Raw genomic sequence first — 144,179 nt, 5'->3', positions numbered from 1 at the left:
TGATGCCCCATCTCCAGAGTCCCTCGTTTCGACAAACCCCTCCTAAATCTTTGCCCCTAATTATGTATCTGTCATTCTTTGTCTGAGAGGTTCCCCAAATTGTGTAAGTTTCAGGCACCACAACACCTGGATCTGTCCCCAGTCTGACCTCCTCGACATCATTTATACCTCAGTCTTGCTTCTCAGAGGAAAAACATTCCAACTCATCTGCATGTTTTCTCTGGTATGTATCTTCATCTTGCTAAATAAGACACTTATGGGGCCAGTCCTTGCTCGGTTTTAGGCATTGTCCATCATCTTCTATTATAAAAGGTAAGGAGGGAGCCCTCTCCCCCTCCCACCATCCCTCCCTTTCCCCCGCCATCCCACAACCTTTCCTCCCCATCCGCCCAATTGCATCACATCACAATTTTCGGAAGGATTACTGTAGAGCGTATATTTCTAGAACCATATAAATATGGCTCACGGCTGAACCAAACAGTGTACTGTAACTACAGTTATTTTCTTCTACTTGTTTTCATTTTTCCTGAAGTTGAAATTGCCTTACATTTTCACTTGCTTGTTTTCTGGGCATCAGTCACTAATTCATGCTAAACTTGGACTCAGTTGTAAAACAACTCTCATGACAGTTGAATATATGAGATAATCTCTACATTCCACTTTTTGTTTCTCTGGTGACATCACTCCTGGGCCCCTCCATCCTCTTGCTCCAGTCTGAAGAGTCGTTGTCTAGAGCTGACGCACAGCTGTCATCCTTTGTCATCAGCTGGCAAATCCCTTCACCTCTCCCTGTGCTGGTTCCTCCATCTCCTAGATTCCTTGGGTCTTGTTTTGTTCTGTTTTTGTGGACTCCTTTTTTGTGGAGCACATCCTTCTACAAACTGTGTGCACGAGAGGTTATTGTTTTATTCTTGACAGTTTGGCCATGCAGAGAATTCTAGACTAGAAAACATTTCCCCTAAGAATTTTGAAGAATTGCTCTTTATCTGCCAGCATCCTGGGTTGCTGTTAAGAAGTCTGATGCCGTTTTGAGTCCCACTTATTTTTGTATGATTCTTTCTCCCTCCTTCTCCCTCCCTCCCTCCCTTCCTCTCTCTCTCTCTCTCTCTCTCTCTGAACATTTTTAGGATCTTTGCTCCATCTCTGGTACTCTGGCCTTGGTGCAAGTCATTTTTCACCCACTGTGCTGGGCATGTGACAGGACTTTTGTCTCCGAAACTCAAGTCCGAGAAATGTACTTTTATGATGTCTTTGATAATTTCCTCCACCAGACTTTTCTGCTCTCCCTTTATAGAATGCCTATTAGTTAGATTTCGATCTTGTAGATGGAATCCATAATTTTCTTTTTCTTTCTTTTCTTTATTTTTCTTTCTTTCTTCCTTTCTCTTTCTTCCTTCCTTCCTTCCTTCCTTCCCTCCTTCCTTCCCTCCTTCTTTCCTTCCTTCCTTCCTTTTTTTCCTTCTTTCTCTCTTTCTTTCTTTCTTTCCTTCCTCCATCCTGGAATATTTTTCCTGACTTCTGCATGTGGATGATAAGACTCCCCCATCCCCCATCACCAGCTAAAGAAGAGGAGGTCTGGGGGTCTACCCACTCCTTCCACAGACTCCTGTCTGCCTGTCTCGAGTCTTACCCTTGTGTTCGGAGCTACGCGGGCCTCCCCATCCTTGAACCTTCTGGCTCTGGGTGGGAATCGTCAGGTTCTCAGAGGCATCCCTGCTACAGCCCCATGCATTGCAGCATCACCACCACCAGCACCCCATCTTCCCAACCCCGTTGCTCTCTCTTCCCCACTGTCTTCTTTGCTCCCAATCTCTTCGTCTTGGCAGATTTATACCATTTTCTTTCCTTTTTTCTACCATTGTATTAGTGTCTCAAGAGGGAGTAGGGATAAATGCGTGTGTGCAAACTATCCTGTTTAACTCCAAGTCTCTACTTTTATTTCTTCTTCTGTTTCAAAAGTCACAATTTTATATTGTTTCATACCAAACAGAACTGTGATTTGTGTTTCACAATTTAAATTGCAAAATTTCTTAATTTTGACAGTTCTAACATATTTTCAAGAGCCTCAAAAACTTCTGGGAATTTCAAGAAATGCTATATCCACCCCAGTTCGAACTCTGTATGCTCTACTTAGGATTCAGTCATCAAGTAGTCAGTGGGAGTTGACTGAATTATGATTCCATTATTAAAGTAGAGACTCAGGTCCCTGCAAGATCTAGGGGTGGTGGCAGTGAGCACAGAAGGACAGGTTCCAGACAGGAGGGGAAGGAAGACATCTTGGGGCAGCCTGGACAGGAGGTGGGATAGAGAAAGGAGAGGGAGGGTCAAGAGGGACGTAAGGATTCCATCCTTCTGTTGACACCCTAATTTCACTGTGCCGTTGGACCATTGGGTGGTCCAGCCACACCTATGGGACACAAGTGAGACATCGAGTGGTGTTGAACTTGGCCTCTCCACCTGGACAGTGCATGGAGGAAGTGGGCTTTCACTTTTCAGAAAGATATTGAAGGAATGAAATGAGATGATAAATTTGAAAGCTCTTGGAAAATAAAAGGACTATATAAATGCACAGCGTCATTACTGGATCTAGTGTGGCTCAGACAAGTCTGGCCCTAATTCATTGTAACGTTATGGGGCAAGTACATTACAACAATCTACGGTGCAGATAGAAATGTCCTCTGCCCATGGCAAATGTCTAGAGTGCCTGTGAAGAAATGCAGCATTCGACAAGGAAATTAAAGCCCAGGGCATCCAAGGTTGATGCAGGAAGAGATCTCCCTTCCTGAGATCTCAGGACATGCGTTAACATGGTGGCATCCCCAAATGGCAGGAGTCGGGGGCCTGAGTCACCAGTTGGAGGCTAGCCCTCACTGACCCGTATCAGACATTATCTAAGTGAGGAATGAACTCCTGTGCTAAGCCACTGAGATTTGGGGATTTATTTGCTACCACCGTATAGCCTAACCTGCCCTGACTAAGAAGATTGAACTAAGAAGGGCTGCGGCTCCTACATGGGTGTCCAGGGAGGTATATGGTGATGATGAGGTGATGATGAGGTGATGAGAAGAGAGGCGGCTACTCAGATACAAAGGCCCTTCCCTCGAGCCTGGAGGGAGAGCTGAGACCAGAAATGGGCCGCTGGGTCAGGCTTCATCAAGCATTCTGGGGAGAGTCAACAAGGGGCAGGATTGGAAATACTGAGAGTTCACTTCACCAGATGTTACTGTCGTATCTTCCGTGTGGAGTCAGCCACAGGGTGTCTTCCTCTGTCTCCTGTACCTTCCATGAGGACGCCCCACGGTGCATCTCTGACTGCAGTCTGTCGGACCCAGTCTCATGGAGGTACATTCCCGCCTCACCTGTCTCGAGGAGACACATTAGCCACAGTCTCCCTGACTACAGAGACCCCACCCCTCCTCAGAGGCATGGGTCTCCCCTTCACGTGGGACCTCCTTTTAGGACTTCCTTAGAGAACTGCACATCACCCAACCTCACCAGCCTTTGGTCTCTGCCAAAACAGGTGCAGGAAGGATGGCCTTGTCTTACCAACCTTCCCAATTCATGTTGAAACACAAGCACACCTCAGTTACAACTAAAAGCACAAACTTTGAGAATGCGAAGTCCCTTAGACATCCTATATTTCAATAGCTCTTAATATTGGGGAGGGGGTCACGTGACCTTGTTGAGGACCTGATGCAATCAGGAAAGCACACATAGTAGTAACAAAACGCTGAGTGTGGGTTTTCCCAGTGGATTTAGGATTGTCTGCAAAGCCCCACACTGGGGGAAGAGAGTCACATGTACACTACATGCTAAAGCGAGCCCAAAGCAATTAGAGCCAGATGCCCCCTCCCCAGGGCTTGGGGGAAATGGCAGAACGAGGCCTGCTACCTCCGGCCCCCCGGCCACCCTGCCCTTTGCCAGTCTATCTATGCTTCTTTTGAATCGCGTTTTATTAATAACATCACAGGCCTGAGTCTGAAGAGTGGGGAGAGTCTGCTGGGCAAGCCCACCCTGCAGATACAGGGACCCCTTGGCTGCAGGGGCTCCTTGGTGTGCCCTAAGAAAAGGGGGATACATCCTTATGCAGGTTGCAGGGATCGGGGGCAGGGCAGACTTAGGCCAGCACCAGCTTGACTCTGGAGGCCAGTTGCCAAGGAGAATGGAGGTCAGCAGAGAAGAGGGTCACATGCCATTGCAGAAGGTAGGCACACGAGGCTCCGAGAGTTGACCGAGGAGCCTGCAAGAGAGCCTCTCGGGAGAGCTGGCCTCACGCACCCGTGAGTGGCTTGGTAGGCATGGTCCTCACAGGCCCCTCTGGTGTGATGCTGGATGGAGGGAAGGCTGGTGATGAATTTGGGAGAAAGCTCGACATGTGTTCCCTGTAGTTTAAGGTATATATTTAAACAGAGGTTACAGCCTGCTTCTCTGCTAGAAATTTCTGAAGGCGGGAGGCTGGCTGTAGCAGCCCACACCAGCAGAGTAAGTCAGGATTATGGCGGCAATAGCCCACCACCACCATCTGTGAACGGGAGACCTGTGGCTGGTGCAGGAGAGGACCTCTCCTCTCCTTGACCCCCAAGAGGAGCGCTGAGGTTAGAGGAGCACACAGAAGCTTTAGGCTCTCCAGGTAGCCTACGTGAGACCATGATCCATGTCTCACGACCATGATCCATGTCTCACATGGAAAGCGGCATTAGGAAAACGGACTATGGATAAAATAAAGGAAATGCTGTTTTTCCCTTTCTGGAAAAGTCCTCAGCTATGGGGAAGCTGAGCCCTGCCCCCGAAGCCCATGATCACCGTTGATATGGGGACCCTCCACATCAGCCTCCAGACAGAGCTGCCTCCGCACCAAACTTCAGGGAGGCCAGCAACACCTGCCTCCCTCCACTGGCCAGTTATCAGGGGTGAGGGAAGACTTCTGCTCCCTATTTTTCTCCTCTTTTCCCTGGACCCTAGATCCAAGGATGGAGAAGAGCAGGTGTCTACATGGCAAACTCCACAACCCCCAACTCTAAGGTTCCAGGCAGGGGAGCAAACCATACCTCCCTCCTCTCTCCAAGTCCTGGAGTCCCAGTGTCTTTGTCTGTCTAGGCGGCTACAACACAGTACCACTGACCGGGTAGCTTATACACAACAGGAGTTTATTTTTCACAGCTCTGGAGGCCAGAAGTGTGAGATCGCAGGGCTGGTCGTGTGAGGGCTCTCTTCTGGTTGCAGACTTGTTGTATCCTCACATGGTGGAAGGGGTGAGAGAGCTCCGTGGGGTCTCTTTTATAAGGAACTAATTCCATCCATGAAAGCTTCACCCTCATGACGTCAGCACCTGCCAAAGCCCAACCTCCTAATACCATCACTTTTGGGAGTTAGGACTTCAGCATGTGAACTGGGGGGTGGGACGTGAGTATTCAAACCATAGCACATGGGTAACGTCTTCCCTGGGGGAGGAGAGGGGAGGAGCTCTAAATGGAGTTTCCGATTGAAACTTTTAAACTGAACTCAACTTCTGATAGTGGAAAGTGACAGAAAAGTGACAGAATCTGCCCACGATGTTGCGAGAGAGAGAAAAGAGTCAACATACCCAGTTGAAGGCAATGATTAGAGAAAGATGAAATCACCTCATGTTTCTACCCCAAGTTAGTTAAGACTGTTCAGTGAACCATCCATTCATCCAAAATTTGGCATCTGGTTTCAATGTGTATATGAGCAACCAAAGATTTCTTTAATTCATCCCACCCATTTTACAGATGAGTAAATCCAGAGAGGGGAGGTGGTTTGTTCAAAGACATATAGTTCGCAGCAGAACCTAGAGAACCTGGCAGCACTGACTCCTGACCGTGTTAAAGGAAGTGCCTGTGTCTGGTTTTGTCCTTAATCATCCGGCTTGGGCTACAAGGGCAGCGCTCAGGATCCAAAGCACTGAATAGCCTCTCATGTCCCAGAACGGCCTGAGGCAGTGTGGAAGGCAGCCTAGATGGAAGAGAAGAGCTCTTAGACGGTGCTTCTCATCCATTTGAGAATTTGATATCCAGGATGCAGGGTAGGAAGGCAAACCACACAATTCACTATTTTGCTTGAAGCCCTGTGCGTTTCAGAACACGCACATCCATATTCACTCATAAGTTGAATAAAGGACAAAACAAACCCCAAATGCAAAGACTGTTGGATGGTATACCACTTTGGAATACCCACCCTCACTCATCCCCTCCAGAACCGCTGACTGTTGAGTTTTAACAGTTAACTGCCATGAGGTCTAATTAAAGGGAAAAATGGAAGAAAATGTGAATAATAAACACAAATCTCACACACACCTCTGAGGAAAGATGTGTGTTCTCAATTTTACCTTAAATAACACTGAACTGTTTCATTTTTCAAAAACTGGAAGCCAGCCTTCCTTTCCTGTTAAAAATTGTGCAAACATGGCACATCTTCAGCATGCCTTGCTAACCACAGATTCCATTATGTGTTTAATCATTGACTATTCAATAGAGCATTGATGCATTTTTGTCTGGAACTAATTCACCTTTGTCTGTGCCTTGTCACGAATGTTCGGTGAATCACAGATGGGATCGTAGAAGCGCTTCGAGTGCCGCTGCCCAACACAGAGCCACATCCTCGGGATTATTCCTGTCAGGCCCTGTGCTCACAAATGCTCTAGCGTGCTAAAGCCACCTGAAAATGCGATTTATGAAAGCCGCCAAGTGCGGGACTACACCTCTTCCCTTCTAATGAGGACTAACAAATTACAGTCTGCAGGCCGCTTAAACCAGGGAAGAAAGTGTCGTCTGCAAAATTAACAAAAATGAACGCCCTTACAGCCCATTAAGGCCAGGGAGCTACCCAGTTGGAAATCGGGCTGAGACGTGTTTGTTGTGGAAGCAAAGTATTAGCAAATGCATACGTCCGGACTTCTCTGTAGTGGAAAGAAAATCCCTGCTCTCTCCTAGAGAATTTCTGCCTTGCTTTTATGGATTGGGATTTATGAATTTGACCAGCATCACAAACAGCAAAGGGTGTAATTCTGTGATGAAATGGGCACACCATCCTGCAGGGCTCTTTCCCGGGAAGGACCAGCTCTGTGTCTGGGCTCAGACACTGATCGGGGTTGGCAGGGCATGAATGCCACAGATTTAAAAGGAGGAGGGGAAGAACTTATCCCAAAACTGTTCTTATCCATTGCAATTATCTTGGCTATTTTTGTACCAGAAGCAGAACACTGGCTGAAGTGCAAGTGCCCTCCAGCAAGAGAAGGCCTGGCTGCTTCTGCTCAGCCGTGAAATAGTATTCTAGTATAGGAGAAATATTTCTTTTTAGTCTTTTGTGAAAGCTGGGTATATGATGTGACAGCTAGCATATTGTTTCATAAAATTATCCATTTATTTAAAAAACCCATCCACAGCCTTTGATGTTAAGATTGCCTTGTTGTTGTAGCTTGCTTTTATCCATGGAATTTCCATTGCTTGGGCATGTGAGATCTATTTGTTTTTTTAGTGGTTGTCCTAAAGTAATGGATGGTTAAATTCATATATTCCATTAAGGGACTCTACTCTTCTGTTAATCTCAGGGGAGGAAAAATACTGCCTGACTTTCTCTACCATCCTCATTGCTTCAGCTTGTTCTATTTTGTTGACTTCAGTGAAGGCCTGTGCACCAGCATGGCCCAGGGTTCTGAGGACCACCTGGGCTCCCTGAGGCAGCCAAAGCCTGTGATTTAAGCTGCAGTTAGAGTCAAATCTGAACTTGGGCCAAGACTGGAAAAGTTTGGCCTGCTGATCAATTCTTTTTTTCATTAATCAGCAGAGTTGTTAAAATACCCACAAAACCATTGCCCAGACCTCAAAGCCTCTTGAATGAACAGGACCCATCTACTGTTTTCCCTTTATTATCCTTTTCCAGAATAGTCTGGCTAGAGAATGAGCCCCTAATATTTTTAGCTATAGTAACAACTAAAACTTATAGAGTGCTTACTCAAATGCAGGCTCTGTTGTGTTTGTACCTTTTAACTTATTTAATTACAATAATCATATAAGGTAATTATCTCAAAATTACAAATATTATCTCAAAATTACAATAATCATATAAGGTAATTATCTCAAAATTACAAAAAATTACAAATATGGAAACTGAGGCACAGAGAGGTTAACAATTTGCTGAAAGTCACACAACCAGTAGTGGAACCAAGCTCAGTACACAGGCCATCTGGTGACATAGTCTATGCACTAAATCACTGTGTTTACTGCCTCGCATGAAGTAAAAATGCAACATGTGATTGTATCATTAATGACCAAAGCCTTTTGATCTTTCTTGCCATGAATTCCTTCATTCAGACTCTAGAATGTGCATAGCATTGTGATCAAACTTAAAGAAATAATAAAATATAACTATAGAGTCCTTTCCTCCCACAATCCAAATGGAATAGAAAGCTGAGTATTGTATTACGGTGCAGAGAGGAGGCGTGGAGAAGCAGGACTGCCAGCTGTGTCTCCTGGTGGCTGTGGGAACTTGGCGGCTTAACTTAACCTCTCAGAGGCCATTTACCCACATGTATAACGGGGCCAGCAAGCATTGCCTCATGACACCCCACCACCTTGCAGGAAGGGTGTGCTCACACAGGTGACTTAGGTGGTTGAGGTGGGATGATGGAGGGCCAAGGTCTGGGGCAGGGACATGCTCTGATATAGCTTTGGTCTGCAGTTCTGACTTCTAGATTACACAAAGTCCCAGTGTAAGTGTGGTCCGGAAACCATGCTGTAAAAAGTGGGAAAGAAGACAGTATGGTACTGGCACAAAAACAGAAATATAGATCAATGGAACAAGATAGAAAGCCCAGAGATAAACCCTCCCACCTATGGTCACCTAATCTATGTCAAAGGAGGCAAGGATATACAATGGAGAAAAGACAGTCTCTTCAATAAGTGGTGCTGGGAAAACTGGACAGCTACATGTAAAGGAATGAAATTAGAACACTCCCTAACACCATACACAGAAATAAACTCAAAATGTATTAAAGACCTAAATGTAAGACCGGACACTATAAAACTCTTAGAGGAACACATAGGCAGAACACTCTATGACATAAATCACAGCAACATCTTTTTTCACCTACCTCCTAGAGCAATGGAAATTAAAACAAAAGTAAATGAATGGGACCTAATGAAACTTAAAAGCTTTTGCACAGCAAAGGAGACCATAAACAAGATGAAAAGACAACTCTCAGAATGGGAGAAAATATTTGCAAATGAAGCAACTAACAAAGGATTAATCTCCAAAATATACAAGCAGCTCATGCAGCTCAATATCAAAAAAATAAACAACCCAATCCAAAAATGGGCAGAAGACCTACATACACATTTCTCCAAAGAAGACATACAGACGGCCAACAAACACATGAAAGGATGCTCAACATCACTAATTATTAGAGAAATGCAAATCAAAACTACAATGAGGTATCACCTCATACTGGTCAGAATGGCCACCATCAAAATATCTACAAGCAACAAATGCTGGAGAGGGTGTGGAGAAAAGGGAACCCTCCTGCACTGTTGGTGGAAATGTAAACTGATACAGACACTATGGAGAACAGTATGGAGGTTCTTTACAAAGCTAAAAATAGAACTACCATAGGACCCAGCAATCCCACTACTGAGCATACACCCTGAGAAAACCATAATTCTAAAAAACACATGCACCCCAATGTTCATAGCAGCACTATTTACAGTAGCCAGGACCTGGAAGCAACCTAAGTGTCCATCAACAGATGAGTGGATAAAGAAGATGTGGTACATATATACAATGGAATATTACTCAGCCATAAAATGGAATGAAATTGTGTCATTTGTAGAAACCTGGATGGACCTAGAGAGTGTCACACAGACTGAAGTAAGTCAGAAAGAGAAAAGCAAATATCATATAATAATGCATATATGTGGAATCTAGAAAAAAGGTATAGATGATCTTATTTGCAAAGCAGAAATAGAGACATAGAGATAGAGAACAAATGTATGGATACCAAGGGGGAAAAGGGTGAGGAGGGAGGAATTAGGAGACTGGGATTGACACACATACATTATTGATACTATGTATAAAGCAGACAACTGATGGGAACATACTGTATAGCACAGGGAGCTCTACCTAATGCACTGTGGTAACCTAAATGGGAGGGAAGTCCAAAAGGGAGGGGATATCTGTATGTGTATGGCTGATTCATTTTGTTGTACACTGAAGGCTAACACAACATTGTAAAGCAACCATACTCCAATAAAAATTAAAGAAAAAAAAAAAGTGGGAAAGAGGCCCAGGGCAGTCTTCCTGAAGAGGAAGTGGAACTGGTTGGAAGCATCAAAGTAAAGATGGTTTTCAGACATTAGGAGCCATAGCTGTATGATGTGACCTCTGATGGCTCTAGGAAGCCCCACCCTACCACCTGTCTGTCCCGGGTCTCAGTGGTATAACAAGATGCTACCCAGAGCATGGAAAGGGGTCCTTCCCAGAAGATGGAACAAACTCCTACACACTTGGCCAAGCCTGTCATCTTCTGTGGGTGCAGATGGAAGTAGGGCATTGAAGGGCAAGGGGAAACCTCCTTCCCAGGATAACTTCCCTGGATCCCATGACCTGGGGCTTCCTGCAGTACTGAGTGGGGCAGGCATGACAGGGGGGCGGAGGGAGAGTAAAGGAGGTGAAGCAGAGAGCTTGTGCATTCATTCAACAAACATGTACTGGGCTTTGTGCCAGGTCCTGCTGGATGCTGTAGTGCACTCCCATTTGCCTCTTCAAAGATCTTCTGCTCTAGTAAGAGGATACAAAGAAAACCCACATACGTTCACTCAGCCTGTAAGCATCCATTCTACCTAAGGCAAGACCCTCAACCACGTGGCACACACACCCATTGGCTGATGACTGTCACTACCCCCAGGCTGCATGAACACAGAGGGGCTACCCTGCAACCTCACACCCCAACAGAGAGGCTAGAACCTGGAGCCCACCAACAGACTCTGGGTTCTAGGGTTCTGGCTACAGTATGAGTTTCAAGGGGCTTGGTAATAGGTGACTCTACCAGAGACGAAAGGGTGACCTGCCAGACCCTGGCCTGTCCGGTTTCCTGCCACATATTCTCTCTAATCCCCACACTTGGGGAAAAGAATAAGGTACCGTCTGCTGACTGTCCAGATGGGCCAGACGCTGACTTAGAGATCTACCCCTATGAGGTAGGTGTTAGAATTCCCATTTACATAGATGAGAAACTGCCCTGAGCGTGAGAAATTGGCCCATAGCTATACTAGTTGCTAAATGGCAGAATTAGGATTTGAGGCCATCAAACATACCACGGGTCCGTCTGATTCACTCTTCTCACTGCAGCCTGGCTTATAGGATGCTTCATGCCCAGCCTGCATCTCCAGCCTCACCTCCATTCTTTCTCTCCCTGAATTAATTGTGTTCCCCAAGTGGCCCCGGGCCAGTGCCAGGCTCTTCAAAGTTCCACCTTAGTCTCTCCAACACTCCTCAAAGCTCAGTTCAGATGCCGTTTCTTCTGGAAGAATACACCCTGGATACCCCCAATCCCCCTACCCCATCACCAAGGCTGAGCTCGCTCTGGAGTCCCACGGCACCTGTGCTTACCTCTTTCATGGCTGACCAATCAGTGTCATTGTCCTGGACTTCTGTGTCCTTGAGGCCAAAGCTGGGTCAGATTCATTCTCTGGCTCAGAGCCTAGACCATGACCTGGCTCAACTGGTTCTCAAGAATTATTTGTGGGAGGGAAGGAAGGAAGGAAGGAGGGAAGGAAGGAATCCTGGCTCCCATAGGTCTGTCATACCTCCCTTCCAGCCCTACCTGGTCTGACCTCCCAACACCACCTGACTCTCAGATCCAACAAAGTCACTGATTTCTCTGTCCCCAGAGCAGGGGACATATTCCCAGGATGGGGCAATTTTTTAGTCTTCCCAAAGGGCACGATTTGTTGGCTAGTGATCCGCAGTGAATTTTTAATCACAGATCAGCCACTCCCCCCCCTCCCCCTTCCCCTGACAAGTCTCAGTGCTGCGTGTGCGGAGGGACCGGGGACTCTGTTTGCCAAGGATCTGCAGCGAAACTAATTAGGAAGGAGGACTGTTGCTTAAGCCTCTACACTGGCTGCTGAGCCTCCTGCAAACAATTTTGTGTGGTAACTGTTCCCTCAGTTCCAGGGATAGTTCAAAGCTGAGAGCACTGAGTTGTAGGCATAGTTTTCTCATACTGGGTTATCAGGGCCATTATTACCAGGAAGGGCATGGAAGTTAGTGAAATAAAATTTGTAACAGGGGCCAGTGTGGATCTAGGCTTCCCAAGTTATAAAGTCTTTCGTGTGTGTGTGACCTCATTGAACCTTTACAACAACATAGGAGGAGAGATCATTAAAGCTATTATTTTGCTGGATGCTTACAAGATGTGTAAGCCAGGCCCTGCACACACTTGCTTTATAAACACTACCTCATTTGTGTCCTCAGCATTATGAGTCAGGTTCTGTTAGGGTCCTTATATTACAGATGGAACTCAGGAATGTTAAGTTTCTTTCCTAAAATCATACAGCTGGGGGATGGGAGGTCTGGAGCTTGAATTCGGGTCTGTCCGATAATAAAGGCCATGCTTGACCGCTTTCACAAGCAACGTGCCCATTTTGAAGATGAAAAATTAGTACCCAGTAGAACCAGGACAGGATCTGAGCAAAGCTGCAGAGAAACGAGCCTAGGCTCTGGAGTCAGATAGAATGGGATCGATGTCTTGGTTCTGCCACTTACAAGATGTGTGTGGCCTTGGGCAAGTTGCTGAGCCTCTGTCTTCTCAAGTGTAAAATGGCACCTGTCTTGCAAGATGGCTCGCTGCAAAACTCCTCAAAATGCTGCTTTGAGAAAATTAAAGGATTTTCACTTGGGCCGTCTTCTGGACTCCCGGAGCAGTAAGTCTTCTAAAGGCGATGAGTCATCACCGGCTCAGGCTCTCTCTGTGTTAAATGTTCATTCACTCAACGGCCACAGGCTAAAAGGAATCAGTACTATTGTTGGGTCCCGACTGCGATTCAGGCACTGTGCTAGGCACTTTCACATGCTCGCCACAGGCCTGCAAGGCAGGGTTTTTAGGCATCTTACAGGTGATGAAATGGAGGCACAGAGATGCGAGGCGAGGGTCTCAAGGTCTGGTCTGGGGCAGAGGCCAGATCGCCTGGTCCCAGCACCCTTGCTGCTCCATACTGCCTGTGATTTGTCACAGCTGTCAGTCACCTCCAGGAAACCACCTTTCTTTGTTCGGGACACCTGCCCTTAGATGAAGAAATAAGACCAAGTCTTAGACAGCACAGCTCTACTAGGTTAAGAACTTAATTATTTGGCCTTTTATTTTTTACCCTTCAAAATAAAGTGCATTCATCATGTGCGGGAAGTGAGTTTTCCTCCTGTTTGCAAATAATATTATTTAGTCTTCTTGGTACCAAAGGGAATTCATTTAGAAGGAAAAAAAAAGAGGGAAGAGAGAGAAAAAGAAAGGTGGGCTTCTCTGGTGGTGCAGTGGTTGAGACTCCGCCTGCCGATGCAGGGGACACGGGTTCGTGCCCCGGTCCGGGAAGATCCCACATGCCGCGGAGCGGCTGGGCCCGTGAGCCATGGGCGCTGAGCCTGCGCGTCCGGAGCCTGTGCTCCGCAACGGGAGAGGCCACAACAGTGAGAGGCCTACGTACTGAAAAAAAAAAAAAGGAAGAAATTACTGTGAATCGAAGACCTAGGGGACATAATTACAGAAATACTGCAGGCTCTGTATTAGCTGGAAAATTGCAGCCATTTCATTGTGGGAGTAAATCTATTTTCTTTTATTTTAAAGTGGATCCTTCACCTTCCAAAGGGCTAATTATGGTGCTGCCTACATGTTGTGCTCATAAGCTCTAATTTCATCTTTTCAGTAACCACAATGGCAAATAACAAAATTGTGTGTGTGCTCAGGAAGCATCTTCGTGACAGCTCCCATAACAGGCGGGAGGGACATGGCAATCACTCATCTCATGACTCAGGTCATGTTTTCCATAACTGAGCCCACCACGGACCCTGTCAGAGGCACCTCCTCTAGCTCAGCCAAGAAGAATTCACAAAACAAAGCAGGTGGGTGGCAGGAGCTGGGAGGAGGTCCAGGGAGGGTGAGCAAAAGGGAGGGCAACACAATAGCTGTTAAAAAGTGAATGCCAACAAACACATGAAAGAATGCTCAACATCATTAATCATTAGAGAAATGCAAATCAAAACTACAATGAGATGTCATCTCACACTGGTCAGAATGGCCATCATCAAAAAATCTAGAAACAACAAATGCTGGAGAGGGTGTGGAGAAAAGGGAGCCCTCTTGCACTGTTGGTGGGAATGTGAATTGGTACAGCCACTATGGAGAACAGTATGGAGGTTCCTTAAAAAACTGCCAATAGAACTACCATATGACCCAGCAATCCCACTACTGGGCATATACCCTGAGAAAACCATAATTCAAAAAGAGTCATGTACCAAAATGTTCATTGCAGTTTTATTCACAATAACCAGGAGATGGAAGCAACCTAAGTGTCCATCAACAGATGAATGGATAAAGAAGATGTGGCACATATATACCATGGAATATTACTCAGCCAGAAAAAGAAACGAAATTGAGTTATTTGTAGTGAGGTGGATGGACCTAGAGTCTGTCATACAGAGTGAAGTAAGTCAGAAAGAGAAAGACAAATACCGTATGCTAACACATATATATGGAATCTAAGGGGAAAAAAACGTCATGAAGAACCTAGGGGTAAGACGGGAATAAAGACACAGACCTACTAGAGAATGGACTTGAGGATATGGGGAGGGGGAAGGGTAGTCTGTGACAAAGTGAGAGAGTGGCATGGACATATATACACTACCAAACATAAAATAGATAGCTAGTGGGAAGCAGCCGCATAGCACAGGGAGATCAGCTAGGTGCTTTGTGACTACCTAGCGGGGTAGGATAGGGAGGGTGGGAGGGAGGGAGATGCAAGAGGGAAGAGATATGGGAACATATGTATATGTATAACTGATTCACTTTGTTATAAAGCATAAACTAACACACGATTGTAAAGCAATTATACTCTAATAAAGATGTTAAAAAAGAAAAAAGTGAATGCCTTAAAATGATGTTTATGGAGAGTTTTTAATGATGTGGGAGACTGTTTGAAATATGATGCTTAGGAGAAAAAGCAGGATATACAATACGTGGACAGTACGATTTCAACTATGTGAAATATCCATCTCTCAATATACAGCTATCTTTATGATATCTGACAATATTTGATATTTAATACATATCAATCACCAGATTCTTTTAATATCCAAATATAACTCAATCCCACAAAAAGGCAGCGATCCAAAGCCTCCTCCTTGAGATGTCAAGGCTCTCCTGAGAAAGAGGGGGTTTCATTTTTTTAGGGGTTGCCCTTCACCCGCTATTGCAAACCCTCCTCTGGCTCCGTTGTCAATCCCCTCGAGGGGTCCCAGCGCGGTTCCACTGGACCCTGCTCCTCTCCCTAAGCCCCTTCATCCCTCTCAGGACAAGGACACATCGTCTGTGCTCCCCGAGGCACCAGCAGCCTCACGTGGTTTTGTGAAACAGACCTTTACTCCAAAAGTTTGAGGATGGGGCAGTGGCAGGTGCGGGCTGGGGGGTGGAATGCTGTACGGCAGAGGGCGGGAAGATGCTGAGAGCTAAAAAAGGCTTTAGTCTCTGAGGTTCACTGGATGTACTGGGCCCCGACCAAACAAAATCAGCTTGGCTTCTTGTCTGCCAGAGCAGGCTGATGCTGGTGTCACTGGGTTTCACGTTCTGCCAGTGTGTGTGTATTCCTGTTCCTCTCTGGTTTTCTGTGTGTCCCCCTCTGAGTCTTTCTGCGTCCCCTGTTTTCCTTTCCATCCCTCGTTGTCTTTCTCTCTCTCTGGGTGTCCTCACTTTCTCCCTACGTGTATCTCTGTCTCAGATAACCTCATAGGTTTCCACACTTCACATCCTTTCTTTCCAGAGCCCCCCAAACGGAACCCCTTCCTCTCTGCTTTCAATAGAGGACTAAAAGACTTCTGTCTGATTAACATGCAGAGCATTCAGAAAACTTTTCTTTCAATGTTTCCCATCCAGACTAGCCAGGGAGAACAAGGGAGGGAAGCTAAAAAGCCCATTAAGGTGTCTTCCCAAACAAATGTCTTCCTTGCCCTTCTGCCCAAACGCAGAAACAGCTTCAGCTTTAAAAATACCTTGCTTTCAAGGTGTCTTCCCAAACAAATGTCTTCCTTGCCCTTCTGCCCAAACGCAGAAACGGCTTCAGCTTTAAAAATACCTTGCTTTCATCTTTTGAAGGAAATATGCCAAAATTTTAACACTGGCTGTCTTTGAGTAGCAAGAAATGCTTTAGTGTTATTTATTTCTTCCTATTTTTTCTGAGTTTTCCAACTTGTCCAAGACCAGCCTGAACTACTTTATCATAATAAAATCTCCCATGTATTATGCACCTGCCAGATACCTGATTTAATCTTCACAACAGCCTTAATAGGGGGATGTTAATATGCCCATTTAGAGGTTCAGAAAGGTCAGGCAATTTGCTCAAGGTCACACCAGCAGAGGTGGAGATCCAACTAGACGTTAGGCCCTCAGCCACTAAATCGTGCTGCTTGGAGAGGCCCAGCCTCTGCTCCACCTGCAGGTGCAGGCTTTCCCACACCTGAAATCTCACCAGATCATCTGAGCTGCCTTACTCGAGTCCTCACTGTAAATGCAAGTGGTTCTGTATGTTATGATTCAAACTATTAGCCTTCCCCGGGGGGAGGAGTCTACTTTCCCACATCAGGCCTGCGACCTGTGGGAGGACTATACATCCTGAGCCTGTTGAACTTGAAAGTGGCATATGACCTGCTCAGGTTAATAAAACATGAATGGAAAGGCCACGTCACTTCTGCACCAAAGCAGTAAGGGCAAGCATATGGTTCTCTGTGTCTTTCTCCCCTCTGCCCCAAGGCAACATCCCCAGGAACGTCCATGTGTAAACACGGAGCAGAGCTGTAGCTGACCCATGATGGACATATAGACTGAACAAGAAATAGATGGTTGTTTCTGTAAGCCATTGAGATGTGGGTGTTTGTTACCACAGCACAGCTTAGCCTAAAGCTGACTAACTCCGTATATGCAAAATTTCAAATGCGTAGGGGGTCACTAATATGTTTCATACTTCCTCCTCTTGGAAGCTAAAAATAGGGGGAGTCTTACCCAAAGCATTAGTGTAAAGTTCCACTTGTCCTTTTCAAAAATGATCTTGGGAAAATAATCTCCTCCCCTAGGGTGTATTTCTTCAGCACATTCTCCTGATGGGGACAGACTGTCAGAATCAGTCCCAATTACAGGCTCTGGAACTGCCCAAGCAGACACAGGCCAATTAGCGCATGGCTCTAAGTCTTAGGGGACCACGTGGACGGGCAGCACTCTGCCCACCCTTCTCCCCTCGAGGAGAACTGAGTGTCTACTGACTGCAGCCGCAACTGGAGGCTTGAGGCTCAGGTGCCATCTGGGCAAACAGGGAGCAATAAAGATGGACGGAGGGAAGGCTCGGGGTGGTGCAATCAATGATCACTTTTGGTCTGAGATACGAGAGCACACAGCCTTCACTGGCAATCTGTTCTCCGTGCCTTTAGCAAAGCTGCCTCGGAGGGAAGAATGGAGACTTAATCCAAAAGCTGTAGGTTTAGAGGAAAAAGAATTGCTGTCATTGCTGAGGAACAGGCAGGAGAGAGAGAAGACACTACTGCTGCCCCAGGATGAAGCAGTCAAGTGATTTTTCAAAGAATCCCTGGGGGGATGGAGGTGATCATCTCACCCCTAAGTGACTCAGTTGGTAGTTTTGTTGCTGAAGTATCTTTATTCAATTTGATCTTCTCTCTGGCTGTTTCATCATTCCTGCATTCTTTTATCTGAGCCATCATTCTTTCCTTCCTCATGTCATAATTAATTCACTCTTCCATTCATTCATTCATTCAGCCAGTGAGACCTCTGAGTACGGCACTGCTCCAGACGTTAGCAGCCTGACCGGTGGACAGAGGAGGTGTGGGCAGGGTCCAGCAGGGGAGGGAAGGACGCAGAGCCAAGATTCATAGCTGAGCTTTTGTTCCTCAGGTACAAGAACTCAGTGGGGAGGATTTCAGTTTGAGCTATTATTTCAGAGTCTGAGATAGGAATAAAACCTCTCTCTCGCTACAGGCACAGCCCTAACCCCTGCCTCACTGTGCCACAGAGCCGTGAACTGTGTGGGGACCTAGACCAGTCCATGAGCTCCCGTAGGCAAAGACTGGTTGGTGGAAGGTGTGACAGACACGGAGATCCATTGCCCAGATCCGCCTTCAGAAAAGATTGGCTTCCCTAGTGGGAGGGGCGTAGCTTCCTGACAGCCTCCCTCTGGTGGCCCCAGTTTTCAAGACAAGGTCGAGTTACTCTCAGGGCAAACCCTAGCCAATGACTAAGTGGGGGTTCAGGGGTCTGTATTCAACACAGGTCACCTCTAGTGGGCGATGTGAGATCCAGAGCTTCACCAGCTAGCAAAGACTGTTGGGTCTCCATCGTGGTCTGCCGACTGCCCCTGCCAATCCACCTCCTGCCTCTTCTCTTTCACAGGTGTCATTATCCTGTAAAACTTCTGCACCTTTAACTCCATCTCAGCGTCTGCTTTGTGGAAAACCACACTGGCACAGAAGAGGAAACATGGAAGGGAGGAAAGAAAGCACGGGTTCCTCTCACACCAGGAGCTCTCTGGTCTGAGACCGCCAACGTTTCTTGCCAGCTCCTTCTCAGAAGACAGATCAAAGTTGAGAGTTGACACTCCATAAGGAGCCCTGTCATATCTTTCTAAAGCTGTCACCATTTAGGAGACACTAGGTTAGTGGGGAAGGCCAGGACTTAGCCCTGTGGCCCTACAGACCAGCTGGGCACACTGGCGCTGGACAGACTACTCTGAATGTGAGTGTTAGCGTTGACTGTGAAAGGGCCGCAGAGCACTCCAGGCTCTCGGGGACCACTGGAGGTCAGGGCCTTGCTGAGGCAGTAAAGTGGAAAGAGCAATATGGTTTGACTGCCAGGACACGGATCATGGAGGGCTGCATGGAGGAGGAGGAATATTTGATCTGAGCCTTAAAGAGCAAGCTTCCTGAGGACACAGGTACAAACCAGGGCCCATGGCCTGTTCTGCACACATGTGTTTAGAAATCAGAGCAAGAGCAGGGTATCACTCAGGCCTCTTTGGCTGCCAGCAACAGAAATTGACACTGGATAATGTAAAGGATTTGCAGGGAGGCCACAGCAGAGCTAAAGAACCAGGCAGGAGGCAGAAAGAAACCTGGCGGCTCTAGGGTCCCATATAGCATGAGATCTTCAGCAATTCCACCAGGGCACTGCTGTGAAAATGGAAGAACGCCACCATTTTTAGTTGTCTTAGTTTCTCTGCTCGCTATTCAGTTTCTAGGGAGAGGCAGAGTGTCCTCCCTGTAGCTAAGGTATGATCTGATGCCTTGATCGGTAGGCCTGGCAAGGCAGGATGCACCATCCAAGAGGTAAGGAGAGATCCAGGAGAACGTGAGCTCACAGAGCCAAGGGAGAAGTTTCTACAAAGGCGGTGGTGAACATTATCAAAGGCAGCACACAGGGCCAGTCCAATGAGGACAAAGGTTTACCCACAGGAATTAGCAATCAGCAGAATGGTTTTAGTGTGGAGGCAGGGACAGAAGCTGGATGCTCTGGGTTGAGGATTCAATGGGAGGAGAGAAGTTGTGGACAGACCACTCTTTTGAGAAGTTTGGATAAGAAGAGAAGGCGACAGATTGTTTGTTAGAGAGGCCATTGGGTAAACGGTGGATTCTTTTTAGGACAGGAGAGACCTGAGGCTCTTATAAGCTAAGACAAAGGAGCAGAGAGGAGGCAAAGGTGAAAAGACAGAAAAGCATGGCAGTAGTCAGAGCCCTGAGGGGCAGGAGGGTGGCACGAGGACATGGGCAGAAGGGCTGGCCTTTGAACTCTGTCTTTGCCATTGTCATCCGTTCCTCACTGCTCAGAGTATATTATACATCACAGGTCTTGCTGTCTACTTGCTTAAGAGGATTATTATTATTTTTTTTTTTTTCGGTACGCGGACCTCTCACTGCCGTGGCCTCTCCCGTTGCGGAGCACAGGCTCCGGACGCGCACGCTCAGCGGCCATGGCTCACGGGCCCAGCCGCTTTGCGGCATGTGGGATCTTCCCGGACCGGGGCACAAACCCGTGTCCCCTGCATCGGCAGGAGGACTCTCAACCACTGCGCCACCCGGGAAGCCCTGTTTCTAGATTTTTTGATGATAGCCATTCTGACCGGTGTGACATAATATCTCATGGTAGTTTTTGTTGTTGGTATTTTTTTTTTTTTTTTTTTTTTTTGCAGTACACGGGCCTCTCACTGCTGTGGCCTCTCCTGTTGTGGAGCACAGGCTCCGGACGCGCACGCTCAGCGGCCATGGCTCACGGGCCCAGCCGCTTCGCGGCATGTGGGATCTTCCCGGACCGGGGCACAAATCCATGTGCCCTGCATCGGCAGGCGGACTCTCAACCAATGCGCCACCAGGGAAGCCCAAGAGGATTATTTTAATCTCAATTTGGCCATCAGCTTCTTGAATGCAGGAATTGTGTCTCTGTAAGTAGAACAGGAAAGGTGCCGCATAAGGAATGGGGAGACCAGAGTTCTAGGACCAATTTTTATTATCAGATTGGGCAAAGCTGTGTGTTTCTGATACCCAGATATAGTGGTCTGGCCAAATAGGTTTTTAATTTTCTTACAAAAGAAGAAGTCTGCAGGTAGGCAGTTCAGAGCTGGTATAGCAGCCCCATGGTGTCTTTTTACATATCAGACTCCTATTCGTCTACTCGGCCAGTGGCTAAATAGTCTTAGCAAGTGACTTTGGAGGTCATGCTTGTCACCTCATAGATGCAAGCTGGCTGCTTGGCCTCCAGGCTCATATTCACATTCTAAGACAGAAGAAGGAAGGAGGACAGGGGCGAGGAGCTCCTGTGGTTGGAAAGCAAGACCTTCCTACTAATCCCACGCAAACTCCTGTTTGCTTCTCATGGCCGTTCCTAGCTGCACAGAAGTCTCCCACTTTAAACTAAATCCATGTTTCATTGTATCCTGGCTTCCCTGCATCCCTGGCTTCCTCCTAACACCACCTTTGGGGGGTCCTTTGAGGGATTTGCCTCTCTCCACCATGAGAAGCTTAGCGGAGAAGCAAGTTCAGTTGTCTTACTCTCAGTGACCAAAGTGGAAGGGGTTTGCCAGCACGACCTCAGAATGTCAGGGGAGTGTGTCCTAATCTTGGCCAATGAGAGGGTCCCTCCCAGAACCTTGGCTCCTGCATGAGTGAAATAGAGAAAAAGTGGCTAAAATTTACTCATCTATCCCTGCGATGACATCCTCACTAGACCATTTCTGCTAAGAGATCATTCCTAGGGTTTTCACTTTCTAGGTTTTCAGAACGGCTTTCTTCCTGCCCCTTTCTAAGCCTGGATTTTCAACCTTCCTATAAATTCTGAAGGCGCGATCCTACCAATAAATTCCCTTCTACTCAGCAGAGACTGTTTCTGTTGCTTGTTTAACAACAGCAACAAAAATTTCTGACTGATACTCCGACCCCATCTCTGACCAGCTACATGTGATCTTGAAAAAACCACCTAACCTCTTTGGGTCCTCTCTCCTCATCAAAAAACAATGGGTCATTACTAAAGTGCTTTCCGACGTGAACGATGAATTGTGACTTTGACCTCTTTCAGAAGGCCTGCTTTGTACCAAGTGGGCCCCGATGGACAGCAGGATTAGAGTTTTAGCAACAAGGGTAGAATATAAAAGCTCCATCAGGAAAGCTAATTTACAGCACTGAGGTGCTGCAACTGGAACATTTCTTAGACAATTAAGCCTAGGTAGGTGCTCACCAAAACCACTCCACTGCTAGTGGCACCAGTGGGCAACGTTTTCCTTAGCAAACAGGCACCATTTGGTATCATCTTGCCATGTTGTCAAGGACCCACTTACCAATTGTATGGTTTCAACTGTTCTTGATTCCAAGACTGCTTCATTGCACCACTGTAAAACCTGTTTTCCAGGGAGTCTTTGTTTGCACCTTAAATTCCTTTCTGCAGCAGACACGCATCTGCCTTACAAAACTTCAGAACATAGGACAGAGGGCTCTGTAAAATCGTAGTCCGTACATTCAAGGAAAAATTACTTTGTTAGAACAGTGGCCCGAGTTTGGCCTTATGTTCTAGCAAAAGCTCATTGCTTAGCTGCATTTAATAATCCCTGAAACATTTCTGTGTGAATTTTGTGGCTGCAAAATGGGTAAAAAAAAAAAAAAAAAAGTGGGAAGCAGGCATAAAAAATTGGCAGAAAATAAAAATTAGTGAGATCTTAAATATTTGATCAAGGCCTCTATTTCCAGGTAAGCAGTTACGATCTTGGGCCCTCAGATGCCAGCAGAAGCCACAGAGCACCGTTCTGAATTATTAAAATAACCAGGGGAAACTTTTTTCTTCTTAGTCCTTTTAAATGAGCATGTAGCCTTTCAAGCTAACCTTTGCGTAAATATTTAACACAGGATTGGGTGAAATGTAAAAGAGCCAAAGTTCTCAGTCTAATACTCATCTGTAATTATGAATCAGATTAGATAATGCATCTCAACCACTTCACTTTATTTTATTTTTTCTCTCTCTGCACCCACAATTCTTCCCGACTTGAGAGGAATCCAATCTGGATGAGTTGAAAGTCTGCATTCTAAAATATTTTCAAACTGTATGTTTACTGATTTTGTTTCTATTTTTCATTGGTTCAATGCATTCATTCATTTGACAAATGTTTCTTGACTACCTACTAAGTACTAGGCACCGTTCTAAGCATGGGGATAGGGTATTCCTTGACAGTCCAGTGGTTGGGACTCCGTGCTGTTTCCACTGCAGGGGGCACGGGTTCCATCCCTGGTCGGGTAACTAAGATCCTGCATACCACATGGTACAGCCAAAGGAAAAAAAAAAAATGTGGGGATATATCAAGGAACAAAATATATAAAGACTCAGCCCTTTGGGGACCTTACACTTAAGTGAGGGAGACAAGAAAGAGATAAAGATTCCAATGACAGATAGTAAGTGCTATGAACAGGGTGGTATGGGAATGCTAGTTGTTTACGTCTGAGGTAGGTGGCCTGTTAGAAAGCTAAGGAATTGGGCAAATTACCTTGGGAGTTGGGGGAGTATACCATTTCGGTCAGCGAGAACAGCAGTGCAGTGGCTCTGTGGTGCAAACAGGCCCAGTGTGTTTAAGGGACAGCAGCAAAGCCAAGGGGACTTGGGGTGAGGAGTGGTCACTGTCAGAAGACAACGTCAGGGAGAGCTTGTCACAGCAGATCTTGTGAGGGCCTTGGAGGCCACTGGGAAGAACTTTGTGTTTTATGCTAATTATGGTGGAAGCGGCTAAGGACTTCTGAACAGGGGAGTGCTGTGGACTGATTCATATTTCAAAAGGATCATTTGAACTCAGTAGTAACTCTGGCCAGTGGAGCCAGGTTGACCAAATGGTGGTTTCTCGCGGAGGCCTGCTTCAATGGCCAAGTAGGAAAGACTTCACATTGGCATTATGTGTTCATTGCCTATGAGAAAACATCCACCTTTTGAAGTCCTTAAAGGGATTGGAAAGGTTGCCCTCTCTGATCGTTTTAAAAGTCCACCCGTCTCCTTTTTTTACATTTTACTTTCACCAGCCAAAACTTGACCTTTCTGAGAGCTCAGAAGGGAAGGTTATGGTCTCATCCAACCACAGAGGCTGACCCAGCCTGCAGTCCCATCATGATCTGTCCAAAAGCAAGTCTTCCAGAATGTCCTCAGGTCACACTTGTAGGCCTGAGACAGTATGCAGAAGGCACTTCATCAGGACACCATTAGGTGACAGAAGGAAGCTGCAGAATAGTTATAGCTTGATCTCATTTGGTAATCACATTTATATGCCTAGAACTAACTTGTAAAATGTTCAAAATGAGCTAACCTGTCAGTTCCAGTTTTTCCCTTTAGAGACCTCCCTCCTTCAGCTCTTTCTTGGGTTGGATAATTCTGAGCCACGTTCTTTACATGTTCTTGGCTTTCTAGAATTTTCCTGCAGGATCAAGCTCCAATTATTTGTAACAGTAGCTGCCTTAGTAATGCATCTTTTATTGGACTCCCAAATAAAACACTTGCACTTGAATCCTTGTCTCAGACTCTGCTTGAAAGGGACCCAAACTGAGATGTAAAATCCTCCTCCTTCCTGAGGCAGCATTACCTGGCCACTTCCTTGACTCTAATGGCAGATAGGATTCAGGAGAAATAAAACTTACCCATATAAAAAAGGTAAAAAAAAAAAATTATCCCTGTTATACCCATGATCCAGTAGCCCTGTGTGCCCTCAAGCAAAGGGCATGACTTTCATGTAGATAGTCCCTTATCTAGAGTATTAGGAGCTAGTTGTCTCCCCTGAATGGATTTCTCAACCACAGCCTTTTGCCCCTCCTTGATTTGGGATAAGTGAAGTTATTATGGTTATTATGTGAGGTTCTTACCTCCCACCACTAGGAGGCACCACTTCACACCTGGGAAGCTAGGCTTCCTCCTAAACCAAGCCTTAATATTCACTACCCCAGGGAAAGAAGCATCCCTTGCATGGAGAAGTCATTGCCCATCCCCCTCTTGCTCTCTGTGTCCAGCCTCTCCTTTCCTGGGTCAGGGCCCTGACTCAGAATGATTTAGCCCTTGATTTGAACCCAACCTGTGGTACCAATGCTACACACAGATTTTAAGTCCCTAACCTTTCTCTCAAGCCTCCCACCCTGCTAGGAGACAAACCGCGTTATCAATAAGAGACCATCCAAAGATCATTATCCTTGAATTTTTTAAAATCTCAGAGTAAGAATGGCCTTTCTAAGTATGATACAAAATCCAGAAGCAATAATAAGAAAAGAGCAATAAATTTGACCACTGTTTAAAATTTCTGAGTTGTTAAAAAAAAAAGGGCTGTAAAAAAGGAAAAAAAAAACATCTTCATGCGTATACCTATGAAGCCACTTAATCCTCCCCCAAAAGTTGTTGCCTCCAATTTCGCAGAAGGATCCTGAGGCTTTGGAGAGGTAAAGTGACTTTGCCCAAGGTCACCTTGTTGAGGCACATTTCACGCTGTAAGGGAGTCACTTCTGATTCTTGGGAGCTGGACGAGGGAGGAAGGAGAGGAAGCAGGAAAGACACGAGGCAGAGAAGAGGAAGGGGAAGGACTGAACTCTCAGGAGAGGAGGGGTGTCAGGGAGGGTGTGGACACCGCTTCTTGAGTCTGAGTAAGCAGAGGTGGACCAGCCCCTTCACCTGTACACTTATTGGGTGCTAGCTGTGTGTCCCCAGTGCTGATTCGGGAGGGGACAAGGAAGGGCCCTCCTAAAAGTAGAGACGGTATGCCTGTCCAGCCAAGGTCATGGGAGCACTGTGAGAATCTGGTGACCCTGCAGGGGCCCAGAGCCAGCTTTACAAAACACTCCGTACTAAGAACCTGTCACGGATGCTAGGAAAAGCTGGGAATGAGGTGTGCAGCAGTCACAAAACCTTGACATCACCCTTGACATCTCTTTTTTTTTGCACACTTCAGTTCACTCCATTAGGAAATCCTATTGGCAGAAACTGATGCATCTTGACCTTCACCGCCCCTGTAAGGACTGGGAGTTATGGAGGGTTCTGGGTGGGCAGAGGAGGCCAGGCCACACTGGGGAAGCAAATTCAGGAAATAAATTACCTGCGAAGATCTCAGAGGATAAGGATCTGAATCTCTAAGGCCCCAGCCTTTTGTTGTGATTGCTTTTTCCCATTCTAAATAAATTTTCATTTACAAGGCTTGATTCTGTAGGGCTTTCTAAAACAGCCCTCCTACTCCCCTCCCCCCACAATTGTATACACTTCAGGCCCCAGAAAGCCTTCATCCACTCCTGATTTGAGGTCTCAGAGCTCACCAGGGCAGGACTTGAGAACAGAGGTGTAAACTTGTCAGGAGAGGGAAGGCAGGGCAGCAGGAAGAGAGTAAATCCTCATCGAACATGGCAGAAAGTCAACAGATAACTCAAGAAACCTCTATGTAAGCTTATTTTTTAGCGACAAGCAGGTAACCACTAGCTGAACTCAACGGGGTAAGTGTTATAAAGGACTCCGTGGTGGGGCGCAAGGGAGAGGGCTCTGTTGCTTCCATTATAAGAACATGTAGGTAATTTTATTTTCTAAAAAGTGCTCATTACTTATATTTTTAAATTTGCTCTTTAAAAAAAAGTAAAAATAAAAATAAGAAATAAAGCGGAACGCAAAACATAGGAAAATAAAATGCAAAGGCTCACACAAGCCAGGGAGTGGGAGCAGAGGCGGGGGTGGGGGAGTGGGCGGGGTTTGGCGCAAAGGGGCGGGGCGTGGGACGCGGTCTCTTTAGGGCCCGCCCCCGGCGAGGAAGTCGGGCGCAGCGGTTTCTCTCTGACTCCGCCCACCTCGGGGGAGCCCTTGCGGTGCAGAGTCTAGTTCGCCTTAGGCCCTCTCCCCACCGCGGGGGTAGGAAGGGCAGGTGACTGGCTGCCCCACCGTAAAGGGCGGTGCGTGCGGAGGCCTGGAGCGGTCCTCACCTGGCCTTGGGTGCGGGACCAAGCGCGGGCGAAGAGCCCCGGTTAGGCGCCGCCGGGCCTACAGTCCCCTACAGTCCCCAGAGGCTCGCCGAGTGCCTCTGCGGAGCCGCGCGACGCGCAGGTAAGCGCAGCCAAGGCCGGGCCTGTTCAGCCCACCTTTGCCCTGGTGGGCGCCCGCCGAGACCTGGCCTGCACCGCACCGGGGCGACAGGTGGCGGCGGGGTGCGGAGCTCGGTAACCCGTCTGGGTCGGATGAACCCCAGAAATCCTCCTGTCTACAACCGGCGCCACCCATTCTCGCCACAGCGTTATCGACCTAACCGCAGCACCCCTATGGCTCAGACCCGAGCCCATCTTCAGCACTCGAGCCCTCAACAAATGCAAATAAGGATCCACCAAATCCTGCATGCTGTTGAGTGCCCGACACTGGGCTCAGTGCTGGGGGGTACAGTGCGGTCCAACGAACGTAGTGCCCACCCCCCCGTGGAGCTCGCAGTCTGGTAAGAGAGACCCACAGCAAATAGGTAATCTCCACATGTGAGTGTAAAAGTTAAAACTGAAAGATCTGTGAAGATAGGAAGTGCAGGGTGCTGGGAGAGCATTTAGCCGGTGGTCCCCATCTATAAAGGATGCTGGAGCTCACACTTCAGTATGAATGGCAGGGTCCCAAGGTGGAGAACGATGGAGTAAACACACTTGTTGGGAGAGAGTGTGGCTTGTTTGAGAAAAGGAAGGTCCTGCCCACTGAAAGCAGGGAGCAAAGCAAGTTTCCTAACTTCCTCCTCTGTAAAATGGGACTGTTCCTCCCCATTGACGATTGAGACTTTGCATGTAAATGACTTAGTGGTGTTCCAAGCGTGCGGTAAGTGAAGTGAAGGTGAAGATTTCTGTGGATGGATCAGGTTTTAATCTGGGCCGAACACAGGGTGCTGCCTCTGGGCACTCACTTCCCCTCTCCTGGAGTCCTGTCTCCTTGTCTGAGTAGAATCTCTCAAACAGCTTGTTCTCTAAAATGATGCCTGCTTTAGTCATTCATTCTTAAAATATTTAACTGGTGCCCACTTTACACTGGCCTTGCCCTCATGGAGCTCATGCAGGGTGGGCCAGGTGAAGTACACTGGTAGTCCCAGCCGTGGTGCTCTGGAGCCCAGAGGAGAGAGCCTGATCCAATGGCCTTGCCAGAGAAAGCCTCCTGCTTCCGTCAGGGCCAGGTATACATTTCCCAGAAAGGCTCACCTGTTAGTGCCAACACCGTGAATCCCCTGAGAACATAAGGCTCACACTCCTCCACTGAGCATGTTACTTCCTTATTTTTATTGGTGGCATCACCCCCCAAGACTGGCCAGAAAACTCCCAAGAGGCAGCAACCCTACTGGTCCCTTGCTGAGGACCCCCAGGGATTTAGGAGAGGTTTGGAAGCTTCAGAAAACACCTGGCTGGTGACTGCTTGGTATATTTTATTGGCTTGGATGATGCCAATTCCTTCTCTGGCTCGGTTTATACTGTTGGTGGAAACTGCGGATTTGCTCCATGAAAACAGGCCGGGAGGCCCAGAGAGTGGAGAACACAGTTGAGAGAAGAGTCTGGCACTGTTTGTGAGTAGGGGTAAAAAAAAAAAAAAAGCAGAGGACAGGTGTTAATAGAGGGGTGCTGGGGGAAGAAGAGGGGGAGAGGGCAGGCTTTGTGCAGCCACTCTGTTTCCCCTCGCAGACCGTGGCAATGCCACCTGCGGAGAGCAATGGGTTAGGCACTCACAGACCTGGGTTCAGGTTCTTATTTGTTACTTCCCAGCTCTGTGCCTGACCCTGGGCGAGTCACTTATTATCTGATTGTGCAAGCTTAAGACAGTGCTTGGCATCTAGTTGGCCCTGAAGAAATGTAACCTCCCTCCCTCTTCCCCTAAATGAACTAAAATAGGAGTAATAATAGTGCCTACCTAACACGGTTATTATGGGGATTTCATGAGTTAATGTACCTAAGATACATAGAGCAGTGCCTGACATGTAGAAGTTACTGCTGCTGTTGCTTTGGTTATTATTCCTTATTCTGGGTAAAAATTGGTGAAACAAGGCAGGCAGAATATAGGAGGTGGGGGTGAGAGGTTGGTTCTGAGGAACTGTGCAGGGTGATTAGTGGGGGAGTTGTGTTATCTGTTGGCAGTGGTTTTACCGGAAAGCATCAGCCCTGGAGGGAAAAAGCCGTGTTCTGGGTGATAAAGGGCCTCTTGGGCTGCCAGGCTGTCAGAAGGCCTGAAGACTCAGGCCAAAGAAAAGACAGCAAAAGCGTGGGGGTAAACTAGGGTTGAAAAAGATCCAGCGTTGTCTTGTTTGGGTTGTCCCTAACCCACAGCTGGGTGTGGGTCCCTGGTGAGAAGCTGCCCCTGTGCCATGCTGACCCCTGCCCTCCTATGGATATGGTAATTGCCTGAGACTGGTCCAGGAGCTGTGGAATCCAATTCTGTAAGCCCTGTACCTAGCAGAATACTGGGCCCATAATGAATGCATGAAAGAATGAATGAATGAATGAACGAATGAACAAAGGAACCTAAACCCACAGATCAAATTTCTCAATGTGCAAGTGTGCTGTTAAAAGAAGGGAGTATGGGGCTCCCCTGGTGGCGCAGTGGTTGAGAGTCCGCCTGCTGATGCAGGGCACACGGGTTCGTGCCCCGGTCCGGGAATATCCCACATGCCGCGGAGCGGCTGCGCCCGTGAGCCATGGCCGCTGAGCCTGCGCGTCCGGAGCCTGTGCTCCGCAACGGGAGAGGCCACAACAGTGAGAGGTCCGTGTACCACAAAAAAAAAAAAAAAAAAAGGGAGTATGCAGATAGGGAGAGAGAACTAATGTTTTTAGGCCCTTGCTAAGGGCCAAGCATTTTCATGTATGTTGCAGCTTAGTGATGAACACTGCAGCTTTGGAGTCAGATGAAGCTGCCTGTGTGACCTCACATGCATGACAGAAGCTCTCTGAAGTACAATTTTGCATCTGTAACCTGGGACTCATTGTCCCTCATTTGTAGGGCTGTTATGAGCAGTCAGTAATGCTCATATATAAGTGTGTGGTGTGCCGTCCTCAATGCACAGCACAAGGTCTGGGAAGTACTCAGTCAATAATAGCTGCTGTTATTATTATTATATTGATGAATCCTCCAGTGCTGTCCACTGTGATGAGGGAACGGAAGGCCACAGACACAGATGGGGGGCGTTGATTCTGAGCTCTGTCCCATCTGGAAGCAGAGGTTCTCTGCAGACGCTAAACAGACAGCTTTACGTGCATTTCATGCATTACTTAAAGCACTTGACTATGTGAAACCTTAAAAGGAAAAAAACTGCAAAATTATAATTTATGTGTCTTTCAAGTTCAGGTATTTTATCATCTAGATAAATCTTCCATGCAACTATGTTAAACCACTTTGGGCTGTCGAAGCTTTTAAATAAAGTGGTTCATCCTGACCAGTGTCTGTCTTTGCTCATTTATCATAGTTCCCTTGTAAAGACAGACAGATCCCATTTTGCAGGGCAGGCCTCAGGACGGCAGCTCCTGCCCCACCGTTTTAGCTGTGTGGTTCTGCTAAATCACAGTGGACTTGTGACTCCCTCATCATTGTCTCTCTCATGTACACATAGACCCACAGCACCAATCTTGGAACTAGGAATAGAAGGGCGCTCTGTGGCTAGTGTGAATCTGGGGAAATCAACTCTGGGGAAATCACAGGTTCTCAGTGATGGGTTTGGGGGGTGAAAACGCCTTGGATGAAGGTGGCAGCGTCTTCTAGAAGTCAGGGCTATCTGCCCTTTCTGCCATCTCTGGGTCTGGCCTCCTGCCCAGTAAAGGTCTGATCTGCATCCCCGTGCCTTCCTGCTGTCCCTGTCTCTGGCCGCATCTGCCCCAAAAGCTGGAACCCCTGCAGCACCTGCAGGGGCACAGCCTATTGCAGGGAAGCCTTTCCGAAACAATCCTGCATTCCCATGGTCCCACTGGGCACCTCTGCTGGGCATGACTTTTCCAGCTACCCTGGCATTACCTCCTCTGTGGGCTGTGAGCGCTTCCACAGCTATTGGATTGAGCACCCCTGGTACCCAGCACCATGTCTTGTTCATTATCCTCTCTCCTTCTCTCCCTTTCTTCCTTCTGTACATTCTCAGGCAGTGTCCTGGGGATTAGAATGCTGAGACAAAGTGACACAGTCTCCACCCTCCTGCGGCCCAAAGACATCATGAGACAGATTATTGGTAAAGACAGAATTAAGCACATGACCACACACACAATGTCAAGTTATAAACCAGATTAACTGCCATGAATGAGAAGCCTGGCATGCCAGGAGAACGCATAAAGGTGGGGTAGATATAGAGATTTTGTCAGTATTGATATAGATAGAGGGGGCCCGGAAATGTTGGTTGGAAGCTTATACTGAATTATTTATGTACCTTTGAAGACTGTTGGATAGTATTCTTCTATGAATTGTGGTAAACAATATTTTATGCGGCCAAAGTAATCTTATGAGAATGTGTACTTTAAAAATCACTGAGCTTTGGCTTCAAAATGGGAAAATAATGCTAATGCTCCAGTTTCCTTAACCCTTTAGAGGTACAGAGCCCCTCCTTGGATGTTGTCTCACTTGTGCTAGCTCTCAGAATCTCTCATACTGGCTGGCGGCAACATACAGGTGTCCAGCTCACCTGGGGTAGATTGGGCATGGTGGGCATTGAGGCCCTCTCCCTTCAGAGTAACAGGGACCACCAAGAGCTTATATTTTTTCTCCTTCTTTGGTATCTCTGGGCACATCAGGCTGAGGTTCTGGCATAGATGTTATGACATTGTGTCTAGAGACCTGTCATTTGAGGGGAAAGAAGGGCAAAGCTGACTGTTCTTGTCTGGGTGTGTGGAGGACACCTGTCTGCACACAGCTGAGGGAGGGCGGGATAGCTGGCAGCGACCTACCCCTTCAGAGCCCCGCCATCCCAGCGTGGTCCCTTGTCAGGACCCAGCGTCCTCCGGAGGCACACCACGCCTACCTTCAAGCCCGGTCAGTTCCTCTGAGAACAAAGAGAAAATCACACTCAAAGTCCAGTTTTAAATAAGACATGATCCAAACAGCCCCAGGAAGCATTCTCTCTCCATGACTAAATATTATTAGAGAGTTATTTGGCCAGCGCTGATGACAAAATACAGCTTCGATCCCCACCTGTCTCAGAGGTAGACCTTATTACCAGAGGTGAGCTGCCGTCTGCCCTGAAGCAAAGGAAGGAAAGTCGCATCGCTGTGCAGAAATTGAGCAGGCCTCCGCGCCAGTCTTGGTGGGGTTGGGCTTGACCACAGTATTCTCAGGGTACAGGTCTAATAGGCTTGTAATCGTGTGGCCCTGAGCCATGGAGAAAAGAAGTGGCTCTGGAAATCTGCCTTCCATAAGGCTGACACACAGTGACGGTATTTATTGCCTCTAGGAAGTGCATGTTAAGGGGTAGGTATTTATGAAAAGGGTTCTAAGGAGTAAATGTGCCCATCAGTCAGCCTGGAACTTTTTAGAGCTCCTAAGATGGTTTTAAATTAGAGCCAGTCTTCCTTCCTGCCTTCCGCCTTCCTGTCATCAACCCCCTCCCTTGCTTCCTGTTATAAAAATGAACTGTCAAGGCAGGACACAGCCCAGGTAGGAGTGTGGGAACTCTCTGGACTTGCAGAGTTCACATATTCGAGGCAGATGTGTGAGGGTTAGCGCCTTGATTCCAGTCCTTCCCACCTAGTTACCGCACTGGGAAGACAGGAGTGTGGAGCAAGGCTGAGCAACAAAGTCAACCTAATTGCTCCTAACCACGGCCACCAGCTGCTCTGCTCTCAGCCAGTCTGCTCGCCAAAAAGGGTGGGCAGTTGTGGGGGGCGGGGGGAAGAATGATGAAAACAAGTGATGGAAACTAAGCTCAATTGGGGCCCAGTAAGTGGCATATGGGAGAGAATGAATGTCAGTGTCAGGGAATCCCACCAGGCCAGGTAAAGAGCAGGCTTTAAAAGGCTAGAAGTTTCTCTGTGAGCAGTTGATCATTAGAACAGAATGCCTTTTACACGAATTAGTGTGTAGGAGTCTAACTTGAAATTATGATTGACCTTCAAATGTTCATTTTAAAGATCAGAAATTGGTGTTTATTGCATGAACCCTAGACTTAGTATCAAAGACTGCTTTGCTTTTTAATTCTCCCGTCGGGCCTTCTTCTGTGTAACACTTTTTAAAATTTAATTTAATTCTTTTTAATACAGCAGGTTCTCATTAGTTATCTGTTTTATACATATGAGTGTATACATGTCAATCCCAATCTCCCAGTTCATCCCACCACCACCCCTCCCCGCTTTCCCTCCTTGGTGTCCATACGTTTATTCTCTATATCTGTGTCTCTATCTCTGCCTTGCAAACCGGTTCATCTGTACCATTTTTCTAGATTCCACATATATGCGTTAATATATGATATTTGTTTTTCTCTTTCTGACTTCACTCTGTATGACACTCTCTAGGTCCATTCACGTCTCTACAAATGACCCAATTTCGTTCCTTTTTACGGTTGAGTAATATTCCATTGTATATATTACCACATTTCTTTATCCATTTGTCTGTCGATGGACACTTAGGTTGCTTCCATGTCCTGACTATTGTAAATAGTGCTGCAAAGAACATTAGGGTGCATGTGTCTTTTTGAGTTACGGTTTCCTCTGGGTGTATTCCCAGCAGTGGGATTGCTGGGTCATATGGTAGCTCTATTTTTAGTTTTTTAAGGAACCTCCATACTGTTCTCCATAGTGGCTGTATCAATTTACATTCCCACCAACAGTCCAAGAGGATTCCCTTTTCTCCACACCCTCTCCAGCATTTGTTGTTTGTAGATATTTTGATGATGGCCATTCTGACCGGTGTGAGGTGATACCTCGTAGTTTTGATTTGCATTTCTCTAGTAATTAGTGTTGTTGAGCGGCTTTTCATGTGCTTCTTGGTCATCTGTATGTCTTCTTTGGAGAAATGTTTATTTAGGTCTTCTGCCCATTTTTGGATTGGGTTTTTTTTTTTGATATTGAGCTGCATGAGCTGTTTATATATTTTGGAGATTAATCCTTTGTCTGTTGATTCGTTTGCAAATATTTTCTCCCATTCTAAGGGTTGTCTCTTCGTCTTGCTTATAGTTTCCTTTGCTGTGCGAAAGTTTTTAAGTTTCATTAGGTCCCATTTGTTTATTTTTGTCTTTATTTCCATTACTCTAGGAGGTGGGTCGAAAAAGATCTTGCTATGATTTATGTGAAAGGGTGTTCTTCCTATGTTTTCCTCTAACAGTTTTATAGTGTCCGGTCTTACATTTAGGTCTCTAATCCATTTTGAGTTTATTTTTGTGTATGGTGTTAGGGAGTGTTCTAATTTCATTCTTTTACCTGTAACTGTCCAGTTTTCCCAGCACCACTTCTGTGTAACTTTTATGATGCTATTGGTCAACCTCGTCTTCATATTTTTGTGTGTGTGAGAAAGAGGATGCCAGTTTCTGTTACCCAGTTTGTATTTTATGACTAATCCAAGGACTGTAGATGATGAAAGTACGGGGGCTTCCTGTTTCAGATGTCACTGAATTGCTCCCTTTTGCTTCTGGAATTCTGTCTTAAGAAAATAATCTGAACATTGGAAAATGCCACTGTATGAAGATGCGTCATTATTTATAATGGTGAAAACTTAGAAGTGACTTGAATATCCAGTATAGGAGGGTAGTCAAGTTACAGAACACCAGGTTGGTTGAATATTTAAAAATAGGAAGATTAGTAATGAGAAAAGTCATTACCCGCTCAGTGAACAGAATACTGTTACATGAAAGATGTGTTCAGGAAAATGGTCTATGAGGGTTGCCTCAAGGGGACAAGAATTGCATTTGAACAGTGGGACAATGGATAACTTTTTTCTATATTTTAAACTTTCTATATTGTTTTATTACTCCTGTAAAATCTTTTTTTAATTCTAAAGCGAGCCAAGTTCAATAATGATCTTTATGCTGTTTGCAATTTTAAGGTCACTGCATTTGTGGCCTTATCCTGATTAAATCTTTTACTCAACAGTTTGTGAGGCCAGGCTTCGCTCCCTGCCTCGGTGTCTCTGGTCGAGGGACATCCTCTGGGTCCACTGGCTGAGTGGCCAGGAGATGTGCTCCCTCTGGCTGTGTAGACTTAGATTCTCTGGGTCTTATAAGTTGGCTGAGGCTACTGCCCCTCCCTGCCCTGCAGCCTCATACCCCTCTGCCAGTCTCTCTCATCCCTGTTCCCCACCTAGTCCCCAGTGGTGGGGTAGGGATGAGGGGTTTGGGTTTGCAACCTTTGGGGGCTTCATTGGTAAAGTTTCAGCAAACTCTGCCCCCCGGCCCCAAACACACACTCACTCCCTAAGTCAGCAGTGGCCCCGGGGCAGCCCTACATCACTCTGGCTTCTTGTCCTGCTTAGGCCTTGGTACTCCCGTACCTCAGGGCCTGGGTTTTACATTCTTGATGCCAGCTCTCCCAGTGTCGGCCCTGTCCCCCTCCGTCCTCTGCTGCCCAGTGCTGGCAGGGGCCTAGTACTTGGCCAATGGTACGTCCTAAAGCAGCAGTTCTCATACTCAGCTGGCCATACGTTGGGAAATCATGGCACGTGTCCTTATTTGAGACAAGGATTTGAGTCTGTGTGGTTTATTTGGAAGGAAATCCCAAATAAAGAAGGGGAATAAGGAAGTAGGGAAATGAGCCAGAGAGGCGCACCATCGAGCAGGTCACCAGCGTGGACCACTGGAGTTTAAACCTGCTGGGAGTTTCCGGCAGCCAGTGTGTAGAGCACCCATTCCAGAATTGGCCTCTCCTGGGGATCGGCGGCTGGGTATATACACACCCTTGTGATCCGTCATTGGTTGAGCAAGGCTGCTTAGGGGAAGCGAATTCTCTGCGACTTCCTGCAGCTTCCAGTCACCAGGTAAAGCGCCAGGGCAAAGGGATGCATGTGCTGACTCACAGAAGACGCTGGCTTGCTCTAAAACCATGAGTCCTGAGAGCTCAGGGCATAGCACGGACAGCGTCTGCTGTGCCGTTCTTCCCTAAACACCATGAACGTGATCAGTGCACTAAACTGAAAATAACCAAATCCATAATTCTGTGCTGAATCAGACCTGTTTATACTCAGTTGAAGACTACCTTAAGAGTAGCCAACCTCAAAGTTTATGAAAACTCACGGGAAGAAAACCTTAGATAAGAAGAATATTACCACTCTTTTCCCTGTGAGTTGGGCTAGACTACCAATATTTGATTTAAGGGGCAGAACTCTAGTATTCTGCAGCCATGCACTTTGAGACCCAACACTTTAAAAGACGGCCTGAGGATATAATAAGAGTTATCTTTATTTTGGCAATGTTTCCCCCTCTCTTGTAGCTTGATTTTTTTTCTGTTATTTTTCAAGTGTAATACATTAAGATGACCTTAAAAGAAAAATTCATTGGGAGAAAACACTGAACCTCATTTGTATCAACCCATAATTATGTCTCCAGTGCTGTGTTTTAATATTAATGCTGGATTCACCGTACTGACACTGATACCAGAGGATGGGAGAGAATGTCTGTAGTTATGGCTTTAGACACTGTGATAAATATTTTGTAGTCATTGCCTTTATATAGAAACACTCCATCTCCAATTAAAGATTTAGTAAGCACTTCATCAAAGTATCTGTTAACAATTGAGGAGTATAATATGGTTGTGCTGACATTTCAACTTAATTCACTCTATAGTTTGAGTCCCAATCCATTTTATATGCCTGTTTTTTTCTATGCATGGAGGAGGAATAATGGCAGAAATTTGGGGGCATATTGCAGATTCTAGAAACACTTCCATGTATTTATTATTATTGTCTGTTGGCATATTTGTCACTACAAATGAAGGCCTTACTCCAAGAGAAGATTTAAAATTGTTCATGTAGCAAGCTCAATAGGATTTAGTGGCTAAATCTCATACGCTTTGAGTCATGGGCATTTTAGTATTTGCAGAGAAGGGCATTCATTCAAGATCCCGGTATTTTAAAGAAATGAGGCCATTTCCCTTTAAGGCATGGTTTAATGTGCGTTCCATAAAGACCGGGATGGCGGATGCTTGGTGCTAGTGCCCTATTCCTGTGTCCTGTGCACACAGCAGACATCACTCCCTGATACCCAAGCTTGCATCCTCCTCTGCAAGGTGTTCCCTGCAGCCACTCCAGCTCATCAGTACTGGCTGACTAGATGAAGCCTATGGACTCCCGCACCTTTTTACTTGGCCTTCCCATTACTGTGCATGGTCAACAAAACAAAGGAATCTTTCACAGTCTCTCTCTAAAAAAAAAAAAAAAAAGGACCGACTCAAGAGGTAGTTTTTCCTCACCTTGTGCTTTTCAGTCGCCTCTTTGTTGTGCAGACGGTATCTACTCAATTTGTTAATGTTTGTCTCCCTTGTTTCGTTCTATTATATGCATTTTGATTTTTCCCTGTCTGCCTTTTCCCCTCTAATGTTGCTCAGAGGATAAAGCAGGGAGCCCCAAGTTATTTGCTGTTTGGTCTCATCAAGTTTGGTTGCAGTGATTTATATTGATGGGAACGCATTGAGATTTTCCCTTTTTTCCCACCACTTCAGGAAGACTACCCTCCTGTAGCGAGGTCACCAGTGACCTCTGCATTGCCAAATCTTCCAGAGCTTTCTCTGTATCTTTGGGGTAACATTTGACACCTCTGACCACGCCCAGCTCTTGAACTCTTCTTTCTTGCATTTTCCTCCTTCTTCCCTGATGATGATTCTTTGACGTCTACCTGCTCCTTTTCCTCTGCTGGCATTTTCAGTGGGGCATCCCCAAAGGTCTCCTTCTCTTGTTTGTGCACTCCACCTGGATGATTTCATTCCCCGCCCTGGTTTTTAATGACTACCTTTACCTAGACGCCTCCTGCATCCTCAGCTCCATCACATCCCCTCTCTGGAGCCCAGACCTTGGTACCCAGCAGCCTGCTGAATGGTCCCCATGGTCATCCAGAGTGATATGTTTCATTTGTTTGGACTATTCCTACTTTCATAGGGCCAACTAAATAGTTGCCCCCAGGGTGGTTTCTGCTACCCCCTTGGGCTTATAGGTAAGCTGTTCTAAGTGTGTCAGAAAGCTTCCATCTTGGAAAATCAAGTGTAAGACAGAGGCACAAACCAAGAACTGCTCCTCAAAACTTAAGGGATTGAAAGAAAACGGTTATTTGGTTCTTGTCTCTACAGTTCTGGGGGTTGACTGGACTCAGTGAAGCAGGTCCCACCCTGGGGCTCTCATCTAGTGGCAGTTAGTTGGCCATCTCAGTGCCCCCCCTCACTCAGGGCCTAGTGGCTGGGACCTGGGCCGGGCCGGGCTGCTGGCCTCGGTTCCTCCCTGCAGGACACCTGGGTTCTTAGAACAAGCATCCCAAGAGGACCAGGTGGAAGTTCCGTCACCGCTCATGGCACACCCTCAGATGTCTCAGAGTGTCATTTCTGCCGTATTTACCTGCCTGCCCAGCTACAGAGGGACAGGACGTAGACCTGCTTCTCAACAGAAGGCACGTCAGCGTCACGTTGTAGCTGTGTTGGAAATGCACCTAAGCCACAGTCCCCAAACATGTCTAACTATCCCTTTGAGAACTACCCTAAATGCCACAGAAGCTTTACCTTTTATTTAAAATGTTTTTGGAATAGGTAACATATTTACATGATTGGAAAGTTAAAAAAAATGTAAATGTATTCAATGAAAATGGTCTTTCTCATCCCCTATCCCATACCCTTACCTCCCCATAGACAACCACTGTTCTGTTTCTTTATAATTCTTTGCGAGTTATAGGTCTTTTTCATATTTCACCCTTATACAAAACACAGTATTCTATACTCACCATTTTGCATTTTGCTTTTTCTTTTTTGCTTAACAATATGTCTGGGAGAGATTTCCATATCGGTACATAAAGCATTCTGTCCTTCCCTCCCTTCCTCTCCATCTCCCTCCCTCACACATGCGCAGTATTCCACTGAGCGGCTTTACCCCCCTTTACTTAACCGGCTCTCTGTGGGTGGGCCCCGGGCTGTTTGCAGTCTTTCTCTATGACAGATGCTGCTGCAGTGCATAACATACGTATGCCATCCTTCATGCGAGACAATAAACTAGGAAATCTTCCTCAAGGGCCCCAGCCTGTTATGTGCATCCTCTTCTCATAATGCCTTGCAGCTCCTTCCATCGTGCCCTTACCTGCCTCCTCTCGTTGGACTGTGGGCTCCCACGGGTCATGGGCTGTCCGTTGTAGCTCATTTCCACACTGCCTGGCACGGGGAGCTCTGTGTCCACAGTGTGCAGAGGAGGCCTGTGTTGAGGAGGGGGAAGAAGGAAGAGTAGGGAAAGGTGACTGAGTACAGGTTTCTGGGTGGCCTGTGATCCACCTCCTATAATTTCATTTGGAGCTTTATCTCTTAGTGACAGGTACCATCTGAGGCCTAAGTGGGTCCTCCCTCAGTCCCTGAAACTGGAACCTGGTCCCACCCTATCCTGCCTAGCTTCATGGCTGTACCCCAGGAGGCGTGGGCCCAAAGCCCAGTTTTTGTGCAGTCTCCCTGTTCAACCCAGGACCACTCTCTGACAGCTTGTCCTTTCCTGCTTGAGGAAGTATCCTTAAATCACATATTTTTACTCTGCTAGGAAATGTGTTCCCTAAGGAATATAGATTGTTTTTGTTAAATTAAGGAGGCTAATCTCTAACTCCCACAGGAAAAATGGACAGTTATGCTAGTTGTTTTAAAGAAGGCTTTCTGGGGATGTTCAAGATTCTGTTACAAGGAATGGAAACCTCACTCAAAGTAAGTCAAGCAAAACTAGGAATATGGCTATTAGAATAAAAAAGTTTCGGGGTATCAGGCACAGCTGGATCCAGGTGCTCAGATCATGGCACCAGGAAGTACACCTTCTCTATCTTTCAGCAGTTCCACTGTGAACACCACTGTGTTGGCTTCACTCTCTGAGGTAGGGAGAATGGCAGCTCCAGGCTTATGTGGAGTTTACAGCTCCTGATTTCAGAAGAAGATACTCTTTTGTCCAGTGTTCATATTGAAAAGGGGCTCTGATTTGTCCTATAGTTAAAGTTTTCTGGCCATCTTGATTGACAGACCTTCCAGAATCATAAGGAGTGGTAGCAGAGCAGTTTCCAAAACAAAGGGACGCAGGACCAACACATGGAGTGGCCCACTGCAGATGGTGATTCAAAGTTCAAATTTCAGACCGTGAGAAGTACCTGAATTGGAGGTGGTAGGCCTGGGAGTGAGTTAAAACAAATTCTGTGCTCATCTCTCTATTTTTGTATGTGTTTGAAATTTTCTGTAATAAAAAGTGCTTTTTTAAAAATTGCATTATAAAAAGGAAAAGAAGAGGAGCTTTTTTCTGCCTTGCTTTGGGAACTCTCAACAAAAAAGCCTGCGCATCCCTGTATGTTTACTGTCTGATTTTCTCACTCTCTCATTTTCTTTTCATTGTGTAAAGAAACCTTAATCCTTACTCTCCTCTAAGCTGGGGATTGGGAGGAAAACACATAATAGTTGACTTAAGATTTGTGTGGTGTGCTGGGAGGGGCATGGGGGTAAGGCAGTCAGGTGTCCGTAAGTCCATATCTCCATGGTTCCCAGGACAAAAGGCTTGGAATATTCCAGGTAGGGGAAAGAAGGAAGTCGATGCTGGCTCCCTCTAACGGTCAGTACTGGAGCCTCAGTTAGTGTGGACAAGATGAGGTGAGTTTCATGGGGTCCTGGGCTTTCTCACATGTGTTATTAGGAGAAGGTCAAGATCCTCAGACCGTCACAGATTGGCTGCTAGGAGATGCTTTAGAGTGCTTAGATAGCCTTTTCATTTTGTAAGTGAGGAAACTGAGGCCAGAAGGGTTGAGTGACTTGCCCAAGGTCACAAAGCGAAGTAGCAGGAGCATGGCTAGATTGGAGTCCCCGTAATCTGACATCTGAGTCTGGTACCACTTAATAGCTGTGTGACCTTGAGTAAGCCCCATTACCTCTCTGAGTTTCAGTCTCTCTCTGGTGGACAGAATAATGGCCCACATCCCAATCCCTGGAACCTGTGAATAGGTTTGGTTACATGGCGTGAGGGAGTTAAGGTTGCAGACGAAATTAAGGTTGCTAATCAGCTGACTCTAAAATTATCTTGGATCATCCAGATGGGCTCGATGTAATCACAAGAGTCCTTACAAATGAAAGAGGAAGGCTGGAGAGGCGGTCAGAGTGATACAGTGTGAGAAAGACTGGGCTGGCCACCGCTGGCTGGGAAGATGGAACGGGACACGTTCCCGTTGGAATAGGGCGGCCTCTGGAAGCTGGAAAAGGCAAGAAATGGATTCTCCCTTAGAGCCTCCAGAAAGGAATGGATTCTCCCTTAGAGCCTCCAGAAAGGAATGCAGCCCTTCGACACCTTGGTTTTAATCGAGTGAGACCTCTTTTGGACTTTTGACCTCCAGAAGTGTGAGATAATGAAATGTATATTGTTTTAAGTCACTGAGTAAAGGAGGGTAATCATGTCTTTCTTGAAAGATTGGAGTGTGGAGTCAGGGAGATATTGTCCAAAAATTACACAGCAAACTCCTGGAATGTAGCAGATGCTTAATAAACAGTAGTGTTGCTGGTGGGCAGCGGTGGTGGTAGACAGTGGTTGTCATTAACACAGAGTAAAGGAGGAGGAGCTGATGGCAGGTGGTTTTGAAGAACCAGGGTTGGTGCCTTGAGGTGAGGTTCAGGGCTAGCGGCAGGCCAGTAGGAGACACCAGATGGCCCAGGTGGGCGGCCAGAGGCCCCGTGCAGGGAACGCTTATGCTCCGATGGTCCAACGGCCTTCCTCCCCCTACTTGTCAGCACTTCCATCTGGCAGCACCGTCCTACATGGAGGACACGGGAGCTGGGAAGGGCCCGCCCTAGGACCTCTTGCATCAGGCAAGCCCTACCTTAGAGATCTGCAGGGTGCGGGCCTCTCTCTGCCTGGCCCTCGCTCAGCCTCATGCCTTCAGCTGCCCTTACGGCCTTAAAGGGGATCACTGCCACCCCCAGTGGCAGCAGCAGAACTTCAGTGAGCTCGTTACTGCCCAGGCCGTGTGCTAGGTGCTCCACGACAGAGCCTGTGTCACTGTCTCCTTCAATCTTCATGACTGCCCTCTGAGGCAGGCCTTATCTCCCACATTACAGAGGAGCACACGGAGGCTCCCAGAGCTCAGGCGGCCTGCTCAAGGCAAGCTTGTCGCTGGCAGAGCTGGGCCTACGGGTGGGTTCGTCTGATCAGATCCAGCCTCCTGGACAAGACTGGTCACCGAGTGGGAGACGGCTGACTGGAGGGGCCTGGGAGCGCTCTGTTTGGATGTGGTGGCACTGTCGGGGCGAGGTCCCCCAAATCTCCAGAAGGGGACCCCACTTGAGGGAATGCCCCTCCACCTTCTCGCACCTCTGGGAATGATGGAGCCCCCAGGTGGGACAGAGGTGAGCACATTTGCCTCCTGGGGACCTTGCAGGGGCATTCACATCTGCTCTGTCTCTCCTGGGGTTGCCCAAACTGTATTGATATTTTATTTCCTCAAAAGATATACGCTGACATTTGGACCTGTCTTATATGATATTGAGGAATTTTTGTTAATTGTTGTTAATTTTGTCAAGTGTGATCATGGTATTATGAATAAGTAAGAAAGTGGCCTTGCTTTAGAAAGTGTCCTTTATTTTCGGAGTATTCAGAGGTGAAATGTCATGGTGTTTATAATGTGCGTACTTATACTTCCAGCAGAAAAAAGGTGAAGTAAACTTGGAAACACGTTAATGAGCATTTGGAGATGGCTGTGTTGCAGTCCATTACACTATTTCCTCTACTTTTCTGTATGATGTAATTTTTTATAATAAATAGTTGTTTGTTTGTTCTTTAAGTCATTTGCTGAGGCCTCAGGATGTACTTTGTCTTGGTCTGAATTAGACACAGCTCTGCACTCTGGAGACCCACAAATAAATGCTGGCAGTGGTGGGCGGAGCTCGGGAGCAGAGGCAGAGGGGTGCAGGGCGTGGGTGGGGCAGCCCTTGGAGGGGCGGGCTCCTAGGGGGAGTCACTTAGTGGGACCAGATTCTGGCTCTCCCAGTTGTGGTTGCTGTCCTAGAGCCGTTTGTAGTCAGTCCAGAGTCAGGTAACTATGAGACAGCTGGCCTAGTCTTTTTTGATGCCTGATCACAGAGAGAGTCCCTGCAGTGTTCGACCGTCCTTCCCAAGGCTGCCTGATTTGTCTTTCGTGGTGGCATTCCGCCTTTGCTGTGTTAGGCTAAGAGAAAAGGACCATGGTGTTTTGTCCAACATCTTCTCATGGTACGTACACTTAAGACAAATTCCACTTGTCGCTGCCGATCCCCCAGCACATTTTCTTTGGCAAATTCTGTAATCTTTTGAGCTGTACATGAGAGTTCATTTTTCAGACTTAGCATTGGAAGAGATAATCAGATTCCGTGAGCTCCTGTTAGCCTCCTCTTTCTTTGCATTTTTCCTTATCAAAATAGCCAGCTGGGGCTTCCCTGGTGGCGCAGTGGTTGAGCGTCCGCCTGCCGATGCAGGGGACGCGGGTTCGTGCCCCGGTCCGGGAAGATCCCACATGCCACGGAGCGGCTGGGCCCGTGAGCCATGGCCGCTGAGCCTGCGCGTCTGGAGCCTGTGCTCCGCAACAGGAGAGGCCACAGCAGTGAGAGGCCCACGTACTGCAAAAAAAAAAAAAAAAAAAAAAAAAAAAAAAGCCAGCCAGTGAAGAAAAGCAGCCCTCAGAGTGTTTGTTCTTATCTTCTCAATATTTCCAAGGACTTTGACAAATCTGTAGGACTGTGTTGAGCATCTTTTAATACAGACGTTACTGCCAGCCAAGAGGCCAGAATTGGCCAAGTACTGGTTTAGCTCTCTAAATACCGTGTTATTCTTCCACTAACACTCTATTTCTTCCCTATAAGCCTTTGGACATAGGAACACATAATAGGTGACCTCTGAGTGGTAATTTCATATACTCTGGGTGAAATGAATTGTATCAGATCGATATATCCATAGACTCATCACATTTTCTGGGCTGCGAGGGACTCTGAGATGAATCTGGTACAGCTCTGTTAGTAGAGGAAACATTCATTTTAACTGCATGGTCAATTCTCCATTAACAAGGGTAATGGAGTGGAAGGAGGTCAGTGATAATCAAAAATCACAGTGAAAATAAAATTGTAGTCAACAGTGGATTTTCTGAGGGCTGATTAACTGGTTTGTGAATTAATTGAGGTTGAGACACGGTGGACACCAGGTTGTCATCACCTTGGTAATTCTCACCACCTGGTCTCCACCTACCCTCTCTGTCCCAGGCAGGAGAAGGGCTTCCCAGGGGCTGGCTCAGGCAGAACCAGCTGACCTTGGCCCAATTGGTACCATGAAGGCTGCCTTTAGGGTTTGTTGCCCATGCCCCTTGAGAAGTGGTTCTCAAACTTGAGCTGCATCAGGCCCACCCGGAGGGCTTGTGAAGCCCCAGATTGCTGGGCCCCATCCCCAGTTTCTGATTCAGTAGTTCTGGAGTGGCGGCTAGGAATTTGCATGCCGAAGAAGTGCCCAGGTGGTGTGATATGTGCCAGCCCAGGAGCCACACTTGGAGAACCGTGGCTTTCCAAACCATTCTCGTCATCCCAGCTGCACATTAGAATCACCTGGGGAGCTTTTTAAACCTACTGACGCCCGGATACACCTTGGCCAATTGTATGAGAGGCTCTGGAGGTAGGACCCAGGCATGGGTGAGTTTAAAGCTCCAGGTGATTTGAATGTTCATCCAGGGTTGATGACCGCTGCTCTAGGGAATGTTTCCCAACACCACAGTCATCTGCATACAATTCTCATGATTTTTTTCCCTATCTTTACTCCCTGTGTATTTGTTCAATATTTCTTTAAACTTTTTATGTAAATAAACTTATTTTGAAAGCAAACTAGGGATTTCCCTGGCCGTCCAGTGGTGAAGACCCCGAGCTTCCAATGCAGGGGGCACGGGTTCGATCCCTGGTCGAGGAACTAAGATCCCACATGCTGAGAGGTGAAGCCAAAAAAACCCCACCAAAAAGCAAACTATATATCCCTTTCATGTAGGAAAACTGGTTTCACAGGCCAGCTATAGGACATACTTGTAACAATAAACATATTAAAGTTCTGGCCTAGAATCATCTTGCATCCCATCACACTTTGAGTGTCTCTGCTCTAGAACTGTGATTTTCACTCTTTTTTCACAAAGGTGACGGAATACACTATTTCTGCCCTTCGTCCCCTCCCATGGGTCAGGCAGGGCTACGCTAAGTCTGAGCACACCTGGTCTTCTCCCCACAAGAGGGACAGGTTAGAATGCAAGCGTGACTTCATTACAGAACAACCTTGATGAGGCAATAATCTTTACTTTTAAGAAAGGGATTCACCAATGGGAAAATTATCTAGATAAACTGTGGTACAGCCAGAGAATGGAATACTACGTGCGGATGAAAAGGAGGAACTACTGATGGACACACCCCCTGGGAAGCCAGACACAGAGACTGTACACTGTAATTTAGAACAGTGGTTGCTTGGGGGGGAGGGGGACTGGGAGGTTGAGCGGGAAGGGGCGTGAGAGGACTTTCTGGGGCAATAGGATGTTCTGTGTCTTGATAGGGGTTGGAGTTGCATGGGTGCGTGCATTTGTCAAAATTCGCTGAAGGGCTCCCTCAAGATTTGTGCATTTCACTCTATGTTCAGAAAATGGGGAAAAGAATGCTAAACCAATACAGAACTCCAGTCAGTGATATGCTTGCCAAAGTGTTCAGGGAGAAGGGTATTGCTGTCTGCAGCTTACTATGAAAGGCATCCAAAAAATAAGCTGGATTGACGAATGGATGGAGGGATAGGTATATTACACAGCAAACATAATAAAATAGGAATGGTAGAGCCTAGGTGGGGGATAGCCAGGTGTTCATTTTTAAATTCTTTCAACTTGGCAGGGTGTTTGAAAATCTTTCCTATTAAAGATTGAGGAAAATTTGACATATACATTCAAAACAGCAAACAAGTGCTTGCCCCGCATGCCTGAGCTCTCCGGTATCTGCCACTCCAGCAGCTCCCTCGGAAGATGAGCCGGAGGGTCAGAGGGGTGAGCCAGGTGTGGGCGTGCGGGGACCTTGAAAGAGGCTGCTGCTCTGGGAGAGAAGCCTGTGGCTCCCTGTGCTGGGCCCCCTGCAAGAGGAGAAAGCCAAGGGCACTGCCTCCCTTCACCTACGCTGTGTCCTGGGTATCCCCTGGGAGGGGCTGTGCAGAGGCGATGTCAGATGTGACCCGCAAAGACCACCTGGACCCTGTCACAGAAAGGCAGGTGTGAGTGGCTGAGGAAGAGAGGGGCCTCCCAGGCCCCTCCAGCCGGCAGAATTCCAGAACATGCCACCCCAGTGTCTCCCTGGGGGAGAGTGAGGGTGCTGAGGCATGAGCTTCCCGTCACGGGTATCAGGCAGGTGCAGTGGCCAAGAGCAAGCAGCCTTTTCAGGCCTGGTAGTCGCGGGCTGTCCGGGGTCCCCCACGGCTGTGACGGGGACCTGAGGCACCTCTCTGGACTGCAGGGTCCTCCCCGCCCTCCACGCACCCCCACGGCACACCCCCGTGATACACCACAGCAGACCGGTAACCTACCTCCACAGCACAACCCCGCAAGACATCTGCCAGCTTAGAACAAAACGCACAACATAAGAGCTGTGAGTTGAGTTTGCTCAGTGTCCTACCGAGGACCGTAGCCCGGGGGGACAGCCTCTCAGGAGCTCTGAGGATCTGTTCCAAAGAGGTAAGGGAGGAGGTCAGCATATATGTGATCTTGGTGAAAGGTAGGTGTAATCAAGCACACATCTCAGGGGAAGGTTGCTGCTAGTCACGAGTATCCAGCACCTTAGTTAATGGTTTTAGTGCCTTTCTATGTATGGAAAGATGCGAGGATTGGGGTGGTATGGTCAGGCCACTCAAGATGGCTGTTCTCTTGCTCTCCAGACATTCCCTGCTCGACTAGTGCCTGCTTCACCTACACCCTATGCACACGACTGACCTTCCTACCTACTGGTCCCCGCCCCAGCTAGTGACTGTTCTCATCCAAAGGGGTGGTGAGGGGCGTGCCCCTCTGCTGGTTTCCCTGGTAACTGATGAGCCCACCTGAAGTACCTCCCCCTATAACTGGCAACCTCCCCCGGCCCCCAGGAGCAAAGACGGCCTCCACGGCCTGCCCGCAGGTGCGGTGTCACTCCAGGTCTCTGCTCCAGACATGTAAGCTCCCCCATCCTTTGAATCATTGATGTCTCTGTCACCGACTCCGGGCTCTTCCTTGGTCTTGTGGCTGAGCAAGCCCAGTGCTTGTAGGCCTGCGGGGTGTAGCCCAGCAGGGGTTCATAAAAATTTCTCCTGCGGATATCTAACTCTCTGAAGGCCTGTTCTGCCTTATTCCTGATCTCCACCCTGAACTCCTCCCCGGGTGTGCCGAAGGTCAGCCACTATGGTGGCTAAGGACTTCATTCCCGTAGAACCAGGTGGCGAGCGACATTCTTTAGTTGGCACATCCCAGCTGCAAAGCTGCAAGCACCCTCCGTGTCAGCCCCCAACAGCAAAGCCTCCAGAGCACACCCAGGGGGCCCACCCCCATGATACACCCCACGGCACACCCCACGTGAGATGTCCCCCACATTGTGGTTTCCACCACATGCAGCACAGCCCAGCCCCTGTCACCTGCCCTTGACCTCCCCACATCCACTGCATGCTTCCCCATGAGACAGCCCATAGACCCACCCTCCATCAAACCCCTCCATGACACCCCTTGCGACACACACACACACACACACACACACTCTGCTGAACTTTGAAGAGAGGCCCCCTTGCCATTGCTGTTGAGGGTAGAGTGTGCGCGTTAACCTGCTCTCACCTCTCCTTACTTGTGCAAGGATCTTGAGATACGCAGGATGGAGGACAATTTACTCTCGAGGGAAGGATTTGTGACTGACGTCTAAAAGATGGTTAATATGCTTATTACATCTAGTGTTTCCTGCAAGAATGAATGAGCCCATCTTGAATACCAAAGAGCCTGGGGCCTGGGTGGAGGGGGAGTCTGGGGCCCCTCTTGGTTTCTGCGCCTTCAAGGCAGTGGGGAGTGAAGTGACCCAGCCTTTGTGATCAGACGGGAGCTTGTCCTTGCTCCACGTTTCCTGGTACCTCATCTTTGGATGAGCCCCGAGTTCAAAGGACCATCAGAAACAAGATGATAATATGTACCTCTCTGCATCGTGTTTGCAAAGATTAAAGATAACGCAAAAGACAGGGTAATAACAGGCTTGGTATAGGTGCTGTCGAAATATGAGTTAGACCTAAAAAGTGCCTGGTACACAGTACACTAAATAACTTTTAGCCGTTGTCACTGTTCCTATTGATTATTGATTTAGTATGACTGTGATTTATTATTGTCATCCACAAGGGTTGAAAATGTGAAGAGGGCAGCATTTAGAACTTCCCCAGCTTTGATGATACGAGCTTTTGCTTTGACCACACATGGCGTTTTGAACATTTAAGAAGCTGCTTGTCGTTTATTCCATGTCTGACCCCCGCTCGAGAGTAGGGACTGGGTCCTCTGTACCCTGGTCCCCAGGACTGAGCACAGTCCCACGTGGAAGATGTTAGGAATTTGGTGGTTGGCGTGGTTTCTTGATGAGTAAGTCATCCCAATAATGAAACTGTGTAGCTCATCAGAGCTGGGCTTTCAAAACAAAACTGCCAACAGCACCTTTTAAAGCCACAAAGCCACAGTCGTGTTTTCATTTACATACTACTCTGTCAATTAACGTTACATGCCAGTTAAATGGGACATTAAGCTGCCAATAGGCATGCGACTCTTCACGCGAGCGTCCTCTCCACTTCACTTAGTGAGCTGAATTCCTCGCCTCCCATCCTTTCCCAAGGCTCTTCCTCACCCACATTCCAGCCCTCACCGGGACAGGAAGACCACCAGACATTTCTCTGGCTGGCTCTCCTTTGGGAGAGGGGTTCGCAACACCAATGAGTGTGGCTGCTTCCCTGCGGCATTCCAATCAGGATTTGACCAAATGTTTCAGTTGCTTGGATGCATCTGAGTTAGTGACAGCCCCATCTTTAAAAATCCCTCCTAGAAGCAGAAAATGCAGGAGTTAGTGCCTAAAAGTGCAAGGGGCCTACCTGCTACCTAAAGCAGCTGGTTTTCAGGGAGCCGTTTTAAGAGCTCTCATAGCAGCAGTTCTGCTGCCAGCCCAGCTCTTCCTGGTTTTAGGTAAACTGATTATGGTGAGCAGGTGCACCTGTGAGATGTCCAGAGCGATGTCCAGAGAGCCTGGGGCCTGGGTGGAGGGGGAGTCTGGGGCCCCGTGGGTCATCTGACACGGCCCACGAGCTTGCATTTCATTTTTCAAACCCTTGCTTTTATATTTCTATTGGCAAAAGATGCTTAATTATTTCTATTGGCAAAAGATGCTTAATTATTCCCTGCCTTTGTGGCTCGGGCACATTCGTAATTTAAAAGCGCTTCTTGTCCTTCTTCATCTAGAGAAGTAAAAATATCATAGAAAATGGGTCATTTACAGCTACGGTGCCAGGCTGATGATCAAAAACTTGTAAACGGAAAGGATCATATGCTTATCGCTTCTCGAAGTTAGAACGCAATTGAAAGTAGCTATGGCCTCAGAGAGAGGGATTATGGAAGGGAAAGCAGGCTGACTTGCTCGTTGGAGATCTGTCTGCTAACGACGCTTGTAAGTTGCTGTTGCCTCAGGAGTGGTGAATAAAGGAAGGTGTCCCTGGAGGCTGCTTTGCCGGTCAGGAGACCCTCAGCTGATCACTTTCGGATTGATCATCCCCTGTGTAACCATGCAGAGGCTCACCAGCCACCACCATCATGATCAAGTTCAATCTTGCCAACATAGAACACAGGCCCTGGAGAACGCTGTCGTCTCCCCCCTCCCGTCACCACCCCATACCCCTCCACCAACCTTAGCTACTCTGTTGACCCTCTTGCATCCCTGAACCTGACATGCCCCATGGCCTCCCGCTTCCCCAGGTTTGCAAACACTCTTTTCCCAACTCGCCTCCTGCCTAATTCCTATTCATCCTTCAAGACCTCAAACACCTGCTACTTCCTCTTGGAACCCTTCTGTACCCCTTTTGCACACTCTCAGCCTGGCTGGGCTGGGAGCCCTCTTCGGTGCCCTCAGGCTTCCTCTGTTTCCATTTATGCCAGTTCCAATATGTGTTGTGAACATCAGGTAGCCTGTCTGCCCCCCACCAGCACAGTCAGGAGAGCCCTGTAGGCAGGAATGTGGCTTACCCTTCTGTCTCCCTGGTTCCTGGCATACTTCCTGACACATAGTAGATGCTGATTGATGTTTGCTAAATGAAGGGATTATTAATGGCAGTGAAGGAGTTTGAAACAATTTTAAGTTCGTCTTTAAAACATAGAGATCCCATTGATCAAATAAATCCATGATGCATTCTACAGCCAGCTGGGAGATTTGTATCTTTGGTGTCCACGTTCATTTTTGTGATGAACCAACGGGTGGATCATGAGATAGGCCTGCCCAGTTTTCAAGTCAAAAGCAAAATTGGCCTGAGAGACATCATGGTTTTGCTTCTGTCTTCAGTTTTACCTGCCTCTGTATCATAATCAGTACAGCAACGTGCTTACAGCTTGGCATCTTATCTTTGTGATTTTATTGGAAGTATGGAAGGGCACACAAATGCTCTCAGCGTGAAAAGGAGGTCAGTCTTATTAATGAACAGTTTCTGAGCCCAGAATCAAGTTTATCTCTATTTATGCCCTTCCTCTGTAACCCAGAGTCCAGCTCTCTCTCTGCCTGCCGCTGAGTGGACACGTCCGCCAGTGGTTGGCTTTCTCATCACTGCGCTTATTCTCAGCTTGTTCCAGGCTCATGGGCAGTAGTGGTACAACATTTACGTTTAAATCAGCCCCCTGGTTTGAAGTTGATTTTCTTTTTATCTGCAGGTTAACTTGCTGGAGGCTCGCTTTCCCGCTAATCAGTTACCTCTCATGCCCCAAGCCATGGGGAAGAAGGGAGGAAGGTGTGATTCCTGCCCAAAGGGTCTCACCTGTAAGACACTCCCGTTAGGGTGGGGATGTTCCGGAGCCATCCTCGGCCCGGGGCTGTGCCGTCTCAGGACTCTGTAGGTGCTGTGTGCTCTCCCAGCTGCTGGGACCCAGGGACGAGAGAGGAGAGGAGTCTAGGCAGGGAGGTAGGAGGCACCACGTGCCCCAACCGCATCCCTTAGCTTGTCTCCATCTTCCTGACCCGTGGACCATGCATCTGCACTAGCCAGGATCTCTGGTCCCTCGTATCTGCATCCGGCTCTGAGATGCAGTCCCTCCCTGGGTCTGAGTTAGAACGTGTTGTCCACTACGTGACTCTGGCAGTGAGTGAGTCCAAGTAGGGAGGGGAGGGGCTGCCTGGATTTGCTAGAGGAGGTTCTGGAGTTGGGGTAGGGCCGGTCTGTGGGGAGCCTCGTTTCTCCCTTCAGCCGGCATTTCCTAAGCCCAGATTATGTTCCAGTCCTGCGTCAGACACAGAGATCCTCCACACAGTGAGTGGAGCCAGGCTCTTCTGGTCTGGGGCGCATAATCCAGTGGGGGAGGCAGGCCACGCCAACACACCGTCCCCCACCCCGCAGGCCTGGCCGAGCCCGCTGCCTGCCTTCTCCTGCCCCACCGTGTGCTTGCGGCACTTACCAGTCAGTTGCGTTTGTTTCCAAATGTGTTGGTGCCCATTGTACTTGTAATGAATCACATAATGTTATTAAATGTTACATAAACTGATGGATTATGAGTATAAAAGGAAAGAGTAGGCTTTTTTAGAGGAATGAATTGAATGCTTTGAAAAGACTCAAAATAGAGTGGCTCGCCTCCCCTCGCCCCCCAGGTGTTGGTGAAAGAACTGGACTATAAAAGCCGGGTGGAGGTGGGGATGGGGTGCAGATCAGAAGAATCAAGACAGATCCTTCCCTTCAGGTTCTTCTGGTGCGTCCTTAGGTGCACTCTCCCCCTAAAGGGAGCTGGCGTGGGGTAGGGGGCTGGATGGGGTTTGTGAAAGCTCCAAGCCCTGCTCCCAAAACAAAGCCTTGGCCCTGCATCAGACCGCTCCCTTGTATAGGTTTACTTTAAAGCTAAAGTTCACCTAGACTTTCTGGGAATGATTCCCTGCTTTGGCCATTTGTTCCTGCTTCACCAGCCAGAAACGAGGGTAAGAGGGCTTCTGCGGCAGCTGGCGTGGGGCTGAGAGCTGCCTGCTAGGAGCCGGGGCCACGTCATAGGGACCACCCCTCTGCCTTGTCAGCAAGCTTGGGCTCCATCCTGAGGATGGAGGGGAGGGACGGGCTCAGTGTGTATTAAGGAAGGGCTGGACAGGGGAGTGCGGAGCTGGGGAGCGTGCGGTGGCCCCATGGACGCAAGGAAGGCTGGGGCCAGGCATTACGGGGTGATGGAGAAGAAAGGAGATCAGAGAGGGATCTAGAACATGGAGCGTACAGGACTCGGTGACGGATGGATTGAGAGGAGGGTGGTGGGAGGAAAAGAGAGGGGCCCAGAATCCCTCACACACAGCTGCCTGGATGATGGTGCTGTTCGTTTATGGGACATTGGAGAAGGTGGTACAGATAAACTGAGGGGAGAGGGCAGTCCAGGTGGAGAGAAGAGCTCCAAGGAAAGGGAGGAAGCAAGAGGCTCCTGGCCAGGTGCCTGCATCATTTATTCAGGGAGCACTTATTAAACACCATCTGTGTATCAGGTTGAAGGCCAGGAATGCTAGGAACAAGCATGTTGGTCTCAGACACAGAGGAGGAAGGGCCAGCCTGTGAGAGGTGCTTGGCAGCCGGGTGGGCAGCAACGCCTGGGGTTTTTCACAGTGCCATCCCCAGGGCTAATGATGTGGGATGAGGGGAAACAGTGAGTCATGACCAGTTGAGTTCTGGGAGGTGGTAAAGGGTAGGGGTGTTCCAAACAGAGGCCAGAAGCTCACCTTAGGAAGTGGAGGCAGAGGAGCAGAGGGAGAGGTCAGCATTTTATAGTGTTCTACTATTTTTTAATTAAACCAGGTTTTTTTTCTTTAAAAAAAAAACCTTTTAATGGGGTTTTTAACAATACCGCTTACCTTTTGCATCATTCAATGCCACATTGAGATGTGTGAGGTTTTCTGCATCAGAATATTTTTAAAAACCATCTCTTGAGTCTGGTTTTATTTGCAGAATGACCTTTTAGGAACCTTTTAATCCAAGCATAAGTATTTTTATAAACTGGAAATGACAGACTAACTCCAGTGAGGTGGACATTTATGAAGCAGAGATTCCTTAAACTGGAACGGCTTGCATTTTTTCTCCCTGTATCTGTTCCTTTAACATTTTAGTTCCATTATTTCAATAAAATAGGGGTAGGATGCTTGTTGTGAAACCCAATTTGTACTTTGAATGGTTTTAATCTTCTCTTGAGTGGATGTACATCTCCTTGGTTAAGGGCCTCAAGCTCAGGGTTTTCTTCTCTTGCCTTTGCTTATGGACTTCTAGAGTTACAACCAACACTATTCACTCTTGGAGAAGCAGAGCTGCATTTGGTTCTACAGTGATTCCCGGTTTCTCTCAGCAGAGAGAAGGGATGGTGCTTTACTGGTTCTCCATCCCTCTCCTAGGGAAGGGGGCTGCAGGGCATCTGTTCACTCTTGCTTCCAAAATTAAAGTGAACTGAATTTAGTTTTGAGGGGTTTGCAGTTCCTCTTAAACATTATGCTGTTGGGGACCTGGGAATCCAGGCTGTGAAGTACCCCCAAGTGTGTGCTCACAGGTCCACGCTGTTGTCATCTGGTTCACAGGTCTTGGGAGACAGCTGGAGAACCCGCGGTGTGGGGTCAGATCCCAGCTCACTCTTCCTCCCTTTGTAACCTTGAACAAAGTAGTTCACTTCTCTGAGCCCCAGTTTCCTCATCTGCAAGGGGGGAATGTTAGCATCTAATTGAAAATAATATGTGGAAGCAGTTAGCAGCAGTGCCCCATGAGTAGTAATGACATGATCCAGCTCAGGTGCTAACTCTACAGCTTTCCCCAGCTCATCCACTCAGAGCCACTTAGCCTCGTTTCTGGGCCCCCTTGCATTTTGTGGGTACCCGCACTTAATTGGATTATAGCTGTTGACTCATGGGCCTCTTCCACCAGCCATGAGCCACCTCCAGACTGAGAGGGAGCCCGGATCCCACACCTGGCCTGGGCGCTGGCTGGCTCAGGGCAGACCCCAGAGTGCAAGTCTTCCCCAGGCACCTGTCCTCCCAGCATCTCCTCCAGCCTGCGCTCCCTCTCAGGCCTGAAGCTGGGTGGAAGATGAGGGCCAGACACAGATCAAGCAGTGGGTGCCAGATATCCCACCAGTGGATGGGAGGTTCCTGAACACCTGGGGGAGGAGAGGGGGGCATTCAGAGAAGTCCTTGCTTTGGAACAACAGAGGAGTAACGGCTGGAACAGGAGTCATGGCTACAGAAGCTCTGACGGGTCACGGGAGGGGGATGGTTGGGGTGGGGGGAAAATTGAAGAAGGTCCTTGTTTCATACCCTTGCCCAGGACGCTGAGACCAAGACTCCAGTGTTTGCTCTGTCCTCAGACCTGCCAGCCCCCTTCACAGGTGCTGTGAGTGGCCTGTACTGTGCCACTGGCCTGGACCGCCTTAACTCCAGCAGCTGCCTTTGAGATGCACCCCTGAATTCTCAGGAGCCCGGCATCTCATCATCTGACGGAAAAGCAGTTCAAAGCCGTTGGCGGTGGGTCAGCGGTATCGTCTTAGATAAAGTGCCACACATTATTAGCTTCCTCTCTCTTAATATCACGGATGTTAGGCAGACTGCCTTCTCTCAGAATCACCTCTGGCTTTCAACTCATTTGGCGTGAATATATGTGGAATCATTGGTGGAGTTTTTAATCACACTTTTTTCCCCTTCAGATTACTTAGAAATGTACTTTCTCCAGCTAAGGCCCACTACAAAAACTGCTTTGCAAAAAAAGGGGACTTCATACGAAACTTAGAGAGAAAAATCATACTGTGGGAGCCACTGTATAGTTTCGAACTCAGGAGTTTTCGTGTTGCAAGTGTTTCATGCTCTGCAGTTCTCTCTGTATTATCCTCTCTGTCAAAATTCTTCATATAGTCAGGCCCGAGTGAGTCTCCTACATTCTTACAGATTCTTACAGAAATCATAGTTAAGGTGTCACAACAACTCTGTACTTCTTATTTTCCAAAATGTTTTCCTTTTACAGTAGAAATGACCATATTGGATTAAACTAGGAGGTGATTTTAAATAATCACTTCTTAGGTATCGGGTGAGGAAGATTTTACATTTTTATGTAAAAGACTATGTGTTGGTTTTTTTCTGCTTATTTCTTGGATCCTATTGTTGAAAGCAAATCAGATATTCCTTTTTTTTTTTTGCGGTACGCGGGCCTCTCACTGTTGTGGCCTCTCCCGTTGTGGAGCACAGGCTCCGGACGCGCAGGCCCAGCGGCCATGGCTCATGGGCCCAGCCGCTCCGCGGCATGTGGGATCCTCCCGGACCGGGGCACGAACCCGTGTCCCCTGCATCGGCAGGCGGACTCTCAACCACTGCCCCACCAGGGAGGCCCCAGATATTCCTTTTTGTAAGTAAAGTGACAAAATCTTCCCTGAAGGGTTTTAGAAATAAAATAGCTCCTTCTCCCCTGGAATGATGTCTGCGACTTCTGCCTTCAGGAAAGGAAATGGAGTAGAGAATCCCTCCAGGTCCTTTCCAACCTCATATTTCTCTGAATTTATTACCTGCGCAAAAGGGGTCTTCTGCATCCCCTGCTTTTGTTCCAGACTGCCAGCCTCATTAGGCCTAGTGATGAGGATTATATGTCACGATGCAGTCCTTGGATAAAACTTTAAAATCTCCATAACCAAAGAGCTTGGCTTAGAAGCCAGCATCGCAGTGTGATACAAGTCTCAGCCCAAGTTCTGATTCTAGCTCTGTTATTACCTTACTGTGTGACCTTAAATCAGCAACTTCACCTCTCTGGTCCTCAGTTTTCTCAACTATAAAACAGGGGGTTTGGACCAGATGCTAAGATTCTGCGAATGGAAGTACAAAACCAACAGGGTTCAATATTTTGATTAAGCATAAGCCTTCTAGATACAGCTGTCCCTCTGCTTAAGTACAGATCCAGCTCCCAGTCTTTGTTTTTGCAACAATTCCTTTAAAGGAGATGAAAGTCTTTTTTGAAATTTGTAATAAGGAATCATAAAATGTCACGACTTTTTATGATTTGCAGCAAATCTCGGAGGAACATACTTGGAAAAATAAACACTTCGTATTTTATAGGGGAGAGAGGAATGGTTCCTTTCCTTCCACAAAAAGCAGTAATTTCACTGAGAGCCATCACTGCAGAAGTGTTTGCAGAAATCTGTTACCTTCAAAGCCCTGCGCTCACGTGGCACTTGTTTGAGATGGAAATGACCCACGCCCCTGCTTTTATCCAAAGGGGAATTGCGCTTCATGGTTTTTCATCCTCCAGAAATCTCATCTTTGCTTTGACGTCCCGAGGCACACTCCCATCACATCTCTAGTGCCCCTGAACTGAACGGTGGGAGGTCAGTGCATATTTCCCCCAGCTGTATTAATGCCTTTTGGGTGCACAGTTGATAAGCCTGATTGTACATTAATCCAAAAGAACACTTCCAGTGGGCAAGTAACCTGGGGGACTCTTTCAGTCCAAGAGCCCTGGCTTCCTGTGTGGTGGAGCATGTTTGGGGTGCACTTTGGGGTGTACTCCAAGGAGGGAGACTGGGGGGTCCTTTTCCAAGGCATAGGCTCCTGTCCTGCCGGGCAGCTCACCAACAGGAGGAGGGCTGTGCTCAGACAGTTCCGCTCACCAGCGAGGAAACAAGCCTTCCAGGGGGCAAAACAACCTTTCGAAACATCCTCACATAGGATTACTCTGGAAGTGCTCCAAAGACAGATTCCCCTTGGCTTTCATGCAAAATGGAGGAGCCGGTGAATAGTGGCTTTGCCTCACTCTGTGAAGAGACAGTAGACACACTTGCGTGGGACTTTGATCTCCTGACTGTGCCGGTTTTTCTTTTATAAATAAAAACATCGCCCCACTAGGGAGCCTGGTGTAAAAGCCAGCATTTTTGCCTCCAGCCCTGTGACACTGGCAGGCCTGCAGGCGACCTCAAGAAGCCACAGCCAGTCTCTGCGGCCCTTCCTCAGGCCACACCGTGCTTGGCATCTACTAGACAAGGTTCTCACAGCTTGTCTTTACTGCGTGTTCATTTTTTCCTCCTTAAAACTACAAAAAGAGTACACACTTAAAGGAAAAAGCACATTCATGTAAAGTAAGAAGTCCAAGTCCGTCCCCCCAACAACCCTCCCCTTTCCTTAGAGGTAATGACTTAACATTTGATGAGCTCCCATCCAGTGGATCTATATACATATATAGGTGTATATATTATGGATTATTCCTATATATTACAACATAGATGGCTTCATTCAACCAAAATGAGATAATACTATAAGACTGTCTGTAACATGCTTCTTTTCCCTCAACATTTACTAATTAGTAACCTCCCATGTCAGTATATGCATAGAAACATGTTGCTTTTTTATAGCTGAATGGTATAATATGGGGTTTAACCATTCCCCTGTTGGTAGACATTTGGGTCTCTAATATTTCACTCTTCCAAATAAACCTGCAGAGAATAGCCTCGTAACATATGCTCGCAGACATCTGGCCATGCTTATTAATAACTACACTGAATTTATTTGAAGATACGCTCCCCTGCCACACACACACACACACGCGCGCGCGCAACACAGCCCTAACTGAGCTACGAGGTTAATTTATGGGACGTTTCTTAAATCCTTGGTACCCCCTTCACACTTACCTATTCAGATATTTGCTTTAAGAACTAGACACGTTTTCTTCATGCACTCAGTCGCCTGCTTCAGGAGGGGAATTGCCCAGAGCTGTTCCCAAGGACCCGGGAGTGCGGCTTCCTGCTTTTCTCACCCTTGTGTTTCATGGACCTGGCTGCCCTACATTCAACCCTCTCACTTTCCACTTGCTTGGAGGCAGGAAGTTGAATTCTGCCAAATACCATCAAAGGAACCACAGAGTGCTTGGGATGGTTTTGTACAAACTGAAACCTTCCCCTGCAGCACCTCTAGGGGTGTGTTAATTTCCTAGGGCTGCCGTAACAAAATATCACAAACTTCGTGGTTTAAAACAACAGAAGTGTATTCTCTCAGGGTTCTGGAGGCCACAAGCCTGAAATTAGTGTCACTGAGCCAAAATCAAGGTGTCAGCAGGCCCACGTGCCTTTTGGAGGTTCTGGGAGTATATGCGATGGGGAGGGAGTCTGTTTCTTGCCTCTTCCAGCTTCTGGTAACTGCTGGCATTCCTTGGCTTGTGGCTGTATCGCTCCAGTCTTCAAGGCCAGCACCTCCAGATTTCTCTTTATTCCGTCTTCACATGGCCTTCCTTCTCTGTGTGTGTCAAATCTCCCTTTGTCTCCTCCATCCAAGGATTCATGTGACTGCACTGAGGGCCTTCTGAGTAATCCAGGATCACCTCCTCACATCAAGAGCCTTAACTTAATCACATCTGCAAAGACCCTTTTGCCAAATAAGGTCACATTGACAGGTTCCAGGGATTAAGACCTGATAGGTCTGGGGACATCATTCGGCCTGCTACTGTGGGATTTTCCAACCTCTTTCCCAGCATACTTTAACTTACTGCTGGGGCACACTTGATATTTCCTTTGAACTTGGGAAGAATGTATTTTCATTCATAAGGAAGACAGAAAGAGACGTTATTTCTCTCTGTGCATTGAAAAATGGGCTAGAAAGTCCAGGTCAGACAGAAAATCTCTGGCTGACAAGTTCTTTCAGCTGGAGGCTACATGGCATGAACCGCATGTACAGCTGCTATGAGTTAAATTACAAACTTGTCTGTCTTCCCTTTTTAATGTGGAAATACTTAGCCATATAATAGTATGGATGCCCTTGCTGGAAGGAGTTGAGAAGCCGTCTGTTCTACCTCACCTCCTGCAGATCAAACTACATCCCAGCCGTGAAATTCAACTTTTAAACCTGCCCAGAGGATGTACATACAAATGTTTTACTGTTGTGAAAACAGTGGGGGGCGTTGGGCAATAATAAGGGCATGAGGCCAGGAGCAGCACATACCTCCCAGGTGGTTGGTGGCATTAAAATAAAAGGATGAGGTTCGTGAGCACACATTTAACTGACAAGAGTGTCAGCTCCTTCAAACTCGCCACTGTGAAATAAATGCCTATTATAGTTTTGGACCTGGCCCTGCCCTTGCCATGCGAATGCTAATGTCTTGTACTTCCGTTTCCCAATTTCACAGCAGACCTACATACTCATAAATTAAACTGCATCGCTCAGCATTATCGTGTGCTTTCTAGGATTTAGTCCAAAATGGCCCAAACTACTGCCTATTTCAGCAGAACTCCCTTTGGCCACCGCACGTTAATACATTATAGAGATATTAGGACAGTGATTTGGGAGTGCAGACCAGGCAGGCAGCAAACACAGTTCCCTGCACAGAGGTCCGCCAGCAGACAGGAGTGACCCAGGGGGATGACACTGGCTGCTGCTGCTGCCGCCTTTCAGGTGGGGCCTGGGCGGACCTACCCTACCAGAAACACAAGAGGGGGTGTGTCGGCCAGTCTGTCTTCTCATAAAGAACCTTGAATGCCTAGAGTTTAAAAAATAAGAAATCAATTGAAAGAAGTGAAATAAAGAAAGCCCTGAATAGGGCTGGTTTATGTCACTTTCTAAGCCAGTGAGGGGAACTAAAAAACATACTAAAAGGCCCACCACTGAACCAGGTTGTCAAGGGTAAAGGAAATAGAGGGATGCTTGGCTTCCCAATATAATAAACACTGATACATTTGTAATCAAAATAATGCAACCACTTCAGAAGGGCTTTTTAATAAAAAGTTACAGCTTCATCCCTACCTCCTTGCCTACCTCCCAAAGGTAGCCTCTTTAGTCTTTTTAAATTATTTGGGGGATTAAATGCACAACTCTAAATTGTACCCTGATAAGATAGCCACAGAGTCCCATTAAGAAGGATTGATTTAATTCGCTTATACTCTGCACCCTACCCTTCCTTCTTCCTCTCATTTTTGATGGTTCTGTTATTTTTTATTATCTTATTGGTTACCTTTTTACTTTAAAGAATATACTCTTATTTCTTGAGACACAAATGATGAATTGCTTTCCCAATATCTATCTCCCCTTCTTTCTTACAGACAAACCCAGGTTTGTTGAAAGCAGCAATGTGCCATCTAAAAAAACTACACTTCCCAGTTTTCCTTGTGATAGGGACAGTCATGTCACTGTGTTCTGGCCACTGTGATATAAGCAGCTGTTGGATGGGGCTTCAGGAAAACTATAAGGGGAATGACTCAGCAGGTTGGCCTCTTTTGCCCTTCCTCCCACTTCCTTCTTCTTACTTGGAACATAGGTATGATGGCTAGAGCTGTAGCAGCCATCTTGTGACCATGAGACCAGATGAGGCATATTCTAAGAATGACAGAGAAATCTAGAGGGATCCTGGGATACTGGTGCTATCAGAGCTGCTGCACTACCCCTGAACCACCTACCTTCCAGCTTCACTTTATGGGAGAGAAGTTTATGCCCTGTCTTGTTTAAAGCGCTACTTTCCCCTTATCTATTATTCACAATCAAATCTCTGTTTCTTATTCCTAAACTGTAATCAGTATCTAGACTCTCTGCGAGGTAAGAGGAAAATACTGGAACTTCTCTTCTTGGTCCCATTTTTCTTTCCCTAACCATTTCCCTTCTGGTGGCTGTATTCTTACATTACCAAGGGTGTTAACATTATCTTTCTATAATGTATTCACAATTAAGCCTTCTGTGCCTTTCATTAAATTGACTCTAAAAGTTGAACACCATTAAATAGCATTTAAGTCATTTTGACTACATGAATGTTCACTCCAGGGTCAAGTAGCCCTGGACCACTCAAATGGAAATATCAGTCAAATGAATTTTCTTTTATCATATTCCATCAGGGCTTAAAATTGCGTCACACTGTAATTTATGTTATATTATTAGGTAGCTTTCTGTTTTATTCGGATTTTTTTTCTGGTTACAGTTGAGAGAGAAAGCTTTCACTGTAACCTCAGTGTACCTGGCCTCTCAGCATGTACCTTTTACTTAGAGGCCCATCTTTTCCTCTTCTGCCCTGGGCCGTGCTCTACAGCCTGCACAGCTCTCATCTAGCTTCACCAGCCTCCTAGGTTGGATCCCTTTCTTTCTACTTTATTAGCTTTTCTTCCTCGTTTTGCTGGAACACACTCTCAATGAACTTCTTAAGAAAGAGTGCCTCAGAGGTAAACTTTGAGTCCATTCATGTCTAACAATGTATTTACTCTGTCTTTATACTGAAATGAGAGTCTAGCCGGATAGAGAATTCCAGATTCAAAGTCATCTTCTCTCAGAAGTATGCAGCCATTGCTCATTATCTTTGGCATCTAATGTTGTAAAGGAGAGGTCAGATGCCAGTCTTATTTTCATTCCTTTGTCTATGAACTTTCTTATTCCCTAGAAATCCTTAGCATCTTTTCTTTATCCTTAGTGCTGCAATATTTCAGATCAAGTGTATTAGCAATTAGGTTGATTTTGGTTGCAAGTCCCAGGACACCAACTCAAAGCTGCTTAATGGTTAAAAATTTACTGGCTCACACAAACACATGAAAGGATGCTCAACATCACTAATCATTAGAGAAATGCAAATCAAAATTACAATGAGGTATCACCTCACACCGGTCAGAATGGCCATCATCAAAAAATCTACAAACAATAGATGCTGGAGAGGGTGTGGAGAACATGTACCCTCTTGCACTGTTGGTGGGAATGTAAATTCATAGAGCCACTATGGAGAACAGTATGGAGGTTCCTTAAAGAACTAAAAATAGAACTACCATATGACCCAGCAGTCCCACTACTGGGCATATACCCTGAGAAAACCATAATTCAAAAAAGAGTCATGTACCACAATGTTCATTGCAGCACTGTTTACAAAAACCAGGACATGGAAGCAACCTAAGTGTCCATCGACAGATGAATGGATAAAGAAGATGTGACACATATATACAATGGAATATTACTCAGCCATAAAAAGAAACGAAATTGAGCTATTTGGAGTGAGGTGGATGGACCTAGAGTCTGTCATACAGAGTGAAGTAAGTCAGAAGGAGAAAAACAAATACCGTATGCTAACACATATGTATGGAATCTAAAAAAAAAAGAAAGAAAATGGTTCTGATGAACCTAGGGGCAGGACAGGAATAAAGGCACAGACGTAGAGAAGGACTTGAGGACACGGGGAGGGGGAAGGGTAAGTTGGGACGAAGTGAGAGAGTAGCACTGACATATATACACTACCAAATGTAAAATAGATAGCTGGTGGGAAGCAGCCGCATAGCACAGGGAGATCAGCTCGGTGCTTTGTGACCACCTAGAGGGGTGGAATAGGGAGAGTGGGAGGGAGATGCAAGAGGGAGGGGATATGGAGATATATGTATACATATAGCTGATTCACTTTGTTATACAGCAGAAACTAACACAACATTGTAAAGCAATTATACTCCAATAAAGATGTTAAAAAAGAATTTACTGGCTCACATAATTGAGGTGCCTAGTTAGGATTGACTTTAGGAGCAGTTCGCTACGGGCTCTGGCTCTATTTCTCTGTGATGCTCTTGGTTTAGGCACCTGGGTAGGTCTCACAACAATCCTGATAGAACAGAAAACAAGGAAGCAAGGCAGAGGTTAATGAGCAACCAGTGCAGTCAGACCCTGGCATCAGAGAAGGCTCACCAAATGAGACCTTTTATTTTTAGATTTTAATTGGGGCAAAATACACATAATATGAAATTTATCATCTTAACCATTTCTAAGTATATAGTTCAATAGTGTTAAGTACAGTCACACTGTTGTACAACCATATCCCAAACTGTAACATCTTGCAAAACTGAAAGTACACAACTCCCCGTTCCCTCCTCCATCCAGCCCCTGGCAAACACCGTTCTATCCCCCACCGCTGTAAGTTTGACTGCTCTAAGTACCTCATGTAAATGGAATCCTACATACAGCATTTGTCTTTTTGTGAAGCTTGTTTCAGTTAGCAGTGTCCTCAAGTTTCACACATGCTGAAGCATGTTTTAGAATTTCCTTTTTTGAAGGCCAAATAATAGTCCAGCATATGTAAATACCACATATCGCTTATCTCTTTATCCATCAATGAACCCTTGGTTTGCTTCCACATTTTAGCTACTGTGAATATTACTGCTCTGAACGTCGGTGTACAAATATCCCTGTGAGACTTTGCCTCCAATACTTTTGGGTATATACCCAGAAGTGGAATGGATGAATCATATAGAAATTATATTTTTAATTCTTTGAGGAACCCCCATACTGTTTTCCACAGTAGCTGCACCGTTGTACATTCCTACCAATAGTGCACAAGGGTTCCAGTTTCTCCACATCCTAATCAACACTTGTTGCTTTCTGTATTTTTGATAGTAGCCACGCAGATGGGTATGAGGTAGAATCTTATTGTGGTTTCGATTTGCATTCCCTAATGATTAGTGATGTTGAGCATCTTTTCATGAGCTTGTTGGCCATTTGTATATCTTTGGAGAAATGTATATTCAAGTCCTTTTTTAATTGGGTTCTTTGTTTCTGTTTTTGTTAAGGAGACCTTTTATGTTGCCCTAATATATGCTGAGTGCTAGGGGAGCAAAGTTAAATAGGTACAAATGGGTAGAAAGGACATTCTAGGCAGAAGGGCCAGCAGGAGCAAAGGCACAGATGACGGTGCGGATGTGTTGAGGCTTCCTCAAGTCACCAGGCTGTGTTGGACCAAAGGCACAGACAGGCAGGCAGCTGGCACCAAAGCAGGAAAGACGCAGCTGTCCCCGCCTGTGGAGAGGGGGAGCGAGGTTCATGTCCTCCCGGCGAGCCATTGAAGATGTGAAGACGGTCCCACCCCATACAGAGTTGCCGTCAGAGAGGTCCCTGCGGGGACATGGGGACAGTGAATGCAGTTGAGACGCGTCTGTTAAGAGGCTCAGGAGGCAGTTTCCCCCGAGATTAGGTTCTGAGGGCCCAGCGTCAACCAAAAATCATGTTTGTTCAAAATAGTCCCTGGAAAATTCCCACTACAGTGGCCACATTGGGGTCTGACATACCACCCCTCCCTGGGTCCCACACAGCAGGATGCCCTCAAGCACAGGCGCAGTGCCTCTCTCCAGCTTGCAACCCAGAGGGAGTGGCTGCTTTGACTTTAGGGACCACGTCATGCAGAAGGTCCCTGTCTTTTCACGCTGGGGTCGCACTTGGCCTGTAGAATTGCACACACTGTGAGGCATAGCCAGAACCAAGGCCTCCCGAGGTATATCTGTTTGGATGCTTCGAGCCACAAGTAACCGAATACCTGACCAGCAGTAGCTGTAGCAGTAAAGGTATTTTAGCAGCTCAGTAATAAAATCTAGAGAGAGGCAATACTAGGTTAAATCAGTGACTTGATGAGACCACATCTCTGGGTGGTCCTTCACCTCTGCAGCTCTCTAGGGCTTCCCTTTGTGGTGACAGGGGACCGTGGCAACCCCGGTGGCACATCTTAGACCACAGTGTCCAGGGCGGGCAGGGGCAAAGAAAGGGCCTCCCTGTCGCTGCTCTTTCAGCGGGTAGGAACGTCTTTCCCAGAGGCCTCCAGGCTCCTCCTGTTAAATATCATTAGCTGGGACTGAGTCACATGCCCACACCCGACCAATCACAGCAAAGGGGACAGACTGCCATGGCGGACGTGGTGCCGTGGTTCCTGTCTGGATCTGTGCCCCTTGTCCCTGAACAAAACTGCGCTTGATAACAAGGAGAAGAGGACCAGCAGAACCTCTGCCACATCACACTCCCTCTGGAACATCTGCTTATGGAAGACAGTGAGCTTAAGTCATTTCATTTTGGCTACCTTGTCTCTTACACTTAAGTTATTATTTTGTTGATCTAGCAAGGGCAGCACATGCAGGAGAATTCACAAGAGCCAGAGGCTGGTGGATGAAGCTTCCCTGTCTTAATTTTGGAGCTGATACCTCCAGATGTCTACGTCTGGCTTTACCCCAGTCTCTGGGCATAAGGTGCTCTGTAATTCTTATGGCCTGACTGGATTCTAGCTCTACCCATTGACCTTGAGGCCCCGGGATCTGCCTGTTCGCCTGGAGCCAGGATCCTCCTTGCCTGGGCCTCTGGGCAGCCTCTCTGCTCCAACTCCCAGGAACCCTGTGCTCGTGAGTGCGCACTCATGGATTACCATGTATCACAATGTCCTGTAAGAAATGCCAGCAGCCAATGGCTACCAGATAAATACATTTGGTTCTTCAGCAATCATGGGAGCAAATTAACGTCTTTGCCGGCTTTTTAATTCATGCATAGTAAAGAAAGTCACCAATTCCTGACTTCGTGGGAGAGAACCTGGTGCAGGTCAGCTGGAGTGTTGTGTATGACCTACTGGTAGATATGTTGGGCCTCTTTGATTCTCCCAGCCCAGACCCAAATCGGCTGGAACACTGGCTTCATTAAATCCTTGATTTTGTGCCTGTGGAGCTCATGCCCTGAGATAAACAGTGGCCTCGTTTGGCCTGCTCTAGCAGGAACAGGCTGAATCTGTCATGGACAGTGCTGTCTTTACACAGGGTTGGCACACATGAATCCTGCTTCCTAACTTTGTAATGGAAGGCTTCCTCCTCTTCTCAAAGCCATGTAGGAGATGTAGTCCTTATGTGTCTCTTTTGTTCATGTTCATGGCACCCCCGTGGATGGATGTTGGGATATCCTCATTTTAAAGAGAATTGGAGGGCTTGTTCAAAGTCATAAAGCTTGGAACAAAAAGCCAAGCATTTTCCATTCCAGGTGCAAGCACAGGCAGCCTCAGTTCAAGGCCAGAAGAAGTGCCCCGTGGGCTTCACTGTTTGAGTGTCCTTGTACGCATGAGAGATGTTGGCCTGTGCATGAGCTTCGGTGGGGACGTGGGCAGGGCCTGAGCTGCCTGTCCTGCTAATGGCTTCTGAAGCAGTAACTGAGGGAAGAAACAAGATAAGCTTTGTCTGTTAAAGACTCATGGAGACTGCAGTCGTTCCTGTGAACTGCCCACCATTTAGGCCTCATCTCTGGCCAACACAAAAGTGATTACGCATAACATTAAATATACGTTGGATGAACTTGGTTAAAAATTTTAATTAATTACCGCCCCAGACCTGGCTCAGGTTTGATCTGACTTCATAGATCACTGCACAGATTTGCAGTTTTCTGCTCATGACCATCTCATTCTGCTTATAACTCAATAAAGAAGGGAAGATGGGCTGCTTGGCTTATAATTTCTGGAGGAAATTATATTACGTGAGATGGGAAAGGATTGCTCTGGACCTGGTTATGTTGTGCCCCGTGAAATTCTCAAGTGAACACCTATCTTATAGCAGTAAGGCTTGCCCGCATCTCCCCTGCTGTGGTTCACTGGGCGTCCACTGGCCTGGCCTGCCTTCATGGAGGGCCCAGCCGGCTCATCATCTTTATAGGTACTTCAGGAGCTCCCTCTCATCATCCTGATGCCTGGGGGAACTTGACAGCCGTGGCAACTTGTTTTCTTTTTTAGTGAATTAATGAACAAGCAAGGTAAACAAAGTTGCCTTCTTTGTTAGAATTTTTCCATTTGATTTTAAGGCTGGTCCTAAAGTTCAAGGCGAGGGGACTTGGGATAGAATAGAAAGCAGTTTGATGGAGCAGACACAGGGAGGGGTTGGAAGGTAAGTGATGAGGCTGGTGAAACATGTCATGACCAGGTTATAAGGGCCTGTGCATGCCACGCTAAGGAGTTTCAACATTATTCAGAATGTGGGTGGTCGGCAGGGGATTAAGCTTGTTACAAGATCCCTTGGGCAACTGAGCCGAAGATGGATCAGAGGTGAGACTGGAGACAGGAGACCAGGTTAAGAGTGCACTCAGGGCCAACTGAGAAATAATGAGCCCCAATCCAAGGCAGCGACTGTGGAATTTGAGAGAGGGCTGGATCATAAAGATGTTACAGAGGTAGAACTGACAGGCTGTCAAGGCCAGGGAGGGGGAAGAGCCCACATTGCTGCCGGTTCTGTGGTTTGGGCACTAGAAGGGCCCTGGTGCCATCCCTGCCATCATTATGAACAGTTCTGCGTTTTGCTGACAAATAGGGAAGCCCCTGGGCTGTAGAGGGTGTGGGACTGCTTTCCCAACGCTAACTGTGGCTCATCGCCCCCTGCTGGACTGGAGCGGGACCCTGGGCATGCACCCTGGACAAGGCATGGACAGAGACACAGAGAGGACAGAGGAGTCAAATGACGCCTTTGAGGGGCAATCAGGAATCAGGATCCTGGATGGGGCCCAGCCAAGGCAGCAGACACGATTCATGGGGTGAGAACAATATTCGAGTCTGGAAGGGAGCTGACACCCCAGATGGAGGGACAGAAGTCTGCCTGGGGTAAAATAAAGCAAACTGGAGACTAGGAAGAATTGGTTGTTGGAAGCACGGGGGAGGGTGGACAAAGCTGGGGCTCTGCTATTCTGGTTTGAGGGATGTTTCCTCCTCAGCTGCTTCTTCCTGCTTCAGCCTAGACCATGCCCTGAAGTGTCCGGTGCTCCCTGGCTCTCATTTCGATCTACTTTTCACTTGTACCTTGTCCCCCAATGAATGAGGTGAATATTCCTTATTTGCCTTCCACTCTGCATTAGAACCCCTGGGATCCCTGCCCTTAGGGATTTGCAGCCTGCTAGGCTAGAAAAGTATGGGGACTCAACCATATAGACAGAGTGTCACCTTGAAGAGCTCAGAGGACAGATCACTGACTTCCAGGTGGGCTACCAGGAGGAGCTCTGTGGGAGGGTTGGTCCAGAAGAGATTCTAGCTCTAGGAAGTGGCAATAAACAGAGATCGCAGAAGCAGAAAGACTCAGAAGACACATCAGAGCATGGCAGGTGGTCCCAGCTTGGTGAGGAGATGGAGAACATGTAGGGAACCGAGAGGGCAGTCAGGGGACAATTAGGATAGGTAGAATGAGGCCAGAATCTCCAAAGTTCCAACGCCAGATGAAGGACATGACCTAGCACATAAATGCCAATGGAGAACACATTACCAGACTTTATCACGGGCTTGGCATAAAGACCCAGGTTTTATACAGTGCTTGGTGCACAGTAGACGCTCAATAGTTTGTCACATTCATCTGAGTGATTGAACCCAAACTTTAGAACTAGTTAACCTGCTCAGCATATTGAGAAGAGATTGGATTGAGGCCAAATTGGTGGTGGGGAAGTGATTCCAGAGTGTCTCTTACCTTACCAGGTGTGGACGCCCACACTGGGGGCAGGGGTGAGACTGTCCAGTCCACATCAACTGCCCCTCTCTGGGAACAGCATTGTACACTGGTGTGAGCCCCAGTGACCATGTCTGTACCAGAGGATCCCATCCAGGCTGGGACCATGACACTGCCCTGGCCCCTGTCCACCCTGAGATCTCATGTTCAGCTCTTCCTTTATTCTGTGTGATGGCCCGGTGGCCTTCTGATCGTTCCATGCTCCTTCACTGCTTTGCCTTTGGTGGGGAGGGGAACCAAGATAACCAGAGCTTCCTTCTCTTGTTTGCATTTTCCCTAATTGATACAAGAAAGTAATGACATCCTATAGTACGGCAGGTCTCGGTCGTGATGGAAGGTGACCTTATGCAGAGAACATTGGACACACTCGGAGGCTAGTTGTATTGAGGGGACATGAGGAAGGATGGGGAGGTGTCATAGCTAACTGGCAGGTTTTGATCGTGGGTGACTGGAAACACAGACAAGGGGTACGGGCAGCCAGAAGCAGGTATGGGAGGTGATGAATTCTGTTTTGGACACACGGAAAAGTTAGAGGTTCTGGAGAGCCTCTTATGGGCCAGGCACTATTCTGAGTACCCTACATGGTCAACAGCAATTATCTTCATGACAATCTGAGGAGGTAGGTGTAATTATCTCCATTTTCCCTATGGGTCACTGAGGCTCAGAGTGGTTAATTAGCTGGTAACTGCAGGGCTATTCACCAAATATTTCTGGCTCTCTAACTTTGGGACACAGAGTCAGATTGCATTTTCTAACTTGTTGAACTTGGGTGCTGTTGTTGGAAGTGACATGTGCCCATCTGAGGCCAAGTGACCTTCCAGAGCCTTCTTTTTCTCTGCTACAGTGATTGACTATATTCCAGGTAGTGACTCCTCCATTGACTTGAGTCCTGGATTGAGGGACAAAGATGAGGCAGAGCAGAGCCCCCAGTAGGCATGGACTGGGCATGTATAGGAACATGAAATAAACCTTCATTGTTTTAAGCTACTGAGATTTGGTGGGGGGGGGGGTTGTTTGTTAATGAGCCTCACCTGGCCTCTGCTGACTGATACACTCAAGGTCATGCCGTTAGGAAGTGCTTGTTGGTTTTGAATCCACGTCTGTCTGGCTTGTTATCAAGCCAGTGCATGGCCACCCATGGACCTGTAGGGGCCCATAAGCAAGATCAGGACTAGAACAATAGATTGGGTGTCATCTCTACACACGGGTTAGGGCGTGGAGAGGAAGAGATAGGGTGTTAGTCTGTGGACTTTGGCATGAGGCTTCTCTCTCTCCCTCATGTTCTTTCTACCGCCGGGCTTTGTGGTCGGCTCCACATGCCTGCTAAGTAGGACATCACTGCTGCCTGCCGGGTCTGGTGGTTCAGAGACGTTGGCTTGAGTCTGTCAACAGCTGCACACTCATAACATGGCTAAAAACTTCACAGACTCTGGAGCCTGGAAATAGCCCAAGTGGTCTGAGGTTTTGCTCACTCGTACACGTTTGAGTATTGTGTCCACAAATTGCAAATTGAGTAACTCAATTTTGAGGCACAACTGTTACTTGGAAAAGACCCATCTAGGAATGCAAACTCCTTGCAAAGTGATTGTGCTTCCTTTTTGTCAAGTATCGGAAAACCATTAAACTGCCAAGCCATACGGCGAATGCCCACTCGAAGCAGAGTGTGACAGCACGCCATAATGAACCTGTCTTGGGGGTAAGGCGATAGGACAGAGTCTGGCTTTTGTGATCTACAGAAAAGCAGATTCATTGCTGCACATTTCAGCCTTCTGGAGTCCTGAGTAAGGATTTTTCCTCCCATGAAAAATTCATAGAAAAAAATTAAGTGATGGGGCTTCCCTGGTGGCGCAGTGGTTGAGAGTCCCCCTGCCGATGCAGGGGACGCAGGTTCGTGCCCCGGTCCAGGAAGATCCCGCATGCCGCGGAGCGGCTGGGCCCGTGAGCCGTGGCCACTGAGCCTGTGTGTCCGGAGCCTGTGCTTCGCAACGGGAGAGGCCACAACAGTGAGAGGCCCGCATACCGCAAAAAAAAAAAAAAAAAAAAAAAAAATTAAGTGATGGTAGAATTTTTTTTTTCTTAGATGTATTTTCCCTTTCAAACAATATCTATTTGAGTTTCTGGATATAAAATAGGTTTAACTGGGGCAATAGGAACTTCTAAAAGTTTATACACTTTTCATTCCTTTATATCCAAATTCAATAAACATTCATTAGGTATCAGTATATCAGTTTGAATTAGGTTTAGCTGCATGTAACAGAAAATAGAAAATAATAGTGGCTTAGGAGGTTATTTCTCTCCCCAGTAAAAAAAATACCTGGAGGTCAGCAGTCCAGGTCCTCAGGGTCCTGACTTTCTCTTGGCTTATTCTCTGCCAGACCTAGAGTTGATCCTCAGGGTCCAATCTAGCTGCCATACCCCAGCCATCACATTCTAGACAGGAGGAGGGGAGAAGAGGAGAAAGGCATGCCTTTCCCTTTTAAAAAGAGTTCCTGGAAGTCCCACCCAACGCTTCTATTCATATAGATCACTGGCCAGGCCTTAGTCACATGACCTCACTGGGAATGTAGCAGCATGCCCAGCCAGGAGAGTGGATGCTAGGAGCTCACCAGCAGACTCTACCCTAGCTGGTGTCCTCAATATCTGTTCTTCCTGAAAGATTGGGAGGAAGAGGCCGGACTTCATTTACCCCTGTACCTCCAAGGCACTAACACAATAGCTGGCATGTTAATGTGCTACTTTGCACTCCTCATCGCAGACCCCAGGCACCTCTTCTCACCTTCTGCCTCCTCTTATACCTTCTTTGTTTAAAGCTGGCAAGTTGGTTGCGATTTGGGGCATGTTTCTTCTTCATTTTCAGCTGTTTTTCCTACCTGAATGACGTTCAGCTATTCATTCCTCTGTTTCTCAGTATCAACTCTTAACTCGATTCCAGGGATAAGTGATGCTTTGCGTTGATTGTTATGGTTGGAGCTAGACAGAAACCACAGCAGTGGCATGTGGGAGTGGCCTTTTTTGGGAGCATTCTTCTCTGGTGACAACTCAAGCTGGCCTGACTGAGCCGCCTGCCAGTCGGGGGATGCTGACGTGTTCCTAAAGCCCGCCAGGTTTTGATCAGTGGGTGACTACAAAGTGGTAGGCTCTTTTTCAAACAAGGTGAATAGGTATATGGAAGCAGATGTGGGGATAATGAATTCCGTTTTCAGTATAATGAAAGAGGAAGGAGCTAGTATTTCTGGAGAACCCCCTATGGGCCAGGTACTGTGCTAAGTGGGTCAACTCCGATAACCCTCAAGACGGCTCTAGAAGGTATGTGTAATTATCTCCATTTTCCATGTGACTGAGGCTCAGAGAAGTTGATTAGACTCTTTACCAGAACGCAAGCACCAACCCTTCCCTTCCAGGCATGTTGAAAGAATGAGCGCCAATGTGTATAAGGTTTTCTGCCCAGTGCCTAGCCTGTCATTCAATAAACCCAGTAGCTGTTACTCAGTTCCTCCCTCCTATGACAGTCGAAATCAGTCCCGACTCCTGAGTGTGGGATTGCAAGAGAGCTCGTTCCATTCCTTGGGCTCCTCCAGATCTTTTGAAAGTTCTCAAAACTGAAGATCCAGGCTGCCTGCTTTCCTGCGACTCTCATAATTAGGACGAGCGCTTCATTGGCATGTTTGTTTCCTCCAAGGGGTGGCTGCCAGAGGATCCTCACACGACGGAGGAGGCTGGCTCTGCTTTTGTTCTTAGCAGCGCTATGTGCCCATAGCAGCAGCGAGTGAATCCGGCAAAGTTGAAAAGAAAACGTGCCCGGAGTTTACTTGAAGGTTGATTGCCCTGGAAAAGTTGATACTCTTGTGCAGATGGAAATGATCTCCCCGGGTCCTGAAAAATGCTCTCGTCAACCCCACGAATCCAAACTGTGCCTCTTGTTTTCTTTAAGGCAAGGAGTCCGGTCAAGAGGTCTGTGTAATGAAAGATGTTTGTTAGAATCCATTTCCATTCTGCCCAAGTCCATCTGCTTTACATCTATAATAAACGGATGTTTTCGGCCACTTTCCCGGGCCAGGTCCCGTCAGAGGCACTCACCACAGGGAAAGGTAAACCGCCTCCCAGTTGATGAGGATTAGCGCGTTACGTCCGCAGTGGTGGCACTTAACCTTCCCGGCTCGCCTTTCCTTTCTGTGTCTCTGCAACGGCCTGTGACAAGTGGGCCAAGGGGCACACATTTAGTTAGAATTTAGTACGCGTGGGGCACTGGCCAGCATCACATTACCCGCTGACTGAGGAGAAATGTGGGCAGCAGGAAAGGCCATCCTCTGGGAAGCTGGGGACTGCCTGACCTTTGCCAGGCAGAGGGGTCCCAGGGGTAGTAGCCATCCTGGGCCTTGCTTCCTGACACACCATCCTGGGAGCACTTGAGAGCTCTTAAAATCCTTCAGAGGTTCCTCATTGCCTATAGGATGAAATCTAGACTCCCCCTTGGGGGACTGCGTGATCCTTGCACCCTCTGCACCCCCCGTCTTGGGCCACCCACTCATCAGCGTACACCACACACAGCCGCATCTATGTGCTGTTAGTCCATCGCCCACCTTAAGTGGTGGTTTCTGAACCTTTGCAATGCTGGTCCCTGTGCCCGACACACCTTTCCATATCCTCCTTATCGGCTCAATCCCTGTGCCCTTCCTGCCCCAGGCTGAAGGTCACTTCAGAGCGCCTGCCCCAAATAGGTGAGTGTATGAGTTCCTTATGGCTGCTGTGACGAATCGCTACAAAGTATTGGCTTAAAACAACACAATTTTATTTTCTTATGATTCTGGAGGTCAGGAGTCTGAAATCAAGGTGTCAACAGGGCTGCCCTCCTTCTGGAGGCTCTAGGGGAGAATCTGTTTCCTTGCTGATTCCTCTCACCCTGCTGGGTCCTGGCCCTCCCTCCATCTTCAAAGCCAGCTGCAGAGCATCTTCCTGCCTTCTGACCGCTGCTTTGGCCCTTATGTCTTCCTTTGTGTGACCCTCCTGCTCCCTTTTATTAGTACCCTAATCATGTTAAAATTGGCCCACCCGGATAATCCAGGATAACCTCTGCATTTCTGATCCTTAATTTAATCGTGCCTTCAAAGTCCCTTCACCTGGCAAAGCCACAGCTGATGACCTCCAGGGTGGAGGAATGACCTTGGTGTCAGTGTGCAGGAGGCTCGTATATCCCTATTGATGGGCTCCTGGCATCGAAGATGACACAACAAGGCAGGAATATGTTGCTTGCTTTCAGTCTGAGTTGGGTAGAGTGGGGTCTTGGGGAGGGGCCTTAGGTGCCCCTGGGAAGCTGGAAAGGTCAGCTTATATCCCTGGAAGGCCCAATCCATTGACTGCTTGTGACAGAAACAAAGAGAGGAGGTCGCCATCTGAAAAAGAGGATGCTTGGTCAGGGAGAGTCCCTCATTCTCTCGTTTGTGCCACATTCCTGAGTACCTGTGTGCCAGGCCCCCTGCAGGAGTTGAGGGGCCTAGATGAACAAGAAACCTCCCTGGAGGAGTTCACCTTCTACTTGGGGAGGAGAGATGCGGAAACAAGGCAGTGACAGGTCTGTGGTCCGTGAAAGAAGAAAGTGATAAAGTGACAGGTACAGTTAGCATGGTGGGGGTGTGAGGAGGCACTGGCCTCCAAGGAGAGCAGCTTGAAGGCAGGAGCGAGGAGGGCGTTCGTTTCAGGTGGTCGGAAGAGCATTTGCACCAGCAGAAAGGAGCTGTGTGTTGTATTTGAGGAGCTGGATGAAATGCTGTCGGGATGACTGTGAAGTGGGAGGCGGTAAACTGGAGAGGGGGCGGGATCCGGAGGTGGAATTTGTTTGCCTTGCCTCCAGTTTAATGATAAATTCCAAGAAGACCGTATGCCACCTTCTCAACTCATTAAATCCCTCAGCTGCAATTGCTGTTCACTCGGTGGACCTCTGTTAAATGCTTATTGGTGAGAAGCCTTTCCCAGTAGCAAAAGTCCCCCACACTTGCTTCATCTCGCCAGATACTATGACATGATAGGGCCGATGAGTCACTTTTATGGCATGCATCCGACCTTCGAGACGCACTCAAATTGGAGCCTGGTGTATTCTCTCCTGAATCCCGGGAGGGAGTCCATTTCAGCCCTATCATTGTATTTCTCTGGGTTGGGCTTGGGAGGGTGTTTAGTTGAAGCACGTTGGCGTAAACAGACGACTGCAGGTGCACTGACCTCGTTCCTGAGCCTGGGAATGTGGACCCACTGCGACCTCCAGCCTGAGGTGCGGCTCAGACAGAGTCAGTCGCTGTCAGAGCGGCGTGGCTCAGTATGACCACGCAAGGAAAGAAAAGACAGACACACATTTCCTATATATCATTTGTTCTCCTTCCCATCGTCGCACTGCATCGCATTGATGCCACCATTCAAACTAATGTTCTAATTTACAGTTTTGGGGAACTTTGGAGAAAATGGATCAAGACCCCAGGTTACCTGAGATGCTGCAGTTACATGTTTTAAGGCCTTAGAAAAAAAATACTATTTTGTCAGAACGAAGTAGAACTTTGAAAGGCTTCCTAACAGTTGTAGAAAACGGCCAGCCTCTTCGGATACACTCATTTCAAGGCTGCTCTTTTGACTAGCTCAGCACACTCTGCAAACACTATCTCATTAAAGGTCTGCCCTCCAGGGCCAGCAGCGGTCATGCAGGCTGCTTTCTTCTCACGCAGCAGTGGGTGTCCCTGCTGCCTCAAAGGAAGTGGGAAGAAACCACGGCCCACCTATGTTGAGAGTTTTTTATCCTCACACCACCATAGCTCAGAACACTGCCAGAACAACTTCTCTATGTACCCAAGGAGGTGCTTAAGCCTTCCCAGTACCAGGAGGCAGGTCCACTCCCAGCTGGCCGCTGCCCTTTCAGTCTCCACCCAGCCCTCCTCTGGGCCCACCCTCTTGTCTCCTTACCCTGTAGCTTTCAGCACCTGGGTGAGGTTAGAGTAAAGCAGAAAACAGCCTGGGCTCCAGGGCAGGTTGGCTGATAGGGGCTCTCCTGCCACTGAGGCACTGCCTCCTGGAACGTTCATGAAGAGTTTCACTGGAGTTAGGCCTTGGTTTGACTCCTAGTTCTACCTCTTACTGGCTGTGTGACCTAGGGCAAATGATAGTCCCTCTCTGAGCCTCAGTTTCCTCATATGCAAGGTAAGGATAATATTACTTACACCTATAGGGTTGTTGTGAGGATAAATGAACTATGTATGGAGAGTGTCTGGGCCTGACCCTCTCAAAAAATGCTTGGGCCCCAGATAAAGACAGTGAGTGACATCAGAAAAGACCTGTAGATTAGATTATAGTCCTGTAGCAATGTTAATTTTCTGATTTTAATCGTTGTTCTGCAGTTATATAAGAAAATGTCTTTGCTCTTAGAAAACACATACTGAAGTATTTAAAGAGGTATTATGTCTACAACTTATTCTCAAACATTTCAGAAAAAAAATTATAGGTATTTACAGATATGTGTGTGTATATGGAGAGGGAGAATGAATGTAGCAAGTGTGGTAAAATGTTAACATTTGGGGACTCTGTGTAGAGGGTATATAGGAATTCTTTGTACAAATTTTGCAACTTTTTTTGTAAGTCTGAAATTATCTTTAAATAAGTTTTTAAAAAGCTCCGCTCTGCTCTGAGGCCTGTGACTTTATCTGGACTATCAGAGATGACATTTTGGGCATCTTACATATGCCTTTTGACCAAGGTGATCCATCAGAGCACAGGGAGGATGTAGAGGTTATGGGAAAAACATAGTCTTTGGGTCAGGCTGCCTGGGTTCCAGTCCTGGCCTTGCAGCTTCTAAGGTCCCTGAGCTGTATAAGTAACTACTCAGGGTTGAGTTGAAAGCATTTGGTAAGGATAAGAGCTGTACCTTGGTGGGGTGCATGGCACAGATCCTGGCCCATGAACCTCCTGTAAATGTTGTTATTGTTATTCTTGCCTCCTCAGTCATCTTACAAGTGAGAAGTGGCCTGTGTGTGGCTTAGAGACGCTGATCTTGACACTTGTCTTGGTGCCAACTCCCTGACGTGAGTTTTTGTCCCAATGAAGGCAGGGTGGCTGCTGCAGCGAGCGTGAATGTGGCTGACAAGATGAAGAGCCGAATCCCCGTGGTGCTCCTGGCCTGTGGCTCCTTCAACCCCATCACCAACATGCACCTGCGCTTGTTTGAGGTGGCCAGAGACCACCTTCACCAAACAGGTCAGTCCCGGGGCCCAGGTCCAATGGAAGAACTGGTGGGTTGGGCCTCTTGGGGCTTTGCTGGCTGCTGTCACCATCCCCATTATTAAAACTGTTCAATTCATTCATTCACAGCTTAACTGGTGACATACATTTCCTCCGTCATATTCAGAGGGCAAACACCCCTTAGCCGTGTGACATGTGTGCAAGTCGTATCCCTGGCCATAGAGTTGAAATGCTTCTCAGGATCCACTACCTCTCTGTCCACTTCACATTGACCGTTAATGCTAAAAAGACAACTGGGCACGTTATAGAACCTGTGTCTCAATCAGGGCGTCCTTCCTGGGGCTCCAGGAAACATTACCCACACAGCCAGATGAATAGGTAGCATGTACCTTTGAGAACTCCTGCTACTCTTCAGTGGGTAAACAGACGTTCTGTAATGGGGATTCTGACACGTTCTCCTTTGAAAGAATAGATCTTAGACAATTACAAATTAACAGACTTGTATATAGGGCATTTCTAATACAGATGGCATGGCTTTGCCAGAAATATTTAATCAGCTGGAAATATTTAATCTGGAAATGTTCCATCTCCTTGACTTTCCATTTCATTATTAAGAGAGTAAAGTGGCATTTGTAATCTGCATGATTATTTCTAAAGAATATAAGTCATTTATTTGTTGATGTCAGATACATATGAAAGTTTTATTCATTACGTATTTATGTATATCTTATGTATCCATATATGTATTTTGTATTTTTGCATTGCTCAAAAATGTTTACTGTTTTTAAACCAAAATCAATTTCTATTTACTTTTAACATAGAAAAAAATATTTGAGTAACATGTAAATCATTTCTTCAAAGAAATTACTTACAAATATTAATTTATTTTAAAGAAATGTCTTTGTTTACAAAACATTTTTTAATTTCTCAAAAAGTTAAGTATTTATTTTTAGTAAATAAATAGCTCTGACATAGGAATAAAAAATCCAAACAGTTAACTTAAAACTGGTCAGTGAGCATTAGTAAGCCATATACCAAAGAAGAAATATAAATGGACAGTAAACTTGAGAAAAGCTGCTCAACGTCACTAATAATCAATGAAAATGCAAATAAAAACATAAACACCACAAGGTAATAATTAGCACCATGAGGGCATCTACTGTGACTGCTTGAACACCACAGAATTGCCACCGTCTGTCACTAGGCTTATAGCTGGTGCTCAATAAATATCCGTTGTGGTAGTAAATAGTTCTAGCCAATGAGATAGGCAAAGATTAAAGATTGTCAAAATTCAGTGCTGGCAGGATAGGGAGGGAAACAAACACTCATGTATTGGTAGTGATGAGAAATGATAAAACATTTTTGGAGGGCAACTTGGTTTTCCATAGAAAAAAAGAATTGAAGTCTATATACGCATCCATAATGGGGAGAAAAATCAATCAATGGAAGTCGAACCGGAACTGATGCAGATGTTAGAATTAGCAGACTAGTACATTAAAGATTACAATAGTTATGTGACATATGTTCAAAAATTAAGTAGAGACATGGAACATATTAAAAGGACTCAAATATCTAGACATGAAAACTACAGTAGGTGAGATGAAAAATAAACTGGATAGGATTAACAACAGATTAGACACTGCAGAAGAAAAGGTTAGTGAACTTGAAGCTATAACAGTCTATCCAAACTGAAACAATCCAAAATGAAACATAAAGAGAAAAAAGAATTTTTAAAAATAAAGAAAAGAATATTGGTGAGATATGAGATAATTTAAATCATCTTAATATACTTGTAACTGAACTCCTGGAAGGAAAAGAAACAAAGAACAGAAAAAATATTTGAAGAAGTAATCACTGAAATGTTTTCAAATTTGGTGAAAATTTGATCTAATCAAGTAGCTCAACAAACCCCACGCACAAGAAACAGGAAGAAAACAACGCCAAGGTATATGATAATAAGTTTTCTCAAAACCAATAATAAAGAGAAAATCTTAAAGGCAGCTACAGAAGAACAAATAAAGAAGATAGCAGATTTCTTGTTTCTTAATTCAGCAAAAGGGAATTCAGTGGTACAGATCTTTAAAGTACTGAAAGAAAAAAACGTGTCAATCTAGGATTCTATATCTGGCAAAAATATCTTTCAAAAACAAAGGCAAAGTAAAGACATTGGCAGATCTACAAAAGCTGAATGATTTCACCACCAGCAAACCTGCACCACAAGAAATACCAAAGTCCTCTAGGCAGAAGGTAGATGATACCAAATGGAAAAATGTATCTACACAAAGGAATACAGAGCATTGATAACCACATGGGCAATTATATACGTTTTTTATTATTTAAATTTCTTTAAAAGATAATTGACCATTTAAACAAAAATAACAATATATTGTGGGGTTTATAACATATGTGGAAGTAAAATATATGACAGCAGTATCAAAAAGACTGGGAGGGGAAAAATAGAAGAATACTATTGTAAGGTTTTTATGCTATACATGAAGTTTTATAATATCACTTAAAGGTAGACTGTGATAAGTTAAAGATATATATTATAAACCCTAATGCAACCACTAAAATAAAAAAGCAAGCAGTTATAACTCATAAGCTTTCAATGGAGATAAAATAGCATGAGAATATACTCAGTTAATCTAAGAAGGAAGAAGAAGGGGAATGAGGGGCCAAAGAATAAATGGGACAAATAGAAAGCAAATAACAAAATGATAGACTTAAACCTAATCATATCAATAATCACTTTAAATATAAATAGTCTAACAACTTCTGCTAAAAGGCAGGCATTGTCAGATTGGATAAAATAAGCAGGACCCAACTACAATTATTTGATGCCTACAAGAAACATACCAAATATAAAGACACAATTAGGTTCAAAGTAAGAATATTAACAGGAATAAAGGAAGTCATTTCATAATTATAAAGAGGTCAATTCTTTGAGAGGAAATAATAATCCTAAACCTTTTTAAAATGTAATAATAGAATATCAAAATACATAAGAATAAAAACATAGAACAGCAAGGAGAAGTAGATAAATCCACAATTACAGTCTGATATTTTAAGTCTCTTCTCACTAATTGATAGAATAAATATGCAGAAAAGTATTAAGGATATAGAAGATTTGAACAAGACTATCAACCAATTCAACTTAGTTGACTTTCATAGAACACTAACCAAACATCAACAGAATACATTTTCCTTTCAAGGGCACAGAGAACATTTACCAAGATAGACTATATTCTGGGCCATAAAAGAAGCTTCAATAAATGTATAAGGCTTGAAATCCTACAAAATGTGTTCTCTGACCACAATGGAATTACATGAGAAATCAATAATAGAAAGATTTCTGGAAGATTCCCCAAATATCAAAATGGAATAACACACTTCTAAAAAACCCATGTGCCACAAAGGAAATCAAGATGGAAATGAGAAAATATTTTGAACTGAATGAAAATTAAAGTCGAATATATTCAAAAATTTGGGTATGTCACTAAAGCAATACTTAGGGGGAATTGTAGCACTAACTAAACACTATATTAGAAAAAAAAGAAAGGTTTTAAATCAACGACTTCAGCTATATTAAGAAATTAGGAATAGAGGAACAAATGAAAAACAAGCATAAGAAAGGAAATAATGAAGAACAGAGAAGACATCAATTAAAGAGAAAACAGAAACACTTTACAGAAAATCAGTTGAACCAATAGTTGTTTCTTTGAGAAAATCAATAAAAGTTATAAACCTCTAGCCATACTAACAGTAAAATAAAGAGGAAAGACATAAATTACTATTATCAGGAATGAGAGAGGTGACATAACTATAGATTTTGAAAACTTATATAGAAAATATAAGGGAATATTATAAACAACTTTATGCCTACAAATTTGATCATTTTAAAAATTGGAAGAGACAAATCCCTCAAAAGACACGCTACCAAAGCTCATTCAAAAATAGATTTTTTTTAAATGAGAAGAAACAAGTAACCTAAATAGCTTTATACCAACAAAAGAGGTTTAATTTGTGATTTAAAAAACATCCCACAAAGGTTCCTGGGAAGATGGCAGAGTAGGAAGCCACAGGAATCTGTCTCCCCACCTAAACAATAATTGCACCAACAGAATCTGTTTGATGTAACCATTTTGGAATACTGAAGTCTGTTGAAGACGGACTACGTCCAGGGGAAGACATGGACAGATAAAGTGCAGTTAAGTTTAGTCAACTTCAGCTCTTAGCCCAGTAATAGCTACCCCTCCCCCACCCCCAGCCACATGGCAGGCAGCTGTGCCCATGTTCCTGGAACAGCCTGCACACAGCTTGTGGGAGCCAGTGTGGGGAAAAGGGCCTCTGTCTTCCGAATATTGGGGATCTGTGCTCTGATCTCTGGTTACTGCCTCTGATCACTGATGTGCAGACGAAGGTGGCCAGCCATTGTTGCATCTCCTCTCATTGTTGCAAGCCCCTCCCTCTCTGGCTGAAGTAACTTCCAGGGGATTTAAACAATCAGCATGCTTTCCCCTCCCCTCCTTTTTCTCTTTTTCCCCTTTTGGGAGCCAGACATTAAAGACTAGGACATTCAAAATTAACTGCATATATGGGAAAAATTAAAAAGTGACCACACATGCCTAGGGAAAGTCTGAAAAAAGACTGAGAAGACTTTAACTTTATACTTTGGGCTGATCCTCAGCACAAAGACAGCCTACAACCGTCAAAAAACAATAAGTAATAACAACAACCAAAAATATCAAACCCTGGGGAAGGAGAATCATCTGATTTCCAGAGTTACCATGTCATTAGAGTCAAACGTTGTTTTCAACCAAAAAAATCAGAAGGCATATAAAGAAACAGGAATGTATGGCCCATTCAAAGGAAAAATAAACAAAAATCACCCTTGAAAAAGACCTGATGGCAGATCTACTAGACAAAGACTTTAAAACAGCTGTCTTAAAGATACTCAGATAACTAAAGGAAGATGTGGAGAAAGTCAAGAAACCATCTGTGAATGAAATGGAAATATCAATAAAGGGATAGAAAACCTAAAAAGAAACCAAAAAGGAATTCTGGAGATGAAAGATATAAGAATGGAAATGGAAAGTTCACTAGAGAGATTCAAAGGCATATTTGAGCAGGCAGAAAAAAAGAATTAGCAAACGTGAAGATAGGACAATGGAAATTATCAAGTCTGAGGAACAGAAAGAAAAAAGATTAAAGAAAAGTGAACAGAGCCTAAGTGACCTATGGGACACCATAAGGTGGACGTTGTGAGAATCCAAGAAGGAAAAGAGAAAAAAAAGGGGCAGAGAGAATATTTGAAGAAATAATGGCTGAAACTTCCCAAATTTGATGAAAGATATAAATACAAACATCCAAGAAGCCCAACCAACTTCAAGTAAGATGAACTCAAAGAGATCCACACTAAGACACATTATAATCAAACTTTCAAAAACCAAAGACAGGGCTTCCCTGGTGGCGCAGTGGTTGGGAGTCCGCCTGCCGATGCAGGGGACACGGGTTCGTGCCCCGGTCTGGGAAGATCCCACATGCCGCGGAGCGGCTGGGCCCGTGAGCCATGGCCGCTGAGCCTGCGCGTCCGGAGCCTGTCCTCCGCAACGGGAGAGGCCACAACAGTGAGAGGCCCGCGTAACGCATAAAAAAAAAAAAAAAAAAAAACCAAAGACAAAGATAATTCTTGAAAACAGCAAGAGAGGCAAATCAAATTAGAGTGTTATAACTTTTAGATGTTAAATGTAATCCATGGTAACCAGAAATAAAATAGCTATAGAATACACAAGAGAAAATGAGAAAGGAATTTAAACGTTTCACTACTAAAAAATCAACTAAAAGACAGTAATGCAGAAAATGAGGGACAAAAATATATAAGGCATATAGAAAACAAATAGCACTATGACAGAAGTAAGTCCCTCCTTATCAGTAATTACCCTAACTGTAAATGTATTAAACTCTCCAATCAGAAGATGAGGAACAAAATAAGGATGTCCATTCTTATCACTTCTGTTCAACATTGTACTGGAGGTTCTAGCCAAAACAATAGGCAAGAAAAAGTCATCTAGACTGGAATAGGAAAAAAAATGTTGATGACATAATCATCTATGGAGAAAATACATTAGAAATCTACAAAAAAGCTCCTAGAACTCATAGGTGAGTTTAGTAATGTTGCTAGATATGAGACAAATACATAAAAATCATTGCATTTCTATATACAAGCAGCAAAGAATCATAAATTAAAATTTTAAAATAATACCATTTACAATAGCATAAAAAAAGAAATAAGGATAAATCTGGCAAAAGTGTGCAAAGATCCATATGCTAAAAACTACAACATATTGTTGCGATAGATTTAATACAACCTAGTTAAAATGGAGAGATATGCCTTGTTTTGTGGGTTGGAAGACTCAACAGTGTTAAGATTTCAGTTCTCTCCAAATTTACTTATAGGTTCAATTCAATCCCAATAAGCTTTTTGGTAAAAATTGATAAGCTAATTCTAAAATTCATATGGAAATGCAAATGACCCAGGATGGCCAAAGTAATTTTGAAAAAAATGGAACAAAGTTGGAAGATTGACACTATCTGATTTCAAGACTAATTATAGAGTTACAGTACTCGTTACAGTGTGGTATTGGTGTGAAAATAGTTAAATAGATCAATGGAACAGAATAGTGAGCACGAAATTTGACCCCCCCCCCTTACATAAATAACTGAGTTTTGACAAAGTTGCAAAGGGCAATTCAGAAGGGAAAGGCTACTCTTTTCAAAAAATGGTATGGAACAATTGAATATCCATATGTTCCCCCCTACCCACCCCCAAAAATAACATTCAACCCAAAGCTTGCACCATATACAAAAACTAACTCAAAATAGATCATAAACTTTAATGTAAAGCATAAAACTATGAAATTTCTAGAAGAAAACAGGAGAAAATCTTTGTGACCTTAGGTTAAAGATTTCTTAGATAAGACACTACCAAAAGCGTGATCCAAAATAGGAAAAAAAAAAAAAAGACAAATTAGATTTCATCAAAATTAAAAGCTTCTCCACTTCAAAAGACACTAAGAGAATAAAAGACAAGCCATAGCCTGGGAGAAAGGATTTGCAAAGCATAAATCTGTTAAAGGACTTTTATCCAGAATATATAAGGACATCTCAATACAGTAATTTTTTAAAAAACCAAATAACCCAGTAAAAATTGGAGGAACTATTTGAACAGACTCTTCACCAAAGAAGTAATATAGACGGCAAATAAGCACACAGAAAGATGCTTAAATGCAGAATAAGACCACAATGAAATACCCCTGCACCCCTATTAGAACAGCTAAAATTAAAAAGACCAGTCATACCAACTATGGGCAAAGATGTAGAGTAATTGGACTTCTCATACACTACAGGAAGGAATGTGAATAGTTCAGCGGCTGTGGAAAACAGCTTGTCAATCTCTTACAAGTCAAAAATAAAATGTCCTTATCTCTTAGAAAAAAAAAAGCATATATCCATAGTCTAGCAATTCCACTTCGCAAAATTTATCCTAAGGCAAGTATGTGGGGGAAACAAAGAATATTTCTATTTGGGAGAAAGTAGGAATGTATTCCCTATATGTCTTAAAGTAGTTTGTGGAATCATGTTCTTTTCAGGGTGTATAGCATCTACTTTGCTTGGAATAAACATCTGCTTGACTCTTAGCCACTAAGCGGCTTTTCCCAGCAACCCCGACTCATCAGAAATGCCCCTGTTGTCTTCGCTCTGAGGTTTTTCAGGGCAGGGCCTGTACTCTGCTTTGTGCAATGTGCTGCTTCCCGGGCAGGTACATCTGTACACTGTACTGGGGACTTTGGATACTTCATGTACTTGCAGACTCTCATTTAGCACATGGTCAGGCTCTAGCATGGCTCAGCGAGGTGTCAGAGAATATTCCTCATCCTTAAAGCTCACGATAACCACAGAGTGCGTGAATACTTAATCATATGGATACAATATATTTTTATATTGCATATGATTTCTGTAACCTAAAGTATTAATAGGTAGAGAGGTCTCACATATGACCTCGAGCATCTTCTTGCCTTTATTCTCAGTCATTCTTGCATAGAAAGTATCTGGTCATTTTTGAAAGTCCAGAATGGATTCTGCCGTCTGTGTCTTTGTGTGTTACACAGCGGGTTGACATCTTTCAACGTTCCACAGATACCTACTGCATCTTCTTCATGCCAGGCACTGTTGCTGGAAATAGAATCGATTAAGTTGCATCTCCTGCCCAAGAGAGATGCACAATGTAGGTGACGAGAGACGTATGGTAGCAAGTGATTGTGGCACTAGATGCAAAGGAGAGACATCGCTCATCTGGCGGTTGGGGAAAGCTTTTTGGAAGAGATGACACCCAAGGCTTGAAGAACATGAAAGACTTAGCCAAGCATAGTTTAGAGGGCATTATGGTCAGAGAAAGCAGCACTGGTAAAACACAGAGGTGGAAGAGAATCACGTTCCAGCACATGGGAGAGAAATGAGGCTGCAGGTAGGGAGAACCAGGTCATGGAGAGGGGTGCGTGGTGAGAATTGCCCTTCTCGGCACAGCTGGGCTTCCTCTCCCCCTACCCACAGCCCCAGTGGCTGGCTGTAGCCTCCCATAGCCAGCAGAGCTGTGCATCAAGCCATCACCCGACCCCTCATTTCTCCGGGGACAAATATTTAAACAGGGCCTTTTCTCTCAATCAGAATCAGCTCACCATTAAGGCTGGATGAAAATCTGGCCTCACAGCTGACTTTCTCTTTTCATAAAGAAAATGAAATCTCCCTTCTGTTGGTGTATTTTCATTAAAACAACTCACAATTTTAATTCGATATTACACTCATATAAATTGAACTAAACAAGCTGAAGCAATTTGTGTAGTACGTTTGAGGAGAAATTAATAGTTCATTCCTAGTTCGCTGCAGTAGCTCTAATTACTTTGTTGTTTTGAGCGCTTTCCCCTTTGCCAAGCACCCCTTCTTCAAACTGCAACTATCCTTCCTTCCTTTTTCTCCTGAAGCAACAGCAAAACCTTAAAAACTGACAGAGGCACTATAATATATCACAACTTTTTACTGTCTTTAATCCTGTGATAACACACCCCTTTATAAGAAACAATTATACATTGGATGAAAACTTAGGTCTGAAGATTTTCATTGTTAATACCCTGACAAAAAGTCATACATGCTCAAAGGATGAAATGTTGAGCCAGCTATTTTTTTATACTCCTTTACTTGAAAGAGTGTTGGGGAATATGATAAGGGCTGGCAGGAATGTGTGGTATCTGTGGATTTTCTGTATTTTATAGTGTTGTCCTCTAATCATAGGCGCACTGTGAGCTGTGTGGGGAACTCTCAAAGAAGATTCTCAAAGCCTTGATGGATGAATCCGTGTAGTGGGCGTGGGTGGTTTTTAAAAGTTCATTGGGGAGTTTTATCTTGGTTTGCTGACTTTTGACAGAAATGACTCAGCCCAGCATATGACTAATCACTAGCATCCGTCATACCTAAAGCTTTCTTTGAATTAAGAATTTGAGCCGGCATTTCTCTTAAGATGTTGGATGTATTCCCAGTTGTAAGTAGTTGTTTTCCCAACATGCAGTCACACACTTACTAACGAAGGTTGAATTAAATTTAAATCCTGCTTTCTGTTACGTAGACAGTTTGTTATTTCTAGTCAGCATGACTTGGCCATTGGCCTATATTTCAACAACAAGCCACTTGTATTCCTTTTTTAAAATCAGATTTTCTGTCAGCTTCATTAATACTTCTTCATTTAATGATTATTTAGCACCTGTTCATTTTACATATTTAACAAACACAGACCATCCTTACTATTTGTCAGGTAGTGTTCTGAGTAAATTACATTTAAACAAAGGTCATTGAATCTTCCTAACAACCCTATGAGGTGGATGTTGTCACTCTCCCTATTTTACACATGGGGAAGCTGAAGCTCAGAGAAGTTGAGTGACTTGCCTGACATCACACACAGGGTAGAGCCAGTCTGCCCTGCAGTCTGTGCTTGTAGCCACCATGCCGTGTTGCCTCCATTCACTCAACAAACTTCTTGTTGAGCACCTGTCTGTGCTGGAAACTGTGCCAGAAGCAGAGGCAACAAAAGTGAGCCCTGTGCCCCTGGGGGAGTGCCTTGGTCAGTTTAGGCTGCTATAAGCAAAAATGCCATAGACTGGGTGGCTTATAAGCAAGAGGAATTTATTTCTCACAGTCTGGAGGCTGGAAGTCTGAGATCAGGGTGCCAGCATGGTTAGTTTGTGGCAAGAGCACTCTTCAGAGTTGCAGTCTCTGACTTCTCATCATGTCCTCACATGGAGGAGAGCAGAGAGAGGAAGCAAGCTCTCTCGTGACTCTTATAAGGTCACAAATCCTATTCATGAGGGCCCCACCCTCATGACCCTGACTAATCCCAATTACCTCCCAAAGGCCCCATCTCCTAATACCATCACATCAGGGAGTACGGTCTCAACATATGAATTTGGGGGGGACACAAGTATTCAGTTTGTAACAAGGAAGCAGACGTTAATCAGATCCCACAGAGGTAAAATTACTCGGGTGACAAATGATGCTATCAGGGTGAACAGTGAGGCAACTTGACAGAGGCAGGGAATCCAGGGCAAGTGTTTCTGAAAATGTAAAGACTGAGCTGGAGAAGAATAGTGAGGCACATTTTAGGTTGAAAGTGAGGTTGGCCTGGGTCAGGGGATGCAGGGAAAGAGCACTCTTGGACCAGGAAAGTGCATGTACAAAGGCTCCTTGTGGGAAGAGGACAGAGCCTCTGAGGGATGACCGGGAAGCAGGAACAGAGGGGAGTGTTACAGGAGGTGAGGAAAGGGTTAAGGAGCAGACCGTGAGGGCCTTGCCGGCCATTGTTAAGGAGTCTGTTTTTCATCCTAAGAGCTGTGGGAAGATCTGCCCTTCCCTCCCTCCTCTTTGTATCTGCCCCCGCCATCCTAGCACTAAAGAGTTGGCAGAGGGAAGCCAGTTAAGAGCCAATTTAAGCAATACTTTTGATGAGAGGGTGACATGTCAATGAAAACAAGTTGGTGGATGGGGAAGGTCATTAGAGGGTGAAGCTGGCCTGATAGTGGATTGGGTCTGAGGGAGAGAGAGAGCGCCACCCACGGAGAAGGAGAGAGTCTGGAAGTGGAGCAGACTTGGGGAGGGAGAAGTTCAGCTTCAGACCTGTTGACTTTGAGAGACCCGCACGAGAGAACATCACATGGGCTTTAATGATTACAGGAGACTGTGGAAGTGCAAGCCTGGGGCACAGCAGGTATTCAAGGTCAGGATGTAGTGTTGTCCCTACCTTTTTAGACAGGGAAACGGAGGCTTGGAGAGGTTATCACTTACAAAGTTAGTACGTGGGGGAGCTGGGGCCCCCTAGGCCAGTGTTCTTCTCACTGCCCTGTGCTGCAGAGATGCACCAGCAGGCTCCTGAATGTGCGAGCCCCAAAGACAGATTTGATGAGAGCAGAGTCTGGGTGAACTCATAGAAAGGAGGCAAGTGGTCAGGGCTTGATTTTGGAGTCTGAAATGCCAGGTAAGGAATGTGGACTTTAGGTGAAGGGAACTCACTGAAGCCCTTTGACCAAGTGTCTCATCCGATGCCTACGAAGTAAAGTCTCTGCCATGGATGGAACCTGGGCACAGGGATCCTCAGATAGATGGCCTCCAGAAAATCACCTGCTAGAATACTCTCAGCAGCCTGTACCTGGATAGCCAGACCCCATCTGGTGCCAGGGATGACTGACTCAGAGTTCAAGCCCTCTTCTCCAGAGTGACCAGGACTCAGCCTTGGGGGCAAGTGCACGGCCCTGGATAACTCCTCCTGCCTGCAGCGGGGCCCAGTGTGCATTTCCCACCCTGTTGCCAAGGTGATCTTATGAGACCTTGGCAAATGCCTGGATGAGGTTCTGCCTTCATGGTGGTTACTTGCCTGCCCAACTGGAAACGCTACCGAATAGGGAAATGACTTATTCTCAGCAAACTCTTGCTAACTCTGAACAGTCATCACGTTTTCCAATTGCTCAGAAACTGTCAGTGTCAGACTACGTTTCCCGACTTTCGCTCTGGTTGGAATTCAGCTTCCCAAACTACATTTTCCAGATTTTATTCTCTGTGCTTTGTTTATAATTGATTCAATAGATGCCCCCAGAAAGAAGAGCATTGGTCTTCTAGGTGCATGCAGCAGAAGTGGGCACAGAGCTGCTCTCAGCCAAATCCCTGTGCCTCTGCCTGCTCACAGGCCCCAACCGGCCCTGGCTGCTACCCAGCCATACTCGGCTCTGACTTGATGTTGCTCCTGAGATTCTCATCTCTTTTCCTGCTTTCCCTTGGATGCCACAACCTACAGGAGAAAGAACACAGAATGGTGAACCATAGAAAGGACGTGCTCCCTTCCCTATGACCGTGGGGTCACAGAAAGAGCACTGACCTTGAAGGCAGCCTTAGCATCAAATCCGCCTTCTAGTGCATGACCTTGAACAATTTACTTGACCCCTCCGACATGTGTTTCCTCAACTGCAACATGGGAAAAATATCTCCTAACTTTAAAGGTTAATTATTTTAAGGGCTCAACGAGATGATGTATGAAGGGTCTAACCTACTCGACAAATCCAATACAGGTTTGGTCTCTCCACTTGCATCCTGAGCAGGCCCCCCGCAGTGCGGGCTCAGAGTAGCTCCCGGTCGTCCTGTGGCCACCACCAGACAGGTTAACATAATATTCTCACATCTACGCATGGAAGTGAGAAAACCGCAGAACTGTTTCTTCTGTTTTCTTTAGCACTTTCTTGATACTTTATGATATTATTGCCTAACGATCCTGCCCCACACATTTGTGGCATCCCAGATTAAACTGCATCGTAAAGATAACAACCTGGTTGAGAGCCTTGTCCTTTTTTTCCCTTTGGACAACCTTGAGGAGGGGAAAGGTATTTTATGGCTCCCAGGAGTTCCTCTCAGTGACTTGCATTTTAAATTGGAGCATAGTTATTACAATATCATTTACACCAGCAGTTTTCTTTTTTTTTTTTCTTTTATTTAGCTCAGGGAAAGTACTTTATTTTCTGTTATTTTTATAACATTTGTGAGAAAGGACCATATAATATGCCTCAAAGAAAATTTAACTAAATTTCCCAAGCGAAAAATTGTAGAGATCACTTTATCAAACCTCAGTGCAAAAAACCTGGAACTAAATAACTGAAATGTAATTTTTTTTTTACATCTTTATTGGAGTATAATTGCTTTACAATGGTGTGTTAGTTTCTGCTTTATAACAAAGTGAATCAGTTATACATATACATATGTTCCCATATCTCTTCCCTCCTGCGTCTCCCTCCCTCCCACCCTCCCTATCCCACCCCTCTAGGTGGTCACAGAGCACCGAGCTGACCTCCCTGTGCTATGCGGCTGCTTCCCACTAGCTATCTATTTTACGTTTGGTAGTGTATATATGTCCATGCCTCTCTCTTGCTTTGTCACAGCTTACCCTTCCTCCTCCCCATATCCTCAAGTCCATTCTCTAGTAGGCCTGTGTCTTTATTCCTGTCTTACCCCTAGGTTCTTCATGACATTTTTTTTCTTAAATTCCATATGTATGTGTTAGCATACGGTATTTGTCTTTCTCTTTCTGACTCACTTCACTCTGTATGACAGACTCTAGGTCCATCCACCTCATTACAAATAGCTCAATTTCGTTTCTTTTTATGGCTGAGTAATATTCCATTGTATACATGTGCCACATCTTCTTTATCCATTCATCTGATGATGGACACTTAGGTTGTTTCCATTTCCGGGCTATTGTAAATAGAGCTGCAGTGAACATTTTGGTACATGACTCTTTTTGAATTACAGTGTTCTCAGGGTATATGCCCAGTAGTGGGATTGCTACACCAGCAGTTTTCTGTGTTAAATAAAAATGTCTGGCCAGTGTCCAGTGTGATGCGCGTTACTTTTGCTACCCCTGTGACTTTAATTTTGATCCTTTATTACACAGTGAATATTGAGAGAATTAAATGCACCATGATATGGTGGTGCAGTACAATCTGAGGTAAGGGGGAAAATTAAGCTATAATAATTCTATTTAAGGCAGTGACAGCCCCAGTTCTGGGTCTTCTGGGCTTTCGGAGATATCATCAGAGCATGCGTAAATATTAGATAAGCTCAGCATGTTACTTTAATCTTGGGCTCACACGGACATTTATTAATCAGAGTGATTTTAATATATATTCATGGGCATTACCCCAGCCTGGTCTGAAAAACTGTTCATTTTCACGTTTCTAATTTAAGAGATCTTTCTGGAGAAGGTAGATTTAAGCATGTTGAATTACTCCAGCAATTGTTTGGAACCAAGACAATTTGTTCCTCATCTTCTGAGGCTTTAAGGGTTTGAGGCTGCACCAGTGTTACCCTCCAGATTCCTTCAAGAGGAGGGGCTGTTCTGATTTAATAACAAATCAGCATTTTCCTTATCCTTCTATCTCTACTTTGGGATGTAGCCTGAAGGGAAACAGATCCTGGCAGGGTCTCTGAGGGGGGCAGTTTCCACGGTATGTACTCTTACACCAGACTCGGTTGTGCCAGGTTAGGGGGTGAACAGAACCTCACCTGTGAGTGTGCCTTGTATCAAGGCCCTCAGACACTTCCCGAGCACCCTGCACACCCCCGTATTCTGGTTTGCATCTGCCTCACTGCAGCTCATGGGCACGTGCTGTGAAAAATGGGAGCCATTGCTTGTGTCCTCATAAACCATAAGATGCTTCCCACCTTTCCCCCTCGTTTCTCACCCTCTTCTCCTTTCCCCCAACCAGATAGAAAGCTAAAAGAAATCAATGTTTTTTGTTTAATTTTTTGCTGTTTTATTCTTCAAAAAGAGTTGAAATAGCAAAGCACATATCCAGCAAAAAACAGGAGTCCCGAATACATAAAGAATCTCACCCTCATACCCTGTTGGTGGGAATGTTGGTGCAGCCACTATGGAAAACGGTATGGAGGTTTCTCAAAAAGTTAAAAATAGAGCTACCATATGATCCAGCTATCCCACTTCTGGGTATTTACCCAAAGAATATGAAAACACTGATTCGAAAAGATACATGCACCCCTATGTTCATTGCAACATTATTTACAATAGTCAAGATATGGATACAAAGTGCCCATCAACAGATGAATGGATAAAGAAGATATGGTATATATATATATACAATGGAATACTACTCAGTCGTTAAAAACAAAAAGGAAATCTTGCCATCTGCGACAACATGGATGGACTTAGAAGGTATTAAGCTAGTGAAATAAGTCAGAGAGAGAATGACAAATACCATATGATTTCACTTATATGTGCAACCTAAAAAACAAAACAAATGAACAGACAAAACAAAAACAAACTCATAGATACAGAGAGCCGATTAGTGGCTACCAGAGGGGAAGGGGTTTGGCAGGGGTGCTAAATGGGGGAGGGGGTCAACTGTATGGTGATGGATCGTAACTAGATTTATCATGGTGATCATTTGTAGTGTATACAAATATCGACTTAGGTTGTACACCTGAATCTAATATAATGTTATATACCAATTTTACCTCACTTAAAATAAATAATCCTCAAAATGTAATAAAAATACAAACAGTCCAATAAGGAAATGGGCAAAGACACATTTCACTGAAGAGGATATACAGATGGCAAATAAACACATGAAAAGGTATTTGACAACATTAGTCATTAGGGAAATGCAACTTTAAAAACATAATAGGGTATTACCATACACCTATTAAAATGGCTAAAATAAAAAATAATGATGACACTAAGTGCTTGAAAGGATGGAGAGAAAAAGGACCATTCGTAATTTCTGGTGGGAACGTAAAATGGCTCAACCTCTCTGGAAAACAGCTTGGCAGTTTTCTGTAAAACTAAAAGTGCAACTACCATATAACCCAGCAGTTACACATGGGCATTTATCCCAGACAAATGAAAACTTATGCTCACACAAAACCTGTACTCAAATGTTCATTACAGCTTCATTTATAATAATTAAAAACTGGAGACAATCCAGGTATCCTTCGCGGGGTGGGGGGGAACAATTAAACTGGGATACATCCATACCATAGAATAGGCTCAGTATAATAAGAAACAAACTATACACACCACAGCTTTGATGACTCTCCAGGGAGTATTGCTGTGTGAAAAAAGCCAATCCTAAAAGGTTATGTATTAAATGATTCCATTTATGTAACGGTCTTGAGATGACAAAACTATATAAATAAGAATAGACTCGTGATCGCCAGGGGTTAGGATGAGGGCTTGGGAGCAATGGGAGGGAAGTGGGTGTGGTTATAAAAGGACAACACGAGGGTTCCTGGAGGTGAGGGAACTATCATGTAGTTTGCTGTTGCTGGTGGATACATGAAACCTACAGATGAAATGAAATTTCATAGAACTAAACACACACACTCAAATGAGCAAGTGAGTGCATGTGGAATTGGTGAAAGCTGAATAAGATCGGTGGATTCGATCAGTCTCAGTCCTGGGTGTGATATCAAGTATCATGCTGGAAGATGTTACCACTGGGGGAAACGGGGTGAAGGGCACATGGGATTGTCCTGCATTATTTCTTACAACTGCTTTTAAATCAGCAATTATCTCAAAAAGCTTAATTAAAAAAAAACAAGAAAGATTGAAACAGCATATTTTATGAATGTAAGGATGAAAGGGTGAAGTGAGGAAGTGACACTGTCTTTTCAGTGGACCTCTTCCACGCCAGGGGTTTTTAAGTAGAATCATGTCATCCTCAAAACAGTGCTGTGAGTATTAATATTCCCATTTTACAGGTGTAAGTAAACTTGAGGCCTGGAGAGGTGATACATTTTGCATGAGATCTCCCCAGCAAGTAAAAGACAAAGCCCCAGTCTCTTAGAATGCAAAGCCAGTGCTCTTGTCATCTCTCCATGCGGGTCCCCATCTCCTGAGCAAACCATGCTGTCTCTACCTGCTGCTTCTGCCACCATACCAGCCAGTCAGGTTGAACTTTCAACTCCCTGAGGAGACAGCTGCCGAGTTAATATGCCAGGACCTGCAACCATCTCGGTCTTCCAAATGGGAAGCAAAGATCATCGAGAATCAGGCACCAGCATTTGCCTGCTTTTCTAAGCAGGTCATAAAGAGAACTCATGCAAGAGCGCTCAGAAAATCCAAGCCAACGTCAGATAAAACAGTCAGCGAAGTAGCACTCCCAACAGCACAAAGGGCATTAATTGAAACGCATTGAAAAGATGTGTCTGTATAAATACTTCTAGAGATGAGGTTGTTGAGAAAGGGTTCGACCTTGGGGAGATTGATGAGTTACTGATCATTATAGGGAAGATAAATCTTAAGAGGACAGAATCATTTTAAGAATGGATTTTATAAGCTAATGAGATTGGTTCCTTCAAGTGGGTGAATGGGAACAGAGTGAAAAGAATTCAGGATGGGAATGGGGTAGAAACTAGGAAGAGGGAGGAGAGAGCCTTCTCTGAGCATACCACTGTTTTCAGTCTGTCTCTCAGAACCACAGAATCTCACACCCCAAAAAACTACCTGTATAATTAAGGTCAACCAGGCTGTGAGGGGAACCCAAGCGGTAATACAGACAGTAACAAATGAGCCTATCTCTATTATAAATGAATACATTACCACACCGGAGCCAATGGGAAAGGAAAGAACCAACTTTAGTAACTTGGAAAGCATCATTGTGACTGGATACTGCAAGGCTAAAGCCAAAAAAAAAGGTGCATAAATACTGTTCTCTAGTTAGAAAATGTATTTTCCACGGGAGTGTAGGTAAGCAATTTTGAAACTACTCTATGTAAATCATAGTAGGATCAAGCAAATGAGTAAATTATTGTGGGTGACAGAGCCAGGTATCTCAGTGTTAAAAAAAAGGAGGTACAAATAAGGAAAGGAGGGGAAGGCTAGAATGAACTCTGTGGTGTTGGATTAGAATCGGAAGTTTCAGTATGAACTCATGGTTTTTAATAGATATCCAGTTGGATAGTTACAGAAATAAATACAGCAAGGTGTGTGTACACATGTGTGAGTATATATGTATATATAATTTCTAGTTCTGTCTTCTAAGAGGTGCCTAGAAACCACAAAATTCCAGAGGCAATGAGCACAACTAGCCCTCTTGGTCTCTAATAAAAGAAACCCAAGTTTCTTAGAAAAATGATTAATTCCAGAGCAGGGGCAGAGAAAGTACAGGACGAGCATGAATGTCTTGTGGTTCCAGAAAGCAAGGGAATACTTAATAAATGATGGGAGCATGTCAAGAAAACAAAGGAGGCAACTTAAAGGAGCTTCCATTGGGTAAATCTGGGATAATCTGAGGAACGAAATAATGATAATGGATTCCACTCCACAGAATAAAATAAATATTCATGAGTCCATATTGACATAAATAAGTGATTTAATGAATAAGTGCAGGAAAGGCAACATTTCTTCCTTCCAGTAGAATTGTAATTAATACCGTAGAAAGAATGTTGGAAATAGAAAATCACCATTTGGCCAACATCATAGTAATGATTGTTGCACACCAGAATCCTCAATGGATGCTAAAATTAGTGGGTGAAAGTATGATATTTGCATAGTCTCAAAGCACTTTCCCACAAGATCCTTGTCCACTACAAATACACAGGAGAAAATAGTGACTTCACAATAGAGAAATCTGGCAGACACCACCTCACCAAAGTATTAAAGGTAATATCACCAGAATCAAAACAGACCAACATCATGTACCCCCTGATATGGTGCACCGAGACAGACACAACGTCATCTCTGAGATATTCTTGCCTAAGGTACATAACCTCAATCTACTCATGAGAAGACATCAGACAAACCAAACTGAGGGATGTTCTACAAGATAACTGGCACCTCCTTTTCTAAAGGTTATGAGAGACTGAGGAGCTGTCCCTGATTAGAGGAAACCAAGGAGATAGGACAGTCACATGCGATGTGACTGGGTATCCTGGATCAGAAGCTACATTAGAAAAAAAGCCATTGTGGACAAAATAGGGGAAGTATGAACAAGGTCTATAGATTAGTGAATGGTGTTAATGTTAATTTCCTGGTTTAGATCACTGTATCATGCTTATATAAGATGTTAACATTAGTAGAAGTCTAGTGAAGAATATGTGGAAAGTCTTTGTACTATCTTCGTTGAAGTCTAAAACTATTCTGAAATAAAAAGCTAAAAGATGTAAAATTACAAAGGAAGCCAATAATTATATTGAAACCATTATCCAGATAACTAAGGAAATTCGCTATATAGTAAAAACAATTTCATTACTTGAAACCAAAATAATAGTAATAATATTACATTTGAATGGCTCCTCACATATTACAAAATGTTTTTACATACATTCTGTTATTTAATCCCCCCCAAACAAGCCCATGAGGTAGCATTGTTTTCCTCCCACTTTAGAGGTGAAGAATCTTAATCTAAGAGTTACTTGGTATGGTTAAAACAAGCACAGATCATGCAGGAAGCAAAACTTCAGAGCCAGACAAATGGACCTGGGACCTTTCAAATCCCAGCACTGCCATTTCCATCCTATTGCAACCTTGGCCAAGCCAGTTATGAAATCTTCGGGGATTCTGAGATTATTGTGAGAACCTACAGGAGTCAGAGCATCCCTGACAATGGTCCTGGCCACACTGTAGACACTCAAGAGTAGGACACAGCTTAATGATATTTGAAGGAGTCCATCTCTTTTTTAAAAAAACTATATGTCTGCGTATGTGTAGAATATACACATAAGTCTGCATATATTTGTGTATTTTTAAGAGTTAACAATAGGTACATTTGCGAAGTGACCATTTCTCGTATCAAGATGTGTAAGGAATGAACTAGGGTGAGGAGGAAGAATGGCGATCCCCTGGCAGGCAGCCCCTGTACTGCTCTCTGAATCATCCCCCATCTGTCCGTAGTGCTGCTGCCATCTGTGGAAGTGCTTGGAAAACTCTGAAGCTATTTGAACCCAGGATATCTTTTCCTGAGCCTGCTGAGGACTTCAGCACACACAAGCTCTAGAATAAGAAGCAGGAGGCTGGCGTTGCCTTGCCCAGTGCCCTGCACACCGCTGCCCCCTCGTCGCGTGCTTATTGCATGAATTTATGAGAACTTTGCCTGGAGAGTAGTTGTCTCTCCACCTTCATATTTTGCACCGAATTGCTTTGCACTTGGTGGTCTTTCATGTCTCTTCTACCATTTGGAATGTAGTGGATTTACATCTCCTCTGAGACTAGGCTCAAAAATTAGCACGTGAGGGCTTCCCTGGTGGCGCAGTGGTTGAGAGTCCGCCTGCCGATGCAGGGGACACAGGTTCGTGCCCCAGTCCGGGAAGATCCCACATGCCGTGGAGCGGCTGGGCCCGTGAGCCATGGCCGCTGAGCCTGCGCGTCCGAAGCCTGCGTGTCCGGAGCCTGTGCTCCACAACGGGAGAGGCCACAACAGTGAGAGGCCCGGGTACCGTAAAAAAAAAAAAATTAGCACGTGAGACAAATCGCATATAATCAATAGTACCCTTGAACATACCTTGAATCGCTCCATGCAGGATGACGTGTGTACACCTCAGTGTAGAGTTTCGGTTAAGAGTGTCCCTGGAACCAGACTACCTAGGTTCACACTGCAGTGCTACAATGAATTCACTTTGTGACCTGGGGCACTTAACCTCTCTTCATTTTTTGCGGTATGCGGGCCTCTCACTGTTCTGGCCTCTCCCGTTGCGGAGCACAGGCTCCGGACGCGCAGGTTCAACGGCCATGGCGCACGACATGTGGGATCTTCCCAGACCAGGGCACGAACCCGTGTCCCCTGCATCGGCAGGCGGACTCTCAACCACTGCGCCACCAGGGAAGCCCTTAACCTCTCTTCTTTTTGTAAAAGAGTATGAGGGTGAAAGAGATGGTATATGTAAAGCCTTTAGCACGGTTCCCAATACTTTGTTGGCACTCAGTATATGCCACTCATTACAGATCTTCCTCCACTGATGATGGGATTACATCCGGATCAACCCATCGTAAGTTGCGAACACTGAAATTCGAAAATGCATTTACTACATCTGACCTCCCAAACATCATAGCTTAGCCTCGCGTACATTAAATGTGCTCAGAACATTTACATTTAGCTGGGCAAAATTCTTTAACACAAAGCCTATCTTATAATAAAGGGTTGACTGTCTCATGTAATTCATTGAATACTGTTCTGAAAGTGAAAAACAGAATGGTTGTATGAGTACAGAATGGTTGTAAGTATAGCGGTTGTTTACCCTGGTGATCGCGTGGCTGACTAGGAACTGTGGCTGCTACCACTGCCCCAGCATCACAAGAGAGTATGTACTGCATATCACTAGCCTGGGAAAGGTCAAAATTAAAACTTCAAAGTATGGTTTCTACTGAGTGCATATCACTTTTGCACCATCAAAAAGTCAAGGACTGTCTGTATTATTATTATACATTTATATATGTACAATAAATGCAGTGCATACATAAAATATAACTTTAAAATAATTTAATTACATAAACTAGAGCATAGAGCTGAGTAAGTTAAGTCCTGTTCTGCTGTGATCCCCCAGGACTAGCTCCTTAAGCAGTAGCAAGCTGCATTTTGAGCTGGGTTTAAAGCCCCTTATGGTTGCCACATGGCTAGCACCAGGGTCTCTCCCCAACAACTAGCTGAGGTCCAGCTTCCACATTTCTGAAAGCAGATTGGGGCTGAATTTTCCCCTCAGATAAACTGGCATGGCAGCCCTGTGTGGCATTTTTTACTCTTGTCACAGAGGTAATTGAGGGACTCATGCCTTGGATCAGAGATTCTGTTGAGACTCTAGATCCCAGGATTCTACTGGGACACCATGTCTGGTTCCACTTGGTGGTTATTGGTACCTAGGGATAAATATATGCAATTATATCTCGTCTTCCAACCTTTGAATGCAACCTGGAATAATAACACTGTGTTTTTTATCTCCAGACTGGACATAAGAAAGATGGTGGCAACAGGGGAGCAGTGGTGGTGACTTGCTCTGACAGCAGTTGTCGTGGCTACAGTGCGGGGGATGGTTGCAGTAGTGGCAGTGGTAGTAGTGTGGGTCACGGGGTAATAATAGTGGTGTTGGTTGCTCAGGGTGGTGGTAATGGTGGTGGTGGTGGTAGTGATGGCTAGGTCATGGTGATGGTGATGGTCATGGCAGTGGTCTTGTTGGTCATTGTATGATGATGGTGGTAGGGATTGTAGTGTTAGTCAAAAATGCTGGTCATGATTTGAGGATGGTGGGAGCGAGAGTTGGTGATGATCAAGTAGACTGTGATTCCCATTATTTTGATCAGTGCTTGAACTTGGATGTCGAGAGTGGGAGGTTTGTGTTTGAGGGAGCTCCCCATTTGATCTAATGTGCACCCCCAGTTGTGAAACATTTTCCTAGGCCTGCGTCTTGAGGGCAGTGCATCTAAGTGAACGCAGCCTGATCCCCCGATAGAGTTTGCCGGTGGGTTAAACTGAGTATTTGACAACCTGTGGTCCTCTGAATGTTCATCCAGTGGAATGTTCCATGAAACTAACTGAGCCTGGCAAACCCTGAGATTTCCATCCCTTTCTTGTAGAGTTACTGTGTACATCCCCATGTTAGGGGCTCTCAGTTGATCTTTAATCTGCAGTAAAAACCTGTTTCAGGGCTTCCCTGGTGGCGCAGTGGTTGAGAGTCCGCCTGCCGATGCAGGGGACGCGGTTTCGTGCCCCGGTCCGGGAAGATCCCACATGCAGCAGAGCGGCTGGGCCCGTGAGCCATGGCCACTGAGCCTGCGCGTCCGGAGCCTGTGCTGTGCAATGGGAGAGGCCACAACAGTGAGAGGCCCGCATACCGGAAAAAAAAAAAAAAAAAAAAGGAAAAAAAAAAAAAACCTGTTTCACTTTGTCTACCCCAGTGTTTCCCAAGCCTACTGGATCACTGAACCCTTTTTCTTTGGGGGAGCTGGTAGGTACCTATTAACCATTACAGAACAGCTACAGAAGTACTAATCTAAACAACACTTGAAATGAAAAGTAAAACTTTTAAGAAAAATGGTCCCCCAAAGGGACTAATTTTTTAGTGCTTGGTGAGAATAGTTAGCTTTAGGTTACTTTTGCAACTCTAGATTATGTCCTATATTGCAAGTGAACAAGACCATCTACAATTTACATAAATCAGAATTGACCAATGCATATACCAATGCATATACTAGATATGTAAATTAATTAGAAACCAGCCTCAAAAATGAAATTGCATTGAGGCTTCCCTGGTGGCACAGTGGTTGAGAATCTGTCTGCCAATGCAGGGGACACGGCTTTGAGCCCTGGTCTGGGAGGATCCTCCATGCCGTGGAGCAACTAGGCCCGTGAGCCACAACTGCTGAGCCTGCGCGTCTGGAGCCTGTGCTCCACAACAAGAGATGCTGCGACAGTGAGAGGCCCGCCCACCACTATGAAGAGTGGCCCCTGCTCACCGCAATTAGAGAAAGCCCTCGCACAGAAACAAAGACCCAACACAGCCAAAAATAAATCAATAAATACATTTTAAAAATGAAATTGCATTAAACTCTATAAAGCATTTACAACCTAAGAGATTCATATCCTTTTTTTTCTAAACTAAACATTTTTTTTTGAGATATAATGACTTTATCCTTTTATTCCATACTCATAAAATTGGCCATTTGGTCATAATAGCAAAGTGGTCCTTGTTTACCTTAGAGCTCGGTTACCTTAGAGCTAGGTTAATCAAAGAACCTTGGATGACTGAAAGGAAGTAGTCCTTCTACAGTCAGTGCTGACCCACGGCTCTCCAGTAACGTGTAAGAATCACCTAGGATGCTTGGGAAAAAATGAAAGTTCTTAAGCCTCACTGCCAGAGAGCACATCTAGGTGCAGCTTGGAATATGCATTTTTAATAATGACATCAATGCAGACCTCACTTTGAAAAGTACCAGAAAAGTACTGATGTTAAAACACGGTCATCCGTCTCATTCCTCCCAAGGTTGATCTTGGGAAAAATTCCAGTTTCAGGCTCCTTGCCCCTGCAGCAGTTTCAGGAGCAGCCCCAGTGGTGGAGGTGGGCTAGTGGGCTGCTTGGGTCTCTTCCCCAATGCAAGGTCTGTTAACCTCGAGGGCAAAGTCCATAACCTCACCAGATGTGCTTAAAGAATAGGAAAATGGCCTCCTGATTCCTACAGCGATCTCTTCCCATTCACTGATCAGTCGTTAGTCTTAACACGAATAATGAAAAAGGGCAGCTGAGCAATTTAAATTTTATCCATAAAATTAAGCCCTTGATTTCACCACAGCGTTTAACTCCATGACCTATTTTATTGAATCCCTTAGCAGATCTTGGACAGTTTCCTTGAGTATAAATTACCATGAAGGTAAATTGAAAACGTATCAAGAAATGGGCAAGGATATTCGTGCAGAATCAAGGAGTCATCAAGCTTCAGTTGTTCTGAAGATTTTTTTTTTTTTTTAAATCTCTTTTGGGCTTCCCTGGTGGTGCGGTGGTTGAGAGTCCGCCTGCCGATGCAGGGGACACGGGTTTGTGCCCCGGTCCGGGAAGATCCCACATGCCGTGGAGCGGCTGGGCCCGTGAGCCATGGCCGCTGAGCCTGCGTGTCCAGAGCCTGTGCTCCACAACGGGAGAGGCCACAGCAGTGAGAGGCCCGCATACCACCAAAAAAAAAAAAGTCTCTTTCAATACAGTTAAAGTGGAAAGAATTGATGTGATTAACAAGACTTTACCTTTCATAGGTCACCATCTGTCTTCAGCAATCGTACATGACTCAGTTTAGCTGTCCCCCCTCCAGAAAACCTGCTCTACCTGTTCAGAGCCTCTTCAGTGCTCCCTGTGTACCCTCTGCCCCATGTTGACCACCTTGTGGTGACTATTCGTCTCCCCAGGACTGAACCCCCATGAGGGCAGAGCTCCCACCATATTTATTTCAGAATTCACAGTGCTGGTACATTACCCGACTTAAAGTGCCTGCCAAGCCGGCCCCTCTTGCCTTAAGAAGAGAAATGGTGTTTGTAGTGAAAACAAAAGAGAAGGAGGGGAAAATTCAGATTCAACTGATATTTCTAGCATGTTCTCCATCCATGTGTCTGCCCTGAACTGGTGTCTGTCTCCTGCGTGAGCTCATTTGATGCAGGTGGAGAGAATGGGGGACTGAGAGGGGTCACACAGCTGCTCCAGCAGCTGCAGAGCTGAGTCTCACGCTCAGGTGTGTCTCTGCCCGCTCGCCCTCAAGTTCCTGCCACTATAAAGCCTGTCTGGAGAGGACAGTTGAAGGGACTGATTGCCCAGGCCCAGTTATTCATTAATGGAAAACGAGGCTGCTCTGCAGAGATTCCAGGCACAGAGGCTGCCCCGGGGCGGTGTTCGGGCAGCTTTCCCTTGACCCCCGTCAGCGGACTACACACCGAGCCAGAACTGCCCGATTGCAACCTGCCCCCCACTGCCTTCCTTCCTGTATTTTTCCTGCCGGATCTAAGGCCTTCAATGAGATGGTAAAGAGTTTCTGAGGCGCCATGAGACCCTAGCATTTGGGATTCTGCTGAGTTCTTTTTAAAACCTATCTTCTCTGAAAGGACAGTCATTCCGTTCAGCAGACAGAGATGCAGCGCCAGGAGTTAAAATAATGAAAAATAGAGACGCACGAAAGAAAAAGAATTTCTGATACCCTGAAAGCACATAGGACCCCACGGAGCCAGCCACCCCCCTGGAGGCTTTGTCAGTGCTCAGACAGTTGAAGGAACTGCCATCAGCCCAGTGCCCAGTGCCTGAGACTCGGGGGGGATGATTGCAGAGAGTGGGACGGGAGAGAGAGGAAACCAAGAAGTCCTTTTTCTCCAAGACCAGAAGGAAGTGTAAACCCTACGAAATATCGCCACCTTGTTGTTTACTCTGTGAAGTTTTTAAGAAATTACAAACACAAAACAGGACATTTGGCAATGAAAGAAAGAAGCCTCACGCTGACCAGCTCAGGCATGGAAAGACTCAGACCAGAGGGGGCTTTGTCGTGTGCAGGAAGAGTTTGCCGGTTGAAAGAAAGACTGTTCGCACAGAAAGAGGTGAGGGAAGTGGAGGGCAGACAAGGAGAGGAGTATACGTACACCAAGGGCACTGAGGAGGGAGGAAGGGTGGTTGCACTTCCAGGAACGGCCCGCTCAGTCCCAGCTGGCCCACTGTGCTTCCGGAGGGCTGCCACTCTACTTGGGATACTGGGAATGCTGGATCTGGTCTCCTCCCTGCTGCCACGCAGGCCCACAGTGGACATCAAAATAGATGAGTGCTCCTGGCCAGTAGTGCCCAGAGCAGAGCAGTCTCAAGTTCATTTGGACCACGAGAGCTGAGAGCATTCCAGCTGAAGAAACAAACGTACACATGAAGAAAAGAGCAAAACTTGTTAAATAAGCTTGAGCGCTGATAAAGGAAAGATGTCAAGATGGCCTCAGAGCCTCGGCAGCCTCAGCCTCATCATGTTCGTTAGACTTAGTGTAACTGAACACAGGTTCGGCCGCTCGCCGCTCAACAGCCAATAAATCGAGGGCTAAGCTTCAGCAGAAAAGAAAAGTACTTTATTCAGAAAAGCCAGCAATCTGGGGCAATGGACTTATGTCCAGACACCGACTCCAATGATTCTGCTCAGACGTGACAACTTTTAAAGGGAAAAGGGGGAAAGAATCTCAGTTGATCATCGGGAAGGGGGTCAGATTCTTCATCATCTTTCCATTGCGCACAGACCTGCTGACTTCCCACATCTTCCTTGGGACCCCGTCTGGCTCACGAGGTCCTTCTGCAATTGGATGTTCTCTTGCCCACGTGGTCTGCCTGTGCCAGAGAGGTCCACCCACAAGGGAAGGGGTAGAGGGTCAATCATTCTTTAACTCCTTAACTCTTCCTTCTTACTCCTAATGCAGGAAAGGAATCAACAGCTTAGGTAGGGTGTTGTGTATATGTAGTAAAGCAGAAATCTGGAGCTAAGTTAACTGTTGCCTGATGACCTCATCTTTATGACTAAGGTCTAAAGAAAACAGGGATGATCAAACAGAGAAGAGGCAAAGGAGCTGCTTACATTAGCTTGAAGGCCCAGGTAATCACAGCTGCTTTTTGAAAGCAGCTAGATCCATGTAGTTGAGAACCTGGCCTTTTTTGTTTTTGTTTTTGTTTTTGTTTTGTTTTCGACCTGCTTATCATCACTCCGGCTTCTTTTCCTTGTTTCCTTGGTTCCTAACAGCACTGGCAAGAGTTGCTCTTGATATTTCTTAAAGGGTTCCTGCCTTTCAAGGCCTCATTTCCAAGGGTGCTTTTCAGCAATAACAAAAGAAAGAAGAAAATGGACAAAGGGTCCACGAAGTGGGTAAGGGTGGGACTGTGTGTATGCTCAGGAGAACACTGAGCTTCTCCCGGCAAAAGCCCCAGAACTGGAGGCTGCCAAATGCCTCCTAGCGTCACCTAACACCTCTCTCTGCTGTTTTGACAAGTGTAGTTTTGTTTAAGTATGTATGGTAATTCTTAATAAAATGCTGATAAATGTGCCAGAGCATACGCTCCATGGAAATAATGAAGTCCTTACCGTGTGGAATGCTATTGTCTTTGCTTCATGGTTCGTGAGCCTGCTAAGCCTTTGAAGCAGCAGTAACATTTTACCGAAGCCCCGTCTTGTGGGGGAAATGGTCTCATTTGTCCAGGTCAGCTCTAGAGGGGGCAGAATCTCTGTCATACGCCTGAGAGGCCTGCTTTGGGGATGTACAAGGCAAGGTGGGGCTACCTAGTGGTACCCTTCTGAGGCCTGGCTGCCTTATGTCTCCCCAAAGCTCACTAGTCGTCATCAGTACAGCGCAACAGAAAAAGTACAGGCAGACCTGCGTTCAGATCACAGTCCTGCCATTTCCTGGTAGTATTACCGTGGGAAAAGTCACATAACCTTTCTGAATCTCTCTTCCTGTTCTAGTTATTATTACTAGTAACAAACCAGCACAGACTTGTAGGTGTAAATTGACTGTTTTGTTATGCTCAGAGCACAGTGAGGATGGCTTGTCTCCACTCCATGATGTTTGAGGGCTCAGCTGAGAAGACTCAAAATATTGGGAGACGGGCTTCCCTGGTGGCGCAGTGGTTGAGAGTCCGCCTGCCGATGCAGGGGACGCGGGTTCGTGCCCCGGTCCGGGAAGATCCCACATGCCGCGGAGCGGCTGCGCCCGTGAGCCATGGCCGCTGAGCCTGCGCGTCCGGAGCCTGTGCTCCGCAACGGGAGAGGCCACAACAGTGAGAGACCCGTGTACCACAAAAAAAAAAGAAAAAGACTGGGTGTGAGTGGACAGCAGGGAACAGAAATCATCTAGAGACCTCTTCACTCACATGTTTGGCAGCTGACGCTGCGTACCGGTAGGGCGTCAGCTGGGACGTTGACGTTGACCCTAACAGTACTCCTGGCTGTACTAGGGGGACTCTGCATAGGCTGGTTGGGGTTTTCACGGCCTGGTAGCTGGGTTCTAAGACCGAGCGTCTCCAGATCACAAGGTGGAAGCACATGGCATTTTTATGACCCAGTCTCAGAAGTCACACATTCTCACTTCTGCCCCAAACAAAGGCGCCCACCCAGGTCCAAGGGGACCTCTGGATGGAGGAATGGCCAGATCTAGAAGAGCACGCGGGCTGGGAGATAATGACGGGACCAGCTTTGTAAAATACAGTCTGCCACAGTTCCCTCCTCTGCTGACCGGCCAGGCCAGGGAGTAGAGCGAGTCACAATGGCTGAGCCACCAGCCACGCACCACAAACTGTTCATATGTTATCAAATTCTTACTAGTGTAAAGCATTTAAATAATCCTGGGGGCTAGGAGAACACAAGGGGTAGTAGCTACCTGGTGTATTCTCTCACAGGGATGGCACAAGCACAGGATGGCCACCAAGCAAGCAAGTTTTAAGTTTCTATTCATGTCGCATCTGCTAATATCCCGTTAGCCAAAGCCCAAAATCAAGAGGCGGGGAAGTATGTTCTGCCTTAGTGAGGCAGTGGCAGAGGTGTGGGTGTGCGATATTATAATAGCAGAGTGAGGAATTAGGACCAATAATCCAATCTACCATCACCATTCTCTAGAACAAAGAAAATTGGATAAGGATATTGTGGCATTACAGCTAGTGTTTGACAGTATAATCTTGGATGCAAAATACCCATATAAAGTAGTAGGTTATCAAATTACTACTAAAAGAATAATTCAACATGACCAGGTAGCATGCATCCCAGTATTCAAGGACAGTATAACATAAAGAAATCTATTAATATATTGCATTACTAAGGTAATATATTTTTATGAAACTTAAATCATCATCTCAATACACACTTAAAAGCCATTCAATAAAAATCCAGCACTTACTCAGGGATTTTTTTTTTAAAGCTCTTAGTAAAGTAGAACTAGTATACTTATCTAGCACGATAGATAATGGCATAACACTTCAGAAGCATTCGCACAGAAGCACGGAAATAGAAAAGAATGTTTACTCACCACTATTATTTTCTGATGGCATTAATCAAATATAGAAAGGAGACTCAGTTTTCATTATTGCAGGCAGTGTTACTGTATCCCTAGAAAATCCAGAAGAGGCATTTGAAAAGCTGTTAGAACTAAGTTCAGTAACATAACCCAGACTCAAACAAACCAAAGTACAGTTTTCTATATAACAGTTGTAATACAATGTAATGAAAAAAATACATATATATATATATATATATTAAAATATGAGGGAAAAAAGATCTATTCACAAGAGAAACAGCTAAGGACATCTGCCCGCAAGGCTAACCTGAACCAGAAACGTGAAGGATAGTGAGGGCAGTGGCTCTGTCCTCTGCTGAGAGACTTGACCAAATGAAATATGACCAGCTCCTCACTGGAATGGGCATTCACTGATTGGCTTTTCAGTGAGAATGCCAATGGGTATTTTTCTTTATTTAACGTGAGAAAGGTATCCCAAGTTTCTTCTAGAAGACTGACCATGTGCTCAGAAAGCTCTCTCAGACATTAAAATGTAATTTTAAAAAAATATTTTAATTAATTTATTTATTTGGTTGCACTGGGTCTTAGTTGCGGCAGGCGGGCTCCTTAGTTGCGTCTTTCTGGCTCCTTAGTTGTGGCATGCGAACTCTTAGTTGTGGCACGCATGTGGGATCTAGTTCCCTGACCAGGGATCGAACCCGGGTCCCCTGCATTGGGAGCGTGGAGTCTTAACCACTGCACCACCAGGGAAGTCCCTAAAGTGTAATTTTTAAAAAAGAGATTAAATGAGTGTGATAGGGACTCAAGACAGCACAATGGAACATAAAGTCTATGTGAAAGAAAATATACAGTAAGGGAAAAACAAAAAAAAACAGTTATGGGGGGATACAGATTATTTAATTAAAGGAAACAGGACAGTCACCTACGTATTTGAAGAAAAAAATCAATATTTTCCTACCTTAGATAGCTCAGTCAGTAAAATACTACAGATAAACCTTAGGAGTGAAGAATTCCCTTCAATTGCTGTTTCCTTTTACCTGCAGCTCCCTGCTTGAAATATTTCTAATATACAAAGAAAAATTACAGTAAGCTTAAATGTTGCCTTTATCCTTTAGCTGTGAACAAAGTAATTAAGCAAGGACCTACCCAGACTCTGACAGGGCCGCCCAGCCTTCCATACTGGACAGATAGACCTTTCTGGAGGCAGCTGACTGGCCAGAAGGAGGTCACAGTTCATATGAAAAAGGAACTGCATTTCCAAAGAAGGCCCCATCCTCCAGGTTTAGGCCACGTGGCTCTCCACTTAACGAAGATAAAATTTTAAAACCTCTGGTTCTCATGAGATTCAAGAGGAGAATGTGATAAAGCGAGGGAGCAGCCCACCTGAGGACAGGGAAGGGATTTTGGAATGAAAAACGTCATCGCCACATTAGTGCTCAGTGGAGACAGGCAGGAGGGAGGCTATTTCTTGTAACTAAATAGAGAATTAGGTCACCAGTGCAAGGAATTCTTCCAGAACACAAGAAAACAATAAGGATATGAAAACTGTGAGATGAGACCGATTATTTACGCAAGAGACTAGAGCAGAGGAGCAGCGACACACACGAAACGACAGATGAAAGTACAGACGGACCCCGACTTACAATGGTTTGACTTACAGTTTTTCGACTTTATGATAGTGCAAAAGAGATGCGTATATAGTAGAAACTGTACTTCGAATTCTGAACTTTGATGTTTTCCTGGGCTAGTGATGTGTGGTACGCTCCTCTCGTGATGCTGGGGCAGCGGCAGTAGCCGCAGCTCCCATCAGCCATGCGATCATGAGGGTAAACGATTGATACACTTAAAACCATTCTGTACCCATCCAACCATTCTGCAGTACAATATCCAAGAAATTCCAGGAGATATCCAGCCCTTTATTATAAACTTGGCTTTCTGTTAGAGGATCTTGCCCAACTGTAGGCTAATGTAAGTGTTCTGAGCATGTTTAAGGTAGGCAAGGCTAAGCTAGGATGTTCGGTAGATTAGGTGTATCAAGTGCATGTTTGACTAAATGATATTTTCAATTTATGATGGTTTATTTTCCACTTATGATGGGACTAATCCTGTCGTAAATCAAGGAAGAGGTGTAACCCTGAGATGAAAACTGGCTTTGTTGCACATGGACGTGGGGAGTGTTTTAGTTGGATGAATACCTGCGCCTAATTCCTAGCAGCCAGACAGGAGCTGGGGAAGGTCCATGATTTGGAGGGGAATCCTCTCTATATGTTTGCCAACAGATCCAACAGGCAAACACTTAACATGCTTGTTTAAAAGTATTCATACACATCAGTAGACAAATGAGTAACAAATAAGAGCAGAAGGTTCGGAGACACAGAAATATCTAATAAATAATACAAATCACACAAGTCATTTTAAAAGCAAAATTTAAACCACAAGCAATTCCTACAAACTGGCAGGTGTTTTTAAATTGAGTAGTCCCAGTATTGACCAGTGTGGGGAGAGATGAACTCTCTCAAACTGTGCTGCAGTCTCTCTCCCTTTGCTCAAAATTTCTGAAAAGAAGTTTAGCAAAATGTGGCAAAATCACCCAAAACGTTGAAGTCAGTAGTTTTCCTTTCTAATAATTTATCTTAAAAATGTATCCAAAACTTGAAACCAAGATCTACAAAGATGGTCACAATATATTGATTCCAGCATAAAATTTTTTAAACCTCTATTACTATAGAGCCATTACAAATGGTGTTTTCAGAGTCCTAATGACCAAGAAAAATGCTTATGATATAATCTAAATAAAGAAGGTACAAAATTGAATTTACACCGTATGAAGAATTAGAAGAAAAAGACAAAGAAAGCTAACCAAAATATAAACAGTATTAACCTCTTTGTTAATTTTTGATTCTTTACACTTTCAGTATACTGAAGTATTTCTACAAAATACATTAATTTTTCAATTTATTTTATAAATATATAAACATATTTATAATAAAAGTCATTATAAGGCTTATAGTAGTGTTTGTTCCATTCTTTCCCACCACTGATTCCTGGTTCCCAGGGCAATCACTTTTGACTTTTTTAGCTGTTTTCTCTGGTATTTGACTCCCTGTTTCTAAATAATAAGCTTATACTGTTGTTTCTTGAATTTTCAGATTCAGACATTATCTGTTGGCTTCCAATTATGTAAAAGGAGAATTTAGCATTCACAACTCCACCCTCACACTTATACTTCATCTCCACCATACGCTCCCAAATTGATTAGCTCACAGCTTTGGGTTAAATTAATATTTATTGTTTACATTTATGTCTGCTAAATCATTTTAACTAAACCGTGTATTACACTAAGACTTTATTGCCTCTCATATAAACTTTGGTTTTTCCTAGAGTTAATAATTGCTGCATTTATCTGTTTCCTTGGGTTCCTTGTACCTATCACTAATTTAGTCCCAAATTTCCCCCCCCCCCCCGAAAATTCTCTCAAACTCTTAGTACAAACAAACTCATGGTAATCTGTCTATTCCATTTTGTTTCTGCTCATATCCTTCCTGGAGCCCTCAAGGTCCTATCTGGACAGCTAGCTCTCTATGCCTGCTACACCACTGTCAACTGGGATTTCCCAACGCTGTTTTCCTGGGGATTCCCTTTGCCTGTCTCCCGATTTGGAGCCCTAGTTTCTTAGATCCGATGCCTTCTGCTATTTTTGGTTTACTCTCTTGTCTTGGTGGAGTGCATCCTCTAGCATCTTTCTGAGAAAGAATCTATGGGAGATCAACTTTCTGAGACCTTACATATATGAACACAAGTTTATGCCACACTCCAGTGCACAGATCAGTAAACTACAGCCCATGGGCCGAATCTGGCCTATAGCTTGTTTTCATGCTTTCTGTGAGCTAAGAATGATATTTTTACATAATAAAAGGTTCTTTAAAAAGAGGAATATGCCACCAAGAGTATACGCAGCCCACAAAGCCTACACTGTTTAATATCTGTTCCTTAATAGAAAAAGTTTGCCAACGCCATCCTAATTAATTGGTTGTTTGGCCAAATATAGTATTCCAGGCTGGAAATAATTTTCCTCTAATGTTTGAAGACTTGCTTCACTGTCTCCTGGATCCCAGAAGTGCTGTTGAGAAGTCCAATGCTGTCCCAGTCCTGTGTATACAATCTCATATCTTGTCTCTGGGAACTTTTAGAATCTTCTCTTTAAAGCTGGTGGTCTGAAATTTTATGGTGGTTTGCCAGTGTGTTCTTTGATTCGAGTGCTGAGCACTCAGAGGGTCTTTGACTGTGAAAACTTAGGTCCTTCTAGTCTGGGAAGATATTTGTGTTACTTCTTTGATGTTTTCCTCCCTCTGTTCTCTCTTTCAGGGATGTCTATTAGTTAGATGCTTCACCTCCCAGATCAATCTTCTAAGTTTATCTTCTTTTTAGCATATGATTTCCTCAAATGTATCTTCCAGTCCTTCTCCTAACTTATTTTGTTGCTGCTGTCATCCACCAGAGTATAAGCTCCTTGAGGAAAAGAATTGGTCTGCCTCATCCCCACTGTATTTCCCCAGCACCCAGCACAGCACCTGGCATGTGAGAGTCAGTTGGTGAATATTGTCAACTGAGCAAATATTTTTCTAATTTCTAAGAGCTTTGTCCTGTTTTCTGATTTTTTTTTTTTTAATAAAAAAAAAAGCCATTCATGGGGCTTCCCTGGTGGCGCGGTGGTTGAGAGTCCGCCTGCCGATGCAGGGGACATGGGTTCGTGCCCCGGTCCGGGAGGATCCCGCGGGCCGCCAAGCGGCTGGGCCTGTAGGCCATGGCCGCTGGGCCTGCGCGTCCGGAGCCTGTGCTCCGCAACGGGGGAGGCCACAACAGTGAGAGGCCCACGTACCGCGAAAAAAAAAAAAAAAAAAAAAAAAAGCCATTCTTGTTTCATGGATGGGATATCATCTCTTGTCTTCTGAAAATATTATTTGGAGATTTTTGAAGCTTCCTTTTGCTTTCTGCCTTACCTTTGTATCCCCCTAGTTCCTTTTCTCCGGACAGCTGTTTTGGTCTCTGTCTTTCATGGTCAGCACCTGTCTAAAACTGGTGTCTTCCTGAGCTGTCCACTCCCATCTGCAGATCAGGCCGTAAGTGTCATCCAGAAACTCTGGGTGTGTGGGTGAAGTTGGTGGGCCTGATGGCATACGTCCAGCCCCTAGGTCCAAGACCCCTGACTGTGTCTGTACGTGTCCAGAGAGATGGCTCCAATCTGGTATTCTGGAAGCCAGACTTGACCCTCCTGTCTTAGGGATAGTAATCCCACATCCCCTCAGCTATGCCTGGGAGTCAAGGGTCTCTGGTCCAACCTCGGCAGAAAGCAGAAATGTGGCCTTCTGCCAGGATGGGAGAACAAGGTCAGTGGTGGTATCCAAGGGCTCCTTAGACAAACCCTCAACTAGTCCTCCTGTGTTCGGGCCCTCTGGCACCCACCCTCACTGGGAGGCTGTTGGCTCCTCTAGGCTTCTGCCATGCATGGCAGCTTGACCTTTACTGCCTTCCCTGCCTGCAACTCTGCTGGCTCTGGTACCGTTGTTCATCAGCTCTCCAGCTTCCAGAATTGTGTTGACCTTTCCCACCTACTGTTGTCTCCTTTCCCACTCTCTTTGCCCTTGTGATTTCATACTTCTTTTATTCCTTTACTGCCATTTTGTTAGAATTTCCAGAGGGGTAGAGATAAACGAAAAAGGAATTCTATCAGCCATGTTAAACACATAGCCACATATTACTATGATAACTCCAAGGGAAGGATGGGATAGCTTCATGTTAAGTGAAGTGCTGGCCATGTTATCCAGAATGAAAAGACAGGTTTGCATCCTTAAGGAGCTCTCAGCCTCACAAGAATGACAAAGGCAAACAGATCATTACCATACAAGTGCTGTAATGGAGGTGTGTGTGGGCTGCATTGGGTCACCGGAGAAGTACCTCCATGTAGCAAGAGGGAGAGGGGGTTGCATGAGGCAACACTGGGATTGTAGCATTGTGGAGAACAAAAGAGGCTTAAACTCAAGACCATTTAGAGGGCAAGAAGGAGTTTTAGCTCAAACTGTTATTTTTATTGACTCTCCTCTCCTGGGAGCTATAACAAAGCATTGATTTCTCAGTGTACAACCTCCCCTGTCAAAATGAGCTCAACCATCCCAGGTGACACCTGAGTATCCAAGATGCTCAGCAGAGCTGCCTAGAGGAGCCCCTGGCCCCCCACCCCTGTAAAACAGAGATTAAGGTGAAGGTTAAATGTATGTAAATGACCCAAGAGAGTCAACACCCAACAGAAGTTAGTTCTCCTGACCCCCATTTCTTTTAAAGAGGAAAAGAGAAAGAACTAACATCTTCCATGTCTAACATGAGACTCAGATGTGCAGAAGAATAACTTCCTTTGCTTTCTATAACACTTGACTTGCTCTTAAGCCACCATTTCCATGAATGGTGAAAAGAAAATTGCTACTTTAAGGTAACTATCTTCTGATTTTAAGCTTATTCTCTTATAGGTCACTTTGCGATCAAGTTTCTCTTTTCCGCCTATTTTCCCAAGAGTAAGTTGAGCATCTGAGGTGGCTTATCATCCCGGCCTCTGAAAAGGGGCATCTGGCCTTCAGTGTCCTTCAGCCAAGGGGTCTGCCCTTGACCTTGGGCATTGGCCTCTATTCTCTCTGCCTCTACTATTGAGGCCTCCCTCAGCTTCTCTTGGCTCAGGCACAACTGCTGCTACCTGGGCCCATGCTGGCCTCTCCCTGGCACTGCCGGCACCATGGCCTCTGGCTTTGGGCTGCATACCCTGTACCCTGTACCCCCGCCCAGTAGCCCTACTGACCGTTAATTCTCAGCCTCCCTCACTACTCCTCTCGAGGAACCTTGAGAATTTTTACCGGTTTCTACCATGCCCTGCTGGAGCTGAGGGGGACTTGGAAGGCACGGGAGGGGATGTTTTCTGAAGCTCTCTCTGCCTGTACTTGACACACTGCCATTTCCACTGTGTTGATGCTGTTCTGTGTTGGCACAGGGCAATGGGAGATGGTCTCCTCCTAGAATTCCAGGTGGGAATCAAAATACAAGTCCGTCTGCTCTGCAGTTTCTAAACCCAACTGGACCTCTTCACTATGGCCTCTCGCACCCAACATACACCAGGTTTTGTCTCTGAAGGGTAGGAGGGTATAGGGAGCAGCCTCAACTCAGGTCTAAATGCTCCATCACACAAACCTTTCCTACCAAGCTCTTCTCTGCTCTGCTGCTCATTTCTCCACCCACCCCACCCTCAGCCCAGAAAGGGCCTTCCCTTTCCATCTTCATATTCTCTCCTTCTTACCGCTCTGTGGATTTTAGTAAAACTGTGTCCTCTGATTCCCTGGGCTCTGGTTCTTGACTTTTTTTAAGGGTAACTTTTGCAACTTAAATCAATCTTTCTCTCTCAACGCCTGGATCTTCCAAATGAAAGCTTTGACCTTCACAAGCACTCCTCTGAAATGAGTTTCAGGAGCCAGTTCTGGAAGTCAAAAGCTGAAAGTCCTCTCCTTAGTCTCAGCTGGTTCTGCCACCCCCCTGAGCAGTGGGAGCCTCAGCCTCCATGATGGAGGACCCTAGGGCAGCCAGGTTTCCCAGAGATGGAAAAATGCATCAGAGAACTTCCACCTTCCAGGGGACAGGCTGCACTCTTTGGATCAACTCTCCCACTAAAGCAACAAGAAATGGTGGATAGAACATTTTTCAGACTTCACTTTTAAAATGGAAAAGACAGAGGGGATGTCTCAGACCAGCTAAGAGATAAACACCTGTAACCAGGGAGGTAAGTATGCCACTGGGACCCCTGGTGGGCACTTGACAGTACTGCTCACAAAGGTTTGACTCAGTGGCCATACAAGGCAAGAGGGAAAGAATACAAAGTTGGAGCCCTCCCAAGCTGGGAGCCTTATGGGTGGCTTCTCCCACATGAAGCTAGATTCCCAGGAGCTGCACCCTCAGGACCAGGATGAACTAGATCTTAACCCACTTTCCTCCCCCAATCCTAGAGGACTTCAGAAAAGCCTTGGTGCCTTGACACTAAGGCAAGCAGAAGCAAAAGGAAAGCATAAAATATTGCTAGGAAGAAATGGCCACACATCAGCCCTCTGCCTGGATTAGTCAAAGAAGCTCAAGTTGAGAACTTGACTTAAGGTCATCCATGACTTTTAATAACTCCAGCCAGGTACCTGTTGAAAGCAAACATGAAGCCTCTCTGGAGGAAGGCATATCTATCTTAGGCCTTGGGGAGCCCCCCAGATAACTAGTTAGTGGCATTGACCAGCACACAGTCAAAATCAGCTAAGTGCAAAAGAAACAGAACAATATGAATAGAAGTAGCAGAATCAACAGACAGCAGAAATAACCTGTAGAGACTTTGAAATTGGCATTGTCAGATACAGATTATTTATTTATTTATTTTTCTGCTTTTTGAAGTATAGTTGGTTTACAATATTGTGTTAGTTACAGGTGTATAGCAAAGTGATTCAGCAGTATATATATATATATATATATATATATATATATATATATATATTCTTTTTTTCAATACTTTTCCATTATAGTTTATTACAAGATATTGAATATAGTTCCCTGTGCTATACAGTAAATCCTAGTTGCTTATCTATTTTATATATAGTAGTGTGTATCTGTTAATCCCATACTCCCAATTTATCCCTCCCCCCTTCTCCTTTGGTAACCATAAGTTTGTTTTCTATGTCTGTGAGTCTGTTTCTGTTTTATAAATTAATTTGTACTATTTTTTAGATTCCATATATAAGTGATATCATATATTATTTGTCTTTCTCTGTCTGACTTACTTCACTAAGTGTGCTAATCTCTAGGTCCATCCATGTTGCTGCAAATGGCATTAGTTCATGCTTTTTTATGGCTGAGTAATATTCCATTGTATATATGTACCACATCTTCTTCATCCATTCATCTGTCGATGGATGCTTAGGTTGCTTTCATGTCTTACCTATTGTAAATAGTACCACTATGAACATTGTTGGGCACAGATACAGATTTTTCAAGTTACGCTTATGTTTTTTAAAAAGAAGAAACTATAAAAAGGACTTATTTGATGAAGAATAAATCAGCACTTCTAGAAATGACATCTAAAATAAATGAAATTAAAAGTTCAGTAAATGTCAGCTAAGAACACATAATAATCCTAAATGTGTGCACACCAAAAACCAGGGTCTCAAAATACATGAAGCAAAAACTGGTAAGAGGTGAAAAGCAAAATAGGCAGGTTCACAGTCACAGGTGGGACTTCAACACCCCACTTGCAGCAATTGACAGAACTGCTAGACAGAAAATCAGCAAGGATATAGAACAACTGAACAACACCATCAACCAACAGTATCTAATTCATGTGTGTATAACTCTCCAACAACAACAGCAGAATACACATTTTTTTTCAAACACCCATGGAACAGTCACTAAAATGGGCCATATTCTGAGCCATAAAACAAACTTCAACAAGTTTTAAAGAACTGAAGTCATACAGATTATGGTCTCTGACCATAATGGAATCAAACTGAAATCAATAAAAGGAAAACAACAGGAAAATATTAAAACACTTGGAAATTAAACAACATACTACTAAATAATCCATGGGTCAAAGAGAAAGTCTCAAAAGAAAATTTTTTAAATACATGGAACTGAATGAAAGTAAAAATACGACATATTAAAATGTAGCAAATAATGTGGCAGCTAAAGCAGAACAGAGAAGGAAGTTTATAACACTAAATGCTTACTTTAGGAAAAAAAGGAAAGGTCTCAAATCAAGAAATAAAAGGCGAGAGATTGGTTCAAGATGTTGGAGTAGAAGAACAAGCTCTCACTCCCTATTTCAAAAACACCAGAATCACAGCTAACTGCTGAACGATCATTGACAGGAAGACACTGGAACTCACCAAAAAAGATACCCCGCATGCAAAGACAAAGGAGAAGCCACAGTGAGATGGTAGGAGGGGCGTAATCACAATAAAATCAAATCCCATTACTGTTGGGTGGGTGACTCACAGACTGGAGGACACTTATACCACAGAAGTCCACCCACTGGAGTGAAGGTTCTGAGCCCCACGTCAGGCTTTCAAACCTGGGGGCCCAGCAACGGGAGGAGGAATTCCTAGAGAATTAGACTTTGAAGGCTAGCAGGATTTGATTGCAGGACTTTGACAAGACTGGGGGAAACAGAGAATCCACTCTTGGAGGGCACACACAAAGTAGTGTGTGCACTGGGACCCAGGGGAAGGAGCAGTGACCCCATAGGAGACTGAACCAGACCTACCTGCTAGTTTTGGAGGGTCTCCTGCAGAGGTTGGGGGTGGCTATGCCTCACCATGAGGACAAGGACACTGGCAGCAGAAGTTCTAGGAAGCACTCCTTGGCATGAGCCCTCCCAGAGTCCGCCAACTTAGCCCCACCAATTAGCCCCACCAACGAGCCCAGCTAGGCTCCAGTGTTGGGTTGCCTCAGGCCAAACAATCAACAGATAGGGAACCCAGCCCCACCCATCAGCAGACAAGCAGATTAAAGTTTTACTGAGCTCTGCCCACCAAAGCAACAGCCAGCTCTACCCACCACCAGTCCCTCCCATCAGGAAACTTCCACAAGCCTCATAGATAGCCTCATCCACCAGAGGGCAGATAGCAGAAGCAAGAAGAACTACAATCCTGCAGCCTGTAGAAGAAAAACCACATTCACAGAAAGACAGACAAAATGAAAAGGTAGAGGGCTATGTACCAGATGAAGGAACAAGATAAAACCCCAGAAAAACAACTAAATGAAATTGAGATAAGCAATCTTCCAGAAAAAGAATTCAGAATAATGATAGTGAAGAATGACCTCAGAAAAAGAATGGAGGCAAAGATTGAGAAGATGCAAGAAATATTTAAAAAAGGTCCAGAAGAATTAAAGAACAAACAGATGAACAATATAATAACTGAAATGAAAACTACACTAGAAGGAATCAATAGCAGAGTAACTGAGGCAGAAGAACGGATAAGTGACCTGGAAGACAGAATGGTGGAAATCACTGTCACAGAACAGAATAAAGAAAAAAGAATGAAAAGAAATGAAGACAGCCTTAGAGATCTCTGGGACAACATTAAACACAACAACATTCACATTAGAGGGGTCGCAGAAGGAGAAGAGAGAAAGGACCCAAGAAAATATTTGAAGAGATTATAGTTGAAAATTTCCCTAACATGAGAAAGGAAATAGCCACCCAAGTCCAGGAAGCGCAGAGAGTCCCATACAGGATAAACCCAAGGAGAAACACACCGAGACACATAGTAATCAAATTGGCAAAAACAAAGAAAAATTATTGAAGGCAGCAAGGGAAAAATGACAAATAACATACAAGGGAACTCCCATAAGGTTAACAGCTGATTTCTCACCAGAAACTCTACAAGACAGAAGGGAGTGGCATGATATACTTAAAGTGATGAAACGGAAGAGCTTACAACCAAGATTACTCTACCCAGCAAAGATCTCATTCAGATTCGATAGAGAAATCAAAAGCTTTACAGGCAAGCAAAAGCTAAGAGAATTCAGCACCTCGAAACCAGCTCTACAACAAATGCTAAAGGAACACAAGAGAAGAAAAAGACCTACAAAAACAAACCCAAAACAATTAAGAAAAGGGTGATAGGAACATACATATCGATAATTACCTTAAACCTGAATGGATTAAATGCTCCTACCAAAAGACACAGGCTTGCTGAATGGATACAAAAACAGGACCCATATATATGCAGTCTACAAGAGACCCACTTCAGACCTAGGACACATACAGACTGAAAGTGAGGGGATGGGAAAAGCTATTCCATGCAAATGGAAATCAAAAGGAAGCTGGAGTAGCAATACTCATATCAGATAAAATAGACTTTAAAATAAAGAAGGTTACAAGAGACAAGGAAGGACACTACATAATGATCAAGGGATCAATCCAAGAAGAAGATATAACAATTATAAATATATATGCAACCAACATAGGAGCACCTCAATACATAAGGCAACTGCTAACAGCTCTAAAACAGGAGATCGACAGTAACACAATAATAGTGGGGGACTTTAACACCTCACTTACACCAATGGACAGATCATCCAAACAGAAAATTAATAAGGAAACACAAGCTTTAAATGACACAATAGACCAGATAGATTTAATTGATATTTATAGGACATTCCATCCAAAAACAGCGGATTATACTTTCTTCTCAAACGCGCATGGAACATTCTCCAGGATAGATCATATCTTGGGCCACAAATCAAGCCTCAGTAAATTTAAGAAAATTAAAATCATATCAAGCATTTTTCTGACCACAACGCTATGAGATTAGAAATGAACTACAAGGAAAAAAACGTAAAAAACACAAACACATGGCGGCTAAACAATACGTTACTAAATAACCAAGATATCACTGAAGAAATCAAAGAGGAGATCAAAAAATACCTAGAGACAAATGACAATGAAAACACGACGATCCAAAACCTATGGGACGCAGCAAAAGCAGTTCTAAGAGGGAAGTTTATAGCTATACAACCCTACCTAAAGAAATAAGAAAATTCTCAAATAAACAATCCAACCTTACACCTAAAGGAACTAGAGAAGGAAGAGCAAACAAAACCCAAAGTTAGCAGAAGAAAAGAAATCATCAATATCAGAGCAGGAATAAATGAAATAGAAACAGAGAAAACAATAGCAAAGATCAATAAAACTAAAAGCTGGTTCTTTGAGAAGATAAACAAAATTGATAAACCATTAGCCAGACTCATCAAGAAAAAGAGAGCAAGGACTCAAATCAATAAAATTAGAAATGAAACAGAAGTTACAACAGACACCACAGAAATACAAAGTATCCTAAGTGACTACTATAAGTAACTCTATGCCAATAAAATGGACAACCTGGAAGAAATGGACAAATTCTTAGAAAGGTATAACCGTCCAAGACTGAACCAGGAAGAAATAGAAGATAAGAACAGACGAATCACAAGTAATGAAATTGAAACTGTGTTTAAAAATCTTCCAACCAACAAAATTCCAGGACCAGATGACTTCACAGGTGAATTCTATCCAACATTTAGAGAAAAGCTAACACCCATCCTTCTCAAACTCTTCCAAAAAATTGCAGAGGAAGGAACACTCACAAACTCATTCTATGAGGCCACCATCACCCTGATACCAAAACCAGACAAAGATACCACAAAAAAAGAAAATTGCAGACCAATATCACTGATGAATATAGATGCAAAAATCCTAACAAAATACTAGCAAACTGAATCCAACAACACATTAAACGGATCATATACCATGATCAAGCGGGATTTATCCCAGAGATGCAAGGATTCTTCAATGTACACAAATCAATCAATGTGATACACCATATTAACAAATTGAAGAATAAAAACCATATGATCATCTCAATAGATTGAGAAAACGCTTTTGACAAAATTCAACACCCATTTATGATAAAAAAAAAAAAAAGGCTCCAGAAAGTGGGCATAGAGGGAAACTACTTCAACATAAAAAAGGCCATATACTGGGCTTCCTTGGTGGCACAGTGGTTGAGAGTCCGCCTGCTGATGCAGGGGACATGGGTTCGTGCCCCGGTCCAGGAGGATCCCACATGCTGCAGAGCAGCTGGGCCCATGAGCCATGGCCGCTGAGCCTGCACGTCCGGAGCCTGTACTCCACAATGGGAGAGGCCACGGAATTGAGAGGCCCGTGTACAGCAAGAAAAAAAATTTTTTAAAAAGGCCATATACGACAAACCCACAGCAAACATCATTCTCAATGGTGAAAAACTTAAAGCATTTCCTCTAAGATCAGGAGAAAGACAAGGATGTCCACCCTCACCACTATTATTCAACATAGAGTTGGAAGTCCTAGCAATGGCAATCAGAGAAGAAAAAGGAATAAAAAGAATCCAAATTGGAAAAGAAGTAAAACTGTCACTGTTTGCAGATGACATGATACTATACATAGAGAATACTAAAGATGCCACCAGAAAACTACTAGAACTAATCAATGAATTTGGTAAAGTTGCATGATACAAAATTAATGCACAGAAATCTCTTGCATTCCTATACACTAGTGATGAAAAATCTGAAAGAGAAATTAAAGAAACACTCCCATTTACCATTGCAACAAAAAGAATAAAATACCTAGGAATAAACCTACCTAGGGAGACAAAAGACCTGTATGCCAAAAACTATAAGACACTGATGAAAGAAATTAAAGATGACACCAACAGATGGAGAGATATACCATTGTCTTGGATTGGAAGAATCAATATTGTGAAAATGACAATACTACCCAAAGCAATCTACAGATTCAGTGCAATCCCTATCAAATTACCAATGGCATTTTTTACAGAACTAGAACAAAAAATCTTAAAATTTGCATGGAGACACAAAAGACCCTGAATAGCCAAAGCAGTCTTGAGGAAAGAAAAAACAGAGCTGGAGGAATCAGACTCCCTGACTTCAGACTATACTACAAAGCTACAGTAATCAAGACAATATGGTACTGACACAAAAGGAGAGATATAGATCAATGGAACAGGATCCAAAGCCCAGAGGTAAACCCACACACCTATGGTCAACTAATCTATGACAAAGAAGGCAAGGATATACAATGGAGAAAAGACAGTCTCTTCAATAAGTGGTGCTGGGAAAACTGGACAGCTACATGTAAAAGAATGAAATTAGAACACTCCCTAACACCATACACAAAAATAAACTCAAAATGGATTAAAGACCTAAATGTAAGACCAGACACTATAAAACTCTTAGAGGAAAACATAGGAAGAACACTCTTTCACATAAATCACAGCAAGATCTTTTTTGATCCACCTCCTAGAGAAATGGAAATAAAAACAAAAATAAACAAATGGGACCTAATGAAACTTAAAAGCTTCTGCACAGCAAAGGAAACCATAAACAAGATGAAAAGGCAACCCTCAGAATGGATGAAAATATTTGCAAACAAATCATCAAAGGATTAATCTCCAAAATATATAAACAGCTCATGCAGCTCAATATTAAAAAAAACAAACAACCCAATCCAAAAATGGGCAGAAGACCTAAATAGACATTTCTCCAAAGACATACAGATGGCCAAGAAAGACATGAAATGTTGCTCAACGTCACTAATTATTAGAGAAATGCAAATCAAACCTACAATGAGGTATCACCTCACACCAGTTAAAATGGGCATCATCAGAAAATCTACAAACAGCAAATGCTGGAGAGGGTGTGGAGAAAAGGGGACCCTCTTGCACTGTTGGTGGGAATGTAAGTGGATACAGCCACTGTGGAGAACAGTATGGAGGTTCCTTAAAAAACTAAAAATAGAATTACCATATGATCCAGCAATCCCATTACTGGGCATATACCCAGAGAAAACCATAATTGGAAAAGACACATGCACCCCGATGTTCATTGCAGCACTATTTACAATAGCCAGGTCATGGAAGCAGCCTAAATGCCCATCAACAGACGAATGGATGAAGAAGATGTGGTACATATATACAATGGAATATTACTCAACCATAAAAAGGAACGAAATTGGGTCATTTGTAGAGACGTGGATGCATCTAGAGACTGTCGTACAGAGTGAAGTCAGAAAGAGAAAAACAAATATCGTATATTAACGCATATATGTGGAACCTAGAAAATGGTACAGATGAACTGGTTTGCAGAGCAGAAATTGAGACAGAGAAGTAGAGAAAAAACTTATGGACACCAAGGTGGGGAAAGCAGCGGGGGGTTGGGGGTGGTGGTGTGATGAATTGCGAGGTTGAGATTGACATGTATACACTGATGTGTATAAAATGGATGACTAATAAGAACCTGCTGTATAAAAAAATAAATAACATTAAATTAAAACAAGAAATAAAAGGCATACATGTAGGAAAATAAGAAATAAAACTTTCTCTATTTGCATGTGACATGGTTGTCTATGTACACAATGCCAAGGAATTTGTTTTTTATAGATCTCTTAGAATAAGTGAGGTAAAAATCAACAAACAAAAATCAATCTTGTTTATGTATATTAATAACAAACATGCGAACCAAAATTAAAAACATAATACCGGGCTTCCCTGGTGGCGCAGTGGTTGAGAGTCCGCCTGCCGATGCAGGGGACACGGGTTCGTGCCCCGGTCTGGGAGGATCCCACATGCCGCGGAGCGGCTGGGCCCGTGAGCCATGGCCGCTGAGCCTGCGCGTCCGGAGCCTGTCCTCCGCAACGGGAGAGGCCACAACAGTGAGAGGCCCGCGTAACGCATAAAAAAAAAAAAAAAAAAAAAACATAATACCATTTACAATTGATCTAAATAAAATGAAATACTTAGGTACAAATTAACAAAATATTTATATAATTTTCAAAAATACTGAGAAAGAAATCAAAGAAGACCTAGACAAATGGAGATATTTACATGTTTTTAGATTAAAAGACTTTTAAAAAAATTTCAGTGAATAATTTGGAATCAGACTATAGATAGAAAAATACAAGCTTAGTGAACTGGAATATAGATCAAATGAAATTATGAGAGTGGAGGAGAGAAAGAAAAAGATTTGTTTTTAATTTCAGAAGAGAGGGTAGGAGACATGGTGGCTACATATACACAATCAGAGAGCTAGAAGAAGAGGGCAGCGTACAGGGACAGCATTTTCCATGTCTAATAAAAGCGTGAGGGTAATATCTTGAAAATGTCCTTCAAGCATGAAGTCACTAACTTAAGGAAATTCTATGGGATATATTCTGTCAGAAGGAGAGTGATTCCCAGAGAGCATGTCTGATATGCAAAGAGAAATAGAGTGCAAAGAAAATGGCAAATACATGGGTAAATTTAAGTGAGTATTGGTTGTATAAAACAGAATGATAAGGTCTAATAGGATTAGGGGAAACAATAGTCTTAAAATATGTACAAGACTAGCATGGACAGAGCTCTCTAGTCCCCATGTTGTTGAGGAAGAGGGGAAAGGTCTTCATTTACTTTGAATGTGAGACTATATATAATTCCAATTCGAGAGAAAAAAAAAATGAAATAAAGCTCAAACACAGGCAGGACAAGAGGAAAAAATAACATAGATTTGTGTGGGAAGAAAGAATATACTCTATAAGTTGGTAGCTTTAAACTTAAATCTGTTAGCATTCACGTTAAATGTAAGTGAACTTAACATTCCAATTAAGAGTCAATAACTGTCAAATTTGACCCCCAAAAATTTTTAATCCAGCTTTAGGCTATTTACAAAAGACTTTCCTAAAACAAAAGTATAGAAAGATTGAAAGTAAAAGGGTGAAAAATATATGACGTGCATATACTAATCAAAATAAAACTGTTGAGACTATAGTACTATCAGGCATATAGACTTTAAGTAAAAACTATTACTAGAGACTATTAAAAGACTTTAAAAAGTCTTTTAATACTAGAGAGAAAGAGACTTGATTCACAGATATGTAAGAATCATAAATATATAGGAACTTAATTAATGTACATTTTAATAACACTAAAATATATGAAACAAAAGCTGAAAGAACTAAAAAGAAAAATTCACAATCATAGTGGGAGATTTTAACATGCCTCTCAATAAGTAATACACAGGCAGACAAAAAAATCAGGAAGAACATAGATTTAAACAAAACAATTAACAATATTAAGTAAATGGACAGAACATTGCACCCAACAATCATAGAATACACATTTTTTTTAAGTACACGTGGAACATTTACCAAAACTGATCATATCCTAGGACATAAAGCAAGTATCAACATATTTCAAGAGATTGAAATCAATAGAGTACGTTCTCTGACTACAGTGAACTAAGCTAGAAATCAGTAACAAAAAGATTACCAAAAATCTCAATATGTTGGGTAATTAGGAAAAACACTTCTAAATAGTTTATGGATCAAAAAGTCATAATAATAAAAATTAGCAAGTATTTTGAACTGAATGATCATGAAAACACTACATATCAAAAGGTAAATGCAAGTAAAGCCATGCTTAGAGGGAATTTTTAGAGCCAGAACTGTGTTTATTAGAAAATAAGATAAATGACAAATTAGCTGAGTATCCATCACCAGGAGTTAGAAAAAGAACAGCAAAATAGCACCAAGAAAGGAGGAGGATAGAATTAATAAAAATAGAACAGAGATTGATGAAATAGAAAACAAGCATTCAGTAGAGAAGAGCAATAAAGCCAAAAGTTGGTTCTTTGAAAAGACTAATAAGATTACAAACCTCTAGCAAGATTGAGCAAGGAAAAAGAATGGAAACACAACCAACATTAGAAATGAAAAGAACATCCCTACAGATGGTGTCAACACTAAACAGATAAGAGAATATTGGACACAACCTTATGCCAGTACATTTCAAAATGTAGATATAATGAAAAGAATCCTAGAAAAAATGCAAGTTGCCAAAAATTATAACGAAGAAATAAAAATCTGAATCATTTTACAACCATTAAAGAAATTAAATCGTTAGTCAAAAAATTTCACACAAATTAGACTCCAGCCTCATGAAGACTTCACTGATGGGTTCTAGAAGACACTTAACAGAAAAAATGTTTTTTTCAATCCTACACAAGCTGTTTCAGAGCATAGGAGAAGGAGGGGACTCCCAACACTTTTTATGAGGCTAGCATGACCTTGCTACCAAAACCTGATTAGAACACTAAGAGAAAATAAAATTATAGACTTCTCTTGCTCCCTAAAAATATATTAGCAGAGTGAATCCATCAACACATTAAAAAGATAATGTATCTTGACCAAACCGAGTTTATCTCAGGAATGCAATGCTAAAGATTAGAAGGTTAATCAACACATTGTATTAACTGACTGAAGGAGAAAATATCACACAGTCATTTCAGGAGTTTCAGAGAATTCATTTATGACAAAAGCTCAAACTGTGACTAGCTGGGAATGTCTCTTTTTTATTTTATAAAGGTAACATTTATATGTAACATTATGTAAGTTTCACGTGTACACTATTTCTACTTTGGTATACCCTCGAAGTGCTCACCATCAAAGATTTAGTTTCCGTCTGTCACCATACAGGAGACATGTGTGGTAAAGGAGACTCGTCTCCTTTACCCATTTCACCCTCCCTCCACCCCTCCCCCTCTGGTAACCACTACTCTGTTCTTTATATCTATGGGTTTGTGTTGGTTTTTGTTTGGTTTGCTTTGTTCATTATTTTTTTTTTTTTTAGTTTATTAGTTTTTTATATTCCACATATGAGTGAAATTATACAGTATTTGTCTTTCTTCATCTGACTTATTTCACTTAGCCTAATACCCTCAAGGTCCATCCATGTTCTAACAAATGGCAAGTTTTTTCATCTTTTTTCTGACTGAGTAGTATTCCATTGTGTATGTATGTGTGCATGTGTGTGTGTATATATATATATATACACACACACACACCACAACTCCTTTATCCATTCATTTGTTGATGGGTGTTTAGGTTGCTTCCATGTCTTGGCTATTGTAAATAATGCTGCAGGGAACATAGGGGTATGTATATATTTTCAGATTAGTATTTTTGTATTCTTTGGAAAAATATACAGAAGTGGGATAGCTGGATTGTATGGTAGTTCTATTCTTAATTTTTTGAGGCATCTCCATACTGTCTTCTGCAGTGGCTGCACCAATTTACATTCCCACCAACAATGCAAGAAGGTTCCCTTTTCTCCACATCCTCGCCAACACATATTTCTTGTCTTTTTTGATAATAGCCATTCTAACAGGTGTGAGGTGGTATCTCATTGTGGTTTTGATGTGCATTTCCATGATGTTTAGTGATGTTGAGCATCTTTTCATGTGCCTGTTGGTCATCTATGTCTTCTTTGGAAAAATGTCCATCAGCTCCTCTGCCCATTTTCAAATTGCTTTTTTTTATTGTTGAGTTGTAGGTGTTCTTTATATATTTTGGATATTAAATGTCTCTTTTAAAATAACATATTTGGGGCTTCCCTGGTGGCGCAGTGGTTGAGAGTCCGCCTGCCGATGCAGGGGACACGGGTTCGTGCCCCGGTCCGGGAGGATCCCACGTGCCGCGGGGCGGCTGGGCCCCTGAGCCATGGCCTCTGAGCCTGCGCGTCCGGAGCCTGTGCTCCGCGACGGGAGAGGCCACAACAGTGAGAGGCCCGCGTACCGCAAAAAAAAATAATAATAAATAAAATAAAATAACATATTTGTCAGGATAGACCAGGCTAAGTTGCAGTAACAAATCCCCCAAGTTGAGGAGCTTAACACATTAAATAAAGTTTCTCTCTCATCAGATAAATCCTTTGTAGGTTCAGAAGATCTACAGGGCAGTTCCCTTCCAAGCTGTGTCTCAGGTATCCTGGTAGTCCCCATATGCTTTTCTATCCTAATCACAGCTTTCAGATTCACTATGAAGAGCTAGAGCATCATGTAAGAGTTTTTATGGCCAAGTCTACGTGGGGCATACATCACTTCCACCCACATCCAAATGACTATAACTCATTCAAATCACAAAAATACAACCTAATTTCAAGAGGAACAGAAATATTAGCTTCCTATATGCCCAGAAAGAGGAAAAATAAAAATGGGTCTTAATGAACACATGGCATGGTCTCTGCCACAACTGAAAAAGGATATCTACAGAAAACTTGCAGCAAACATCATACGTAATAATGAAACTTGAAAGTTTTTCCTCTGATAGTGGGATTAACACAAGGATGCCTGCTAACACCATCTCTATACAGCATTATTCTAGAGGTCTTAGACAATGCAACAAGAAAAATAAAATGTAAAAGGATTGGAAATGAAACAGCAAAATTGTCAGTATTTTCAGATGGTATTATTTTGGACATAGAAGATTCAAAAGATTCTGCAGATAAACTATTAGAATTAATGAGAGAGTTTAGCAAATTTACTAGATACACATTCAAGATACCTAAATCAATTATATTTCTACATATCAACAGCAGGAAAAAAAGTACTTTAAAAATGCCATTTATAGTGACATCAAAAAGATCAAGAATCTAGGAATAAATCTTACAAAAGATGTGTTAAGCGCGCTACAAGAAAAATTGTAAAATTTTATTTAGAAACATTTAAGAAAACCTAAACAAATGGAAAGATATACCATGCTCGTGGATTGGAAGACTCATTATTTAAAAAATGTCAGCTCTCCCTAAATTGAATTATAGATTTGATTCAATTCCTATCAAATTTCAGCAGGTTTTTTGGGGGGCTGGGGAGCTGTTTCATCTTTGTGGAACTTGACAACTGCTTTCTAAAATTTATGTGGAAAATGCGAAAAGAATTGCGAAGACACTCTTGAAGAACAGGCGGGAGGATTTACTTAACCAGATATCAAGATGTGTACTAAAGCTCTATTAAACAAGGCAGTGTGACGTTGTACAGGATGGCAAATACAGCCACATAACAGAATAGAGAGCGGAGAAACAGGCCCACGCACAGATGGATACTAGGAGTTCCACACAGGTGACAATGCACAGCAGGGGGCAGAAGAGGTCTTTTTGGTAAATGATGCTGGAATAATTGACTATCCAAATGGAAAATAATTTAATAGGACGCACATCATGCACAGAGACACAAATGTGAAAAACAAAACTATGAAGCTTTTATGAGATAATATAGGAAAATGTCCTCATAACAAAATGCACTAGCCATAAAGGAAAAAAACTAACAACCCAACTACATAAAAATTAAGAACGTTTGTTTTCACAGGATTCCATAAAAAGAATAAGACAAGCCATCAAGTGAGAGAAGGTATTTATGACACATTTAACCAACCAACAAAGGGCTAATATTTGGAATAGATGAAGAACTTTACAAATCAATGATAAAAGGACAGACAACCGAAAATATGGGCAAAAGATTTGAACAGGCACTTCACAAAAAAATTAAGCTCAAGGGCTTCCCTGGGGGCGCAGTGGTTGAGAGTCCGCCTGCCGATGCAGGGGACGCGGGTTCGTGCCCCTGTCCAGGAAGATCCCACATGCCGCCGAGCGGCTGGGCCCGTGAGCCGTGGCCACTGAGCCTGTGCGTCCGGAGCCCGTGCTCTGCAAGGGGAGAGGCCACAGCAGTGAGAGGCCCGCGTACTGCAAAAAAAAAAAAAAAAAAAAAATTAAGCTAAAATGTCTAATAATATATATGAATAAATGCTCAGGCTCATTGGTAAGCAGGAAAAGGAACATTAAAACCACAATGAGATATAACTACACATCTATCAGATGGGAAAATCCTGACAATAACCCTGTATGGTTATTTGCTCGATGGTGTGAAGCAAGTGAGCGCTCATACACCGCTGGTTGGAGAGTAAATATCTATAACCATTTTAGAAAATTGTTTGGCATTATCTAGTAAAGCTGCAAATACATCTACCCAATGACATAGCAGTTCCACTCTTAGGTACATATCCTAAGAAAGATATGCTTGTGTACACAGGGAGGCTTGTGCAAGCATTTTCATAGCAGCATTGTTCGTAACTGTCTAAAGCCAGAATCAAACCAAATCCATCAACAGTAAGATAGATCAATTCTTTGGTATATAATCATGCAAAAGAATATTATGCAGCAATAAAACTGGTTGGACTACATGAATTTTTTCAATAGGATTTACTCTTTTTTTTCCTTAATTTATTTATTTAGGGCGGTGTTGGGTCTTCGTTTCTGTGCGAGGGCTTTCTCTAGTTGTGGCAAGCGGGGGCCACTCTTCATCGCGGTGCGCGGGCCTCACTATCGCGGCCTCTCTTGTTGCGGAGCACAGGCTCCAGACGCGCAGGCTCAGTAGTTGTGGCTCACGGGCCTAGTTGCCCCGTGGCATGTGGGATCTTCCCAGACCAGGGCTCGAACCCATGTCCCCTGCATTAGCAGGCAGATTCTCAACCACTGTGCCACCAGGGAAGCCCCGGACTGCATGAATTTTATCAAAGTGAAAAAGGCTTAATGAAAGAATACATTCAGTACGACTCCATATTTAAAAGTTTCAAAAGCAGGCAAAATCAAACTGTGTTTTTTAAGGATGCATAAATACGTGGTGAAGCTATAAAGGAAAGCAAGAGAATTAATATTATAAAAGTAAGAATAGTGATGAGCTTCCATCAGAGTGTGGAGGCTGTGATAGGGAACTTCTGTTCCTTAACTAGGTGAGGATTAGAAAGGATATACTTCATAACTCTTTGTCAAACTCTATGCCCTTTTATATGCATATGATATTTTATAATACAATTTTTTAAAATGTATCATATACGAAGTCAAAATATTATCTCCCCTCATAAACATTATCTAATTTCGTCCTTACCACAAGGTCCTGCCAAGCAGGCATTATCCCATTTTACAGGTAGGAAAACTGAAGTTCAAATGGCTAAGTGTTTTATTTTTGCAAATAGCTTGGTAATTTGCCTAAGACATCCTAGTGAGTGATAGAACTAGAGCTTCCCCCAAGTCCCAGCCACAGTCTGTCTGAGGCCCATTCATACTCTCTCCATGGTGGTTCTCTGTAGCTTCTACAATTCACTGCAGCTCTAAACCTATAATGCCCCATTCTTCAGTCACTGAGCCATGCAACATCTCTCATAAGACAGCTCACATCTTTTCCAAAGTAGGCCTTCCCATTCCCTTAACAGCACAGTCCTCCAAAGCCAATGGTGGGCCTGTGCAGTGAGTCTGCATCCCATCACCCACCCACCTGGTCCAGGCTAAATGTCATGCTTTCCTCTTCGATCCACAAAATCCCCTACTTGAGCTAAGAAACCATGTTGTAACTGTTGTCCCAAACATGATTAGAGGACAGTAGTGCCCCTGTAAGTCCCACGCAGGGGAAGTCATGGTGCTCCTCCAACATATTCTGACCCTAACCATCCACATTGCTATCTGAGAGCCTTGCCTCAGCTCCACCCTCACGGCATGCTCTCAGCTACTCCAGGGTGTAGAAGCCTCTGGAGGAGAGGCACATGGTTCCTGAGGTAGCACCTTTACCTGGCCCAAGGGAGCTGGCCCGCCCAGCAGAGAATGCTAGGGTCTGATCCCACTCAGGACGAGACCCCAAGATCTTTAGCACCTGCCTGAATTCCAGCTGCCAGGTGACAAAGTCCTGTACCACCAACACCACTGCTCTCTGCTGCCTAGGCAGGTACCAGGTGATCGGGGGTATCATCTCTCCTGTCAATGACAACTACGGAAAGAAGGACCTCGTGGCTGCCCGGCACCGGGTGGCCATGGCCCGGCTGGCCCTGCAGACATCCGACTGGATCCAGGTGGACCCCTGGGAGAGTGAGCAGGTGCAGTGGATGGAGACAGTCAAGGTGCTGAGGTAACGGTGGGCATATGCTCTCGGGAGGAGCAGGGGCCACGGTCACGTCTGCAGAGTCTGCAGCATGACAGGCAGGGATGGAGTGTTGAGTGGGGCTTCAGTCAGCCCCTCTCACCCCAATCCTGCAAGTGTTTCTCCTTAGAGGGAGAGAGACCAACAGATTCATATTCTCAGAGAGGTCCTAAGTGAAAAAATCACAAACCACTGCCCTTCAGGGTACACTTTGTGGGAAAGCCCCATCTTGTTTCAGAGGGTTGTAGCATCTAGGCTCCATGGCCGCCACTCAGTAGCTGTGTGACATTAGGCACATGACATTTCTCTGGGACACATTTCTCACTTGCAAAACGGGGACAGCATAACCCAATGAGCATTATGTGAAAATCTAAATCACTTTTCTGACCCAGAACCACATAATCACACTCAGTAAGTAAGACCCTTTATTATTGTCATCACTGACTAGGTTGAAAACTGCATCTACATAATAGGACATCTTTTCCAAGTGTACAAATCCTAGGTTCTATAAATCTAGACTTTAAGAAAAAACTATGAATCTAGAAATAATTGCACAGGATTTTTTTTTTTTCTTTTAGAACTGCCATTAGCATTCAGCATAAGTAATGCAGCCGTTTAAAAGCCCTGTATTTTAGGACAATGGGTCTCTGACTTTTGTCTGGGAAGCTTTCCTGGAAGATTGCTAGAGAAGGAAGAAGTCCCACTTGTCCTGCCTGTCAGAGGGAATTGTGAGGTGGGCCTGCCTGTCACTAATGACAGCCGGCTCTGCTGGAAGGGGTTGCAAACTGTGGGCTGTGTCTTGATCTATGTGGAAGCACTAGGATTGTCAGAGAATAGGAGACACAAGGGACCAGGATGAATGATTGACAGCCCTGTCCATAATTTGGATTGGTTTTTATTTTTTACTAATCTTCAAAGTCACTTGGGAGAAAAATGTTTGCCTTTTTAAGCAAAGGTAAGCATTTAGTTTCCACATCCTGGTTCTTATTACTTACCCTTTACTGGGGAAGGAACCAGCTAGAAGCATTCAGCAGTTACGGTGCTACCGCAAAATCTGTTGTCAAGTTGAAGGAGAGCAAATATGAAATAATTGTTAGATATATGCTTCTCTCTTTTTTTTTTAACTTAAGTAATAAATTTACACCTAGATCACCCTTTTAGAATAAACAGTGTAGTCAGCTCTCATTTATCTAGGCTAACAGAGGGGAGTAGAAACAAATCAGATAATCCAACAAATCATTTAGCTTTAATACGTAGTCGGAAACAAAGAGACGCTCTCCTTTTCCACCCTGTGAGGGGCAGTGTGGCCTCGGGCCCAGATCTTGGAGGCAAATTTACTATTGAAATGACTTGATGTAAATGAGTTAGCCTCTCTGAGCCTCTCAATTCCTCACCTACTAAGATGGGGATGACACCACCTACTTCACTGGGATACTGTATGAACTACATGAGATGATGGCGGAAAACACCTGGTTTATAGTAGGTGCTTAATAATGTTAGCTACCTTCCCTGCATCCCTAACGGGTCCATAATGTCTTCTCATAACAGATAAGCCATTCACAGGTAAGTAGGATTTGACTGCTGTACCACGTAATTAATATCCTGCTGCAAAATGCAGACCTAAGATTTTACAGGACACATTCTTTTTCTTTTTTTTACTGTGCCCTTTAGACAAGTGCGTCTCAGCCCTGGCTGCACCTTGAATCACCTAGGGAGCTTTCAAAAGTACGGAAGCCTGAGTCTTACCCCAGAGACTGAGATGTCATTGGTCTAGGATGGGGCCTTAGGATTTTTAAGAGCTCCCTGGTGATTCTAATGTGAGGCCAGGGTTGAGACCCACAGCCTCGGTCACCAAGTGTGTGAATCATGCCTATGATTAGTACCGGGATGAGTCCAAACCAGTGGTCTCAATCCTGGCTGTAGGAATCACCTGGGAAGCTATTTCTAAATGCTCACCCTCCCCTACCTGAGATTTTGATTTTTCTGGGGCAGGGTCCAGGCATGGGTACTTTTAAAGGTCCTCAAATTATTTATTTTGTGCAGCCAAGGTTGAGAATCCACTGATATAATCAACACTGTTTTATGAGATAGCTGATTAAAACTTTTTGTCATTATTTGGGGTGGGCTTCATTCGAAAATTTGTTTAATTACTAATGTTTTCCTAAAATTACCAAAAGCATTTTTTTTTAAGATTGAAAATCTGGTTAAAATTGTAAAGTTAGGTGATTCTAGAAACATTGTAGAAATCCACCCCATCCTTTGCTCCATTTAGTATCCTCTTGGTGGACTCAGCAGTGAATCTACATCATGGTGACAGTGACATATGTCACTATGAAGTCAATTCACTGTAGGGCTTATTGAGTATTCTTTTTCTCCTTATTAGGTTTTTTATTTTTACTCTAAGTTTTTAAAAAATCTGGGCCAGCTTTCATGCTTTTAGGGCACTTGATAACTGATTTCACTTGCCCTTTCCTCATTCTGGGGGAGGGCCTTGGTCACGATGCCATTTGATGTGGTCCAGCAGCAGCTCATGTGCCCCTTGGCAAACATGCTCTTATGTCGTCCTCATTTTACAGGTGAGTAAACTGAGGCTCAGAGAGGCTAAGTTAACCACAGTCGCACAACAAATAAGCAAGTGGTGGAGCCCTATTCTGTTGAACTCTGAAGCCACGCTTATGGCCATCTTCAAGAACTGTGGTCTACGGGTGGGGCCACGATGTGGCTGACTCTGCTTCTGCCACAGTGGCCTTCTGATCGGGTACTGTTGGAGACCAGGGGCCGCTGAGGACACAGAGAGCATGCTGCCAGGGGCAGTCGCCAGGCCCAAGGCTGGGCACACCAGGGTAACCCTCAGGCAGGCAACAAGAGGAAGCAATGACCTCCCACCCAACACAGGCGGAGTGGAGGTCTGTGAGGAAGATGCATTTGGCGTTAAAGATAATCATTTGCACACCAGCGTTCAGAGCTCCAGCTGATATCCAAAGTAGGGCCAACTTGAACCAGGAGCATCAAGGAAGTAAAATAAAACAATACCAGCTTTCACTGATCACCCACTATGTGTGCCAGGTATATAATATCTAGTCAGCTCAGCAACTCTGAGAAGTAGGTGAGTTTGGCCTCATTTCACAGACGAGGAAACAGAGGTTCTGAAAGGGTCAGCAACATACTCAAAGTCCTACAGCGAGAAAGTGGAGGTGAGACCCAAACCTACTTCAGTCTGATGCGAGATTCCAGACTAACCCGGGAGTGAATCCTCAGAGGTAAAGCTTTCTAAAACCAAAGCAATAAGACAGTAATGGAAGCACAAGACGAGTCCAGCGAGGCCCTGAGAAGACTCAGCCGAGTCTCTGAGACCATCAGGAGGGAATCTGGACCTGAATTAAATGTATGTATTTATCCCCCATCCATCCTTCGTGAATTCAGCCGACTTTACTAAGCAGTTCCCTAGGTACCAAGACTATAAGGATGAATTAAATGAGCTCTGTGTTCACAATCTGGTGGGGAAGACAGACCGAGAGTAAGGATACTAATAACAGCTAACGTTGATTGGGCACTTTTCTGTGGATGGGCTGTGCTAAGCTCTTTAATTCAACCTCACAACAGCTCTCTCGGGCGGGTACTGTCATTGTCTGCCATTCTACAGATGAGGAAAGTGGAGGCAGATTGCTTAAGGCACCCACCAAGATTCCACAGCTCCTAGTTGGAACCAGTATTCCAACCCGGGCAATCTCATTCCAGAACTTAACCTTTACACTACACCCGCTCCAAATAATACTCAGCATTCAGCCACTTCCCCAGCCGGGGAGAAACCTTTGGCCTTCATGGCCTTGTGATACTCAGGGTAGACAAGGCCGGCATTAACTTTCCTGACCAATTAACAGAGGTCAGTGAGGCCCTGAGGGTGTTTGTGACTCACCCAGGCTCCTACAAGCAGGAGAGCCTAAACTTGAACCCAGCCGCTCTGGCTACAAACACATGCTTCTCCCACCAGGCACTTCTCCTTCCCAGACACAGCTCTAGTTAATACGGGAGGTGGAAGATGGAAGATCAGATTGATACAAGACACAGTGATTGCCTGTGCTCTGTTAGAAGGCGGCACAGGCATCTCTTGATGTGCAGAAGATAGACTGCTAGGTTGCTGAATGAGCCGGGCCTGCCGTATGGGTGTATGTCTAATCATATCTGAACTGCTAGCATGTAATGACATTCGCTCTGCGCTGCATACCACTTGGTGGGCTTTGCATGTATAACTCCTTTCATCTTCATAACCATCCACGGGAAGCCGGCACTGTCATCATTCCTCGTTTTGCAGGTGCCGAGACTGGAAACCGCCCACCCGGGGTCCCACCGCTGGCCGGCGGGGGAGCTGGGATTCAACCCAGGCAGTCTGGCTCCAAGCCAGGCTCTGAGCATCCCCTGTCAAATTCTAAAGTACTAGCTCATGATCCGAGAGCGCCTCTATCTTGAGAGGCAGCTGTGGGCCATGCACTGTGCCAGTGCTTACTGTGTGTTAGCTCATTTACCTTCACAAAAGTCTAAAAAGTAGGTGTATTATCCCAGCTTTACAACTGAAAATTTGTATTTTGAACTCAGGTCTGATTCTAATAGCCCAGGTCCGTAATCCCCATTCAGTTTTTTTTGTAAAAAGTGAGGTATTGAAAGAAAATACTAAAAGAGTAGAAATCTGCTCATTTCCTCCATTCAGTCGGGGCTCACAGAAGGCCGTCCTGCCTTGGACGCGGGGGTCTGTGAGGACCCAGACGCATGACCTGGCACAGGGCCTGGCACATAGTAGGCCTTCAGCAAATATATATGGAATGAGCTACCTAAAATGGACAAAAGCAGGTTGAGACTTAAAATCAGAGACCCCGCCCCCCACCCTGGGTGGTTTGGGGGAACTGTAGGCCACATGGATGCCCCCTGAACCCATATGCTTACAACACAGGCATCATCACAGCGAACTGCTCAGATCTCTGCCCTGGAAGGAAGGCCTGGACCAAGGCAAGGTTGACTCTCCAGGCCCCGCAGGTGGGTGCTGACCCTCTCCTCTGTGGGAGGGTGAGGTGTCAGGGCTTCGGGCCAAGCGGGAGTCACAGCCCCCTGGGCACAGATAAGAGCTTTCGAAGCCTGCTAGGGGTGACACTTCCCATGCTGAAAGGTCAACTAACCAGTCTGCCACCATCCCCTGTAAATTGTTATGCTAAATTGGGATTTTCTGCCCCAAAGGAGTGCTTGTGACTTGGGCTCGTGACCTGGATTACAGTCAGGGCTACACAGAGATCAACTTCCGGGTGCAGCTGGGCCGCTTTTAAAAGCCTTAGCCTTTTTGAAAGCAAAATGTGCCATTATATCCCTTAAACTAATACTTTATAGCAGTGTTACTCGGTGTTTTACTTGGAAGAGGAAACCTATTTTTAAGGCATGTAAAGTCGATTTGGATTAGCCTTTTAATTTGTAGCCCTGGGTTTCTACCCTGTTGTCAACTCCTGGTGTTTGATGGAATCTTGTCAGCTGTGATTTCAGAGTACCTCCCGTGGCAGCCCTGGTACCGGGGGTCAGATGCATAGCCCCTCAGGTACATAAGCAGCAGCGACAGTGATGGGGGGGGCAGGATGTGCCGTGAGCAGGGAATCGCTGGTCCCACTGGGCCAACACTCCAGCGGCTCTCCCAACTTTCGTTGGTGGGACACTATTTCCCTATTAGAAGGGCTCCAGAATGTCACGGTTAAACAAACTTAAAGTGGTGTCTTTACTGCAGGACTTTTCAGAGCCTTTACTATGTTCATGTGCGTTGTGACTCTGAAAGAAAGGGAAGAAGCTCGCAGCCGGGCTTAGCACTTTTTAATCATGGGACTCTTTTTAATACATATTAGTGTTTCTCAGAACCGGTGCTCCCCAGAACACAGACTGGGAAACACTCTTCTAAAAGGACTTGAAGGGTGGGTGGGGATACATTAGGAGTTTGGGATTAACATATACACACTACTATATATATAAAAAATAGGTAAACAACAAGGACCTACTGTACAGCACAGGGAATTATACTGAATATCTTGTAATAACCTATAATGGAAAAAAATCTGAAAAAGAATATATATATGTTTATATATAAAAGAATATATATCTGTTATAATTATAATTAATTAATCAGTTAATTAAAAGGACTTGAAAATGCCCTAAAGGTTTCCTGCAGCAGTTCCTGAATGCTGGCCAAAGGCTCACTCACAGCAGCGTCACCTGTGAGGCTTGTTAGAAATGCTAATTCCCAGGCCACGCCTCAGACCTGCTGAGGGCGAATGGGGCCTGGGACTCTGGATATTTAATAGGCCCGCTGGGGAACTGCTTTACCACCAGTCTGGGGAACTGTGCACTAGAGTGGGAATCCAAGAAAGAAGGAGCTACAGAGTGTCCTATATGATCAGCTTCTACAATGTTTATTACACTCCCCTGGTCTCCCTGTCTGCCCCCCTCCATTGCCAGCATGGGCTCCTCATCTCTCCCCCAGTCCCGAGCACAGCACACAGTGTGCATTCTCAGCCCTCTGCCTTCTTTCTGAATCACTTCTGGCTCAGCAGTCACTCCTAATAGGGTTCTAGAGATGCTGGCTGAGAACAGAGACGGGTGCCCAGCCCCCGCCCTGAGCTGGAGACAGGCTGTGAATGGCAGTGAGTCCAGACATGGATTAGGGGGACTGGAGGAGGTGACGCCTGCACCATGACTCATAGGATCAGCAGGTTATCTGGGGCTGGGGATGTTTCGGGGACAGAGGGGCGGCTGAGTAAGGCGCACAGGCAGGAAGTGCTGGGCACTCCGTGCCATTCAGGATGCTGGAGCCCACAGTGAAGGAAGGGAGTAGCTTCCAGTGAGGTAGGAGGAAGGCCATGCTTAGGCTCCCAGCTTCTCACCTCTCTGCAGATGCTTCCAGAATCCCTGTCTCTGCCTGGTGTGCCCCCCCTCCCCCTTCCCTTATTGGCTCCCCCTGTTGAAAACCTGTCCTGTGAGGCTCAGATTGGAACCCACTTCCCTGTGGTGAAACCTCCCACAAAGCTCACCCCGCATTCTTTTTGGATTTATCTTTCCAGGGGGCTACTAGTCTGCTCTGTTTGGCCCTATGATGTTGGGGGTTTGTTCCTTATCCCCTTTCTCTCTGTTCAAACCCTAAATCCTACTCATCTTGTTCTCTTCCAAAGTAACTGTTAAAAAAGGAAGTTTGGGGCTTCCCTGGTGGCGCGGTGGTTGAGAGTCCACCTGCCGATGCAGGCGACACGGGTTTGTGCCCGGGTCCAGGAAGATCCCACATGCCGCGGAGCGGCTGCGCCCGTGAGCCATGGCCGCTGAGCCTGCGCGTCCGGAGCCTGTGCTCCGCAGCGGGAGAGGCCACAACAGTGAGAGGCCCGCGTACCGGAAAAAAAAAAGGAAGTTTGTATTGAATGAAAAGTGAGCTTTTCAATTTACCAAAATATAGCAGGGGCCTTAAAAATGTGTGTGCCCTTTGCTTGATACATTCCCCTTCTAGGAATCTGGCTGAGGAGATACTTAGAAATTGGGATGAAGACATGCAGAAAGATGTTTATCGTGGCAATTTTTATAATGGCAGAAAATAAAAGCAACCTTAGTGTTTAAATGTAAGGGAATGTATAAGTAAGTTACACTGTATATATAGGATGTATATATATAGGATGTAGATAGGATGTTCTGTATATATAGGATGAAGAATCCACGCAAAAGGTTTTCATGATATGGAGAAACTTAGGAGGGGAATGGGAAAAAATCAGGATACAATACTGTGTAATCTCAAGTATATAAAAATATGTAAATATACTTTCACATCTATTTGCATGTTTAAATAGAAAAGACTAAAGAAATACACCAAAATATTGAGTTTTTTGTAGAAAGAATGATTGTTGCTGTTATTTTCTACTTTAAATACTTATGTGTTTTCCATACGTCCCATAATTGACATAGATTTCATGTTTGTCATCAGAAAAAAAGAGCTAGAGCAATTTCAAAAAGCCAGGTGATTTTTTTCTCACCGTGAGTTTGGCTTTTGATGAGGTCGCTTGTATGTTACTAGTGACATGTTTTTAAAGGACCATTTTGTGTGCCGTGTATTTTGTCACGCGCTGTTCTCCTCTGGGGCTGAGCTCAGCGTTTTCTGGCCGCCAGAGCCCTGCTTTGCCCATCACTCCTGTGATTTGCAGTCCTCCTTGGACTCACCCAGAGGCGTGTGAATTGCCTTGTCCCGGGCTGCTTGGGTGTCACGCTTTGGGGTGGATGATGCCTCAGTCCTTTAACAGGCCGCCTCTGCCGCTTGTGAATGTGGTCCCTGCCTTGGCTGATGGGGCCTGAGCACAGCTCAGCCCCATTCTCCTTTCATACAACCAGAGCAGACGCTTCATCTGGTTCCATTTCACACTGACTGTTCCAAGGTTAATTTGGGTGCCACCCTTCAGTTGCCAATACCTGGCTTCATCTTGGGTGTCCTGTCTAGACCCAGAAGTCCTATGCTCCAGACACCACCCTCGGTGCCTGCACTAAGCAGGAGATTTCCATTGCATTCTCTCCATCACTCAACTTCCATAACTCCCAAAGGAGGCTTTATTATCCCTACTACAGCTGAGGAAACAGGCCCACCAGCTATAACTATCCCAGGGTCCTCATAGATCTGAAATTAGAACCCAGGGCTGACTGGCCTCAGGGTTGGTGCTTTTGATGTCAAAGAGTTAGGGCAACTGGACATTCAAAGGGAAAGGTCCTGGTGGCACTTCTCCCACTTTCTGTGTTAATCTCTACTTCCTCTGCTTTCCAAAGCCTGTGGCCATTCAAAAAGCACACTGCCCCCAAATGCCCACGGACATCTATTTATGTCACTATATCACTGTTAGGACAAATCAAATTGGCAGTATTTATTCAAAACCTCAGACTTACAGACTTTGGACTTAGACAGTCAGAGTCACTCAGTCTGCAGTTTTTGTAAGAGTGATGTGAATGGATTTGAAAGGGAGATGTGAATGCCTCTGGGGGGCCTGATGACAGGACTGCCCAGAGTTGGGATCTGAGACGTGTATGGCCATCACACCAGTCCCACAGACATGCCTTTGACTTGGGGGACGGGGCAGCTGTGGGTACTTGTCTCTTCTGGGCAAGGGCTCAGAGTGAATCATATTTCACACTGTCATTGTTAATGAATTCAAACAATATCTAACATCGAAGTGGATATGTGGAAATCCACAGGAGAAGAATCCCTGACCTGTGGGAACAGGGTGGTGTGCCTCAGACCCCAGAAGACCCTGGAATTCAGTGCACATCATTTAACCTCCCCCATAGGAAGACCACGTAACAGCAACCCAATTGCTTGAAAGGTCGAACGGTGGTCTCCTGCTACATTACAATGGTCCAATAAATAAGAAATTAGAGTAAAATCTCACAGGTACAGAGTAGTTTGGATCCACATACATGTTGTAAGCAATGGGACCAGCCCAAATGAGTGAGAAAGGTCTAAGTTATTGAATAATTTTTAAATGCAGTTTTATTGACTTTAAAAGGCCAGGTACTTAGGAGATATTCCATAAGTGCTGGATGGATGTGCTGATGAATGGATTGGTGGATAACTAGGTGAAGGCGGATGGATGGACGGACGGACGGACAGTAGTTAACATATGTCACACTTACTCTGTTCCAAGCACTGTTCTAAGTGCTTTACATTTATAAGCTCATTCAATTCTAAGATAATCCTATGAGATAAGTACTGTTAATATCCCCATTTTAAACTTGAGGTCACACAGCTGTCAAACGGCAGAGCCAGGATTTGGATCTAAGAAGTCTGGCACTAGAGTCCTAGTTATGCCGCTAAAGTGTCTGAAGTGTGTTTTCTGTAGTTACATCTGCTGCTTTAAAATGAGTAAACAAGTCCAGTGCCACCATTTCATGGATGGGAAACTGAGGCCCAGAGAAGGATCTCAGCTCCAGCCCCACAGCAGCCGGTGCCCGACTGAGGCCGGAACTCTGACCTGTCCATGACATCTCTAGTTTCTCACTTTGCAGTGCACGGCTGGTCTGGTGCTCGTTTGTAAACTCATCTCTCCGGTCCACGTCCGGATCCCTTCGAAGGTTTCACAATAGAGGAGCCTAAACCGATCATTTACATCAGGTTTTCCCCAGCAGCTGGTATCCCTGAAGCCCCTCCCAGCTGAGATTTCAGGGTGACTGAGAGATGCCCGTGACCTAGAAGCCCAGCCTTTGCCGTTCACTGAAGCTAGAACTGGCTTCCAGAAGGACTAGAGGTCCTGCTGGTTGCTTCTAGCATGGACTTGGCTTTTCCTTTTCCGATTAGCCCATTCAAAGGGGGCCTGAACAGGAATGGTGCCAGGAATATCCAGGCAGGGTGATGCATGTACAGTTCCTGCCAGCAGGCGGAGGCAGAGCCCAGCGGTTTCGAATGCCCCAGCTGGAGGCTGGCTGTGTGCATTTAAATCCTGACTCCTCTGCTTAAATGAGTCATGCGGCTCTCTGTGCCTCAGTTTCCCCGTCCACAAAGTGGGCACAACAATAACACCTACCTTCTGAGGTTGTTCTGAGGCTCAAATGAGATTAAACACATAAAGCGCTTAGCAATAGCGCCCACAGTAAACAACCAATACATGTTAAGTATTCTTTTTTTTTTTTTTTTTCTGCGGTACGCGGGCCTCTCACTGTTGTGGCCTCTCCCTGTGTGGCCTCTCCCGCTGCGGAGCACAGGCTCCGGACGCACAGGCTTAGCGGCCATGGCTCACGGGCCCAGCCGCTCCGCGGCATGTGGGATCCTCCCAGACCGGGGCGTGAACCCGCGTCCCCTGCATCGGCAGGCGGACTCCCAACCACTGCGCCACCAGGGAAGCCCTGTTAAGTATTCTTTAATCGTCATAATCATCATTCTCTAGTAGCACAAATGCCAAAGGATTAGCCACATTCATCAGTTGTTCTAGAGCTTTGTTTTATTGAAAACAGATGAAAAGGGCACCAGCTGGGGTCTTAGAGACCTTTTAGTTACCCACAGATCCTTTATAATTAACCTTTAGGGTGAGATTGTACTTATAAAAATACCATGTGTTAGGGCTGAAATAGATTTTGAGAAAGGCAGTGACTTGTTAGTCCTAGGGCTTTAAGAACCTCACCTTCTATCAGAAGACGGGGTTCTAGGTACAGCACAGCCGCCTTTGGACTCTGCTATGGGGTCCGGCAACCACAGATAGCCTTGTGGTATAACACTGAAAAAAAAAAAAAAAAAAAATCCATTTTGTATTACTTGGCATTTTGCCAATGTTAAAAGATTTATTGATTAAAGTATTACAACTGTACGTCCCTGAAGTAGCTTCAGATTCATTTACATGCTTTTTCTTTTTAAGTCATGAACACGGAGATGTTGAGTTCCCCATACATTCCAAGAAAAGCATTTTTGGAAAATTTCAAACAGAATATAATGTTATCGTTCCTGGCCATGACTCTTCTGTCACTTTCTTGGGACCCACCCTTGTTTTTCCAGCTGTGCCTGAGCTGAAGCTCCTGTGCGGGGCAGATGTCCTGAAGACCTTCCAGACCCCCAACCTCTGGAAAGACAAACACATCCAAGAAATAGTGGAGAAGTTCGGCTTGGTGTGCGTGGACCGGGCAGGGCACGACCCAAAGGGGTACATCTTGGGCTCGCCCATCCTGCAGAGGTACCAGAACAACATCCACCTGGCCAGGGAGCCAGTGCAGAACGAGATCAGTGCCACATACATCAGGCGGGCCCTGGGCCAAGGGCAGAGCGTGAAGTACCTGCTCCCCGATGCCGTCATCGCCTACATCAAGGAGCACGACCTCTACACCAGCCCCGGAGAGGAATGAAGGGTAGCCGAGCTGGGGAGGGCCACCTCCTCCTCCACTGGTCTCGTCCTGAGGACAGGGCGCTTACAGTCTTTGTTTTCCAGAGTTTTTCCATGTTTCATTTGGTTTTTTTCAACAATGATTTTGTTTGTGAGCCATCTTCTGTCCCAGGAAGAGATACCTTCTTCGGGGAGGAGCAAATGTTTGCATCACGAGGATGGACATTTATCACAGAAGTTAAAGTGGTGTGGCAGGTCATTAGGTTTAGACAGAAGCTCTCAGAACCTCTGGATGAAGGGGCCTTCTTATTTTGTAAATGGTAGTTATGGCTGTGCACTGAAGGCAGTTCTGCACGTGGCAGGGGGCCCCTGAGGGTCAGATCAGAATTGCCCACAAAGCGTGTTTTAACTAGGACCAGGTGCAGCTTGCGGGTCTTGATTGGAGATACTTGACAGGATGCTAATTACCAAACAGTGGGCTTTGTCAATGCCTTGTTTCCACAAAGTAATGCTCATGGAGGAGTCCAAAATTTGGAAGCAACACTTTGCTGACTGACATTGAATCTTCCTTTACAAACCGTAGTCTGCCTGCCTACTGGCCACTGATAAAATTTAAACTAAAATCTTTCTAGGTAGTGATCCTCAAACTATATATATATATATTTTTTTTTTTTGCGGTACGCGGGCCTCTCACTGTTGTGGCCTCTCCCGTTGCAGAGCACAGGCTCCGGACGTGCAGGCTCAGCGGCCATGGCTCAGGGCCCGGCCGCTCCACGGCATGTGGGATCTTCCCGGACTGGGGCACGAACCCGTGTCCCCTGCATCGGCAGGCGGACTCTCAACCACTGCGCCACCAGGGAAGCCCCTCAAACAATATTTTTGATACAATACATATATATATATATATTTTAACACAGCTATTCTATAAATGCCAGGGCTCCTGATTTCCAGGTTTCTAAAAAGGAACGGAGGTAAAACAGATGCCTTGACTGTTTTAGAAGATCTTTTTGAATGTTTTATGACTGCCTGCTTGTTTGAATATTGGTGAAGGGATAAATAATAAATTGACATCAAAAAGCACTAATGAAAAGTTTCTCTTTTTTCTTTCTTTGTTATATTATTAATGCCTGATGTACCAGCTGTTGCTTTTCTTTTTAGCTACTCCATGAAATTTGCTACTGTTCCAATCGAACTGGCATGAATTTAAAAGTTTCCATTCCCGGGTACCAGCTGTGGAGGAAGCAATTGCTTTTCAACACCAAGCAAATGGTTCTCTAAGCTCTGGGTTGATGGCTGTGTTCTGCTGAGCCCCGAAAGGTGCCCACAGGGGCTGGTGTGTGTGTTCAGGATTTTTCCTTCCACTCCCGATTAGGAAGAGGTTTTGACTAGCTGAACTCTGTTTGAGTTTACTCTTTCCACTTGCTGACCAAATGACTGAACTCATTTAGAATTTACTTCTCCAGGATTTTACCCTGGTTCATCTTTGCTACAAATTTAATCGTGCAGAAAGGCAAAGGGTCAGTGGGAAGAATCTAGTATTTCCCCAAATATATCCCAGTGTCTGCAGGTGTGTCAGGATGGACATGAGTGAAGTAGGAAATCAGGGTTTCCTGCATGGAGAGTAGTGGGGCCATCCTGTGGGAGTCTCCAGACTTCCACACCTGCAACCTCTAAAGCTGCTGGCCATCCCCCCACCCTGATGAGCTCTGCCCTCAAGAACTTCCTAAGGACCTTGATAATTCAGGGGAATAGGAATCAAACAGCCCTGCCCAAAAGCTGGCACAGCAAGCTGGGTGATGTTAACTAGCTCCCTTCCCCACTGTGAGCCTCAGTTTCCCAATCTCTAAAATGGGGAGGTTTGATTAGACATCCTCTAAATT

At 44.9% G+C, this 144,179-nt stretch overlaps 1 protein-coding gene across 1 annotated transcript; it reads left to right on the top strand.

The window, feature by feature from the left end:
- The first annotated feature begins 76,420 nt into the window (after window positions 1–76,420).
- Window positions 76,421–142,321, top strand: NMNAT3 (nicotinamide nucleotide adenylyltransferase 3). The gene is made up of 4 exons (XM_065875794.1): window positions 76,421–76,529; window positions 130,261–130,444; window positions 135,402–135,484; window positions 141,978–142,321. Exons 1-4 carry the CDS (start codon window positions 76,421–76,423, stop codon window positions 142,319–142,321), a joined length of 720 nt encoding a protein of 239 aa, XP_065731866.1.
- The last annotated feature ends 1,858 nt before the right edge of the window (window positions 142,322–144,179 follow it).

This window comes from Phocoena phocoena, chromosome 4, assembly GCF_963924675.1.
Source record: "Phocoena phocoena chromosome 4, mPhoPho1.1, whole genome shotgun sequence".
NCBI classification, from domain to species: Eukaryota; Metazoa; Chordata; class Mammalia; order Artiodactyla; family Phocoenidae; genus Phocoena; species Phocoena phocoena.
Note: the sequence above shows the minus strand (reverse complement) of the source record. Positions and strands in the feature narration are given on the sequence as shown.

What these genes read in the sequence shown, in the direction of transcription:
- NMNAT3 (XM_065875794.1), top strand. Translation starts at nt 76,421, where the DNA reads ATGAAGAGCCGAATCCCCGTGGTGCTCCTGGCCTGTGGCTCCTTCAAC. An exon ending in AGACCACCTTCACCAAACAG is followed by an intron (nt 76,530 to 130,260) that starts GTCAGTCCCGGG and finishes TCTGCTGCCTAG; the next exon opens with GCAGGTACCAGGTGATCGGG. An exon ending in TGACTCTCCAGGCCCCGCAG is followed by an intron (nt 135,485 to 141,977) that starts GTGGGTGCTGAC and finishes TTGTTTTTCCAG; the next exon opens with CTGTGCCTGAGCTGAAGCTC.